Source organism: Scardinius erythrophthalmus (assembly GCF_964197995.2).
Source record: "Scardinius erythrophthalmus genome assembly, chromosome: 9".
NCBI classification, from domain to species: Eukaryota; Metazoa; Chordata; class Actinopteri; order Cypriniformes; family Leuciscidae; genus Scardinius; species Scardinius erythrophthalmus.
In genome coordinates this window covers 9,517,394-9,634,654 of record NC_138229.1, presented here as the reverse complement: position 1 = coordinate 9,634,654, position 117,261 = coordinate 9,517,394, and the positions used below count along the sequence as shown (strand labels likewise).

Here is a 117,261-nt window from a genome sequence, read left to right as displayed (position 1 = left end):
GTGATATTGCAGTGTTTCTTGGTTTGATTCAATTTTGTCTTTAGTTTATAACCTTTTTGTTTGATGTGTGTTTGCATGCGTGCCTGTTACCAGTCTGTGTCTTTCAAGGGTTTTGGGAGCAGACAGTGTGTCCTGAAAGTTCATGCATGCACATGTCACTGTGCAACATATCTGGACCGTTTGAAAGGAATCATGGGAGATGAGGGAAGTGTGGTCACTGTCATATTGCCTTTGATCATCTCTTTTTATTGTTTACGTCTCACTATGTGTGTTTGCTCATGTGTCATTATGGTAATGAAGAAAGAGTGTGAGTGTGTGTGTGTGCGTGTGTGTGTGTGCGCGCGCGTGTGTGTGTGTGTGTGTGTGTGTGTGTGTGTGTGTGTGTGTGTGTGTGTGTGTTAAAATGAGCCCACGCGCCAGTGCACAACTCTCACTTCCCTGTCCTGTGTGTCGAAGCTTATTTGAGGTCCTTCAGTTCCAACAGGTCAACACTTTTTGTTTTGTTTTTTTTTCTTCACATATTTCCTCTCTCTTCTGCCATCGCCGTTTTCCCCATCAGGCTGAGTGAACTGAAGCGTGTGAAGGAAGAGGGTACGGAGGGATGGATCTCTAGATGAAATACTCTTTCTTGTCATCCACCCCAGAGTGGCCCCCCTCAGCGTTAATGATGGCCGTGTCTGCATCGGGAGCATCGTCAGAACCTTTCGCCTCATGAGTCAGGTACGTTCCTGAGACACACACAGAGAGAGACAGAAATCACAACCGCAACTGTTGGCTCTGTTTCTGCTTTGTATATCTTCATTAGTTCATTTTATTTTACTGTTTTTTTTTTTTACTTTTAATTACATTGCTTCATTATATAATATAATTAAAATTTTTGACCATTTTGATGGTTGAATATGAACATACACTATTGTTGAAAGGTTTGTGGCTCAGTAAGAAAGAAATAAAGAAATAAAATACATTTATTCAGCAAGGATGTATTAAATTGCTCAAAAATGACAGTAAAGCATGTTTCTGCATGTTCTCATCTGCATATGCTTCCAAAATGTAACCATGTAGGTGGTCAAGGCAGAGATGGTGGGTCTCTCAAGCAAGAGAGGAGAAGTTGTTCTTGTTCCAGCATGCATCTGTTTTTTATGTATGTGTGTGTGTGTGTGGTTCTTGGAAAGCAGTCCAGATAAGAGATCTGGATTTGTCTGAATCTGCTTCCAAGACATATTCTCATTAGATGGTTGTTACACCACCCCTTGACAATGTATAAAAGCTGATAGAAAGTAAAGCTGAAGAAGTTTTTGTGAACGGACACTCTGTCTGTGTTCCTGACTCTTTCCATGGGCCCATGCTTTCTTGAGTAAAAGGAGGGACTGAGAATATTTGTGTGGTGGCACAGAGAAATAGAGATATTATATAACAGAAATTTTACAAATAAATACTTTATTAAACTATTTCAATAAATTCAGTTCTTTTGAACTTTCTATTCATCAGAGTTGATTGTTTTCACAAAAATATTAAGCAGCAGAACTGTTTTCAACATTGATAATAATAGGAAATCAACCTATTATAATGATTTCTGAAGGAGCATGTGACACTGATGCTGAAAATTCATCTTTGCATCATAGGAATAAGATAGTTATTTTATATTGTAATAATATTTCATTATATTGCAGTTTATACTGTATTTTCGATCAAACAAATGCATCTTTGGTGAGCAGAAGAGAGCTTTTTTTAAAAAAAACATAAAAAAATCATATCGACCAAACATGAACATGAATGGTAAATTAAATATAACAATGAAACAAAGTAGTATTTCCCAATTGAATAAAGATAGTTTTTAATAAAATATATATTTTATTTAAAATACTTTGATTTAATTATTTTATTGTATTATATTAATTATTTTAGTAAACACTTAGAAATCCAATATTTGTATATTTTAGAAGCGGCCAAAAGTGATGTCTGGCCTAAGAAAAAAATTACATCTATATGCTTTATTCGAATATTATTATTATTTTTTAAAAGATTTTGTAAGCATATTGTGGTTGTGCTTTGAGTCAATTGTTTTATTTGTAATGCAATGAAAATTAGCAAATTGTGCATTAACATATAGGCCAGGCTGTCATACAAAGAAATTATAAACACATGCAAAAACAAGAAAGAACCAACAAAATATTAATAACTGATTATGTTTTAGTTAATCTATGCTTTTCCTGTGAGCTTTTATTTTTTCTATGCATGTTTTGTGCATAGTTAAATAAAACCTGTGGCAGCAGTTTGCCTTTAGTGTTTAAAAAGTTTAGTGTTTTGTTCTCCCCAAATATTTAATATATTTAAAAAATATAACATATTTTCCTCATATTTTGATGGCTTAATCAAACTTGTAGGGTCATTAAAAACAAATATCCCCTCCGGACATCACTTTCAGCCACTATTGTACATATGTGATTTTTTTAGTCTCATCTGTTAACATTCACTTAAGACACAACTAGGGTGACCACCTGCTAATAAGCCCAAGGGGGGACAAGGGGTATGTTTCTGAGGGACAATGTGGGACACTGTCTGGCGCGGCGGTGCCCCACTGGCAGACTCACTGATAGTGGTTTACCCATTTCTAGCACATACCACCTTGCATAGTATTAATAATGCCCTATTCTCCTAAACGTGTAATTTTTGATGTATGCTCATGAATAGGCCAACCAATGTGTATTTTTTTTCTAAATAAAGTCATTCAATGAATTGACAGATGTAGGCTACTTCCACTTAAGATTTACTATTTAATTTTATTTATTTTTCATTACAATTTATTTACTTTAAATAAATTAATAAATTATAATATTAATTTATAGGATTAACAGGAATTGTAGTTGCTCAACACCACAGGAACAGTTAAAAAAAAGTATTTAAAAAAAATACGATTGACCTCGTATTCCCCTCCCTCCATGTCCGATTGAGAAGGACGTTTTGCAAAGGTCACAAAAAGCCCTCTCGGTATCCCCCTCAACACCTTTCAGCCACAAATATTCATTTCCCCATTCTTGTTTCTTGTACTCACACCTTCTCTTTTTAATTGATGATGGCGTTGGCTCTCAGACAGTCTCTTTCTCGAATTTTTCGAATTGGAAAGCGCGCATCTGAAAGTTCCTTCCTTGCAAGTGTGTCTGGTATGCGCGTGCGTGCGCTGTCATGACAACAACGAAAAGCAATTCCACGCAAAACTGTCACATCCATAACGCCAACTCAATACCATGGCATTGAGTTGGCGTTATGGATGTGACAGTTTTGCGTGGAATTGCCCGACAACAACCTAATCAGCAGTTCAACTGAGGGGTTTGTGTGGCAACCATAGCGTGCTGAAATGTCAAGTAATGTTCGTTTGTCTGCTTGGGGCTCGAGTATATAGAGCGACCAACTTTTTTTTGAGCAAGCATAGATTATGCGTGACACGGTCTCAATTTGCGTGACGCGTGTATTGGGCTTCAAACGCTGTGCGTGCACGCGCTACGCGGGACGGGTGGTCACCCTAGACACAACCAAATGTTCTTACATTAATACCTCACCCAAGTGTACATATGATCCTTCAATGCGCAGCTGCATTTAATCCTTGTTCAGCATTTTTTTCCTGACTCCGAAACCAGGCTGTTTTCCCTAAATGTATAGTTTCTGACAGCTTTTCTAGATATATACTCTGTAAGTCATAGATAGATACAGTGGGAAAGCAGCAGCACAGCTCAAACACTGATCTGTTTACAGTGTCCCTCTGTGCACTGCACACACACTCACACAGTCTGTCAGCCTTTGTCAGTTGCTTCTTGCACTCATAAGACATAAGATAGAACAGAATTTTTCTTGCTATTTTGAAATAAAAGAAACCAACGTACTATGCCGACATCAAACTTTCAGAACTCTTTCCCCAGTCCACCTGAACCACTAGACTAGACTATAAAAATAGTGAGTCACAGTTTTGATGTCAGAGCTACCAGAACTAGAGTTAAGCTGCGTTCACACTACCAGCAACACGCAGCGACAAATCCACACAATCCCATTCATTTCAATGCAGAGCTGGCGATTTCCGGAGACAGGATGTAGTCTTGTGCCGTAAAAAAGTTGAGATATGTTTGACTTTATGCAAATGAAGAGCGGCTTTCGAGAGCGACAACCAATAGGAGTGAAGTCCGTGGATCGTACGTGATCCGTTGCTATATATTTAAAATTAAATTAATGCATTCAACTTTGTTGTTACATTGAAAATCAACACCTGTCTTGTTTTTGTTTTTTTTTGTAAGCTGGGAACAAGAATAAACATAAAAGGTGACATTTTGTCAACAATGTAATATTTTAACATGCAATACATTTATTCCTGTGAATGTAATTCCTGTGTTAACAGATTTATGCTGCATTGAAAAGTAAGAGTACTCACACAATTTCCAATGCAGACGTACCTACAGTAATGTGTCACTTTTAAAAGTAACATTCTTCAACACTTTATCAGCACATTAACATACTTCCACCTACACAGACATAAGGTCATTAAAATAAAGGTAAAATACAATTCTAAAGGTCAGAGAAAGGAAAATGTTTAAGTATTTGCTGCAAGAAACCTCAAACCTTGACTATAATAAATAATACTTTAAATGTACACTATGTAACTTTTTTTGTTCAAAATGTAAATTTAAATAACAAGTCAATACATCATCGATCTTTCTTCCAAAAAGTTTTTTTCTTACCCTGATTCATTATGGTAAGTCTATTATAATTGTTTATATTTTAGACCTTTGAGACACGTGTGTGTCGTTTTCAGAGAAAAGTTGTTCCGGCTACTTTGACGGGTAAAAAACGCGTGTATGGTGTGGGAGTGGCATAATTGTCACAACGAGCGAGAAAGGTTGACATGGAGAGCACTAAATCTCAAACCTCCAGGTAATCACCCGTTTTTAAAAAACACTGAAAAAAGGAGCGTCTGCTGGCGAAAAGAGAACGTGACAGAGCTCATAATAAAACAAGAATCAACATCGGCTTGGCTTTTCGGAGATGGCGATGGTGTTTTTATTACTCAACGGGTGAGTGAGGTATTTTATCTGTTGTGAAGGGTCTTTTTTTTATCCACACAGTCACGCAGAGCCGAAGCACAACCAAAATAAATGATCTTCCACAAAATGCATGCAGTTTTATTTTTTAACCATTAGAAGGTTAAAAGATACATAGTGTACTATTAAAGGGTTAGTTCACCCAAAAATGAAAATTCTGTCAGTAATTACTCACCCTCATGTTGTTCCAACCATGTAAGTCTTTCGTTCATCTTCGGAACACAAATTAAGATATTTTTGATGAAATCTGACAGAATTTTGACTCCTCCATAGGCTTCCAGTGTGACCGAAACTCACCGGCCCAGAATAGTTATTAAAACATCGTTAAAATAGTCCAAGTAACTACAGTGGCACTACATTAAGTTTATCATGCGACGAGAATACTTTTTGTGCGCAAAAACAAACAAAAATAACGACTTTATTCCACTTTTCATTTCCTTCTCTCTGGGCCTCTTAGTGTTTTTGCGCTGCGCGTCTGTGTTGCACATCATCACGCAACACACACATGACCGGCGTCGGCCAATAGTGAGCCTACGTGGTGACGTGTAACACAGACGGGCTGCGCAAAAACACTACGCGAACCAACTAGAGGTCCAGAGAAGGAAATGAATAGTGGAATAAAGTCGTTATTTTTGTTTGTTTTTGCGCACAAAAAGTATTCTCGTCGCTTGATATACTTAAGATTGAGCCACTGGAGTCACTTGGACTATATTAACGATCTCTTTAATAACTTTTCTGGGCCATCAAGTTTCGGTCACACTGGAAGCCTATGGAGGAGTGAAACATGGCTCAGATTTCATCAAAAATATCTTAATTTGTGTTCCGAAGATGAACGAAGGTCTTACGCGGTTGGAACAACATGAGGGTGAGTAATTACTGACAGAATTTTAATTTTTGGGTGAACTAACCCTTTAAGGAAACAATACCAAAGTGTAGTGTCTCTTGAATATATATATATTTTTAAATTGCTGCTAAATATTGACATTGAATGTACATTGAGCAATTGATATGCATTTATAATAGCAAGGATATGCAACCAAGTATGTGCCCATACTTTATTTGCTTATTCTATGTTCATACACTCAGAAGCTGTTCATTCATTTTTATTTTTCATTTTTTTTCTAGGTGCACCATTGCAGTGAGACATGTGGTTCATTTACAAGTATAATGTCCCAGTCAACAATGAGATCTTGGGTCAAGTGTCTGGATGCTTAAATTCAAGACAAAATCTATTAAAAAAAAAAAAAAGCTGCTGATGGGGCAGGACGCTGCAAAGCCCTCCGTCAGGAATTCGACCACAGTTCCTGAAGGTTATAATCCCTTCAGATGTGTGTGCGTGCGATCTCTTTGTGTCTGATTAGATCTGTGCATGTGTGTGAAAGAGAGCGAGGGATTTCTTTGTCTGATTAGGGTGGTGTGTGAGTGTGCAGTACCTTTGTGTCTGATGAGGTATCTGCCGAGGACGATGAGGAGACAAAGCATGATGAAGACAATGACAGCAACCACTCCACCAATCACAGCATGGTCTACTCCCGAGGAGGTGGACATCGCTGTGGGGTCTGAGAAACGAACAGAGACAGGTAGATCGTCAAAGCCGTGCAGAGAGGACAATCAGAATGACAACAGATGTCTTAACAATACAGACCAGGCGAAATCAGAGAAGAGTTTGTGAGAGACTCAAAAGACTGAAAAACATACAACACTTATTTGACCCCACCTCGTCTTTACATACAAGTCAAGTCAAGTCAAGTCAACTTTATTTATATAGCGCTTTTCACAATACAGATTGTATCAAAGCAGCTTCACAGTATTAAATAAAATAGTACATCAGTGTATGTTTCTGGTGTAAAACATCCACGTTTGGTAATGCAGATCAATAGCACTGTTGAATCGATTAATCAAATTAAGTATCCCCAACTGAGCAAGCCAAAGGCAACAGTGGCAAGGAACCGAAAAACTCCATTAGGTGACCTAATGGAGAAAAAAAAAACCTTGGGAGAACCCAGGCTCAGTCGGGGGCCAGTTCTCCTCTGGCGTTTATGAAGTAGAGACCAGATTTAACTGTAAGATTAAAATATTATATGAATGCCTGGCTGAAGAGATGCGTCTTTAATCTAGTTTTAAACTGGGAGAGCGAATCTGAGCTACGAACAGTATCAGGAAGGCTATTCCAGAGTTTTGGTGCTAAATGTGAAAATGCTCTCCCTCCTTTGGTGGATCTGGATATCCTAGGTATGACCAGAAGCCTCGAATTTAGTGATCTTAAAGAGCGCGATGGATTATAGGGCGATAGAAGATCCGTTAAATAAACTGGAGCTAAGCTGTTTAGGGCTTTATAAGTCAGTAGCAATACCTTGTAATTAATACGGAACTTTATAGGTAACCAATGTAGTAATGATAAAATTGGTGTTATATGGTCAAACTTTCTTGATCTAGTAAGAACTCTAGCGGCGGCATTTTGGACTAACTGTAGCTTGTTTATTGAGGATGCAGGACAACCAGCTAATAAAGCATTACAGTAATCTAGTCTCGAGGTCATGAATGCATGAACTAGCTTTTCTGCATCAGAAACAGATAGCATGTTACGTAATTTAGCAATATTTCTAAGGTGAAAAAAGGCTGTTTTTGTAACATATGAAATATGATTTTCAAAAGACAAGTTACAATCTAATATAACACCCAGGTCTTTTACTGTAGAGGATAAAGTAACAGGACACCCTACTATGTTAAAGTTGTATTGAAGGAGGTTTTGTGGGCGGTTTTTTGAACCGATAAGTATTACCTCTGTCTTATCTGGATTTAATAAAAGAAAATTGTGCGTCATCCAATCTTTTATATCTTTAACACACTCTGTCAATTTGGATAATTTAGCGTTTTCATCCGGCCGTGATGAAATATATAGTTGAGTGTCATCAGCATAACAATGGAAACTAATTCCATGTTTCCTTATAATATTTCCAAGTGGCAGCATATATATTGAGAATAATAGAGGGCCTAACACAGATCCTTGCGGCACTCCATAGTTTACTGGAGTTATGATCGATTTTTCTCCGTTTAAATAGACAAAATGGTAGCGGTCAGATAGGTATGATCTGAACCAGCTTAATGCTTGTCCTTGAACACCGGTATAGTTTTGTAGCCGATCTAAGAGTATTGTGTGATCTATAGTATCGAACGCAGCACTAAGATCAAGTAAAACTAGTATTGAGATACAGCCTTGGTCAGAAGCTAAGAGTAAATCATTTGTGATTTTAACGAGCGCAGTTTCAGTGCTATGATGCGGCCTGAACCCAGACTGAAACTTTTCATAGGTGTCATTTTCTTGCAAGAAAGAGCCCAGTTGGGCAGACACAACTTTTTCTAATATTTTGGACATAAAAGGAAGATTTGAAATGGGTCTATAATTTGCTAGGTTATTTGGGTCTAATTGTGGTTTCTTAATTAGTGGTTTTATAACTGCCAATTTAAATGTTCTTGGAACATGACCTAAAGATAAAGACGAGTTAATAATATTGAGGAGAGGCTCTTCCACTATAGGTAACACTTCTTTCAATAGTTTAGTTGGTATGGGATCTAATAAACATGTTGTTGTTTTAGAGGAAATGATAAATTTATTTAACTCTTTTTGTTCTATAGTTGTAAAGCACTGTAATTGTTCTTGCGGGGTGATAATCGAGGCTGAATTATAAGGCGCGATTGAACGTTTACAATTGTGGATCTGATGTTTTCTATTTTCTCAGTAAAAAAATTCATGAAATCATTACTACTAAACTGTAACGGAATATTTTGTTCAGGTGACGCTTGTTTATTTGTTAGTCTAGCCACGGTGTTAAATAAGAACCTAGGATTGTTTTGGTTATTTTCTATTAGTTTGCGGAGATGCTCAGCCCTGGCCGCTTTTAGGGCCTTTTTATAGCGTGACGTACTGTCTTTCCAAGCAATTCTAAAAACCTCTAAATTAGTTTGTTTCCATTTACGCTCTAAATTACGGGTTTCTCTCTTTAGAACACGAGTAGTATTGTTGTACCATGGTGCTTTAATTTTCTCTCTGACCTTTTTTAGTCTCATAGGTGCAACAATATCCCATTTTCCAGAGAGAACGGTGCTCATAGTGCTGGTTAGTTCGTCTAGTTCATCTGTTTGTTTAGGTTCAGGCAGCAGCTGAGACAGATCCGATAAGCAATTTGAAAAATTATCTATGGTGGATGGAAGGATTGTTCTGCCTAATCGATAACGCGGCGCAGCATGATATATTACCGGGGTACGTAATATGCAAGTTACCATGTAATGGTCAGTTACATCATCACTTTGCGGAATGATATCTATATCGGTTGGATCGGTTCCATGTGATATAATTAAATCGAGTGTATGATTAAAACGATGAGTCGGTCCGGTAACGTTTTGCTTAACCCCAAAGGAGTTTAATAAGTCTATAAACGCAGCCCCTAACGTATCATTTTGATTATCTACGTGTATGTTAAAATCTCCAACAATTAATATTTTATCGACATTGACCAATAGATCTGAGAGAAAATTTGCAAATTCTTTTAGGAAATCAGCGTAAGGCCCTGGTGGTCTATATACGGTAGCCAAGGCTAAAGATAATAGGGATGTTTTTCTATCATCTAAGAGCGTAACATTTAGTACAAGTACTTCAAATGAAATAAACTTATAACCCGTTTTCTGAGTAACATTGAGAATATCTCTATAGATAGTTGCAATACCGCCGCCACGACCAATCAGACGGGGCTCGTGCTTATAGGAGTATCCTGATGGAGTAGACTCATTTAGACCGAAATAATCATTTGGTTTAAGCCAGGTTTCAGTAAGGCAAAGTACATCTATGCTATTATCTGTGACTATTTCATTTACAATAACTGCCTTAGGTGTGAGTGATCTAATGTTTAAAAGACCTAGCTTTAGAAATTGTTTTTGTTTACTAATAGCAACATTTTCTGTTTTAATAACAATTAGATTTTTCCTAGATCCTGCAGTAGATTTATTATTTGATCGCACTAAACGAGGAATAGACACAGTTTCTATGCAATGTTCTACACTAGTATTTATATCAGTTAATTTGGTGCAGCAGAGACTATGATTTGGACTTTTGGTTACTAGTCAAAAGGTATTTAACGTTTTGGAGATGTTATCTGACAGAAGATCCGATCCGAATCTGTTTGGGTGTAAGCCATCAGCACGGTATAGCCTAGGACGCTCCCAAAACAGATTCCAATTATTTACAAAGAGCAGTTTCTGCTCATTGCACCATGACGTTAACCATTCATTTAGCGCGAATAATCTACTAAACTTGTCATGTCCTAGACGGTACGTGGGAAGCGGTCCTGACACAATGATCGTTATATCAGGCGATGTGCTGCGTACCGTATCGATCAGATTCCTGAAGTCTTTCTTCAGAACTTCCGTCTGGCGCAGCCTGATGTCGTTCACTCCCGCGTGCAATACCAAAGTTCCGACGCGCTCGTTATCGTTCAGAATCTCGGGAACGCGAGCAGCGATTTCAGAAACACGAGCACCAGGAAAGCAGTGACTGTGCACCTTATTTTTACCTGATGTAGCATGGACGTGCCAAACAATGGAATCACTGATGATCACAGCATCGCGTTCTGTTTCGCGAAGAGCGGAGAAGCGGTTTTGTGTGGATAACTCGAAAACCGGGAGGGTCGGAGAGGGTCTTGGTCTAGACCTGACTCGCGTCTTCCGCTGCGGAAATATCCAGGCTTCGTGGTGGCGTGTTGGAGCCGGAGTGAACGAGACCATGGCTGATCGCGACCTTGGCGCTCGGGACCGATGCCGAGTAACGCACGGAGTAGACGAGGTCGGAGTCAGCCGGTTAGTAACATTAATCTCTGATTTGTGAGCATCAGCGCGTGATGTTTCAAGAACTAAACGCCGGTCTCTCAGCTCGGCCTGTCTCACTAAAAGGTCGTGGATCTGTTTCTCAACAGCTTCCAGCTCAGACTGTACCGCGTGCAGCTCAAATGTGTCCTCACCTGCACCAAAAGGTAGTCTACTAGCATCTGATATATTCGCCATTTTAACAGATGGACAGTAAGTTAGCAACGACACTACCAGTGATGCTATCAATTAATACTAATTTCTGACAAGCGTCTTAGATATAATCCGTCTTTTAAGTGGTACGGGTGTAGAGTAGACGCACGATAGGTGAAAAATGTTTGTAAGTGAGTGTTGAGAAGACGCGTTCAGCCGTGATCCCCGGGAGTAACCTATAAGAGTATCCAGCGATCACTAACAGGCTTGGGACACGTCTGCTCAACAGTCCGCGTTGTAACTATGAGGTTTGAGCAGTAGTGCTTCTCAGTGAGGAAAAGTAGAAAATGTTTGTTGTAAGTAAGTTTAAAGAGTAAAATCAAGAATTATAAATCAAATCGATAGAGCTCCAAAGACAACAACGCGTTCGACAATACACAGCGGAGGTCATCCATGTACAGTAATGTTGGGAATCTTCACTGATTTTGATTCAGGAAGTCACAATGCGATTACAAAACGGTCCCCTAAGCACACTGAAAAAAATGATTCGTTAAAATTAATCAATGAATATTTTTTTTCAGTGCAATGGCATAAAGCTGCACATATTTTGAAATATAACAAAAAGCCTAGTGATTCACTTAGTCCTTTTTTGAAGTACAGAGGCTGTATAATGGATGGAAATGTGCAATGTGAAACTGAAAGGTTATGTTCTTAGAATACTTTAATTTAAATGCAAAAAAACAACTTGAATTACTGGTGGAAATTTGTGCTAAAACTATTCAGGTTGATGCAAATTTTCATCTGGTTTTGAGTTTGCATACTTGAATGAGAGTGAAGCCAGATTATTCACGACAACCCCACTGACAAAAATACAACCCCTCTGATAATACTGCACATACTTTTTGAAATTATATTACTACTATATATTTAAAATAATTCTTTTTTCAACTACAGATTCTCTCTGAGAAAGAGTCACAATGTGTCTTTGATGTTTGTCTACCAGCTCTAATAACACTTATCTTAGCAAACCATTTCGAGCAATTTTTCCTCTTTAATAGAGCCCTTGACATTTTCAAGCAATCTGAACTAAAATAGGGTCCGAAGTGAAAAATACAATTTAATAAGCTGTTTTCTATTTTAATATACTTTAAAACGTAAAATGTATTCCTGTGATGACAAAGTTGCTGATTTGCTGCTCAATCAATTATTATAATCAATGTTGAAACACTTGTGCTGCTTCATATTTTAGTGGAAACTGTGATCATTTTTTTTCAGGATTCATTCATGAATAGAAAGTTCAAAAGAACAGAATCTATTTGAAATGTTATTTTTTTAACAATATAAATGTCTTTGATGTTCATTTTGATCAATTTAATGTCCTTGTTGAATAGCATTTCTTTATAAAAAAATACTGACCCCAAACTTTTAAATGGTAATTTATGAAAAAATGTGCATTATAATCTGTAGAGTATTTGTAATGGGCTGTCAAGTTACTACAGTGTGATTTTCCATCTACCGTGAAGCCCCACGAGCCACTGACCTCTGTTTGAAAGGAAACACATGAATAATCACAAGCAAGATTTCAGCAAAGAGTCTATCGTAAGCTTCAGTGACTTTGCCTGGACTCAGAGAGCGCGAACGACATCCATCACTCCCACCCACGGCACGATCTCTGTCTCCTTCTCAAACAATACTCCATCAAAACAAGACAAGTTAACAGTCACCCTGACGCTTCCACGCATTAGGTAAAGAAAAAAAGGAGGGCGATAGATGAGAGCAGAGAGGATGAAGGAGGACGAACAGAGTGAGTGCTGAGTGACACAACAAGAAGCCCTGAGAGCGACAGAGAGAGAGAGAGAGAGAAAGAAACAGATAGAAACCAAAGAGGTATAGAGATAATAGGAAATACACACAGAAAGAGTACAGGAAAAGACAGAAAACACTGAAGAGATAATGTCTTTTACAGGGGTCATCACTGGAGTTAATTTAGGCATCACAACATTATAATGTTCAGTAAAAAAAATGGATATTCATTTGGAGATTTGGTCAAGATTACATTTAACAGTGATATTAAATGATTAGCATTTTTAAAGATTATCTTTGAGTGAGTATTAGATGATTGCAAAGGTAATCTAAATGTAAATATACAGGACATTGATGCAAAGTGATATATTTTTTTGCATCCAAACACACTGACAAACATAGCAAGTCATGTCTTTTGAAAAGTTTTTATAGCTATTTAAAAGCATTTTCATACTAGAACTTTTGGTGAGGATCACAATCAAGCTCTTTGACATCAGAGTTCAGTTCATTTCATTAGCGTTTTTCTGAACTCGAGTGTACACCAAAGAATCATATTTAAAGCTACACTGTGTAGGATTTTCTCCCATCTAGCGGTGAAATTGTATATGACTACCAGCTGAATATTACTTTCTAGCCCCTCCCATTCCGAGGGCGTTTTAACTCCTACGGTGGCCGTATTATTTCAAATCTGCCGGCAGTCACGAGTAATCTCCCCCTCGCATTCGTCACGGTGCCACTGAGTGTAAAAACACGATAGGCGAAGCTTGAATTTCCTGGTATGTCCCTCTTTGGCTAATGTATTTTCAAGATGGAGGTGCAACATGGCTGCCGGCAGTGGCGGCTGGTGCTAAAAAAATTTGGGGGGGCACAACAAACTGAATTTCTAATTCAGGACTGAATGTAGGCTTATTGTTAAATAACAATTTAACAGTGATAATAATGTAGCTATCATTAGCCTAAAGTTTAGCTAAAACTTCAGCCGGTAGGGTAGCCAATTGCCAAATAAATCTGAATTTTTGGGCTAAATGGCGATGTATGGTATAATCTGAGTATTTAATTATTATTTTTCTATTTGAATAAAAAAAACCTGTATTTATTTATTATTTTTTTTTAAATATTTAATATCTTGATCGATATTGTCCTACAAACAATGTTTATATTGAAGGTTATAAAAACAAACATAGTGTTGCTGTCTATCTGCAGTCTATCCAAAAAAGGGGTCAAATCACATTACATTCTAACATTGCAACATTACAATCTAAAAACAAAATAATGTTTTTTAAAGTAGTTAAATTTACTAAACCAAAAAAAAAAAAAAAAGCTAATATCATAAAAATACACATGTAGGTTTGAAATTCTCTAGCACATTTATGTTCACCAACAACAACAAATATTCAACAACAAATGTTTTAGCTAAATATATTTATAATTTAGTGCTAATGTATATTTTAGTCAGAATAATTGCGCTCCTATTCATTGCGCTCCGTCTGTTCGGCGCGCATGCACGCGGGGGCGCTCGTTCACGGAAGTATAGCTTGCAGAAAGCTCGCCCACTCATGACAGCAAACTGGACTTTCTAACATTTACAGATGGAGAATATGTCCGTGAAATGTAAGTTATGCACTGAGGAAATTATTGGATGTCACTTCAGCTTATGGCTAAATACTATTAGAGGAACATTTGTTTCCACCAATCGCTGCACAAGATAAGGTTACGTATGATGACGAAAGCACGTTAGTGCGAGCCCTCCCGGAACCCATAGAGAATGCATTGCAGTGCCTGCAGTTCGAAAAAAAAAATCTTTGAATGTAAGTCTATGGGAAGACTCTGGGCGATTCTCAGCCAGAGTGAAATCGCCCAAAAGAGGCGGTACTCCACAGAACGTGACTCGGCGCTGATTGGATTATATCCAGAGGCAGAACAACAGTGAGTGACTGCTAGCAACTCTGTGGTTGAATGAGATAGTGATTGAAAAAGTCCCTTACTCCCTTACACACTTTGGTGGTGCGTCGCCCGATCGCCCTAATGAAGAAACCGCCGCTGGCTGCCGGCCTGCCGCCATTCGAGCGACTCGCTCGTATGTATTCTAAATGGCAGATTCTACGCTTACGAGAATACTTGATTAGTTGGTAGAAGTAATTACACATTAATGAGCACATATCATTTTGAAAGAACAAAGTGTTTTTTGCTAAGAGTCAACTTAAAAAATTACACAGTGTAGCTTTAAGGCTCTTTGAAAATGGCGGTCCAGATACGGTTCACTGATCTGCTGTTGATGATGATTTGCTTCTAATTTATTACTTATCGCTGTTTTTCTCAGTAAAAAAAAACTGACTTCAACGAGCATCTAGCATTCTTTGCATCTTTTGCGAAATACACATTCATTAATTTAGACAGTAAATGTTTATTAAAAATTGGGTAACACTTTATTTCGATGGTTCACTTTAGACATTCTTCTAAGTAACTTTGCAATGACGTGTCAGCTAACTCTCATTAGAGTATTAGTAGACTGTCTGCCTAATATCTGCAAACACTTTATTGTGATGGTCCCCCAACAGACATTCTACTGACTATAAGTAACTTTGTTTGCAACTACTTGTCTTCTTATTACCCAAACCCTAACACCTTACCCTAACCTAAGGGGTCTAATACTGTCCACAAATACTCAAATGGGAGATAGTAGTTGCAAAGTTACTTATAGTTAGTAGAGTATCTAAAGTGGACCATCGAAATGAAGTGTAACCAAAAACTGAAAAAACAATGTTTTCAATATGTGGTGCCTCCTCGTCCCAAGTCGTTATCTAGCTATAATGCTGTTGCTGTTAATGCTGTTAACCTCTTATGGCGCTTTTCCACTGCATGGTACAGCTTGACTCGTTTTTCCACAGCAGTTTAGTACCGCTTCAAAGTGGGTGGGATTATAGACGGATCGTTATAGTTGCGCCGCCTCTACTGCCGTGACATCATGGTAAACGCGACACAACCAAACGCACAACACAGGAACAATGGAGCATATCGATGGAATGATGTTCTTGATTCTCGGCATCGGCAAGTGGATGTTTTTCACTGCAAGACGAAGAAGTTTTTGTACTTGTATTTTCACATTTTTTGTATTGGTACGGCTCGCTTGGAACCTCAGCCGAGGTGGTACTAAACAAAAGTCCCAGGTATAGGTACCGTACACAGTGGAAAACCCCCAAAAGTGAGCCGTACCGAGCCGTACCATGCAGTGGAAAAGCACCATTAGTCTGGGGTAAAAAAAGCCAATTTGGATAATATCCATCTTGTAAGTTAATCATGATGGGGGTCTTTTATGTCAGCAAAATTAATATATAATGCTGAAAATGAAACCTCTTATAAAATGCTAATTTTTCATGGCAAACTCTAAATATAGCTTTTTCTAAACTGTTAAGGCAAACATGTTGAAGATTAGCAGCAAGGCAATCAATTTATTATGTGATAAACAGTTTGATTCGACACAAAAATAGTTTATTCAGGGCATTAAGGCATCTCCTTTGATATCCATACAAATAGATCAGTCTCTGGCCCCCCCGTTGGGTTCCCACGGTGTTGCACATTTCTGAATAGAGATTGTAGTCCCCCCTGGAGTAGGGTCTCTGCATGATGCAATGATGTGGATGATGCAAATGTACTACGGTTTAAATTAGCACAAAGTGGGGCAGAATTGAACTTGCCGCATGCAAATTGACATATATCTGCATTCCTTATCAGTCAGGGTTTGAAAATGTCCAGATTGATGACATGGGAAGGTGCACGCAGGTTTAACTGAATCACTGCTTATGCTTTGACTCAGTTTGGCTTCTTCCACCAGGCTACAGATGGCTGGACCTCCCTGTAGCAAAAACTGAGTTGCATCAATAATAAATCTCATTCATTTTTCTAAGCGAGATTGTTTTCAAATTGGCTGAAAATGCAGTTTTTGGCATCAACCTAATTCAGTATTAAGCTTTCAATGAACCAACAAATTTGCACTGATATTAATAGTTTTCCATGTAATATCAAATGTTTTGCTTTCGTGAACAACGTTCCTGCTCCATTACCTATGTTCATAATGACAGAGCAATTCACCAGAGAGTTGTAGCTAAAAAAAACACCCAGATCCATCATAAATTGAGACAAACAGGCTGATGAAAGAGAGATAGAGGAGAAAAAGAGGGAAAGAGATTCATTCAAAGATCCCAAAAAAGATAGACAGGGCAATTCTTAAAGAAAAAAGGAGGAAAAGAAAGAAAAAGACAGAAAGTTAGAGAGAGAGGTGACAATACCTGCAGCTTTTACTCCGGCTTCTTCTCAAGAGGATGAAAGGATGAATGGATGGGTGGATGGATGGATGAGTGGATGGATGGATGGATGGATGGGGACCACATGAGTGGAGGCACGAGATGTGATGCAAGAGAAGGAACAAAGAGAAACGATCAAGAAAAAGTGTCTAAGCGTGCATGCGTGTGCGTCTGTGTGAGCTCACTGAACACTATCAAAAAAATAAGTATCTCGGAAGAGTATTAAAGAGGATTTCACATAGCGAAATAATAAAATAATTGAAGCGAACGTTTGCTAGAGGGAAGGTATTGTGTCAGATTGTGTTTCTAGATAATCAGAGGCTTTGCCGTGAGATGTGCCTGGTTAAATCCTGCATTACAGTCAAAGCTGACAGCAGATGCTGCTCAACATGCTTGTGTGATACTGCACTGGAGATCTCAATATACATATCTCTTTTTCACACGCACAAACACAACCTGCTCGATTATATTGTGACACATTCAAGCTGTTCCACCCAGGGAGGGCACTTTGGTCATTTTGTCTACACAGGTACGTGAAAGATGCATGATGGGGTCTACATATCTGTGCTTTTTTTTTTTAGTCCATAAACATGTACATTACTTTACATGTATTTTTGTAATATACATTGCATTTTTGATGATTAATAATTTTGACACACTTTTATGCTACTTTCATGGTGTTTTAATGGAGTTCTCATTCACATTAATTATATTCACTTAAACATTCACCTTTTCTGTTCCATGCATGAAAGAAATAGCCTACATCATATTGGTTTGGATCAACATGAGGATGAGTAAATGGAAAAAAAAAAGTAACATTTTTGGTGGACTATCCCTTTGACTGGACACATTCAATCATGTTCCTTAAGTTTCCTTAAGTAATAACCATTTTATATACAATGCTGGCAAAAAAAAAGAAAAAAAAGTTTGGGGTCGGTAAGATTATTTAATGTTTTTTTAAAGAAGTCTCTTATGCTCACAGAGGCTGCATTTATTTGATCAAAAATACAGTAAATATAGTAATATTGTGAAATATCAATACAATTTAAAATAACTGTTTTTTATTTGAATATACTTTAAAATATGGTGGCAATATGGTGTCAAAGCTGAATTTTCAGCATCATTACTCCAGTCTTCTTCAGTGTCACACGATCCTTCAGAAAGCATCCTAATATGCTGATTTGCTGCTCAAGAAAAATTTCTTACAGTTGTGCTGCTTAATATTTTTGCGGAAACTGTGATCCATTTTTTTCAGGATTGTTTTGGTGAATAGACAATGAACAGGTAAAAGTCTTTACTGTCACTTTTGATCGATTTATTGTGGACTTGCTGATTAAAAGTATTTGTTTATTATTTACAGACCCCAAACATTTGAACAGTAAAGTATGCAAAAATGATTTTAATTACATTAAATATTATTATTAATATTATTATATTAGATATATAGTAAAAATAAATAAAAATCAGCCCCTTTTATCTCACCTGTGTATAGATTTTGACTGGTGTAAAATGTTTTGAAGTTTAAAAGTCAAGGTAATTATTGTGTTGTCATGATCGATCATTGCTGTCTCTTCTCAGTGCACTCAAGTAATCATGCCCGTCCCAATCCCCTCCCACACGCACACAGAGAAACCGGTTACTGTGATCAGTGGCACTGCAGTGGAATGTTAAAATGTGGTTAGGTTTGAGTGTGTGTACAATGGATTACCTGTAAAGGTGTGCACTCCATTCAGCCGAGAAACAGATGATGGAGTGGCAGAAGGTGAGGAGGAGGGGGAGGAGGGGGGCGAGGGAGGGGAACGAGCAGACGGAAGAGTGAGATCTGGGAAGAGAGCGTTGGAAAGAGAGGTGGTGGGAACTTCAGGAGATGGAGGGAGAGTGGGAGGAGCAGAAGGAGGGCGAGTCGAGGAGATTGGAAGAGTGGATGTGGGGACGGTAGTGGAAGACGACGAAGAGGAGGGAGGAGGAAGAGTTTCACCTACAGTAGAGGGTGAAAGGGAAGTTTGAGGAGGAGATGTGGGAGAAACAGAGGATGAAGGGAGAGTAAAGGTGGGAATAAGGAAGTCTGAATCTCCCTGGTCTTGGAAGATGAAGGAAAAGAAGAAAAAAATGACAACAGAAAACAATGGATGGAGAAAGGGATGGTGGATGAGAGGGAAAATGAAAGAGGAAATAAAGAGTGAGTCATGCAAAAAGAGAAACAAAAGAAAGGAAAGTAAATTCAGAAAAAAGAGACGTGACCGTAAACTTAAACAGCATAATAAATGACGTCAACATAAATGATGACGAAAACACCTCTTCTTTCCATTCCTCCCTTCTCGTCGTTCGTCTCTCTCATTAATTACCTTGCACCAGGAGAGTGTGCGATACATCCCCCATGCCGATCCCGTTATCAGCCTGGCACTCATAAATGCCATTATCCGTTTTGTTGAGTGATTCGAAGCGCAGGAACGCACCATCCACCTTCGCCAGCGGGGGGAGCTCTCCGTCTTTCCTCCGCCACACAAATGCAGTCGGTCTGAGAGAGAGAGAGAGGGAGAGAGATTACATTACAAAACAGACCACATAAACAGCGTTTTGAAATTTCACATCAAAAGAAAAGCAGAAAGAGTCGTTTAATTGAGCAGATTGAAGGGTTTTGCAATTTGGCGCACTATCAAACGAGCTGAGGAGCAAAGAGGGATGCACTGGAGAGAGTCCCGAACACAGCGAAGCTGAGTCACATGTCAAGTGAAATGAACCAGTTAATCAAAGGGGAAAGAACACCATGGGTGCTTCTTATTTATTATATGTGCATCCTTGTTTCCTTGCCTCACGTCTCAGCTCCACCCCTTTAGGATGCAAGGGAAGGATACACCTGTGTATCCCATGTAGCCAAACCATCAGTGTTGTGACCCACCTGACCTGAAGGGTCATATGACACAAACAGAAAAGTTAACTCCCCAAAACAGCTGCTATCGTTTAACTCAATCAAGATTAGAAGTTAATTTATGGGTGGACTACTACAAGCGTGGTGGGATTTGGGACAGGGCCAATGTTTGTGTTCAAATAAGTTTCCTGAATACTCTCCCTGTTTTCAATTGGTTAACCAAACAGACAGCCCCACCCCAAAGTCCTGCCATTGGTTGAGCCAATGTTGCTGTGTTATGCTGGTCTGGTTGGTACTCAAACGAACAGAGAAATGTTTTGATTGCGCCACAGAGCCAAAGTGTTCACACTTCCTGGGGAAGTCAACCTACTGCTGGGATAAAAGAAAGTATTTTAGCATCAAAAAATTACACGCTTCACCTCTAAAATCTCCTCATATGCCAAACTAACTGTGGCTTTTTTTCTGTGAGTCCAAATCAGCGTGACTGTGTGCGTTACAGGGATTTAGAGAATTATGATGAGGACATAGGCAAATCATTATTTGAGAGCATGAATAAACCAAATAATATCATTTTGATTTATGTTGATAGAATTGTGCTGTAATGACTAAACGAAGACATCAGTCTACTCTGGCATGAGATATGTTACTTGCAATACAGTAAGACAACAAAACAAGCAAGGATATGTTGTATTAGAGGTAGCGTTTCACACAGAAACTGGATCATATATGATAGTGACACACACTATTGTTCAAAAGTTTGGGGTCATTTCTGCTCACAAAGGATTGATTAAAAATGCATTAAAAACAGTAATATTGTGAAATTTCATTACAATTTAAAAGTGAACTGAAGTGAAGGCCAAGTATGGCAACCCATACTCTGAATGTCTTTTCTGTCTCTTTTGATCAATTTAATGGATCCTTGCTGAATGAAAGCATTCATTTATTTTTAAAACTTCTTACTGGCCCCAAATGTCTGTGTAGTGTCAGTGTGTATACAGTATATATATATATATATATATTTTTGTGTGTGTTTTCACAAGTTTTCTGTGATGGGTAGGTAGGGTATGGGATAGAATATACAAAACAGTTTGTACAGTATAAAAATCATTTTGTCTATAGAGAGTCCCCATAAAACATGGAAATCCAACATATGTGTGTGTGTGTCTGTGCAGCAAAAAGATCAAAAGATCATTATGGACCCTGTAAGTGCCACCTCTGATACTACGGTATCTTCTTCAGATACAAGCTCCCATTCCAGTAAGGAAGAGATAGAGAGTAAAAGCAAATGGGAAAATGCGACAGAAAAACGCTATGGGATGTCTAAATGGGGTTGAATAGCTCTCAGTGTGGGACTAATGGATGTCAGAAGCCATAATGAGTTGTAATGCGATCCTGCACCAGTAGAGGGTGATATTCAATTACATTAACTTCAATTTCTAGGGAGAAATATTTATGTGATATAACCAAGGCTTAAGTAGCTAAAATATAATAAATATATCTGAAATAATAATGTTTCATCCGTTAGCTCCCGAAAGGGAGTTGTTGAACTGACTGAGATCATAGAGGATCTGCATTTGAAACAACCCTATGTAAGGATGTCTCTGATCCCTCTTTCTGTCTTCTATCTGTATTTCATGTAACATGAAGGAAATAATCTCTGTAATACAGTCAAACAGAACTCTGTGTATTTTTGTGTGTGTAAAAGAGAGAAAGGAGATAAATAGGCTGACCATTTTTAGCTTCATACATAAAACATGAATGTCAAGGATGGAAATGAGAGTGTGTGTGTGTGTGTGTGTGTGTGTGTGTGTGTGTGTGTGTGTGTGTGTGTGTGTATCTTACTCTGGATTTCCATTTGCCACACACTGCAGGTAAAACTTCTCTCCTTCTCTGGGCAGGTCACTCTCAGGCTGAATTGACACGCTAGGAGAAACTGAGAAAAAGCACAAATGCATTTCTAAATAATAAGCCGGACATCAACACCAAAACAGCGGTTTCAGATTTTTTTTTGCAGTTTTGTGTTAAAAATATAATAAAAACAGTGATATATTATAACACGTTTCTGAGGCTCAAACAAGTAGATGATGCCAGCAATGTCAAGGTCATGCGGGTTTGATTCACAGGGAATGCATGAACTGATCAAATGTATTAATTTGAATGCAGTGTACAAAGAACCATTAAGGGAAGCCAGGAAAAGCTTCTATAAGTAATGGTGAAAAGCAGTTGTGATGTGTGAACGCACTTCGGTTTAATTTTATTTCAAAGCGGCACATTGTGACATTGTAATTGTGTGTTGTTTACAGCTGGCATACACAGTATTTACAATGTATGCATCAAATCATAAATGCTTCCATTAAAATCAAACAGTCTATGCTGAAAGCACCTGTCTGTTATATCATCTGTGATATAAACTTTATTGGCAGAACTTCTGCTTATTGACATTTCTAAAATCACACAGTATAACAGCGTCATACCGTTCAGCTCTACACAACAGCTATGTGAAATAAGCCTTCAGGCTTTTGTATGCGTGTCTTACACAAGACGCTGAGGGGCTGTTCTGTCTTCTTGTCTCCATTGGCGATGGACGGGTGATCCACCGCACAGGCGATCAGAGCATTGTTATCATTCCTTGTGACAGTGAAGATGAGCTCGCTGGTTACTGTGTAGGTTGGTTCTTCAGGGTTGGACTCCACAACATCAGGACGCCCTACACATACACAAACACAAATTAAACACTGTAATTACTGAACAACACCGTTTGAGTTCAAAGTGGATTTTTGTCCTGACTGTGTGTGTGTGTGTTTACCCGGTTTCTCCTCTTGATTAAGGTACCAGTGTAGTTTAGCAGGAGGTTTGCTGCCTGAACTCGTGCAGGTAAGAGTAACCGTGCTGCCCTCCTGAACAGCATCTTCAAAACCTGTTATCACCGGCTTACCTGGAACACCTGTGTGAGAAAAACAGAGATATTATGAAGTAAATACATAATATTTCCAGGTGCAATTTGAAGAAACTAAGGGGCTAGATTCTGGCTAGATAAGGGGCTTAATTCTGGCTTAAAATGTAAATAAAATAAAAACAGTTCTGCTCCCTAAGTAGCGGCTCACTATCAACAACAACTAGCTACTTGTTATTAGGCCTTCATGGAATTTGCACCAAATTAATTCTGCTCTGTAGATTTCTGCAGAATTCAAATGTCCATCATTCACACCCCCCGCCAATCGCATGTTTTTTTTTTATATTAAAAACTTTTATAATGTTTTTAGCTGCCAAAAAGAGTACAATACTCTCAACTCCATTTAACAGATTTTACCATATTTAAATAAATTATACAGATTTTCTCCCCAAAACCAGTACAGTAAATGTGGAGCAGTGTGCAGGTTCCGCGTGGACCTGGTCACATCAAACACGCTTACCATGAGCGCCTGGTGCTTTTCAAAAGAGGTGAAGCACAGATGTCAGATGTTATCAATGACAACATGTATATCTGGATATTTAATGATTTTGGTGTGCAACATGGCAGTTGCTAGCAAATATCAAACTTCTACTACTTCGCAGTGTGACCTGTCAATCTGAATTGAATGTGAATTTAAAAAAATGATCAAGCCTGCAACATTATGGCTGCAAAACGTTGAGTTGTCTCAAGGGTATACACGCAAAAACAAACATACATCATGACCAGGGCAGACTGACTCATGAAAAAATGACTCTTCATGAATGGGTTAGATGGATTGATGGATGGAGTTGTCTGTGTTGGATTGAATGACAACTATGTTTTAATTTACTAATGGTTTCAGTTGCATCACCATTTCAATGACTGGCCATTTGTGGCTAAGATCACTTTGAGAGCTCTTTTAATCATCTAATAGAAAAGCCATGCTTTCAGAAGGGACAAAAATGCATTAATTGAAAGGCCATTGTCCTTTAAACAAACCAATATTTTCCTCATGCTAAAGTTACCCATGATAGTCTCATACTTTTAGTGAAATACATGAAGAGCGATGAGGAATATGCTACATATATATCAATTATTCTACTGATTCACATATGACTGAAAATGAACATACATACACACACATACCTAGTACAGTAACTGTGGCTCGTGCGGTCCGTACAGGCATGGTGAAAATGGAACAGGTGTACTCTCCATCATCTGACAGCTGAACCTCTGCGATGGTGATTATCAGCTCTGTAGCCGTGGACTTTACCAACTGGATACGGTTATCTCTCAGTGCTGAGAAAGACAGAGCAGATAAGAGAAACACATACACTACATAGGTGCCATGGAATTTTTAGCATTTTATTTTCCCCCCTGAAGTCCGCTGATAACGTTAGTCAAAACCATTGTGATTTAGATGTATCTGATTGCTTTCTACCATCTCTCTAACTCTTCCATGTTCACCTTTATCAGACTCAAACTTTTTTGTAGTTGAAAAAAAAAAACAGTGTGTACGATCCTGATCTACACTACATTCATATGACTTTGAAATCCATTTACAATAAGATTTTTTTTTAGTATATGTCTTAGAATGCCTTTATAGAATGAGATGTGTACTGTATGTAACATCATACTGAGTGCGCAATATTGTCTGATCTGAATACGCTTACTCTTTCCTCATCTAGCGAACCATGTGACGTTCACTATGTAGTGAACAGCGAACGAGTCAGCAGTTTTGGATACAGTATACTGTATGCATGAATGCATAAAATGCCTCTGTTCTCTTACAGATCTTGTGAGTTCAGCACCACAGCGAGATGACAGACAAGAGTACAGGCAAAGTTTCCAGTTTTCTGTTCTCTCTTTCCACTGACAGCTACTCTCTGTTGTTGTATGAGAAAGTCTCTTGGCATCATGCTGATGCTGACATTACTACTACAGCAAACCATGAAGATACACTGGATATTGACTACACAGATTTCACCATGCAAAATGACAGTGCAGACTGTCAGTCCTCAGATTAGATTTGTGAGCAAGCAAGCCTAGGAAATAAACAAGCTGTACATTTAGGAATTCTATATGTAAATGACCTGTGTTTTAATTGGCTAGCACTGCTCATCAGAGTAAGCAGAGTGGCTGAATACTGAATATATATTTATATGTGGACAGGTTGCACTGTCATAATCATGATTTTGAGATTGATTTACACTTGCCTTTCTCTTTTATGCAATGATAAAATATATATATATATATATATATTTTTTTTAGCTTTTATTTTATACAGTCAGTTTTTTATTTTAACTTTAGTTTAAGTTTGACTTATTTATGAACTTTTGTCATTTTATAGTTTTTGTTTTTTTAAATATTTCTATTTAACTTTATTTTTTATTTCATGTTTTTTTGGTACTTTAATTTTATTTCAACGTTTCTATTTTTCATTTAAGTTTTTTAAGTTTAAGTTTGTCACCTAATACTTACATTTTATTTTGTTTCAGTTTTATTTAAATCATGAAAACAATGAATAGTTTTAGCTTTAGTTAATAATAACAACACTGTTTTCTTCTGGGAAAATGGAGCAAAAATACTGATGACTCATCCTGCACTACACAGATTTTTGCCCAATCAAGTGTTCTGTAGAATGAAAAAGTAACCCCCCCCCCCACACACACACACACACACACACCCCCACCACTGGTTGGTCTGATCAAACAGGCTGGCAATGATCGAGAAAACCTGTTTGAGAAGTTATTATTTTTGCTAATGGTGCAGAAATTACACACTTCACCTTTGAACAAAAGGAGAACTTGTGTCTAACGCAGATTTACAGTAAATGTGTGTGTGCTTCATGGTTTATCAGTAAGTGAAGGGCACTTAATTTGTCTTCATCAGCTGACGGTCCTCTGTCCTCCATCCTGCTCTTTCATGCACACACTCCTCCTTTGTCATTCCTCCCTTTATCTCACTTGGCTCATCCACCCATCCATCGTTCCTCCACAATAATCTGTTCATCTCTTCACACTTGTGCGCATGTTGTGCGTCTCCTGTTCTCCTTTTACTGTGCTCTTTCTCTCTTTTCTACACTGCAAAATGCAAAAAAATCTGTATTTTTGTCTTGCTTTCCAAATATCTAAACATCCTTAAATTTAGATAAATTCACTGGGGAGCAAAATTGTGTTGGGTAACACTTTAGTTTCAATCACTAGGCATATTACTAGGATATACTGAGAATTGGACCCTAAACTAAAGTGTGACCGAGATTAGTTTTCAGAGAATATCTTGATTCGAGTTTATTTCTAACCCTAAATTGTTTTTCTTGTTTAAAGCATAAAACAAACTAAATTTAGTTGGATTTATACTTAATTCAATAGAAAAATAAACTTAATTGGAATTTGGAAACTCTTATTATCTTGGACAATTTTGCTAAAATGTATTTATCCTAATTTAAAAAAAAATCATTTTAAAAGTAAATTTGGTAACACTTAAGTTTAGGGTCCAATTCTCACTATTAACTTGTTGCTTATTAGCATACATATTACTAGGATATTGGCTGTTTATTCATACTTATAAAGCACATATTATTGTTTTATTTTGCAAGACCATATTCTATACATCCCTTAACCCTACAAATACCTAAACTTAACAACTAACTTACTAACAATTAATATGCAGTCATTAGGAGTTTCCTGAGGCAAAAATCGTAGTTAATAGTCAGTTAATAGTGAGAATTGGACCCTAAACTAAAGTGTGACTGTAAATTTATATAGTTTTAAATATATTTTGTGAAAACAAGATGATATACAACAAGATGTATTTCTTTTCTCCCTTCTTTCAACGCTCCCTCCTTCCTTCTCGTTCAATAGACTGTTTTCTATTTCTGCTTTTTCATGGTGCTCTCTTGTCACCTTCTTTTGTTTTCCTCTTTAATCAGGTCACTCCTCTATTCTCTCTCAGTCTTTCTCACTCTATCACCTCGATTTTCGTTATCACAGAGCCACCTGTTTGTTTTTAGGGTGATATTAATGTTTCAGGAAGGTGTCTCATGCATTCTTTTTGTGTTCGATGTTGGGGGACTAAGAGCTCTGTGCAAACCTCTAAAGAAGGGTAAAAAAAAAATCAATTTCCTGTTCAGACCAAAATGGCAAGTAATTGCAATCACAGACCACAGTTTTAAAAGCAATCGAGTAAAAGAGAGGTCATGAAATGTCCGTTTGTTAAAGTCGGTGTGAATTGCCATTTACAACCAGTTTTATCTGTAATTTGACACCTTTTGTGGAAAATAGGATATTACTTAATAAATAAATAAATGTAAAAATACTCCACGATTAAAAATGTACAACAAGATTTAATTTCATTCATCAGGAATTGATTGAATTATGAAAAAGAGAGTTAATAATGTAGCCAGACAAAACAAAATGCAGCCAGACTGAATGAAAGTTTGCTAAAACAATAAAGGGTTTGCTTAAAGGTCCCGTTCTATGCCCCTTTTCACAAGATGTAAAATAAGTCTCTGATGTCCCCAGAGTGTGTATGTGAAGTTTGAGCTCAAAATACCCAACAGATCATTTTTTACAGCATGTTTAAATTGACATTTTTTGGGGCTCAGAAAAACGAGCCGTTTCAGTGTGTCCCCTTTAAATGCAAATGAGGTGCTGCTGGACGACACAGGGGGCGGAGCTTCATGAGCTCGTGCTCAGTCTGTCAGGAAAAATTCATCTCACGGAATGATGATAATATCAGAAACTCTCAGTAACGGCGTTCATTTCGAGTCGGACAATAATGCCTACAGAGTCAGAGTGCTGTATAGAGATGAAACAGGTATAGTTTAGTAGTTTAATTACGGTTATTATAACGTATTTGTCATCTGCTTGTAGGCTATGTATCCATTATTTATTAATAGCCTACAAGTCTGCTGTCTGAATGATGATCAAACATGTACTGATGAGTTTAATAAAGTTTATTGTACATCACACAAAAGATGAAGCGTCAGTTTTACTTCAGAAAATCACCGTAAGAGCTGAGTAAACACAGTAGGCTAAGTTATAAGAAGTGCGCAAGTAGCCAGTAGAGTTGAGGGAGCATTCCTGTGGGCGGAGGTTAGTCAAGAAACGGTTCTGGTGATGTCACCAATGCAGGATGTAGAGGGGTGTAGTCCAATCGAGCCGTTTTTTGTAGTCAACTTCTGTTAAATAAAATATCTCGCTTGGCATTGAACTTTGAGCTTTATAATTTTACAGATATTATTTATGCTCTAACAGCAACATTACACACTAACTAAAGTTTGAAACATGGAATCGCATGCAACGGGACCTTTAAATAAATTAATGTGAATGAGATCTGAACGCAGTGGCAGACGGGAAGAACAAATAATTTTTTATGAGCCTCTTTTTCACACATCTGCTTCTGAAGACTTGAAATATATAGCCTAAATCATACGGACTAATTTTGCTACACTTTTTTTGCCATTTTTGGCAGCTTCAGTCCCCATTCACTTTAATTCGATGTAAAACAGCAGCCAGGACATCGTGCAAAACATCTGCTTTTGTACTCCACAGAAAAAAGAAAGTCATACAGATTTGGAAGAACATGAGCATCACCATTTTCCTTTTAAAATAGGTGGCACTCACCTCTCTTCTCTCCAAAGTACAAGGTCTGCTGGGCCGTGTTAGACCACTGGAGGGAGGAGTTATCGTTTTCCTTCACACTGCAGGTCAGGGTCACCACCCCGCCGACTGCCACCGTCTCATCTTGGGTAACTGGCTGGAAGGGGTCTTCATCTGGGCAACAGGACAGAGATAAATGAGAAGTTATTAGAGCCAAAAAAGAGAGAAAACCAAGATGGCATCATGAAATAAGATATAGTTAGAGACAGAGAGAGGACAAGACAGTGAGAAAATGAGAGTGAGACTTAGGTGAAAATTAGATGCTTCATCCCCATCATCATGATCTTTGAGTGCAGTGCTGTGTATTTCTTGCTAAAAAAGAAAGAAAGAAAAGAAATTGGCAGGGAGGAGGTTGCCTGCATCTCACGCTGTGCGGGTCGCCAGAGAAGGAAACTGAAGACTACGATTAGCATGAAAAGAGATAGGAAGGAATTGAACAGGTATGATAATAATTAAAATGCTGACTGAGGTCTCCAAGATTCTGAAGAAAAACAACAAATCTTAAGAGAAGATATGTGCAATTACTAATTAGCCATGTTTTCTATGGCTCAAATCTGATTTTTGCTCATATATGCATTTAGGTATTTAAAAACAAAATTAAATATTAAATTTCAACTTGAACTTAGCCTGCATCATTTATGATACGGGCATGTGTAACCGGTCCAACTTGAGCCGCTCTGAGCGGGCATGGGTTCTCCAGCATGGAGAACTAACAAAGACACTAAAGACCACAGCCTCTATAGCATCAGTCGCTAGCGCCTTGAGGTCAGGGGAGTGAGGCTTACAAGCACAGCTCTTACTTCATCAACCATAACTCCATTCAGGACAGCCAGGATCCTTAAAGTTGTGATTGATGATCAATTGAACTTCACAGACATTGCTAGAACTGCCCGGTTCTGGAGATCAGGCCCTTCCTATCGGAGCATGCTGCACAACTTCTTGTTTAAGCACTTGTTCTATCCAGACTGGACTTAGTGGACTATTGTAATGCTCTCTTGGCAGGCCTTCCAGTATGCACTGTCAAACCTCTGCAACTGATCCAGAATGCTGCAGCAAGAGTGATCTTTAACAAGCCGAAGAGAGCGCACGTCACACCTCTCCTCATAAAATTGCACTGATTACCAATTGCCGCTCGCATCAAATTCAAGGCACTGATGCTTGCCTTCAGAACAACCACTGACTCTGCACCCTTTTACCTAAACCCATTACTCCAGACTTACGAGCCATCCAGAAGCTTGCGTTCTGCAAGTGAATGGTGCCTTGTGGTTCCATCTCAAAGAGGCACAAAATCACTTTCACGGACCTTCACCTGGACTGTTCCCTGCTGGTGGAATGATCTACCTAACTCAACCCGAGCTGCTGAGTCCGTAGCCATTTTCAAGAAACAGCTGAAGGTGCATCTTTTTCGGGCAACACTTGATCCATTAAAGGGTAACTCTCGCCAAAATGCAATCTAGGGTCTTTTTGTTAATCTTCCCGAGGCTAACTTCCGTTTAAAAGCATAATTAGAATGGAAATGCCACTGTTAAGTTTGACCGTATTTTCGTTTTCGGTCAAATTGCCTTTTGAATGGGAGTGCATGGGGCACTTATATGATAGCATCAAAAATCGCTATTTTTAAAACACTAAGAAGGCTTGACACAACATGAAACTTTGCTCAAAGTATCACCAGGGGCTCTACACATGAACTCGAGCATTGAGAACATTGTTTGTGTACACAGAATTTACTAAAAAGAAAGATTTTGAACAACTTACTGTAGCTGTGTCCGCTGGCATTTTGACAGTCAAAAATAGTCGATCTCCGAATGCAACATAACAGGGAGGAGAGTAAAGATGGAAAGCTCCTAAAGCTTAGTTCCAAATAAATTCACGGATAATTTGTTGTTTTGTCGTTAGTGAAAATCAATATTGACCTTGTATTTGAAAAAGGATCCTCATATAAGAAACAATACTAAAATTCAGAGTCAGTTCATTGACATTCGGAGATCGACTATTTTTGACTGTCAAAATGCCGGCGGACACAGCTACAGTGAGTTGTTCAAAATCTTTCTTTTTAGTAAACTGTGTACACAAACAATGTTCTCAATGCTCGAGTTCATGTGTAGAGCCCCTGGTGATACTTCGAGCAAAGTTTCATGTTGTGTCGAGCCTTCTTAGTGTTTTAAAAATAGCGATTTTTGATGCTATCATAGAAGTGCCCAAAGCACTCCCATTCAAAAGGCAATTTGACCAAAAATGAAAATACGGTAAAAAAAGACCCTAGGTTGTATTTTGGCGAGAGTTACCCTTTAATACTAATACTTTCTTTTTGTTTTCTCCTCTATTCTATATCTATTTAATAAGAAATAAAAAAAAAAATATGTATACTGCGTTAGACTAAACTGGGAAGGGTCACAGCACTTGCATATTGTTGTCCTATTTTTAGCTTAAATGCTTCTATTGCTCTCCTCATTTGTAAGTTGCTTTGGATAAAAGCGTCTGCTAAATGATTAAATGTAAATGTAAATTTCCTGAAAAATTGCTTAGTTTTGTGATTTTATATTGGTTGCTTAGTGTTTGTAGGGATTGGGGTTTGAGGCTAACACATGTAAAGCCCTTCAGGCATCGAACAGATGATAACATTTTCTCAAATGTGTCTGTGTGAGTGCGAGTATAAAGGCCAGATGTAATGCCAATGTGAGTCTAGCTGTATGATAATTCCGCCCAGGGCGGCCCATGCTCCACTTTACCCAATAATTACCACTTAGGTTATAATCGATGACCTTTTTAATGCTGACCACTGCAGGATCAACTCTGGGCGAAGCGCTGTCTGAATGTTAGGCTAATGGCAGCTTGAATGGAGCAACGTGTTAATGTTTAGTGAATGCTGGGAAAATGCTAGCTTGATGCTGGCCAAGCTCTGGACTCAAAGAGATTAAACAAGGGGCAAAACTTGGCTGAATGTTGGGCGTATGCTGGCTAAATGATGGGACAAATATTGCTAATTGCAAGGCTAACACTGTTTGAATGCTGGCTTAATCTTGGCCCGATTCTGATTTCAAACTGGCCTTATGATACTGCTTTTGTCAGACTCAATCTTGGATTGATTCAGGCTAAACGCTGGCTTAATTCTAGCCTGATGTTTCGCTAGAGCTGGGATTAACCTACTGAATCGCAGGCCAAATGCTGGATTTCCAAGGGCAAATATGTGGGACAAACGCAGGTGCGCTAGGCGAGTGTGAAGCTGGAACAAACTCCGCCTGATTAGCCTAAAAGGCTTTAACAAGATGCTTTTATAAATAGAGTTAGAACAGAAGGGATGAGAAAAGACTAAGTCTCAGCATCTACATCACACAACATCTGGCTATGCATTCACGTGCATATGAAAACCTAATGTGCGCTCAAAACTGACAGTGGTAGAATTAGAGTTTGCTCTCTAAACCCAATGAACCTATGCCAACAGATAATAGGCTAAAATTAGCCTTTAGCTTTAGCGCACACAGTGCGGGCTACTTATCGGCAACCAATTAGAGCAGTGTTAGCAGTTAATAAGCGATTAGTGGGTCACATACACGCTCTCTGTGCAGTGGACAACTGCTGCAGGGGGCACTTACTGAGACTCTCAAAATGGCATCTGATCCATTTAACTGGTTATGTCAGGACACTGACTCGACTCTAATCACTGAGTGGATGGAGTGAAGTGGAAATGGGGAGAGAGAGAATCTGGGTGAATTCAATACTCAGTCCTACTCACTCCAAAGGGCACTTAAAGTGAGTACTAAAGGGTGCAGGGCTTCACTGTCTCATATCTGCATGATTGGAAATTTGTAATTCTGACATTATTAATAATAATAATTCTCATCCTCATGTCATTTCAAACCTGCCTGGAACAAAAAAGAAGATATTTTTAAGAACTTTTCACCTGCTTTTGTCCAAACATCAAGGTTTGTAAAATCCAATTCATTGTTCCACAAATACAAGTTTGGAATAACGGATGGACAACAAGTAGCCTGGTAATACCAGACTCTGCTACTTCACTTTGCTTCGTAGACAGAGTCTGGAATGGCATAACAGAGAAGTGTTTTCTCTCTTGCTAGGGGGCGCTTGTCTGAAGTTTAAAATCATTGGTTACCCGTAAGCCAATCACATAACGTTTGGTTATGGCGTGTGTTATGTGCATGCTCAGCCGCATCTAACTTTCACTGTAAACACATGTATGATGCGAAAACAAAACCATCGAGCGAAATACCGGAGTGAACATGGCTGTGAACGACTTTTGCAGGTTAAGTTAAGTAAATCTACGCATCCACGGTACAATCAGCGTGTACGTCACGGCTCTCAGCCCGCCCTCTGTTCGTTGATTGGCCCGGCTGTTTCCAGACCGGTGGCAAACAGAAAGCTCTGAAGCTGTCTCAGACTGAGAACAGAAGCGAAATGAAATTGAGCGGAAGTACGAAGTCTGACGTAGTCAGGCTAGACAACAAGTAGTGACAAAAAAAATTCTTTAAAATTTTTTTAACAACATTTACATTTATGGATTTAGCAGATGCTTTTATCCAAAGTAACTTACAAAAGAGGAAAAAAATCAATTAGTCAAAGAGACAAATATTCACAATATACAAAGCCAGGTTTATTAGAAAAGTGCATTAGGAAGCAAGCTAGAGAAGAGGAGAAATGCTGAGTAGAGTGTTTTGTGTGTGTTAAAAAAGCTTATAAATCGGCCAAATATGTCTTTAAATCTAGTGTTTTGCACATGTTTCTGTGATGGGGTAAGTGATAGAAAATATCATTAACCTGATATATAAAGTGATTTTATATCATTAACCTGATAGATTAATCAGTGCAATGTTCTCACTATAGTGAAACAAATGTCTGTGTGTGTCCTCAATGACATGGTACCTTAAATTTGATTCCAGCCCCAACTGGGAGCCAGCGGAGTGAAATCAGGAGGGGTGTGATGGTGGGTGTGAAAACAAAATTATTAAGATAGTGAAAAGAGATTTTTTAAAGAATATTATTTTCACCAAAAAATAAAAATGTACTTTTTTTTTTTATGGAATATTGCAATGTTAATTGTAAATGATTTATCCATGCACATCACTATTTTTTTTTAATGAATGTGCCCTCTATCTTTAATCAAAAACATTAACATGATTTACAGGTTTTACAATTTTGAATTGAATTGATTTGCGAATTGAGAATGATTCATTGTGATTCATTATATTTTATTAAAGATTAATTTCTCAATTTTAAAATGCATTTTTGCATTTTGGCTCAAACCATGTTTATCCTCAATGCAGATGAACCCACATTTATTGTAGTCTGGGTCGTATTTAAATTTACCTTGGTTAATCTTTTACAAAGTGAATTTGTGCCAAAATAAAGCAGAGTTTGCTGGACAAACTGCTTTTGATGTCAACAACAAAAGACATGGAAAGCACTTTCTCCTTCCTCTGAGGAGCAGATAAGCCTATTTATTTTTCTATGCATGATCATATATATGGTTAGTTAGAATTTATTATTCACATTTCGCATCGTTCCTCCGGCAGTCTTCAGCCCTGCAACCCATTTTTGGGTCACGAGTCATGACCCATCAGATGAAAAGCACTGCCTGAGTATTCACACACAGACACACACACACACACTGTTTATTTAAAAACACCCAGACAGTGTCATTTTCCATCCCATCTTGCTCTCTCTCTGCCTTTTTCTAGGTGTCTCTCGCTCACACATGCACAAAAGTGTGAGGGTGTAGAAAGCACACAGCCTATATTTAAAGCAACATCGTTTACACCCTCCTCACATAGACGAGAGAGAGCAGAGAGGACGGCTGCTGAAAGAGACAAAAGCGAAAGATTACAGATAAACAGATGAATACAGCGAAAGACTGACGAAGAAAGCCAAAAGGAGAGACAGAGACAAATAAACGAGAGAGAGGGAGGGAGAAGATGAGTGTTTGTATGTGAGCGATAACACAGGTTGAAGTGTAATAAATACAGTCCAAAAACAGACAGTGAAAAATAACCCCTTCATCTCTCCATTTCCCTCTTCCTCCTTTCTCATCTCTCTCCATCTGTGCTTCACTTCTTCTTTCCTTTTCCTCCTCCTTCCATCTGTCTCTTTCTGTCTCTCCTCCATATTTTCCCTCTGGTATTCTCTCACCTCTACACCCTCTCCTCTATCCCTCTGCCTCTGTTATGGTCTCTGTGTTTCCTCCACTGCATATGTAGATGTCTATTTTTCAGCCTGATTAACGTTTGACGGGCATTAAACATCCTTTTGGTTCCTCTCTGATGTCCAACTGTTTGTGTGTGCGTGTGCAGTTGGACTAGTCCTTGTTGTCTTATTAATTGGTCAGACTACGCATATTTATAAGATTTGATTTGACTGATCTTCTAACTGCTGGGACAAATTTGCTTAATCATAATCTGGCAATGTGTGTGTGTGTATTAGTTTATGAAGCTTAATGGAGATTGCAAGAACCCATTTGGCTCCAACGAAGATCTATGGATATGACATGCCAGATGATGCCACTACCTCCCCCTACCCGTCCGACAAGAGATCCGTAAGAGGTAATGGGTCAACATATAGTCACAGGGCCCAGAGTTCTCAGTGACGGCCCTGTTAATAAACAGAATGGACAATAACATTTTTGGTATTTTTTTATTGTCCATTCTGTTTATTAACAGAATGGACAATAAAATTGATTTGTATTTTTTTATTGTCCATTCTGTTTATTAACAGAATGTATGCTTGCTTGAGGATCAAACTGAAATTAATATAACATGCCAGATGATGCCACTACCTCCCCCTACCCGTCCGACAAGAGATCCGTAAGAGGTAATGGGTCAACATATAGTCACAGGGCCCAGAGTTCTTAGTGACGGCCCTGTTAATATCAAATTTTTTATTTTTTTTGTCAAGATCTTAGATCACATTTAATATAAATACATGCCGAAAAATTTATATTTTAGATGCCTTTTACGCTACAAAATCATTTTCTTAATCAGCATTTTTTTGCGAAAAAATTATCTTTTAAGATAAGTACATTTGGTTTATTATCTTACAAAGATTTTCTCTCAAGTATATGTATCTATTATGGAGGTTAATTTTACTGAAAACAAAAAACAGAATCTTTGCAGCATAAATCACCTTTTTGCTTAAAAAAATTATTAAAAAGTAGGATAGTTTATATAGCGCTTCACTTTAGATTAATTGCACAGTAGGACATTATTGTTTAAAGGTTTTTGATTCTGCTGAGAATTCAGCTTTGCCATCACATGAATAAAATTACATTTTCAAATATATTTCATTGTAGTTCTCATACTCAAGTAAACACTTGTGTAAAGCTGTATACAGTGCATTAGTAGGTCATTCGGAAGGTTTTTTTAACATGACCCTTTCCAACCCCCCACTCAATGCCAGCTGTTGCCCTATAACTGCCCCACCCCAAGCACTCACACACACATGCTTTTCTGCCCAATAACTGCCCCCCTGGGTGTGTACGCCCTTATCCTTATGTCATTCGCCCTCTTTTTCATCCTTCTCTCTTCTTTTTCCATTTTCACACAATTTGTGATTCACTTTGAAGAGAAGTTCCATATAAATATGAAATGTAATTTTCATGTCAAAACAAACAGTCCTGACGACCACATTTCAAACGAATAGATTTAACATGAATGATATTGGAACAACATTGTTACAGCGTCATCATTTTTTATATTGAGCACACAAAGATGGTTCCTTGCTTGCTTGAGGATCAAGCTGAAATTAAAAGTGCTCATTAAGATACTAGAAATCATCAGATTCAATATAAAATATTTACAAAAACTCACTGTTAAAGAACATACAAAACATTCAAACACCCTGCAGCAGACAAGGTCTTCATTAGATGACTGCAAAACATCATTTTTTAGAAAGAGTTATTCTCTTTTCCCGCTCTTTTTCACAGTTGTTGTTGGTAAGGCCTCCCTCCCTCTGCCTGTCAAACATTGTTAGTGCACTGTCTCACCCCCAAGAGAGAGACACTGAGCAGGGGGCAAGAGGGGACAAAATGACCCAGAGAAAGAGAGAAAAAGAGAGAACGGCTAAGTCTCAAAACCCAGTGAGCTGATTCTATAGGATCCTTTCGAATGGTCTATGATGCCCAAAGGTAACACGCTCACTATGCTTTATTCAGTCGTTTGAACTTGCCTATGATGGCCAGAAGTGCTGTCTAGGAAGGCAGCTCAATAGATTTGTTTCAAGCGTTTGAACATGACTCAATGATACCCAAAAGTGCAAACATGCATGTGATGCCCAAAAATGCTGCCTACACTTAAAAAATAATCATCATCATAAATAGCTATAGTAAATTTCACAAATAAACGACAAGTCACATTAATATAGAATTAAACATGAAATTTTGAAGTAGAAATACTTTATTTTAGTATAAAATAAATAAAATAAAAATAAAGTAAAAAAACGTATAAATACGTTTAGATAGGCAGCTCAATAAGTTTGTTTTGAACATTCAGTTATGCATTCAATGCCCCAAAATGCTGTCTTTGTAGACGGCTCACTAGTAGGTTCCATTAAGTAAAAGGATGTCAGGATATGCAACAGATTTATGATAATGATTTTTTATGTGTTTTTTAGTTCAGTCACTCAAACCAGAGCATCACTTATATCAGTGAGGGTAAGGCTACTTTTTTTAAGGTGTTTTTTTTTTATTTATTTTACTCACATTTGGCACTTGAGGGTGTTTATTTTGAAGCGCACCTACCCTTAATGAAAGGTTTTTGCATTTTAAAGTAAAATAAACATGATTTATTATTTATTCTCACCTCTGAGGACATCCCCATAGGGAGGTTCTGTCAGGTTTAGCTAGCTTCTGTGCATAATTTTGTCCCTGAAGTATAGCTAAGTAAACACACATTCACACACACAGCATATGCTACTATATATATATTGCAATCTCCAACTGATTTTTTCTTAATTTTGATGTGCTGTTTTACACTCTTTCCTCAGTTCTTTTTTTTTTTCTTTAAAACCAAGGAAAGCAAAACGGGTTGTTTTGCGTGCATGTGGGTTGAGGTCGCTTGGTCTTGAGGGTCAAGCTTCAGGTCATAGCGGTTGCCCCTGGTAACCTCCCTGTCTGGTTGCGTAGCAACCTTCCTCCTTTGTTCTAAAATGATTTAATTTACGGTTTATCTTCTTCACCCCCCTTCTTTCTTCTTTCACCTCTCACTGTCACTCCCTCTATCTGTCTCTATATCTCTCTTTCTCCCTCAGGACCCTGTTCTCTCCTCTCTTTGCTTCTATCCATCACAAGACTCTCCGAGGCTCCTGGCGTCTGTCAGTGTATGTGTGTGTATGAGAGATGGACCGATAGTGAGCGAGAAAGTGCTCGAAGTTGAGTCTATACTGCCGTGGTTGTTAGATGTTTATGGTGGCGTTGTGGTGGCTGAGGTCACTGTGTGTCTGTTTGCTTGATAAAGAGATCTCATATCTCCACCTCCTTGTAATTGACCTCTTATTTCTCAAAGTGCTTTATTGGCTGCATTTTGCTCAATACCTGCCAAAGCACTAAGTGCTCTTTTTCATTGGCTGCATCTCAAAATCTAGTGAGCTGCCTAGACAGCGTTTTTGGGAATCATAGGTTTGTTCAAATTTAGAGCATGTCTGAATGTTTGACATTAACCTAGTGAGCTGCCTACCTAGAACACTTTTGAGCATCATAGGTGTGTTTTAAACCGAACCTATATAATATGAAAGCATAGTGAGCTGCCTACCTGGATTCTATATTTGGGCATTGTAGTGTGTACTGTAGACAGCTTTTTTTGGCCTTAAACATTATGAATAATTCAAATGGACATTTTAATGGAACCTAGAGGGCATTGTATGTATGATCAAAATAAAAAAATAAATAAAAAAATACTGAGCTGCCTATCTAGGCAGCACTTCTGGGCATCATAGGTTTGAATGTGAGCATTGAACCAACAGTAGTGAGAATTCTGAGCATTATTTGGGCATTATATGCATGTTTGAATTTAGAAAGGGTTTTTGGACCTTAATTTTTGGACATTTAAAAAAGTGAACATATTATATTTATATAAATAATATATATATTATAATTATTTTATTATTATATATTTGTATTTCTAATTAAAACAATACATTTATATATACTATAGTTTCTATGACAAAGTGGCTCATCCAAACATATTTATAACGTAATACTATTTGACTCTTTTGTTGTTTCATAATACAAATCAGTTTATGTACTGATGCCAGACTTGAATAATCTGATCTTTTGGTTTGAGCCCATTAAATTACACAAAAAAAGCCCAATATAATAAAATGAGATGAAGTTCCTTTCGTTTTTAAAGCATTTAAGTCACTAGCTTATTAAAAACAGACATTACATTGTTATGTTATATATAAAACTTTTGTAATTGAATTTCCAGCAAAAACAACTAGATTGTGATATATATACCATTACTGTAAAATCACTCATGTGATATTAGATTGCATGCCGCCGACACCAATCAGCATTAAATAAAACAACAGACGTCTATAGTATGTCCTCATTTATCTTGATAATAGTGTTGTGTCTGTGTGTGTGTGTGTGTGTGTGTGTGTGTGTGTGTGTGTGTGTGTGTGTGTGTGTGTGTTCCAAAGTTTGCTGATGATAGAAAAGTTGGAAGATGAGAAATAACATCAATACACTCTCTCTCTCTCTCTCTCTTTTCAGTTAGAATCAGTTATTTTGTTAATAATAGAGAACTGAAGTATGATGGGAATTATTTCGGACGGCAGCACAAAGACTCCCTCTGCTCTCAACCGAACACACACACATACACACACACACACACACACACACACACACACACACACACACACACACACACACACACACACACACACACACACACACACAATAGACCAAAGCAGCATTCACTGCAAGCAGCCCCTCTCATAATTACCACACACACACTCCACATAAAAGACTCAAATGTAGGGTGCACAACAACACACACACTGTCCCATACCACATACTGTAACAGCACACTTGCACAGACACACACTGCATTTTTGGACAGTAGGTTCCTCATATTAATTCATAAATCATAGCATTTACAAACACACACACTCACTCACACACACACACACACACACACACACACACACACACACACACACACACACACACACACACACACACACACACACACACACACACACACACACACACACAGAGACACACACATACAGAACAGAACAGAAACATAGACTCAAGCTAGAATGAAATATTAAGTACACTGCACTGTAAAGTCCACACTTCACTGTGATCAGACTTTAAATGGAGGGATACACTGCTCTCCTCAGCAACACCCTCTCTCTCTCTCTCTCTCTCTCTCTCTCTCTCTCACCTCCTTCTTTTTAAACAGCTCTCCACTGTTTCTCCCCTTCAGTTCTTCACTTTAGTCGTTCATGCACTGTGCATGCAACTCAGCCTCACTTGCTCTCACTTTCCCTCAGTTCTGTCACTATACATCCTTTCTTCTCCACGATCTCCCTCCCATTTCTCTCCTTCGTTCTTTCGCTCTTTCATTCCCCAGAGTCTGACAGCAGGAGACTATTACACTCACAGACGGAATCTCTCTCCTCCAATTTCTCTCTGTCTGTCTGCCGTCTTCCCTCTTTCTCACTCGTTCTCCCTCCTGTGCATTCTCTGTCCTATTCCCTCCCACTCATTCTGCCCCATCCCTCCTTCTCTTTCGCTCTGTCTTTTCCTGAGTGGATGTAATTGGTATCTATAGGACACTCCCTGAGAGAGAAAGAGAGAGAAAACTGACATACACTGCATAATGAAAAACAGACAGCACAATAGACCAGAGCAAACACACCACGCTACACCGGAGCAATCAAGACCAACACAACAGATCAGAGCGGAGCCATCAACAACACAAGTTACACAACACAACGGAGTAAACAAACAGCACAAATGACATCACACTGGAGCAAACAAGTACAAAACAATACATGCAAGCAAACACACAACACATCAGAGCAAACAAACATATGAAAAACAAAAACAAAACAGAGCGAACAAGAACGTCACAAAAGATTAGATGTCTCAGCAATATAACAGTGCAAACAAACACCCGGGCCTGAAGGAGACGTGTAGTGCGAAGTGGTTACTCTTCTTGAAAAAACAATTTATGAGATAAACCTCTTCAAGGGGGTTCACAAGCATTACATCACAACAAAAATATACACTGGCAGTCAAAAGTTTGAAATAATTAAGATTTTTTTTTTATGTTTCTGAAATAAGTTTCTTATGCTCACCAAGGCGGTTAAAAATAACGGTTAAAAATAACCGATTAATATTTTATAATGTAATGTATTCCTGTGATAGCAAAGCTGAATTTTCAGCATCATTACTCCAGTCTTCAGTGTCACATGATCCTTCAGAAATCATTATAATATGCAGAATTGTTGCTCAGGAAACATTTATTATTATCAATGTTGAAAACAGTTGTGCTGCTTAATATTTTAATGAAAGCTGTGATACACTACCATTTAAGTAAGTAAGATCTTTTTTAAAAATAGAAATGAATGTTTTTATCCAACAAGGACAGTAAAGATATTTATAATGTTACAAAAGATTTCTATTCAAAATAAATGCTGTTATTCTGAACTTTCTGTTAACCAAAGAATCATGAAAAAAATATTTCATAGTTTATACAAAAATATCAAGCCGCAAAAACTGTTTTTAACATTGATAGTGATAAGAACCATTATTCATAATTGAGCACCAGTATTTTAGAATGATTTCTGAAAGATCATGAAGGATTCTGAAGGATCAATATTTCACAATGTTACTGTTTTTACTGTATTTTTGATCAAATAAATGCAGCTTTGGTGAGCAGAAGAGACAGAAAAAAAACGTAATTATTCCAAACTTTTGACCATAATTAGCAGTACATTAACAGTGTGGCGCATTCGTATACGGGATAAGCGAAGCCTGTGATTTTACTCGAATGTCCTGGATATGATGTCAATAGGCTATTGCTTGGAAATATCTTGTTGTTATAGGTCTAGCTGTATGATATATCATAAACAGAAGAATGTTCTTTACCGCATGCTGCTATATTATGTCATTCATCTCCATCTAATCATTCTTTTTGTTTTTGCATACTGATGATTTTCAGCTTTCTCTTTCTGCAAATTGTATAGTTGTATGGTGTAGGTATAGCGATATGACCCAGCACCCAAAATACTATCAAAACGCAGCCTCCATTCTTCGCTAAAGATGGATAAAAAGGCGCACAGGAAACAAAAACCTTGAAAAAATGATATAAGACCCCGCCAAATTACAGTGATGCCGATTCGCACGGGACTAATATTATCACAGGACCTCGGTGTTCGGCGAAATATGGTAGGTCATTTTTTACTTTACAAATTACAGACATGAACGATTCGCATGGGATTAAGATCTCAGACAACCTCCGCAATGATTACATATGACTAGAGGTCACCAGGTAATACTAATCTAGTGCGAACAGTGCTAAAGACAACAAAATACCACACAGACATTTATTTTAAAAAATGTACACTAAATGTAAATGTACACTAAAAATACCAATGTGTCAAGAAATAAATAAACCGTTAAATGTTTAATTTAATTTAATTTAATTTATTCACATCCCATGTGTTCAAGAAAACAAAGGCAATGCCATATCCCAAAATAGCATTGAAATTGGTGGATGTCTTGTCAAATTGATATATTAAAGAGGTCTGATGGCGGCAAATAAACATGATGACACAAAGGCAAACGAGCATAAAACAGCATAAAACACAACAAAAGGCAGCACAGCAGTTCAAACCTGCAGCTCAAACCACAGGACATGAGTAACATCTCAGCACAATATGAGATCACTGAGCAACCCAACAAAAAGAGAATAACTTTTAAGGCATTGGGAACTTTTCAAACAGAACGGGACTTGCGAAACGAGATAAAACGCCAGACGAAACCTTTTTGAATTAGTCTGCCCAGTGCCCAATACTGCAGTAAAAGCCAAAAGAAATCGATTCATGCAAACCTGGGAGACGTTATTCAATGTCCAAAACAGAACACAGCAATCTAGAGTGGAATACCACTAAAACAGACCTGAACCATCTACTGTGGAGCACCACAAATTAGACCTGGGAAAAGGGCTGTGGAATAAAGTGAGCAATCTGCTGCAGAGTCAGGCCACGCCAATCTACTGAAGCACACCACAAATTGGGACTTAAGAATATTGGACAGCTATATTATGAAAAAGAGAGAAAGAGAGAAAGAGATATGTCAATGTCAAGAGCTCTGAATAACATACTATTCATATTATTTCTATAGTAAATGCGTTAATGCTGTCACAATACCAAAATTTCAGCAGTCAGTGTGAACACTAGTAAAATTTCACAGTTCTCGGGTACCAATTTCAGTAAAAACTATTGTAACTGTTTTAATAGTTTTTTAACCATTTCAAAATAAAAACATTAAATAAATTAAATTAGTTCATTATCAATGCTAATAATAGTTATAAAAATAAAGAATACATTTAAACATTAGCATATAGGCTTTAAATACTGTTTAATTAAAGGGGTTATGAATTGAAAAATCACATTTTCTTTGCCTCTATACAGAAGAAGAGCAACGCCTACTTCTGCGTCATTAGGGACTTTAAGCAACGGCCTCTGGTGGAACGGCAACGGCATTCTGGCGTTTTATTGCGCACACGCGACTTTAACTGCTACTTCGTGGCGTTCTACTGTAACTTACTACGGGAGAACAGCTGATTTGCCGTATCGCTACAACGTGAGAGATTAGATAAATAAATGTTATGTTTTATGGCATATGACATTGTAATTTGCATCAGTTTATGATTGCACCACTAGTCTTTTATATAGCCTGTGTTGAAATGTTTTAAACTTAAGATAATTGTAACGATTTGCATAAACATCCTTCTCAAAATCCATGTTAAATGTATTACTATGCTATTCAAATATTTTTCATATTGGGTAAAGTAGATTAACAGATTAGAAATAGATTAATGGATTAGTTATTATTATTAGCTATCTATCAAGACCGTTAATTATACTTACTTTTCAAAAAATTGCTATGGCTACTTCATGTTTCTTGTTGATTAGAGCCCCTATGGAGTGTGCAGAGCAAGTGTGTAGAGAAATCCTGCTCGCAGAACCATACAGGTACAAGAAGGGCAGTGTTGACAACACTGTAAAAGATTTTTCTGCAATTAGTTAAAACAACTTAAAATTTGTTGAGATCAATTAAATATCCAACCTAACTAAACTAAACTAAAGTTAAGTAAACTTAATATTTTAAGTCAAGCACGAATACGTAATTTTTTAAGTCAAAACAAAACATTATTTCTTATTCTAATGTTGACATTTATTTAAATCATTTTTTTGCAGTGAAGGGCAAGGCCTGGTCTACAATAGCAGACACACTGAATTGCTCTCGAGAATTTGAGAAGAAAGAAAGAGCAGCTGAGGAAAACAAAGGGAGTGATAAGAGTATGAGGAAGTTAGAGACGGACAGGGCCAAAGCAGAAGAGGCAGGAAGAGGGCCATGGAGAGGGTTAGCCAGACCAACAGGAGGCTTAGTGAAGAGGGAGAGAACTGGACAAACAACAAACGTAGGAGAAGGAGTGGGAATGACAACATTGAATTGTTGACGGAGAGAAGCCAGACTGAGAGGGTTCTGAGGGAAAAGGAAAAAATACAGGTTGAAGAGCAGCACAACAAACACAAAAGCAGATGAGTGACATGATGCAACTAATGCAACAACAGCAACAGCAAATGCAGGCAATGCAGACTGTGCTACTTCAGCAATAGCAAGGGCAAGCATTACTTTGTAAGTTTGTCAAAGAAATGATTATTTTATTCTTTTGCAGTTTAAAAACATTTCTTTGTGATTTCATTCATAAAACATTTCAATGTATAAATCCTTCTATTAATAATAAAATATAAAATCTGCTAACATAAAATAGCATATTTTTAATAACATTTTGTAAGTAGCCTATACTTTATGTATATTGTGTGTTTGTGTAAACTAACTAACTAACTATATATATATATATATATATATATATACAGTGGTGTGAAAAAGTGTTTGCCCCCTTGGTAAATATGATCAAATATGGCTGTAAAAAAATAAATCTGCATTTTTAATCCTTTTGATATTTTATTTAAAAAATGTGCAAAAATCTAACCTTTCATTGAAGTAAAATAATTGAAAGTGGGGGGAAATCACATTATGAAATAAATGTTTTTCTCCATAACACGTTGGGAACAATTGTTTGCCCCCTTTTATTAAATACTTTTTGCAACCTCTTTTTTCCAAGATAACAGCTCTGAGTTTTCTCCTATAATGCCTGATGAGTTTGGAGAACACCTGACAAGAGATCAGAGACCATTCCTCCATACAGAATCTCTCCATCCTGTTCTCCGTTATAAGATTTCTAGAACAGGCTGTCAGGTTTAGATTTTTTTATCTGTTGGTATTTGATCGAATCCGTGATGCCATGTATCTGACCATAGAACCCATCCCGTTTAAAGTTCCAGTAGTGTAAGTTACTTTTCAAATGTTCTATGGTCAGATGAAACAAAAATATTAGCTTTTCTGGCAGCAAACACTTAAGATGGGTTTGGTGCACACAGGGATAAAAAAGTACCCCATGTGAAAAATGAAATACTCTACTGCTGTATCTTTAATGCTGTGGGCCTAATTTTCTGCCAGAGGTCCTGGACATCTTGTTCAGATACATGGCATCACGGATTCGATCAAATACCAACAGATAAAAAATCTAAACCTGACAGCCTGTTCTAGAAATCTTATAACGGAGAACAGGATGGAGAGATTCTGTATGGAGGAATGGTCTCTGATCTCTTGTCAGGTGTTCAATTATTTTACTTCAATGAAAGGTTAGATTTTTGCACATTTTTTAAATAAAATATCAAAAGGACTAAAAATGCAGATTTATTTTTTACAGCCATATTTGATCATATTTACCAAGGGGGGCAAAAACTTATTCACACCACTGTATACTATATGTTAATAATAAAATAAAAATCTGTTATTATAAAATGTCTAATTCTTTTTAAATACAATTCTGTTTTTATACTGTGTGTTTGTATACTATGTTATATTTATTTATTTTTATTTTTAATTTATTTATTTATAGGCCTACATAGCACAGTGTAGTTGTGCATACAGTATGTTACCTCATGAAAAATAGTCACAAATGTGTGGAGGATCCAAGTTAAAAAAACTGTGATGTCTGATACCGTACAGACAAGTTAGTGCATTTCTTAACAAACCAGACACAACATACAATTTCCCAACACTACTCAAACCAATTTTTAAACTCTTTTTGAAGTCCATGAACTTGAAGTAGTTTGCTATGTCCCCAAACAACCACTCCACAGACACTCTGACTTCACTCATTCTTTTGTTGAATTCCATCATTTGAGGGGTGAGATGAACATGTCGAAATGGGGCTTGCAGATGCACACACATTGGGTATGCTGGGTCCCCATACACACACATTGGATGACCATCTATAGACACGGCATGATGTTGCAGCAATGCCAACAGCCCAGATTTTGCCAGCATTCCAGAGTCATGCTTCTTTCCCTCTGTTAAAAGATATTTTTATTTTTATACATTTTAAAGGGAATGACAATGTTTCCATAGATGGTAAATTATTCAGACTTTGCCTCAGATCATTGCCTCTTTAGCCCCGCCTACGAATTAGCAGATTTCGCACATCATGTAGTAGTAAATACGAGAGAGAGGCAAACACAGGATTACTCGAGCAACAAAACCATAGATGCCTTTGAGGATTACAAGACGTTTTCCAGTGCCACGTTGTGAACAAATTGCCTTTCAATTGCCTTCATTGTGATACTAACATTAAGAAAGTGTGGATAAACTTTTTTTATGAAGTTCCAGATCGCACAAGTAGTCAGTTCAAAGAGACTAAAAATAAAAGATGATGAAGTGCCGATACTGAATCTGAGAACTCGCAACACACAAGTGTGAGTAACAATGTTTTTACCATGTGTCACTATTGCTTTGTGTGTTATAGATCATTTGATATGTGTTACAATATAATACTCACATATAAGAATGACAGTGCGACAAACAATGGTACATTCATTCATAATTAGTTTACATGAAACACTGCAAGTTATCATAGTTATCATAGCTTGTGATTGCCCACAACGCTCAACGCTGCAAAAACATGTTATAAATAGTAACAGTAACATTTGATTCTTAGTACTCAGTACTCAGTATTGATAACTTGGTACTCAGTACTCAGAGTTAACACTACGAATTGTTATGTTTTTATCGACTTATTGTGACAACACTAGAATGTACACTGTTCACAGTATTTCATTTTCGGTGTGCATGGACTACATGTGTAACGGATGCCAGCTAGTGAGAGCTGTGCGAGTAAGGCCAAGGAAAATTGACATCTTCACCCTTTATTTAAACATTTAAATCATTTTTAAATATTTTTGTAATCATGTCACATAGTTGTATTGGAGTCAATTGTTTAATTTGTGATAACACAATGAAACATGCCAAATTGTGCAGACATACTTTTTGGCCAGGCAACTGTTTCTATGCATTTTTTGCATAGTAAAATAAAACATGTAGTTGTCAGATAAATACCTTAACCAAGTTTAGTGTTTTGCTTTACCTTCACATTTAAAATATTGTAAAAAATATTAAACATTTTCCTCATATTTTGATCATTTAATCATTAAACATTAAACAAATACCCCCTCCAGACATCAGGATATCATAATACATTTTCAAGATATCGCCACTCACAGAATTAAACGTGCATAAAGATGGCATGTATTAAAATGCAATGAGGTACTGCGGCAGAAGTAGAAACAATATTGCACATATTCTTTTAAAAATATATTAGGCAATACTCAGTGTACACGGCAAAGGCATAGAGACATCTATGATATTCTTAGTAATAGTGTCAGTGTGCTTGGCCATCATGAATATGCATGTGTGCATTTCTGAGGGCATGTGTTACGAGTTCTGGATATGAAATAATCACAATAGCATAAGATGATCAGTGTCTTTACTGCTATTGTTCAATAAACCTCAAGAAAAATTGTGGACTGAACTGAAGTGTGGGTGGAGGTCTCTTCAAAACATCTTCCTTAGAAAATATCGAGTCCAAAAGTATTAAATTAAACCTTGAAACTGTAAAACTTTCCATCTAAATTACACATCGATCATGAAGACAATACACCAAGCTTTTCCATTTCAAGATACACCATTAAAAAATAATGTTATTATCAGGTTTCACGTAACAAAAGAAATGAACACTTCAGTCATGACTAGGTTTACATTAATCCAGCAATTCTGTTTAGAATCATTGTTATAATTAATCCCCTGATCGGGTTTAATATAATAAAAATATGAATCCCATGATGATGTTAAGTAGAATATTATAAATTAATCCCCTGATCTGGTTTAGAGTAATGAGAGGTACACTTGACTGAGCAAAATGAAAAGCAGCAGAGACAAAATGTGTGTCGTAGTTACTGAGATGGAAACATGCAGAGACCTGAAGAGGAGAGATGTAAGGAATTACATTTACATTGAAATGAGAGACAGAATGAAGACATGTCATGTTCAGTGATCAATTCTACATTTTAATGATTCGTTTTAAACCATTTCCGTCAAGACAAAAAGAGAAGAAAAAATACAAATCGGAGAAAAGGGCAGGGAGGAGATGGATGTATTCTTTAAACAGCTACAGTTGGAAAACGTTTAGCTTATGCTCTATAGGTAGGAAGGAGCAGTCAGACATCTATTTGTGCATTTGACTCATTTCTCCATCCAACAGCGCTGCTGCGTCTTATCCAATACGGCTTGACTGCTAGCATTGTTCAAGGTGAAGTTTGAAATTAATCCCAGGAAAAGAGTTTACAATTAGACCCTGGTAAAGAGCTTAGCATGTCATGTTATCTTGACGACGCTAATGAGCACAAGTCCCTCCCCATGACAGATTCGAAAAAATGCAGCTAGTTTTACCTCCTGGTTGATTTGGCACACTATAAATGGAGGGTCTAATTAAGTAAACTGCTTATAACATGCATTTAAAAATGCAACATGACATCTTCTAATGAGAATCATTTATTAATCTGTTTTTCACCATAAAAGCTCCATGGTTTAATGACTGAAGGCAAATATATTAAGACAGCCATGAATATTAGTATTGTAATTTTACCTTTGTAAAATAAAATGTATTATAATTGTAATAATTATTACTATTGAATATCATTAGAATAAAATATTATTTATAACAATAATAACAAAAGAAATTCAATTAAAGGCACAGTATGTAAAATATTTAGAGTAAAATATCCAAAAAACACTGTACAATGTTATATATATCCGTTATGTATAACATGGAGATATCCGTTATTTTAACCAGTGTAACAGCCCGTGTCATTGCATCACCTGTCAGTGACGTCATATCTACCGTACCCTCGATTTCCAGTTTCATTTCCGTAGAAACCATTTTCATATTATGTGCTTTATTAGACAGGTGAGCAACTGTTTGGTTGGTTCCCTTTATCGACAGAAAACTAATCATTGTTAACAACATGTTTAATCTTAAATCTGTAATCTTAAATCTGTAACAAAATTCAAGTTCAGGGAAGAAGGTGGATGTTTAACATAACTTTAATTGTAAAATAAACATAAACAACAAAACGTAAGGAGCCACAGCGTCCGTCCGGCATATAAGCATAATTAAAACAGCAGCATAAAATATCTCATGCCTCTCGGCCCACCCAGCTTCATAACACAGTAACATTAATTAAACTATAATACATTAGCTCATCTATGAACATGCTTTCCATCGGCTGTGGAGGTGAAGATGACAACTCCCTTGATGCCACGCTCATTCACGGCATCATCAAGCTACTACTTTGTTATTGTTTTGAATATCCAACCTCTAGCGATGAAACTTAATGTGCCTTTAAAATAATACAGTGGTTTATTGGAAGGTAAGCTCTATTGTCACGACGCACAATATGTTTTTTAATTCTGTCATAATCTGTCATAAGCTCATGTCTACTTGTAACATTAATGTGCCACAAAATAACAAAAAAATTCACTAAATTTTTTTACTGTGTTCCTCCTAAATTATTCAAATTAGGTACACAAATGCTTGAGAAAATGATAAGTATAGAGCCCTGTAGAGTATTCTGTTCTCTGTTGTATACTGTGTATATTTGCAAATGTAGTATGTCAGATATTCCATGCAATTTGCATACCGTGCACACATACTGTGCATACATAAAAAAAAAAATTGTATGTTATGATATCCGGAAAATAAGACTGAATGTGACATACTGATTCTATAGTCTGCATGAGATTTGCAGCATTCACTGAGCCATGACTGCTAGCGCATCAATCACAAGCAAACCAGCATTTACCATGGTCAATTCACAGATTTCATGCACAAATATACATGTGAAGCATGTGACGTGTTAATTGTGTGAGGACAGAGCACTTACTGTGATGTGTTGAAGTTCATAAAGACATGTGCGGCACGCAATGAAAGACACTTCAGAAGCATGTGTTAGTTATGTGAAGTACTTCATGACAAGAAACTCACTGGCAGGTTGTACTTCATTCAGAGCTTGCAAATTAATTCTAACGAGTATATAAATAGATCTCTCACCTGCTTGGGCAAGAGAAAGTGAGAAGGATTTTGTGTGTGTGTGTGTGTGTGTGTGTGTGTGTGTGTGTGTGTGTGTGTGTGTGTGTGTGTGTGTGTGTGTGTGTGTGTGTGTGTGTGTGTGTGTGCGTGCGCGCATGTGTGTATACGCTTCCAGTAATCGCTGGTATGGTGCCCAAATGTTAAAGGAATGTAATGTGAACCATCCAAGCTTATGTCATGTGATTGGTTTAAAGCGATAGAGAGAAGATTGTGAATGTGTGTGTGTGTGTGTGTGTGTGTGTGTGTGTGTGTGTGTGTGTGTGTGATTATGCTGCATGATACAATATGACACAGCGTGAAAGCCCTTCATCGCTCTTCTCTATCCTCTCCTTGTCTCTCATTTCCACTTTCTTGGTTTCCATTCATCTTTCACTCTTCCATCCATCCCTTGTTCGCTCTAGTGCCACCTCTGCTTGCCTTATTTCCTCTCTGTTTCTCTCCAGCCTGTTTATTCTGTACATATGTGGTCCCTTTTTGTGTATCATTCATTCAGTACTCAGATTAGAAACGCTTATTAACGCTCTTTTGTCTCAGCCCACAGAGACGCGGCTGAATCAGATTCACACGCACACGTATATACACAAACACAGACAAACACACATGCAGGCTCATTGACAGGTTCTAGTGTTATTTTCTAGCTCATATCATGCAACAAGTGCAGATTTTATCTCAAGGGGGAAAAAAGCCACAGTCTGTGTTAATGACTCTACGGTGAATTAAACAACACAGCGCACTTCTCACCGCTGACAAACCTGGTGAATAAAACCACTCTGTAGAGCAGCTGAGACGAGCCACACAGCGGAGCTTTCAGAGCGAAATTGCTGAATAAAACAACACGGGTCTTTCATCCTCAGCCAGACTGATGGGTGACTCCACAATGTGCTGCTTTCATCACAAGCACGTTGAGTGTGGACATCTGAGGAGCACACATATACACACAAACACGTACTGTATATGCACACACACATCTGTTTCTCCACAACACTGATAATTTTAACCTGCAGCCAGACACCTCTCTCTATTTATAAAAACTTTCTCTCTTTCTCTTTCACGTAGACACTTGAAAGATCTCAACATGTTCCATAATTGGATCTGAACAATCTAGCAGGAGTGAGACTGAGAGTGAACCAAACTGGGCTAAAGGTTAACAACATTCATCATTATAAAAACGCACGCACGCGTGGCTCTCCCTGGCCGATAGCTGCTGTTCAACAGACTCACGCTGATCCCGCCTGATCTCCCCTCTCCCCACTTACGGACAGTTTAATCAAACACACAGCGCTTCGTAAGAGCTCTGCCGTCCTGTTAGATCACAGGAAGGGCTGTGGAATGTGACTGGCTACAGCTAGGAGATCAGTGGAATCAGAAGCGAGAGTTTCTGGATGTGGTTAATTTGCTGTCTGAGAGAGTTTCTGAGAGCAGCTGGTTGGGTATATTGAAACCAAAAGTTCTTTTTTAATAGAAAACAGGAACAGTTCAGTTCTTAATACTATGAATGGTATTAAACATCATTTTATTTCCTTCTAACCACTTACAATTTGGACAGAAGGCAGTAAAAAGCTGGAATGCAAAAATGCTGCTTCTGCTCTGAACGAAGCAAAATTAAATGTTTGGATAGGTCTGTTATTGGTGCAATAAATCCTTGATGCCAACATTTTAGTAATTCCCTGCTACAGACCCAGCAAGCAATAACCGTCATTTCACTGTCTAGGTTAACTATAGACCCAATATAGTCCGGCTATGGGTAACCCATTTCTAGCCAAAATAACCTTGAATTTGGTTACATGTCGTTTTTGCCAAAAAAAAAAAACTTGCGAGATGTATGATATTCCATCATGTAAGCAAAGTCAACAGTGATTACAATGTGTTTGGTTTCATTTCTTTGCCATGTTCTATGCGTTAATAGTATATTCTTGGGCTATGGTTAGACGTCTATTAAATTTTCACTGACAGCCCAAATTTTGCCTCGTTTTAGCCTAGAGGTCAGGGCTGTGTTTGGACGGCTATATGACATCTTTTAAACGCAAAATTGCTTGCTGGGCGAACATGCAAAAAGCAATATATCAATTAAGAAAGGGGGGCGGGGGTGTGAATGTAAATAAATATTAAATATTATATATATATATATATATATATATATATATATATATATATATATATATATATATATATATATATATATATATATACACAGACACACACACACAAAGCAATGTTGAAAATTGTTGTTTTTACAGAGTCTGAAGTTCGGCAGTTATTTGGGGCTTTTTGCTGTGTCCTTGGTCTTAGGTGAAACGTTTCATTGATTTAGACTTGGGATAGCTTGAGAGAAGCTGACGCAATCAGTTAAAGACTGAGCAAAGCTGATACTATCAGAGACAGACATACAGAATCTTCAAAACCGATCTCACACTGGCTGCCAATTCTGAGTTCTTCCAGAAGAACTCAGAACACAGAAAGTACACCTCGAGCAAGAGGTGAAACTGCTTGTGACAGTTTAATCAAGATGATGTTCTGTGCGCTTTATATTAAACTCCAACTTGCAACTCATTTATATGACATGATGAAAAGATATGTACTTTTTGTTCCATTCAGTATAAATATGTACAAAAATTATAAATTAAAGTTCCTAGTCATCATTGCATCTAATTTTCTGATTAATTAAGATATTGTACAAAGTAACAATAATAAAAAAATATAAAAGTACACATTAAAATGTACTAATATAACATATAATATATACTACTTCTACACATTCAAACGTTTGGGCTTGGTAAAATATACTGTACTTTTAATCAGCAAGGATGCATTGATCAAAAGTGACAGTAAAGACATTTATAATGTTACAAAGATTTCTATTTAAAATAAATGCTATTTTTCAAACTTTCTGTTCATCAAAGAATCCTGAAAAAACACTTCCACACTTTCCACACTTCATGAATCAAGCAGGACGACCATTTTAAACTGATAACAAGTAGAAATGATTCTTGAGCACCAAATCAGCATATTAGAATGATTTCTGAAGGATCATGTGACACTGAAGACTGGAGTAATGATGCCGAAAATTCAGCTTTGCATCACAGGAATAAATTACTCTATGTAAGTTTTTTTGTTCAAAATGAACCAAATTTAAACGAGTCAATACATCATAAATCCTGCTTCCAAAACGTGTTTTTGTTTTACCCTGATTCACTTTGGTAAGCCTATTACAAGTATTAATATTTTAGACCTGACAGGATGGTTTTCGCAGGACATTGCATACATATGTCACTCGCCAATGTGTGTCTCGTCATTGTTGTAAATAGTTTGTGTGTTGTCACAACGAGCAAGAAATTTTGACATGGAAAGCGCTAAATATCAAACCTCCAGGGAATCACCGTTTTAAAAAGAACACAGAACAGGAGAGTGCTGGTGAAAAGAGAACGCGATAGAGCTCGTAATAAAACGAGAGTCAACATCGGCTTGACTTTTTGGAGATGGCGAGAACTGAGTGATTTGAAATGTTGTAAAAGCAATACGGAGATGGCATTTTTATTACTTGAAAGGTGAGTGAGGTATTTTATTGAACAGATAAAATGCCATATGTAGCTCTCTAACAGAGTTCATTGTAAAGAATTATCTGTTGTGAAGGGCCATTTCATTGTTGTAGTGCTGTGCTGAGATTTATTTTCAAGGAAGTATCGTGTCAGTGGGTTTAGCTACTGTAATGTCTTCAGCTAGTCAGCTTGAGATCCTTTCCATCTAAACTGGTTATATCCTTTAAGTCTATTAGTGAATGTTTTACGAGCAGTAGGATAACCATAATCATCCGCAGAGTCACTCAGAGCCGAAACACTGCCAAAACAATGTTCTTCCACAAAATGCATGCAGTTTTGTTACATAGTGTACCTTTAAAACATATTATAAAATAAATCAGTTATTTGTAACCTGTAATCTGAATGAATCTGTATTATTACATAAATAATAGTAAATAATATATTTCATACTGATATTACCATGCAGCTGAACTTGTAGTAGTAGTTGTAGTAACCTAATGTAAGATAAAATATAAGCACTGGACTCAAAAAGTACAGGTTGAAACAAAACTAATGTTGTTTTTAAAATGTTGTAGTAACACATATCATAAGCAAAGGTTAATCCACTAAATATATGCTCAGAAATCATCCAATGAACTTTGAATAGCTTTTCTAATGGGAGATAATTGGAGAGAAACAGAAGTATGGCTTGGTAATGGAGGAGAGGGCCCAACCTCTGTTGTCTAAAGATATTCCTTCCCACACGCTCACTGAGGATATACAGCAGAGCCAAGATCCTTACCTATTCTTTGAAAAATTTAATTTCGCTTTAAAAAGGAGCAGAACGTGAGGTGCTTGTTAAGTGATGAAAAGTTCATTAAAATAAAATGGAAGAGGCAGAGAATAGGCTGATTGTTACAGCAAATACTCAGTAGATCGCTTTAATGATAACTTCACTAATCATAGTCATCGCAGCAGAACAGTGGGCCGCAGGATCATAGACGGCATAAACAAATTTACCAGCTCATCTGTGGTTTGTCGACAGATCATATTATCAATGATTGTGGATCATTTCCTAGGGGAGAATGACCTCTGCTTAAGAGCCTGTGATGCATCTTACTGTCAGAGAAGCTGGAAAGCACTTCCTGAAAACATGATTCATAAGATAACAGTCTATGGAACTGACAGGGTTCCCTGCTTCTTCTCAACACCAGTTTTTTTTTCTCTCTCTCTCTCTCTCTCTCTCTCTCTCTCTCTCTCTCTCTCTCTCTCTCTCTCTCTCTCTCTCTCTCTCTCTCTCTCTCTCTCTCTCTCTCTCTCTCTCTCTCTCTCTCTCTCTCTCTCTCTCTCTCTCTCTCTCTCTCTCTCTCTCTCTCTCTCTCTCTTTTCCCAGGCCTTCTACTCCACAGACTTACATTTTAACGGAAAGATGCTGGCAACAAAAAGAGAGAGAGAGAGGAAATGTACTACAAATACCCAGAGGGTGTGTGAGAGAGCGAGAGAAAGAGAGAAAGAGAGTGCAAGAGCGCGAGAAAGAATCAGCGGCATTAGAAAAGATGCCAGCAACAAATCTGTCCTCTGAGTTAAGTGAGCCACTGGCACTTACACACAGCTCTCCCGCCTCTAAATCTCATCCACATTAATGATTGGCCAGCATTACCGCCCATTGCTTAATCTCTCATCATTATTGGCCACATCTGGAGGAGCCAAGCCGCTCAATCAAGCCACAGCCGCATGTTACGCTGAGGTAAGGAAGCAAACACACCAGCACTTTCAAACAGATCGCATTTCCCAGGGAGCTTTGCAGTGGTAAACACAGCCCCAGGGCACTCCTGAAAGCAGGAAGTGTGATCCAACTGCCAACCGGCTAATTGGAAATGCTTTCCTCCGTTAGAATGGACACAGCTCTCATTCCTGCGGACCCGAGCACGGTCCCGCAGAACCTTTGAAGCCCGCTACGGGGGCCCTTTAGCTTGCTGCACAATTTTGACATGGTGCAGACTGGAGAGAACCAAGTCCATGTTTTTATTCATGAAAAATATATCACGGGCGATGTCGGCTGGATAAAAATACCCACATAAAGTGGGCCAAACTGCTTTGAGTAGAGCATTGTGATGTTTATCTGGGAATGTGTGGCACTGGGATCTCTTTGATCGGATTGCTCTCTGCCTCTTGATTTGCTTATAGATATTTTTAGATTATATAAATAATAAAGCTCAGAAAAAAATCTGGAAAAATATGAATCCATTTAAACTTATAGTCATTGAACTCAAAGTCATAGAATGGAAATGTGACGCAAGTTTATAGAATCCTTGGAATGCTTTAAATTTTTTCCCTCTCCCAGATGTGTGTTTTCTCAAGCAATGAACTGGTGGTTGAGGACAGGCTATTGCATTTTGCAAAACAAGTACGCCACAGGGTGATTCATGGTTTGGCATTACTTTATTCCCAAGAAATCAGCTCTCATCCTACAGCCCTGTAATGCAGATAGCATCTGTTTTAAGAGCTTTGTAGCTCAGCCTCATGTCAGAGTAAACATATTGTATGCTGATGAATCTAGGGCTCCACAGCATCAGCCTACAGTTATTAGAGTTTAGATGGAAGATAACAAATTAGCAATAAGGAATTATCCACCGACTGTGCGTGCATATAATGTACTGAGACCATTCAAACCCCTCTGCAGAACACATGTTTACGACTTATACATTGAACTTCAATTCCAGGGCTTCAAATCCAATAGAGCAACAATCCAAGGACAATCTTTTCTTACTGAATCAAATGACTTCTATGATGTTGGCTGCATCCCATATTCCATACTTCCCTACAAAATTGAAGAGGTTGCCTAGCCTTTCAATCCATGAGTTGGAACATGAATTAAACTGGCCACACTCCACAGGAAGGTGAATTGTAAATCTGAATGAAAATGACAGGAAGATGAATTTACTGATTTGCAATTCAAAGAAATTCCACACAGGTAATTCATTCTGTGAAATGAAGTGTTCTTATACCCTAGTCCACAAAACTACTACATATAATGTATATATAAACTTCATACACAATTCTATCTATCTAAAATATCTATCAAATCAAATCAATCCATCCATCCATCCTTTAAAACATTCCGACTTCCAGAGTATTTTTTAATTTTAAAGATTAAGATTTGTCATTCAAAATTATAAATGTTGCTTTTCCAGATAAAAATGACAGTTAGTTTTGGTAGTTTTGGCTTTGGTACTATTTTCACAAGCAAGGTATACAAATTTTAAACCTCTTAGTACAAAAATCCAAACTGATCACACTTAGTACACAGCTAGTCATTCTTTCAAAACCTGATCTCATGCTTTCATTCAGTTATACACATTTTCAGTCCACATAATCATTGCTTCAAACACAAGATTATTGTAAGATGTAATGAGAACATTTGGTTTAATCACCAAAACACAACAGTATGATCTTCTTTCAACTTAGTAATTTTAACAATCAATTCATTTCATAGCAAACAATGCAAGATACATGTTTCAAATCACCCTTGTTCCTGAAACAATTACAGTAACACAGGCAACAGATGCCACATTAGAAAATACACTTACCTAACTTACCTAAAATAAAATCCATAATGTTTGTAATAGTATCTATTCAGTGTGTTATCAAAAGGTGCGATGAAGTAATGACACAGCCATGAGGTTCCGTGCTAAAACAGAGTTTGCTGTCAATACAATGAAAGTTCTCACTGAGCCATATGACTGAATCTATACTGTAGTTGACCTTTATAAGAATGAGTTACAGTAATGTGGCACTCTACCATGTTAATCTGTTTACAGTATCACATGGCATACATACTGTAATGCAAAATGCTGAATTTGATGCCATCTGTCTCCCTTCTTCTGATGCATCTCAACATAGTGGTTATAATCAGAGATAAATTGCTTATGTAAAAAGAATTCATTACATTTGGTTATCCGTATCGGAAATTGCAAACAAAGTAGTTACTTCATCTATTGAATCTAATTCTATAGAAAACTATAGATATATCAAAAGATTTATTGACTAACCATTAAGATCAGCTGGATTAAATAATAGACAAATGTATTAAACTGAACGAAAAGAGATGAAAATCAAGATTCAATTCAAATCCAGGAAGTAAACTGGAATTAAAAAAGAAAACATTCTTAATACAGTTTTGAACACAACCCTGGCTTTTAGGAGCTAAAATTGCATTGTTTTATGATTCAAAGCAAGGATATATTTCTAAGCTTGTTGCATCATCTCATGAACATGTATGTCTGAATATTCCTGAAAAACACTCATGTCCTGATTAATGACAGGGGATCTTTATCTATCCCAGCTTACACAGGAAACATAGAAGACAGAGTGCATTTAATCCAATCAGATAGCCACTCTTACATCTCTAGATACAACCATTTTGAACTCACAGAAGTCTCAACACTAAACCTTAATCTAATAGGTCAAGTTTCTCTTGCTTGTACACAATCTCTGCTCAAACCCCTTGACACGAGATGACTTTCTAGAGAGCACAAAAAGGTTCATGTAGGCTATAGCCAGCAAAAAAGAGAGAAAACACACCCTCAGCACCCACTTCAGTCTTTTGGAGTAGACTCTCAATTGTATCACTTTCTAACTTACAGATAACATCTCGTACCAGTGAGGATTTTTTTTCAAGCTTTGGGAAACTACATTTCCCAGGAGTCAGTGGAGTGTTTTAGAGATCGTAGACAGGAAATAATGTCCTTTCTCTGACTTTGTGCGTCTCACTCAGGGGTTCCGGCATGCAAACAACGCCAAGACAAGGGTGACTTTCATTTCCCTCTCTCTCCTTCTGTTTCTGTTTGCAGGTGTATTTCACATCCAGAGCCACACACAATCTCAACACACCTACAGATCTCACGCATGTCTATAAAACCCTGAACAGCCGTATACTGATTACACTGATCTTTATCCAAGTCTACATTGAAACAGGACAGCCACTCTGGTGCTGGGCCAGAAGAGCCAATTCACATTCATTACGTACCTCAGAGCAGAGCTGCCGTCTCTAGATTCGTTTTTTTAGGTTTTCGCATGCAACGGCTTTGATTGGAAAGGACTAAAGGGACTGAGTGGTTCTGTTCTGAGAATCTTTGCAAATATTGGACTAGAACAACATTATATTATCTTACTCCCAATTAATTTGACATTACGGTTGTGAAGTCAGCCGCCACATCCAAACATATGAATTTGTTTTCTTCTCCTCATTATCTATTCATCTTTAACACCAGCCTACTAAACGATCAGCAGGGGGAATGTGGCAAAAAATGCTAATGGCCACATGATTGAAAAACAAGAAAATACTTTTTTTTTTTTACAAAAAAACACACTGCATTCAAGCAGACATAACATCTTGCTGTTTCCCAACTTCTTGAGTTATGTGAACTCATAGAAAAACTTAACACAGTCTCACCCCCAAACGTCACATACTGACGCGTCTTGACCAAACGGCAATATACGACGAAAAGGGTACCCCTAAAACGTCCGTATGTGACTATTTTTTGACAAAACATTGATGTATTGTTCTAATTTATTACTGTGAAGCTGCTTTGATACAACCTGTGTTGTGAAAAGCGCTATATAAATAAACTTGACTTGACTTGACTTGACTATTCGGGTTATGGGTAGGTTTAGGTATGCGTTAGGGTACCGCTAAGAGGCGCTGCTGGTGCGCTTATGTCTTCGTCTCATATGGACGTTTTAGGGGTACCCTTTTCGTCGTATATTGCCGTTTGGTCAAGACGCGTCAGTATGTGACGTTTTGGGGTGAGACCGGGCTGAAAAACTTTGTATATGATGTTTACAAGCAATAAAAATATGATATAATTTTGACCTTGCAGACATTAATAGATCTAGAGAATCAGAAGTGCTCACTGTAATTGCCTGGGAGCTTTGTTTTTCAATGGAATTAAAAACATGGGCTCCCAGGAATAGTCAAATTGGAGCATGATGTATTTAACACTTTGCCATTTTGGTGTGTAATATGCTGCAGATGGTAGTGAGCAGCTATAGGTATGAGGTTTTTGTTTTTCCAAATCTACATGAGTTGCCAACCTTGACCACATTTTATGAAAACACAAATGTGAAAGCTTTTCTATATCTGTGATGCCTCATTGCCCTCTAAGATACCTAATTTTGGCTAAATTATATAACATAATTCCATTTTTGCTTCTCGGAGAAGAATGCATCTTTTCAGCTGAGATGCTTTAGAGACGGAAGGAAAAAAGCTGCATACAAGGTATTGGAACATTTTAAATCAATATATAATCTTTACATTTAAAAAACACTGTTTATCTAAAAGCATTTTGTTTTAATGCTAGTGTGTTCATTTTAATGGAACATATACAGGAACCGTTGCAGGATGATATTTGTCTCTAAATGGAAACACAAAAGAACAATAACAGGATAAAAAGAACAATCTACCTCTCTTTGAAATTAAACAAGTAAATCAAGTGAGACAAAATTCACTTTTGAGTAATTAAAAAATGTTTTTTCTATAAACCACTTAAAAAAATCCATAATAATGACTTATAAAATGTCCCATGAGTAGTTTCTCCACATGCAGACCTTTCTGGTGTTTTCTTGTGTTGTGAGAGAAGAGCCATCAGGGGTTAAGATGTGCAAAGTGTGCAAATAATTTGTGGCCTGTCGTCTGACTAATCAGTTTTTTAGTGATCCATTACTCTGCATTATTTATGCTAAGTAGCTATTCTGTTCAGGACCATTTATAATGAACATTACTCGAAAGATCTCTTAGAGGCATTCGATTACACAACACACACACACACACACACACACACACACACACACACACACACACACACACACACACACACATATAATACCACTTTAATCCTGACATGCTTTCACAAACATGCACATATGTCAGCAAGCATCACTAGGGTTTTACACTGTAAGACTGCATAAATCACTCAGCCCAAATGTGCACTAGCAACACAAATAGCCATCAAAATGTCTCAGGTCAGTGGAGGGACACAACAACATCCTTCATCACACCGTCAGCAGCCACACAACAAACAAACAAAAAGGCTAATTTTCCCTTGCAGTGTCTCTTTCTCTTTCGATGAATCTGTGATGCACAGTTGTTAAGCCCTATGAAATGAGCCCCAGGGCTGTGCCGTCCTCTTTAAAATGACCTTTCAGAATTGATCAAGCAGGTTATGGAGGATATCCAGATGCTTCCACCACATGTTGAGCTGCTCGCAAACATGTCACAGAGGATGTAGCACACATATCGGAGGCTACGGGTGATCTGTCCTACAAGTCACACACACACATCAGAGACCACATGAGCAACACAAGCACACACACTCACACAGACATCAGAGAACAGAGGTTAAAACTCCACGAACTCATGCACACTGCAGAGACCATGAGCGATGAACTGGATATCCCTCACACACCAGAGGACCAAAGTGAAAAGTTGTCTCTCTCACACACAGCCAAATTCAAATGCGTAGCCAACACATCAGACAACATGACTGGACATCTGAACACTCTCTCACACACACTTACAGTCTACTCACGAAACTATGAGTGAAGACCTGATAAACTTATATCATGATATACATTAGCCTAACTCATATCATGATACACATGCTAATCTTGTTTCCTTTTTTAATGCTTTAGCACAGCTTTCAACTTACAATATAACCTAGTTGAACAAATGTGAAAACATAGCAATAGTTATTAAGAATAATAGCAATAACAAACACCATAGCTCAAAATAGAAACAGACAAAAACAGTAACTACAGCACACCGTTATTATCGCAGATATAATCTATGCCAAATGGCACCCTAAACACTCGAGGTGATCCTACGAGTCCGCACTTTCGTGACATAACTGCGCTTTGACTGTCGAGAAAAAGAAGTGCGCATTGAGGGCGCATATTGACCGCAAAGGGTCTAGGTTCTGAAACCTAAAATTACTAAACAAAATGGGACACCCTACCCATGGACTTAACAGACACACGTAGCCATTGTAAGTCCACGAGACCGAAAGTGCAGGGCCTATGACGTTGCTACAAAATAGATCATATTTACCGGAGTTGTGAATGTGGGTTTGCAGACTGTATTGAATGAGGTGTAACAGTGTACCGTGAAAAAAAATTTATATTTCTATTGAGTTGTCTTTTACGGGATACAAACAAACACGAAACACGAAAACAAACACAGCGCATTAAGTGTAGGCCTTTGCAGATTCACAAACAATTAACTCTTCTGAGCCGGCTCTTTTCAGTGAATGAATCAAAATTAGACAGCGTGACCAGTTTAGGCCCTGTCCTAAATGGCACACTTCATGTGCACATGCAGTCTTGTGGACTAAAGCCGCATGCGCACTGTACAATTTAGAATTGTCCTTTACGACTGTTGCTTGCTAAACTGTATGAACATAATCCTCGCTGTAAGCCAATTCACACTGTAAGATCTCAGTTGTCTTTAATGTCAGACTGTACAGCAGTCAAGGCACATTAAAAATGGACGCATTCAAGAAGACTCGTCTGGAGTCACACCAAAATGACATATTTAAACGTTTTTTCCTTGAAACAAAATTCTTCATGCCTTAAAATAGCTTGAATTTAACCCTATACCCTTTCCTCATTTAGTATACGTGGTTCTATGAATATGCAAATTAGCCCCGCCTCCACTCACACAGCTCAGAGATCCACTCGTTGACGATCACACGTTGACCTGATTGGTTACAAGGTAGTTTGTGACGTCAGAAACACCAGCGATTTCAAAACCAAGTGTTTTTGAGACTGTCTTTGGACAGCAGTGTTAAGGAGAAAATAATCAGCAATGGTGTTGACTTATGAATTTGAACATGGTTTGTCTTAAAGCATATTAAAAACACCGCATAGACATAAACAACATTAAAAGCTTGATTTTTACCACAGGGGGACTTTAATGCTACGCCAACGCAGATTTGAATGTTTGCTGTGATTGAACTTGAAAAAGGACTGATAGACATAGCAGAATCATTGTCATTTAGGAATAAGATCACGTGGGTGTCTGAATTTTCTGTATCATTGTTTCTAATACTACTAAAATTATAATTTGAAAAATATTTTTATTTTTTACTTCCTTTTTATTAATGCAGTACAGATAATGACAACCATCTGTTTTCTCCCAGTGGTTTACATTATGCAGTTTAGCATTATGTGATTAATTTACAACAAAACAAAACAAAACAAAATGCCTTTATCTCCAGAATCTTTTAATTTTTTTGTCTTGCATTACGTAGTGAAATTGGACAAGCACATCATTTTCTGCTAATTCTTTTTTGTGAATTGGAATATGTGCAAAGGATTTTGGGTGATTGAAGGATACACGTGATGCATCCTTCAAAACAGGCCAAATGAAGTACATGAAACGAAGGCTGCCTTCAAAGGATCCTTTAAATCAAGACGTCCTTTGACAGAGATTGAAGGCGTGGCAGCCGAGACATGCACCCTAACTAGGACACAGCCTTCCGATTGAGATTATTGAGATCATTATTTCTTAATTCAAATTATCACAGAAGTACTGTGATAAAAGTGTATAGTTCGGATATAAACACTGATGTCTACAGTAGCTATTCAAATAGAGTAAATCACCTTTTGAAAGTAACATGGCGCTTCAAATAACGAGTGTATCAATGACATCGTTACACCAGTAGGTTGCGACAAGTGACTGTTAAAAATGTAGCCTATTTGTCATTAAATCATTCATTCAAGAGATTTGTTAAAAAAATGCTGATTTATTCAGTAATGAAACAAGTGAAATCTTCATGAGTGAGTCATTAAATCATTCATTCATTAAATGTTTTTTTTAATAGGGTGCAGCAATTAACACTTTTTCAGAACATCTAGTGATTCTCAGTTTATCCAGAATCGTGCAGATCTACTGATCATCCTATATAACCATCATATATACATACAATTACAGTTGGAAAGATGAAAGCTTTGTTTACTAAGGCTGAAAGGTATACATTGTCAGTTTAATACACTTTTTAATACACACCAGCCTTTGTAATATGTAAAGTATGATTTACACACTAAACTCAGCAGAAACACCAGCACAGTCTGCAAATTTTGAAAAGCTTGAATATGTCAAAAGTCGAGTTTCCAGGGTTTCAAAAAAAATTTAATTTCATTTTAATTCTATTTGTTATTTTATTTTATAAAACGGATAGTTCCAGTCCACATGTGTTATGTTATAGCTTTTGTTGCTGGTGTTTATTTTATGAATAAAATAAATATTAAAATGAATATTTTTATGGAGTAACCGTTTTATAAAAGCAATAAGCCCCTTAGAGCCGTGTTTTACAGTGGATTTAGAACAGCTAAGGGGCGTTGTTAGTTACGACGCGGAGCGGAGTTTAATTTGTTCTCAATGCATAATGAACACACACACACCATTCAAAAGTTTGGGGTCTCTAAGATTTTTTTCTCTTAATGCTAACCAAGCATTTATTTGATAAAAAAATACAGTTAAAGCAGTAATATTGTGAATGTTTTCTTTTTAATAGTCCTATTTAAAATGTACTTTATTTTTGTGATGACAAAGCTGAATATTCAGCATCATTAATCTAATCTTCAGTGTCACATGATCCTTCAGAAATCATTCTAATATGCTGATTTGGTGCTCAAGAAACATTTCATTTACATTTACATATTTTCATTTAGCAGACGCTTTTATCCAAAGCAACTTACAAGTGAGAACAATAGAAGCAGTTAAACTAACAGTAGGACAACAATATGTAAGTGCTATGATGACCCTTCTCAGTTTAATCTAACGCAGTACATGTTAAAAAAAAGATTTTTTTTTTATAAATAGAATAGAAGAGAAAATGTTAGTATTACTGGATCAAGTGCTGCCAAAAAAGAAGTGTCTTCAGCCGTTTCTTGAAAATGGCTACGGACTCAGAAGCTCGGGTTGAGTTCGGTAGGTCATTCCACCAGCAGGGAACAGTCATGATAAAGGTCAGAGAAAGAGATTTTGTGCCTCTTTGAGAAGGCACCACAAGACGACGTTCACTTGCAGAGCGCAAGTTTCTGGATGGCACATAAGTCTGAAGTAGTTTAGGTAAAAGAGAGCAGAGCCAGCGGTTATTTCTTATTATTATCAGTGTTGAAAACAGTTGTGCTGCTTACTAGTTCAAAATAAATTTGTAATAGAAGGTGGGTGGGCGACTTTGCACAACACTGATTGGTTATGTAAGCGAAGGAAAGTTTTTCAAAAGCAGGAGGAACAGGCATCACAAGTAATTTAATGTAACTCTTACAGTCATAGACCACAACATACAAAACACAAAATACTGTTTCCCACTTCAGAGCCAACATTCAACATGCTCATACATATATGCACCAATCAAACAACCCATACATCCTCTCAAACAACCCGCTCCACTACAGCACATAAACCAAAGTATGAGTTTCTTACATATGCAAAAAGCCTGCACACACTCACACATACGCTCACATACGCATTAAGGATGCATAGGGTTAGTGGATATGCAAAAGCACAAAAAAAGCACAATAATGAATAATGCAGTGAGCAGCAAAAACAGCTGACAGTTAAAGTGTTTGTCTGTGTGTGAGAGAGAAAGGATAAGATCAGGATCGATAGAAAGAAAGAAAGAAAGAAAGAAAGAAAGAAAGAAAGAAAGAAAGAAAGAAAGAAAGAAAGAAAGAAAGAAAGAAAGAAAGAAAGAAAGAAAGAAAGAAAGAAAGAAAGAAAGAAAGAAAGACAATAACACAATCTCTCTGAATCCAACATCTCAACACAAATCTCTAGTTCACACTTCATAATGAAAAGGAAAACTATCACAATCATCATTCATCATCTACCATCATTTGATAGAGATCTGTTCAGAGAGTACTCTCTAGAGAGTAACAATACACCTACACAAGCCTGTAGACTGATTCGGTCCAACTCATTGTGATTGTGTAATGAACACTTGTGCAGTAGCAATTACACTTCCAACTAAAAATTAAAAGTAGTTATGATCTACACTCATCAGTCTGCTGAAACTGTGACAATGAACCAGACATTTCAACAGAAGCTGCATTCCTTACTAAACTTCATAATGAAAAAGCATTTTATAATGAAAAGGTTTGATAAAAATGCTGTTTAGTCCTAAACTCCACAGAGGATCAATGTAATAGTCACACACCTACACAAGCCAGAAGACTGATTCAGTCCAACTCAGTAAGTTGTGTAATGTGCTGCACATGTGCTTGAGGATAGATAGATCTCTCCTCTATTTGTGGTGTATTCATAATAAAAGCATCAAACATTTCAAGCTGCAATCCTTCCAAGTTCATTAAAACACTTTATAATTAAAATATTTTATAATAAAAAGAAGATCCAACTTGCCTGCTAGCACTGTGTAATGTGTATACACTCTTAAAAATATAGGTTCTTTATTGGCATCTATTGTTCCATGAAGAACCTTTAACATCCATGGAACCACAAATGGTTCTTTAAAGTGGAAAAAGTTTCTTTAGATTTTTGGTTTAGAAAATGGTTCTAAATCCCTGAAAGGTTCTTTGAGGAGACAAAAATGGTTCTCCTATATGGCATCGCTACAAAAACCCAGTTTTGCAACCTTTATTTTTAAGAGTGTACACATAGCCTTCTTGAGAAATGACATAGATAGATAGATGGATAGATAGATAGATAGATAGATAGATAGATAGATAGATAGATAGATAGATAGATAGATAGATAGATAGATAGATAGATAGATAGATAGATAGATAGATAGATAGATAGATAGATAGATAGATAGATAGATAGATAGATAGATGGTATGTGCGCTATTGTTCCCAAAATTACAAAACACAGCAGAAAATTCCGTTGGAGCTGAGAGGAGGGGGAGGCTCCTCTGTGCCCCACGAGCTTATTAACGGCTCTGTGATTCCCAGAAACAGAAAACACTGAAAACAAGAGGGAGGAGCAGAGTGAGTGCAGAGAGAGGGGGGTTTCTTACCAAAAACGTAGTTGCTCCGAACGGAGGTCGCGAGAAGCATCGTCAAGGCCGCGAGAGCCCTAAGAGCGGCTCGCTGGAATGACGGGAATGTCATACTCTGACGCACGCGCATCCCGCTCATCAGTCCAGCACGTTAAACCCAATAGTCCTCTCGAGACCAGGAGAAGTAGAGAAGCTCACCGAAGCGCTGACTGGAAGAAAGGACAACACACACACACACACACTCATTAACAGACAGAGCGCGCTGATTGGTCGCATTCGCATAGATGCTGAGCACACACACTTCACTCACGCGCTGCCCCAGTGCTTTCATTAATCGTCTCGTGTCATTCGCTGTGTGTAATGTGACGCAGTGATCGAAAACATTCCCTTCGTCACTCAGTAACCCAGAAAACGACTCTGAATCGACAATTACTACGTAAAAGTGAGTGCATGCCTGACAAGAATTAAGATTTGTAGAGTGTTGCCCCTGAAATCCTCCCGGTAGCCTTTAACACCGCTCTCATTATTCTCCTACTCTGACTGCTGCTGCGCGCGAGAAGAAGGTGCACCTGTCGCCCGTTGAGAATTCAGCGCTAGCGTGGCCACAACCGTGCGCGCGCGCTCACACAATAGTCCAGGTCGTTTGTTTGCCTTTTACTCTCCATTGGTGAGCTTTTGTGAACTGTGCAAGTCATAGCGTTGCCTGCGGATCGGGCGGGCGATCGCGCAGAGATGCTCTGTATTGTTGTGCAACTATAGAGGGAGGCATGGACGGACAGTGGCTGTCAAACTCTGTGTGTGTGTGTGTGTGTGTGTGTGTGTGTGTGTGTGTGTTCGTTCAGCGCAAGGGCGAAATATCGCCTCATCGCGACTGGACGAGGTGATGATACCTGCTGCAATTCTAGGGCACGCGACCCGAAACGGAGCCACCCGCGCCGCCTCCCTCACTCATCGGTTCTTTTCTCGCACTTCTCCTCTTTATTTTTCTCTCTCTCTCTCTCTCTCTCTCTCTCTCTCTCTCTCTCTCTCTCTCTCTCTCTCTCTCTCTCTCTCTCTCTCTCTCTCTCTCTCTCCCGCTGAGAACCAGTCCCGTTCTCATCCGCGCAACCGGGACGCCCCACCGAACCACGGAAAACAGTAGCAGGTGCACACAGTCCGAGCTGAATGCAGGAGAAGATGCTACTAAAGCTCGCGATTGGGAGGGGAGGGGAAACGCAAGGGGGCAAAGCAACCATCGGCGCATTTACAGTAAGCCTAAACACGCTTTAACGTCAACCCCCTTCCCTTTGCTCATAGTTTAACACCTTCGAGCTCGTTGAATGGTTTTCTGCCCGGTGCGCCCGTCAGAAGAGGCGCGCGCGGATGCAGGCGCATTCCAGAGCACGAGCGTTCCCCTATTTACAAACCTGACAGGTGTCCCCCCCCCCCCCATCTGTATAAGCACCAGGACGCCAACGACAATAATACCCCTGCGTGTCTGTGAGCTCAAAAGGAGGGCAGATTACAATACGCACCGATATAAGCGCTCCTCGTGATGCCTGTTGGCTCCGTTGGTTCTGGAGTGTTGGACCCGTCTATGCCTGCTGGCGCTCACGCTAGGTCCCAATGGATCTGTCTGTCTTGGTTCTCGTTCCGCCCTCCGCTGTCTTCTTGTTTTTCTTGCCTTTTCCTCTCTCCACGGCTACCGTTCACTGCAGCAAAACAGTCTGTCTGAAAGAACGGAGAAAGGGAGGGAGAGAGAAGAAGGGAGGGAGGCGCGGGGGGTGGAGGGGGAGGGGTGGGTATTTTAATACGATTTGGCCGCACCATTTGGATAACAGGGCTAGACCATACTGCCTAAGATAGATTATTATTGTTATTACTGCTGTTGTTTATAACATTATTTATGTTAGAAATAAATAGATTGTTATATTTATTTGTTTTTACTAAAAATAGACTAAAACAATAAATAACGATAATGAATACTTCATTAAAAATAAAAATAATAAAAATAATTGTTGGTTTAAATAAAAAAAAGTAAGTAGGCTATGGTTGTATTACAATTTTGAGTTCACTGAAGTTAAATTTTTGAGTTGATACAATGAAGGAGATTCGTTTAATCAAGAGAAACTCAAAATATTATGTTATCTGAACCACATTAATTATCCCAGTTGATTTGACAAAAGAAATAAAGTTGTGATAACAAATCATGAAAATATTATTTAATTTTTTTATCACAAACAAATTTGCATACACGACAGGCAAATTTGTTTGTGATAAAAATCTAAATAGTCACAAATGTATTTTTATATTTAGTGTCTTTAGTATAAAATGTGAAATGTAAAAATATGATAAATTATTTGTAAATATGCAAACAATACATTAAAAAAGTAGCTTTACCTGTAAAAAAAACCAGAACATTTTGAACGAACATCAAAATAACAGTGTTGTTGATTGCTAATCCTCAGAAAGCACAATAAATTGTGCAGTTTATTAAAGAACCTATAATCAAATAGAAAATGAATGAACGAGTTCATGAATGAATGAATGAATGAATGAATGAATGAATAGCTGTCCCAAATAGTTAACTCCATTATCAAAAGAAAGTATTTGATTTATTGGCTACTGATTAGCCTACTAAAATAACTGTAACAACAACTACAGTTGTTTTGAATATAATGTCACAATAAATATTTTGTGTGTGTGTGTGTGTGTGTGTGTGTGTTTGTTTGTTTTTATTTCGGGGTGAAATGTTCTCGTGAGGTCCCCCCTCTTATAGTCTGGTGGCCGCGCGAGGTGTGGTCTTGTGAACAGAGTCCTCGCGCGCGCGAGCCGGGCTCTGGAGACCCCGCCGGCTGCTCGGGAGGCCCGCGCGAGAGGAGAGGATGGGAGGAGGAGGGGAGGGCGTTGCGACTCGCGAGAGGATTTAAGGATTAGTTCTGCACGCGGATTACTCGCTGTGCGGTGTGGGGGACGCACGGGGTTAAACATGGACGACTGCACGAGAGGCAGATACCCCGAGAGAGCAACGACTCGGTCACTGTGGCGGTGGCTCGAGCAGCCAACCAGAGCCTCGGGGCGGGACACTTCCGGCCCAAATAACTACACTTGTGTTTAATGTCATCACCAGCCCAAGTCTGTCGGCCTTTATTCATTTCACGGAGTGAATAAAGCATGACGCAGATTAGACAGTGGAAAACTAATCTCTTTATGCGGTAAATAAAAGATACAGTATGTTTGTAGTGTTATCATCATTCCCGCTTGTGCACGGACGTCAACACTGTCTTCATCACTGATACGGATGAGACAGTAGTTAGCCTACATCTACTGGTCAGGAGACTGTACTGCGAGCATTTCGGCACAACGCCGGTATTCCCAGAAAGCGCCCGGTTACATCACCCACAATGAAATAGTTCAGCCTATCGGATTGAGAAGATATTTACACAACGATATTTCAGTCTGTGAAGTGCCGGACGGCGTACCTTCAGTTTCTAGTGTTTGGAAACAGAGCCCATGCCCATTTCATCATTTTAAAGAGACGCTGACGTCATTCTCCGCAGAGCTGTGACAGTCCACGCGGTCGAGCGCGCTCGCCCGTGACCTGCGCAATTCTTTTTCTTCGACGTGCGACTGTCCAGAAGAACAGAAACCAACACCCTAGTTTCCGACCGGCCCGGGAGTGCGAGGAGGACAGTCAGGAAGACAGGGATAATATGAGCAGAGCGTCTCAATTATCAGTTTAATGACTTGCTGAACATCTAAAATCAAATACTGCATTAAAATGAGCCCTCGTCACTCCCTCTCCCTCTCACTTTCTCAGATACTACAATTGCCTGTGGAGAGAGGAAAGAAAAAAAAAGGTAGACGTTCAAGGCCAAAATCACATATGAATTGCAAAATTGCAGAAAGAGTTTCAGCGCAGGGTGATGCTGGTGAAATTGAATCACATGAGAGGATGAAAATGAGCTCAAAGTGGATAAATGAAAGACTGAGAAACTAGTGGACATTCACAGCTTCCATTAAAATAAATGCACGACAGAGTGAAGGAGGGTTTCCTGAAAGAGGGTTTCCTGTAGTGTTTGATCAGACAGTGCAGAAGTGAGATACCTCTCTATTTCTATCCCATAATGACCAGGAAGAGCCAATCACACAGTTCGCTGGAAAATCAATAGGACACTGATGTCTCTCTCCATCTCTCTGGCAGGCTCTCATTCTCTCTCCACCTTTCTCTCTTTCTTTCCCCAGTGCAATTCAGGATAATTCTCTTCACGTTAGAGAGACTTTTATTGCCAAGACCAAATACAAGTATATTACAGCTGAACTGATTTGAGAGGGCAAAGGGGACAGGAATGCATTAAAAATGAAAAATTGCATTTTTTACTGTATTAGAAATGTAGGATAAAGCTGTTACCAAACCGTTGCATCTCTCTCCTTCGTAAAACTGTTATTGTGAATGCTTATCATTAAAAAAAAAAAAAAAAAATTATTGCTACGCATATAAAAGAGGAGGTTCATTCACAAAAAATGTAACATCCTCTGCGATGTAGAGATGGATGAGCGTCACAGTACCTATTTATGCATCTAAAAAAAGCCATCATCCACTGATGGCGTCATCTCTGCCGGGACTCGAACCCGGAGCCTCTGGATTAGAAGTCCAGCGCGCTATTCCATTGCGCCACAGAGACTGAGCCACATGATGCAGCGTAAAGTGAGGTCATATTCTGCATCAGTACGGTATCCTGCAGCATCAGGACCAGTTATATGCTCGTTCTGTAATTGCGTCATGTCCCGCTAGGGGGCGCGCGCTCCTCTCTCGTCTTGACGTCGTGCGTCTACAGCGGACATCCGCCCTCAGCGCACTAAACCAAAATTATCGGTTTATTTTTATCAGTTCTTACAAAAACAACGCTCAAGAAAAATCCATATGGCCACTATGTCTTTCAGAATACTATCACAGCTCAAACACACTATTTTTTCTCGAGCTTTACTTCAAGTAATTCTCTGTGTGCGTTATTCTGGAACAACAGAATAAACGGAATTCATATGCGAAATTAATTACATGAGCATGCATGAAAAGCGTCGTTTCGAGTACACTGTCTATATTTATGTATCATTATGTTTAAATAACAGGATAATTGTTTGTTTGTTGCAAAATTAGCCAAATTAAATCGCGTGCGCATCATACCAGGGGTTTTCAAGCTTTGTGTCGTCAATGACCTAAAAATATGATCCACTATATCGTTTTATACAGGAAACAATATATAAGACGATATTATGAAGAATAATAGGGTTGTATAGGCTACTGTGGTAAAAGGAAAACACTTTGTATTGAATTAAAAATGTCGTCTCTCCACCGATAGATTAGTTGACTTGAATGTATGAACATTCTCTTGAATTGAAACATTTTCAATTCAATTTGTGAAGCACTTCTCAAAGTAAATATTGTTCCAAAGGCACTTTGCAGAGAACAGTGCTATCCAACCCCTAGGAGATATAAAGGCAACAGTGTAAAAGAAAAGGTCTGTAAGATACAAGGCCATTTATAAGTTGTAAGGTAAGAGAAATGAGCAATTACATTTTTTCCACACAAAGATGATATAGATATATAATATACAGATATAGAGTGAGAGAGCAAGGATGCATATTTCTTTATTTTTATTGCTAAAACCTATTGTGCAGTCACAATCAATATCATGATTTCTTACCATTATAAATCAAATATAAGAATATGAAATTTGGTAAATGTGTTAAAATTCCTGTTAAACATTTAGCTAATATTTTAAGGTAACATGATAACTGACAGTCCTATTTTCAGACGACCCCCCTGGGGTCCCTAGACGTCAGTTTGAAAAGACCAAACAAACCAACCTGATGCAATGCTGAAACTGAACATAACTTGTCTACTCTTGACCACAAGTTAAAGGACATGCCTTCTAGTTTCAGATACATATAAATAACTCTCAAGATTTAATGTTCTAGTGAAGGGGATGCTGGGGACTCCAGGATGGAGTTTTTCAATAAACATTCAGTGTAGTGATTGCATGTAGTCTGTAATCCAAACCAATCCTTTTTACGACATTACCATTTAAATGAAAAAGCCCACAGCCATCCTTGACATTATCATTCAGGTGAACAAGATTCGAGGAGAATAATTTAACCCATGCAGCCAGTTTTTATTAACAAGATTCTAATCACGCTCTCTTATGATTGGTTACCATGAAACATTATAATTAACATCATCACAACACAAGAAGGCTGCGCATATAAATGTTTAATATGCATTATCTTAAAACATAGTATCATTATAGATGCAATTGCTAGTGGAGAGAAACTTTATGCGGCTTCGTACTACGAGTCACGATGGGAGAAAATCACATAAATGCATGAGAATCTGGTACTGCTAGGAGCTTCCATTGTCTAGAGTCTAGAGGTTTAATTTGTTAAGGGCCTTTGCTACCCAAAGTGGTTTCATTTATCCCAAAACTGAAGTGAAATCAAACCCAGGTCAACATTTCTGGAAACACTGCAGTGACACAGTAAAACAAGGCAAATGGTTTAGGAAATGCTAAGACCATTCCTGAATATTTCCATACGATTGCCGTAAAGTTCATCGCAAATGCCAAGTTCCAATTGCCATGCCTTCAGCGCCAAGGGATTTAACAAGAAGAAAAAAAACACTGAGGATATTTTTTGTGTCGATATATATATTTTTATTTTTTTATTTTTTATATTAATGAATTTGGTCCTTGCAGACCACTTTTAGGACAGATAAACAAAATAACACCCCTTTCTCTACTTCCACGTCTTCTTCATTTGTGTCTCATGTTGACGGATTTACATGGCAGCAAGACCAATAGATGCGAGAACAGTCAGAGCAATGACAATGTATCCAGAACGATAGACTTCAGGAATCTTAAAACCCTTCCCAACATCCCAGATCTGAAAGAAATGGACAAAAAAGAGATATGAATCAAAGTATGATCGATATATTAACTTATGAAAAAATAATGAATTGCATGATTTGCTGATGATTAATATTGGCTGAGAACAGTCAAGTTATTATTCTGGTAATGAGTAAAGCATTGAATAGACATTAAAACATTTGAAAAAAGTATATTATGGCTGCATTTACTTGATCAAAAATACAGTAAAAACAGTAATACTGTGAAATATTATTACAATTTAAAATAACTTTTCTATTTGAATATATTTTAAAATGTAATTTATTCCTGTGATGACAAAGCTGAATTTTCAGCATGATTACTCCAGTCTTCAGTGTCACATGATCCTTCAGAAATCATTCAAATATGCTGATTTAGTGCTCATCAATGTAGAAACAGCTGTGCTGCTTATTTTTACAGAAACCGTGACACATTTTTTGCAGGATTTTTTGATGAATAGAATATTTAACTCAACAGTATTTATTTGCAAAAGCAAAATCACTTGTAAGATTAAAAATGTCTTTACTGTCACTTTTGATCAATTCAGTGCATCCTTGCTGAATTAAAGTATTAATTTCTTTCAAAAAAAATTCTTACTGACCCCAAACTTAAAGTCTTAATTTCACACTTGATCACATATTTGGTCACATACAACTGATTACACTGTCATGAGTCATTATCAGAGCTGGAGAGAGTCTGTATACTTCATTCATTCATTCATTCATTCATTGTGTGTGTGTGTGTGTGTGTGTGTGTGTGTGTGTGTGTGTGTGTGTGTGTGTGTGTGTGTGTGTGTACCAGATGACGGACGCCGTTGAAGGTGTGGAAAGCCACTGGGAAAGCCAGAGCAAATTTGGTGAAAGCAAGGAACTGGGGCCCAAAGGACATGGAGTGAATCAGATCAAGGTAATATGGGTAACTCTCTGGTAAAACCAACGCGGCAAGTGCAAACGCAGAGATTCCTGAGACAAAAAGATCAACAACATTATTTAATATTAATATGCAATCATTTAGTCATGAAAACAAAAGGATTCATTAAAAATCAGCAAGAATGATAATTATATTTGCGCCAATGGCAGTGCATGATACGTTCTGTCTATTATAAGTGCGTGCTGCAGTTTTGTCGTCCGCTGCTTGAGATGCCCGAGCTCTTTAATGTTGGGTGGATTCTGATTGGCTGTCATGTTGCTATCGTTCACTAGCTTCTGAAAGGGATTCCAACTATTTTCTTCCTCTGTGTCGTTATCATTATAGCTGTGATGTGGACCTAGATTTAAAGGTCGTTTGCACCAAAGATGATAACTATAATGATAACATTTTAATACAATACGACACAGAGGAACATGATATGGTCAGAATCACTTTTAGAAGGATTTTTTTTCCCCAGCTTGATTAAAAGATTCACAGCCAATCAAAATCCACCCAACCTTAAAGAGCTCACGCATTTAAAACATCAGAGGACATAATGACATAATGTTATCGCTAATACAGTTGTGTGAAAGAAAGTGAAAGTGACATGTGAAGGCCAAGTATGGTAACCCATAGGAAACCTTGGACATTTTTTATTGAGAATCAAACCCGCAATCTTCGGGTTACCTGTCTGACTCTCTAACCATTAAGCCACGACTGCCCCATTATAGTTATTGTTCTTGGTGTGAACATATAGAATATATTCTATATATTCACAAGAACACAAGAATATATTCTAGCTACCTGAACTTAGTCCCACGCCTGTTCCTCTGTGTGAGATTGACATCAACATGGGGACAGACCACCTGTAAACACCAAAGCCATTAAATGATCATCTTTTTATGGACAGTTCATTTCATTCATAACTCATCACCACATTCTTTAAAACCAAAATCCTCAAACACACAATCCAGTGAACTGTATGATCCACACACTCCAAGAAGCAGATGTGGTAACACTCACTGGTAGATGCTTATATGTGGTGAGACAGGTCGGTTGAGTCGTGTGTTTTTTGTCCAAAACTTGTTCATTTCCTCTTTGGCTGTGGTTCCCATTGGAACAGCACTGGAAAACAGAGGAGAAAGGAGCTTTACAGCTTAATATGAATTCTAAATTTAAAACTTTATTAGGAAAACACAAAAATACTCACTGTCTGTAGAGAATGCCAAACTGCGACCGTGACGAACACAGACCCTGCCGGGCCACCGTCCTTAAAAATAGAAAAACCCCATACATTTCAGGCACAAGCATAAAACTAACAATTTTAAGTACAAACACACATTTGCATAGTTAAAGCAGCTGGGTATTCTGTAGATTATAAACCAGGGGCTGCAATCAAAAACATCCTAATTAATGTTGGTAACTGTAAACCATGCTGTAAACACAACAACAGCACAGACCTGGCATATGGACATTTGCTTCGGTTTTATAGTCAGACATTCAGTTTGGTTTACAAATCACCTAACAGGGCATACTTATTAACATCAAATATGGTTAATCTGATCAAACTCAGTAATCTACTAATGAAAATCATGTCACAATGTCTGATCCAATTCACAATGATGGGACTTCAGTAGAACTGGAGATGAGCTCAGACATATGAACATGACAAATAATGTGGCACACAACATACTACTCAAAGTTAAAAGGATAGTTCATCCAAAAATGAAAATTCTGTCATCATTTACTCACCCTCAAGTTGTTCCAAACATGTATTAGATTACATTTTACAAGAATACTTGTACAATAATTTATTGAAGAATATGGGTAACCAATAATTGGACCCCATTGACTTTCATAGTATGTTTAGTTACCTACATTCTTCAAAATATCTTCTTTTGTGTTCAGCATAAGAAAGATATTAATACATGTTTGGAACAACTTGAGGGTGAGTAAATGATGACAGAATTTGTATTGGGTGAACTAGCCTATTCCTTTAATGTTTAGTTATCATAATTGATTTGATGTACAGAAGATTCTGGTGGCAAGGACCTTGCAGACAGTATGAACAAAAACAACGGAATAAACGATTGCTATTGTTATTGTTATTATAATTAAAGTAACTTGAGGCTGAATGAAAAGTACACGGACTGACAATAAAAAAATAAAATAAAATAAAAACACAAAACTGTAGCATATACATACTATAAAGATTACATCAGAGCAAAGGACAGTGCACAGTGTTGTTACATGTAATATACGTAAACATCAGCAAACCCTCAATATCCCGACTGTCAAACTGCCAGCTGATATGACAGCAAAAAGACCGTCACAACAATTAATTTAATCTTAAACAAAAGATAAAGCAAAACGGTCACATTTTTAAAAATAACATGTTCGTACTGACCTTAGAAGCAACGCCATGTTTTTGAGCTTGAGTGTTGGGAGTCGGACGTGACGCAGACGGATGTGGCAAACGAGATCACAAGCCACCGCCATTTTGGTAAGGTCAGTACAAACCGTATGCAAGGTCAATCAATGTACAGTCAGTCGGTTAGCCTATGTAAACTTGTATTATAGTTTACATTTACTGTCGGTTTTAATAATAATAGTCGAGATGAAAGTTATATTCAACCATTTTTTTATTTCATCTTTATGTTCGCGTTGCACAGTGAATTAAGTTAGAAAACAAAAGTCAAATATCAGATCCACACAACCTTTTGTTGAATTTTATTTTTAGGCTACATTTCTTACAAGTATTTAAATAGAAGCATAGAATTATAATTATAGTAATATTACTATACAATTCTAATACATTTGCATTAAACTGGCACCAATGAGCTTTTTCATAAATGTAATAGCCTACATTAAAATCTGAAATATTTGAATCATGTATGTACTATATTTCACAGTTTCTTCGAGTGAAAACTTAAAGAAAATTAACTCTAAAAGAAAGCTTATAACCAGCCTAAAAGTTATAAATTCACAGCAAAAAAAAAAAATCAGTAGAAATGTAATGATCTTGAACCCTAGCTGGCTATTAAATCATCAAATTGTTGAGGTTAATGATACAGTATTCAGGATACATCATGTAAACAGATTATGCGAGTGCATGTGCACACACCCACATATGCATATACAGACACACACATTCAGTCTTACATGATAAATGTCACATGATTGTCTGATTCTTCATTTGTCTCATTAACTTTCTTCATATATTTTACACGGACAGATACACACACAGAGAGAGAGAGACAGTCATGCACAAAGATAGCATATTCCTGTTAATAGTAGGTCTCTTTTTCCACCCAGCCTGCAAATGAAAGACAGAGAGTGCAAAAGTAATTAAATTAATTAAAAAAAGTAAAATATAGCTCTATTCACATGTTTTCAATTACTAGGCTCAACAGACTCTTTGTTATACTGCTGTATTGTTTCTTGAACCTTGAATTTAAATAGTAATATTGGCAAACATTATCTGTGCCATATTTAATATGCATCAGTTTAAGTACTAAGGTCTTATTCATAAACAGAGTTTTTATATTTGCCTAGTATACCTATAAAATGCATAATTTAAACAGGGGGAGACGACAAAGTAGAAATAGCGCATTCACTTGAGAAAAAAATTGGGTTACAAATGTGGGTTATTATGAAAGTTCTCAGAAATGTTCTTTGTAAACATCTGTGCTCACCTCCCGGATTCCTGCGCAAGATTAATTTACGGATCTCGTCATACACAAAGATTAGTAGACTGTACGGTAAAGCACAGAACCACCACATAATCCTGCAAAAGAGAAAAGAAAAGGTGAGGAAAGGAGGAGCAAAAAAACAAGCTGTTCTATGGAGCAGAAGAGTGTGTGTGTTTGTCCCTTACTTGAGTGGGTACATCCTCAGGGCAATGTCCATACCGGGGCAGTAGGACAGGAAGGCTGCCAGAGCCGTCTCAGCAAACATTCCAAAAATGAGAATCCTATTGCTATAAGAGCACAGGTCGGAGAATAGCATTTAACAGAGATGTATGCAAATATCACACTCCTCAATGCACTCACTCAACAAACACACACAATACTGACTTCATGCCCTGTTGGAAGACGGAGTTCCTGCGCGTCTTGCAGATGACGAGGTCGGCCCACTGCACCACGACTATGCTGACGAAGAACGAGGTGTGACAGGTGAACTCGATAACCTTGCGCTGCTCGTAAGTCTGAAACATACAAATTTAAATAGACACATAATGAAATACACATATTTGAAAACATTTGTAAACATTCTGCACATATCATATACTGTATGATTGATTATGTTCTGTAATTGTAATAAATGATATATATATATATATATATATATATATATATATATATATATATATATGTTAAAAACTATGGCTTACAAATTAAACATTTTAGTGGTACAATATGCCATTAAACTATTAATATTTATGTTGATTTTACATTAATATAGGAATTCATGTGTAAATCTATTTTATACAAATGTATCAAAATTAATTGCATGATTAATTGAATCACATAAACCTGTGTGATTAATTGATTTTAAATAAATAAATATTTTAATTCAGCAAGGGTGCGTTAAATTGATCAAGTGACTGATAGTCTTTTGCATTGTTACAAAGATAAATACTGTTCTTTTTAACATTCTAAATTTAATATTCCTGTTTATATTACAAATGTTTTTAAAATTAAAAATAATAAGAAATGTTTCTTGAGCAGCAAATCAGCATATTAGAATGATTTAGGATCGTGTGACACTGAAGACTGGAGTAATGATGCTGAAAATTCAGCTTTGCATCACAGGAATAAATTACATTTAAAATATATATAAAAATAGAAAACAGTTATTTGAAAGTGTAACAATAGTTCAAAATATTACTGTTTTTAATGAATTTTCCAGTAAATAAATGAAGCCTTGGTAAGCATAACTTTAAAAAAAAAAATAATAATCTGTGTGTGTAAATTTACCCATTGCTGTCCATAGGTGTCCTCCAGGTCATTAACTGCACGATCATCCCAATCCAGTCGGATTCCCAGCAGTGTATGCGGCAGAAAACCATTCTCAGCCAGGATCACAAAATAGGTGAAGAATCCTCCCAGCGCCTGAATCATACCTAAACACACACAAAAGATAAACGAGTACACAAACATGTGTAATTACGTTTATCCCAGCAGAGCATGAAAATGTATTGTATTCACAATATTAATCAGAAGCATGAGGCCTATTCACCCCCCTCAGATTTCCAAAGTGTTTTTTTAATGACACTTATGATGCGAAAAACTATTTTGTCCAGTTTCACAAACAAGTCTGAACTGAAAACAACTTGCACTGACATATCTTAAAATAAGTCAGTGCCATTGATTTGTCTCATGACGCACACCAGTAATGTTTTATTCTTAGGCATGTTTTTAAAAGCTACTTAAATGCCCTAATTGAACTAATTGGCCTAATCCTGGCTTAATCTAAGCCCTGTCTGTGAAACCGGGCCTTTATTTATTTAAAAATAAATTGATTATTGAGGGTAAAAATGATTTTGCACTTACTGCAGAAAAAACTACACTAGCCCATATTACACACATAAAATGAAGTACTAAGAAATGTTTGCTTTGGTCATGTCTTGCCTAGGGCGCCAAGTGAGTCCACTGACCCATCAATAAATAGGTGCATGATGCCTCTAATGTTCATTTGTTTGCACAAATCAATTCTTCACGGACTACAAAGTTGACAAGAATTAAGTTATAAAGGCCATGTGTGTGCGTTCGCTGATATCTGTGTGCAAGGGCACTTGAGGCTAACCGATTTGTCCGTAAGCCATGCTGATGAGCCTCTCATTCACCAGCTTGTCAGTTTTGGGGTTTCGGGGCTGACGCTTCATAATGTCACTCTCTGCCGACTCATACGCTAGAGAGATTGCAGGGACCTAAGAGAGGGAGGGAGAGAGAGAGAGAGAGAGAGAGAGAGAGAGAGAGAGAGAGAGAGAGAGAGAGAGAGAGAGAGAGAGAGAGAGAAATGATGTTGGTGATGACAAAGATGCTCATATGTTTGTGTGTGTGTGTGTGTGTGTGTGTGTGTGTGTGTGTGTGTGTGTGTTGAGATAGTCTTGTGCCCGAGGTTAGTATTACACTTGACAGGAATTGGAAGTAAGACTGAATGAATGCACACAAGTGTTAGTGAGTGTGCACATCTCACCATGTCAGTGCCAAGGTCAATGCAGAGGATGGTGACGGTGCCCAGGGGCAGTGGCACACTGGCGATGATGAAAAGCAGGAAGGGTGTGATCTCTGGGATGTTACTTGTCAGCGTGTACGCAATTGACTTCTTCAGGTTATCAAAGATCAGACGACCTAAAACGCAGGTTTTAATTTAATTAAATAATTTTATATTATTTAATTTTATTTTTGTATTGATGATTGTGTAAAACAGTCAGGCCAATATAGCACTTCTGAAATTTGATATCTCTAAAACATTTAGAGATACTTAATATTCTCAATATTCCTTCTCTCTCTTACCCTCTTCCACTCCTGTAACAATTGAGGCAAAGTTGTCGTCCAGCAGGATCATGTCAGCAGCTTGCTTGGAAACGTCTGAGCCAGAGATTCCCATGGCAACACCAATGTCAGCCTTCTTCAGAGCAGGAGAGTCATTCACCCCATCACCTGTCACTGCCACTATAGCACCCTGCAGCCAGAGTCAGCCAATCAGAATCAGAGAAAAAGATCAGTCAGCCAATCAGAAACAAAGAAAGAGCTTTCAGCCATTCAAAATCAAAGACCAGTCAGACAATCAGAGTTGGAGTCAAAAAGTCTGTCAGCCAGTCTGAAGATATTAAGTGTACACTAATATCAATAGGTTGGTATGATTTTTAAAAAATGTTTTTAAAGAAAGTATCTGGTGCTCACCAAGGCTGCATTTATTTGATCTGTTTTCTATTTTAATGTATTTTAAATGTAATTTATTCCTGTGATGGTAAAGCTGAATTTTCAGCATCATTACTCCAGTCTTCAGTGTCACATGATCCTTCAGAAATCATTCTTATATGCTGATTTGGTGCTCAAGAAACATTTCTTATTATTATCAATGACACTGTAAACAGTTGTGCTGCTTAATATTTTTCTGGAAACCGTGCTAAAAAAAGATTTTAATCAAGATTGTTTGATAAGGTTCAAAAGAACAGCATTTATTTGAAATATAAAACATTTGTAACATTGTAAATGTCATTACTGTCACTTTAGATCAATGTAATGCATCCTTGCTGAATTAATTTCTTACAAAAACAACAACAACAGAAATCTTACTGACCCATGTTTGGTCAGCTCAGTGCCAGTAGCGAACTTGTACGTTATGTACGGACTGAGTATATTTAATCATTTGAAGTAGAGTTAGTTTGTGTGTGTAATATGTGAGGTATAGAGTATGTTTGTTTCAAACAGAACAAAGACAAATAATCATTTTGGTTGTTAGTTAAAGAATATTTGCCACTGATCCTGAAAAGCATGTTCATGCATTCATGACCTCTAGACGGGATTACTGTAATGCATTACTAGCTGGTTGTCCTGCATCCTCAATAAACAAGCTACAGCTTCTAGAGTTCGTGCCAGGTCAAGAAAATATGATCATAACACCAATTTTATCATCTCCACACTGGTTACATATTAAGTTACGTGTCAATTACAAAGTATTACCACTGACCTCTAAGGCCCTAAACGCTTTAGCTCCTGTGTATTTAACTGATCTTCTATCGCCGTACAATCCATAACGCTAAAAGTCGCAAAACTCCACCAAAGGAGGGAGAGCATTTTTGCATTTGGCTCCTAAACTCTGCAATAGCCTTCCTGATGATGTTCGGGGCTCAGACATATTCTCCCAGTATAAATCTAGATTAAAGACACATCTCTTTACCCAAACATTCGCTTAATACACCTCATAAGCTCGTACTCCAGTTACATCGGATCAAATGCACGATTATCGGAAATTTTATGAACAGCAGCTATGCTAATTACTTTCCATCTGCTTTTCTGTTTTATCACGGGATGCCCATCCCGAGGTAACTAACTACACCAACTCCAGTTTGGATCCAGCCTCTTACGAAGACTTCAGATGACCCAACACCTGTGAAGAGACGGTGTCAACTCCTGCAAGGATTTCAGATGAGGCAAACTCTGAATCAACATGCACCAATGCAACATTTTCTATATATTGTAATCATTATGTTCAAAATTTGTAATAATTACTTCAACGAGCTCATTTTTTCTGTCTTAAATTAATACATGATGTTAGCTATCTGCGTGATTTGTATATGTACATTTCTGAAATGCATAACTTGGTCACCTCTGATAACAGATTACTCTAAATTGTAATGTAGACACATGCATTTTCTGTAAAGCTGCTTCATAATGATATGTATCGCGCTATACAAATAACTGTGAATTGAATTAAATTGAATTAAAGGTGCTCTCAGTCATTTTTCCACATTAAAAAGTTTCACATAAAGAAATAAATAGTGTGATTGCAAATATGTTGAAAGTTGACAGTCGCATCAGTTTGTTCTTCTATTTCGCTTGAAGTATATCAGGGCCATTAATGAAAACAGAAATTTTCAAAGATCTGATATTTCAAAACAGCTTGCATTTGGTGAGATTTGTCGTGTAAGACCTCTAGTGTGTGATATTTTAACATTCACACACACACACCTGTCTCTGGCAGCCCTCCACGATGATGAGTTTTTGTTGAGGTGAAGTGCGAGCAAACACAATCTCTGTGTGGTACCTCAGAATATCATCCAGATACTCAGAGCTCATGTCCTTCAAGTCTGAACCATGAATCACACAGGCCTTAGCGTCTCTGAAACGCACACACACACAGAACAGTGCCCATTTTCGTTATCTGTGGAGAAGCAATAAAAGCGTATAAAACCCATTCAACTAGATTTAGTTTACACGCATGCACCCAGACTCTCAAACAAACACTCAACAGAGACAGATTCACACACACAGACCGTGGATTGACTTGGCTCAGTGGAATATTAAGTCTCTCAGCGATATCCTCCACAGTCTCGTTGCCCTCAGAGATGATGCCGACACCTTTAGCAATGGCTTTGGCGGTTATAGGATGGTCACCTGTTACCATGATAACCTGAAAAAATGGATTTCGGTCACCTTTGACCTTGGACACAAAAAACACTGTCAATCAATGGATGGATGGATGGAACCTATAAATGGATACCTTAATGCCAGCTGAGCGGCATTTGCCCACAGCATCTGGAACTGCGGCTCGGGGCGGATCGATCATGGAGATTAAGCCGAGGAAACAGAGCTGGTTGACCGGGAAATTCACCTCGTCACAATCGAATGCAAATCCCCTCGGAAACTCTGAGGGAGAGAGGAACCGGTGGCAGAATCCTAAAGGAGAGAGAGAGAGTAGAGAATTTAAATATGAAGGAAGGAAAGAGGAAATAAAGGAAGGAAGGAGAAAAGGAAGGAAGGAAGGACAGAAAGAGAAATGGAGGAAGGAATGAGAAAATGAAGGAAAGAGAAAAGGAAGGAAGGAAGGAAGGAAGGAAGGAGGAAGGGAAGGAAGGAAGGAAGGAAGGAAGGAAGGAAGGAAGGAAGGAAGGAAAGAGAAATTGAAGGAAGGAAGGACAGAAAGAGAAATGGAGGAAGGAAGGAGAAAATGAAGGAAAAAGAAAAGGAAGGAAGGAAGGAAGGAAGGAAGGAAGGAAGGAAGAAAAGAGAAATTAAAGGAAGGAAGGAAGGAAGGAAGGAAGGAAGGAAGGAAGGAAGGAAGGAAGGAAGGAAGGAAGGAAAGAGAAAATGAAGGAAGGAAGGACAGAAAGAGGCAAGGAAGGAAGGAAGGAAGGAAAGAGAAAATGAAGGAAGGAAGGAAGGAAGGAAGGAAGGAAGGAAGGAAGGAAGGAAGGAAGGAAGGAAGGAAGGAAGGAAGGAAGGAAAGAGAAAATTAAGGAAGGAAGGAAGGAAGGAAGGAAGGAAGGAAGGAAGGAAGGAAGGAAGGAAGGAAGGAAGGAAGGAAGGAAGGAAGGACTTACCCAGAACCCTCTCGCCCAGTCCACCCAGCTCCATGTACGCTCCCTGAAACGCATCCTTCCAGTCATCGTCCATTGGGTATTCCTCTCCATTGATCATTATGGAACTACACCTGTATGAACAATCACCCAACAATCACAGCTATTGATTAAAGATAAGAATTACTGTCAATAATAACAGATATTAATCACAGCTATGAAATTTTGATGGATTACAGCAAGTATCATCATCATCAATAATTAAAGTTATTGATTAATGTTTGTTTGTTGCAATTATCCAGTGCTATTTTAGAATAATTTATATATTATTATAGTATTTATTAATATTTTGTTCGTTTATATATGTGTGTGTGTGTGTGTGTGTGTGTGTGTGTGTGTGTGTGTGTGTGTGTGTGTAAATTGTGTTATGTGCTTTTGTCTTTTTTTATTAGTTTTTGTATTTTTGCTTTATTTTTATTTCAAATTTAGTTTGAGTCATTTTTTAACTTAAACTTATTTTATTTCAGTTAGTTGCCAAGCGTAACATTTCTCATTTTTATTTATTTTTAATAAAAGGTTTTTTGCACACACACACACACACATATATATATAGAAAATATATAGAAAATATTTCTACCTTCATGCTCTGTCTGAAACTATAAGGATTGTCGGAAAACGGCCACTGCTGCTTCATTTTTTAACAAAAAGTTTCTTTGTGAACTCTCCATTACACTGTGACCCTTGCATCTGTTATAGGCAAGCCATTATATATGTCAGCCGTTAAGCCACTGAGTGGCATTATCGCTATGGTGCAATAATGTATAACTATTTATTGACATCTTGCTCTGGATGAAGTCAAATGCACGTCTTTTGCCAGTGTGACGACACAAACCCCACAATATCCAAACGAGACATTTTTGGAGCTAGGTTAAATAAATGATTTGTTTATAATGAGGAAGACGTTGATTCTTCTTATTTATGTTTTTATACTGTATATGGATTCACTGTATTGAGGTCTGGTATTAATTACCTGTCCAGAATCCTCTCTGGAGCTCCTTTCATCACCAGCAGGTGTCCAGTGGGACTCTCTTCTATCTCGTGAATAGACAACTGAGAGAGAGAGAGAAAGAGAGAGAGAGAGAGAGAGAGAGAGAGAGAGAGAGAGAGAGAGAGAGAGAGAGAGAGAGAGAGAGAGAGAGAGAGAGAGAGAGAGAGAGAGAAAGATGGGGATTATTTATTACTCAAATCAATATCTGTATGACATCAACATGATTTGTTTCTATAAGATCTTTACAGCTTTGGGTGTGTGTTTCCTGTAGGTGAACCTGGTATTTGTTAGTTGAGTTGAATGGGATTTCTGCCACTTTAGGGTTGTTGTCTCTGAGAATCTGAACACACCCGGACGAGAGCTCAACACACTTTAACAGAGCGGACTCTGACGCGTCACCTGCTGTGGTCCTCTGCAAACACAGAAACTCACTGTCACAAATCAAACAACAATAGAACACAATCCCTTATCTTATATAAGTGTTGCACACAAATGTAGTCGATGTACACTACTTTGCAAAAGTCTGAGGTCGGAAATGGTTGTGTATGTGGTGTGTGTTACCTTGCGCACAGGAATTTCCTCTTGTCCCGGTATGAAGACAGCACGGTTACAAATCCCTGCCACTCGAGACAGAGAGAACCAAGTGGGAGAGCTTTTATCAAAGCAAGAACCTACACACACACACACAGGAGAAAGAAAAGATTTGGTAAAGTGTGCTCAAACTGATATATGAACACATCAAGAGGAGAATTCTCCCTCTAAATGTTCAAAAGGTATCAAAAGCACTGCTATTTAGCAGTCCTTTTCATCTAAAGTGACCTAACGTATGCTAATTACAGGGACATTGTCCCTAAAGTATTATGAATATTTACATTGTGTCCTACGCTCAGGCAAGTTCTCATCAAAAACGATTTTTTCTGTCCACAATGAAAGTGAATATGTTGTATACTGTAGATCCTGACTCAACCTCAAATCATATTTGCAATAGATCTATGTGAAGAACAGACAGAAAATGCATTGATAATCCTCTCCGATAACCACTGCTACTGGATTGATTTGAGGAGTTGAACTCCAGAACCGAATTCAGTCCAAAATTCATGAACGAATCATTCACACTAGTTTTATGAACTAAATTAACTGATTCACGGACAAGATCCAACTCAAAAGAATGATTCGTTCACAAATTGGACATCACTACACATTAAAAATGCTAATAAAAGCTAGGGCAGACGTTTTTCAGTGAACAATGACTTAAATTAAATCGTATGACTTTAGAATCCTTGGACTACTTTTATGGTGTTTTTTTTGCATTATTTTAGACACAATGTGACCTAACAATGTTCACATGTTTGGTCTGTGGACCTTAAAGCATTCTAACCTGATTGGTCCTCGGTGGTGTCGGCCTCGTGGATCTGATTGTCAAACCACATGTGAGCTACAGTCATTCGGTTCTGAGTGAGGGTTCCAGTTTTATCCGAGCAGATGGTGGAGGTGGAGCCCAGAGTCTCCACGGCTTCTAGATTCTTCACCAGACAGTTTTTGCGAGCCATACGCTTAGCAGTCAGAGTCAAACATACCTGAGAGAGATCGGATGGAGTTAAAAGAGAAGGTCTAAAACACGACAATGGTTCATGGTCTTTATGCCTTTTAAAAAGTGTTTTTAAGGGTCTATTTAAATAATGGTGAAAGGAGTCATACAAAGAGAGAAGGATAAAAGACTCAAGAGAATGAAATAATTAGAAAAAAAACGTCAGTATGTAAGTGTATAGACTACCATTCAAAAGTTTGGGCTTGGTAAGATAAGTCTCTTCTATTTGATCAATCAACAGAGTAAAACAGTAATATTGTGTTATATCATTATTAATACTCTATTTAAATGTATTTTCAAATGTAATTTATTCCTGTGTTGGCAATGCTGAATTTTCAGCATTATTACTCCAGTTTTCAGTGTCACATGATCCTTCAGAAATCATCCTAATATGCTGATTTGATGCTCAAGAAACATTTCTTTTTATTATTAATGTTGAAAAAAGTTGTGGGACTTAATATTTTTGTGGAAGCTGTGATGCATTTTTTCCAGGATTCTCTGATGAATAAAGATCGAAAGAACAGCACCAATGGTGTGAGGATCCTATTGGAATTGCTCAGTTTATTTTGACATAAAATCTTTTGTAACTTTTAATTTCTTAAACCCAAACCTTTGAACGGATGTCCATATGAATATCATAATACGTGTTTATATGCGTGTCTCACCGTGACAGTAGCCAGCAGTCCCTCAGGGACATTGGCAACAATGATGCCGATGAGGAAGATGACGGCCTCCAACCAGGAGTAGCCCAGAATAAGGGACAGGATGAAGAACGACACGCCCAGAAAGATGGCCACGCCCGTGATGATTTGAATGAAGTGCTCGATCTCCCTGTTGATGGGCGTCTGACCCACCTCCAGACCGGACGCCAAAGTCGCAATGCGGCCCATCACTGTACGATCACCTGTATTGATCACTATGCCGTGGGCTGTACCTGCACATACACACAAATGAACCAATAAATGTGTGAAAGTAAGAAAATACAAAAAGATGGAATGGAATGATCAAAAATTTAATGCGTGAGTGAGGAATAAACAAATGAATGAACAAGTGATTAAATCAAATAATGAATGCCTGAGTGAGTGAATGAACGCAGAAAGGAACAAATAAATGAACACAATAATGAACATTTTTAATGAATGAAGATGATAAGATCCGACCTTCCACACAGTTGGTGGAGAAGAAGCTGATGTTTCTGGTCTCCAGGGGGTTTTCATGAGTGAACTCTGGAGAACGTGTCTGAGGTTCTGACTCTCCAGTTAGAGACGAGTTATCCACCTAAGAAAGACAGAAAAGATGTTCTCATTCTGATCTCAGGCTTCTTACTAAGACTACAGGCTGATAAACCAAGCTGATCCCAGATCTGAGATCATTCCCTTAATATCCGTCAACATCACTTGCCCTCTCTCTACCTTGCAGCCACTGGAAGAGACGATCCGAAGGTCTGCTGGGATTCTGTCTCCACCCTTGATCTCCACCAAGTCTCCCTGAACCACTTCCTCTGCATTAATCTGAAACGTCTCCCCTTCACGGATCACCAGAGCTTGCTGAAAGAAAAAGTCAATTGTAAAGTTCCTCAAACATGATGATGCAGAAAAACAATTTATTTAGGGAGAGGCCTATAGAAGCGAGTATATCAGAACAGAGTTTGACGTTCATGCATTCGTGTGTGTGTGTGTGTGTGTGTGTGAGTGTGTGTGTGTGTGTGTGTGTGTGTGTGTGCGTGTATTTATATACTTTACATCACTTTTGGGGTCACCTATGTGTGGTTTTCTACCATTTTGACTTTTTAAAATGACCATTTTAGTCTATTTATTGTGCTTTCTTTTATTTTACAATGAATTTCATTTTAAATTTAATAATAAAATAAAAAAACAATAAAAAACTTTTGTGAAAGTAATAAATAAATAAAAAATGTTTCCCCATTTTTGCCTTTATCATGTCCTATCTTATATATTCTATAAGATATACTATATTTCTTTACTTCACCATATTTATTTTCTGTAGTTTATTTCTGTACTGTAGAAACGGTGGCAATATTGTAACCAATATGCCAACAAAGCTAAATCTGAAAGAAGGGGTAGTGGCATTGGCACGTGGTTCCTTTCATAAGTTAAGAAGGATTTACATTAATTTATATAAATCATACATTGGGCATTAAAATGTTGAAAGGGATTTACATGGATTTATGTAAATCATATCAAATATTGCTCATAATGGTTTCCGTTTGGGATTTGGTATCATTTACATGCATTCATTTTGCAAACCCTTTTACCCAAAGAAATCTGCTACTGTTATCACACTGACCTGAGGCACCATGTTTCTGAAAGAGTCCATGATCCGGGAACTTTTGGCTTCTTGATAATATGAGAAGCAGCCGGTTATGATGACCACAGCAGCTAAAACCACACCCAGATACAGCTGCAGTAAAGCGGAGAGAGGGAAACACAAGTCAAGGGTCAGCGGGTTCAAAACTACTACCCATAAGGTTTAAGCCAAGACTCTGTCACTACTTTTCCATCTGTAAACATGCTATAGTTAAAAAAAACACAACTGGTGTACAAGCAAACAGTCTTATGAAGAGCTATTGACATCTTGCAGTTTGTTTCATTTATGCAATTTCTGGGGTCTTTACCTTGAAATGCACTTAGCAACTTTAGTAACCTGTGTATGAAAAGTGTTACCATCTCACTCTTTGCAAATGTTTCCCAGGGAGTTTCATTATAGAGATACAGTATATGCCCACCAGTCACAAAAGTTACCATATTTTAACCATCTTTAAATGAACAACAAACTTATACATTGCAAAAGAACAGCACAGTCAGACCATTTTAAACACATACACACCTTGTCATAACCCTTAAACAAAACAGTTTAGAATGGGAAACGTGCAGAAATCATGGTGTAAAAGAGCAAACAAAGTTAAATGATCCTTAACTTCACATTTTCATTTATCACTGACCCTAAACTGTCCCACAAGCAGCTGGGACCTCAGTCTACAAACTTGGACTCATTCATCATACTGTATATGGGACACCAGAGCTAAAAGCAATGTATCCACCTCAGTCGCCAAAAATGTGAACTGCAGGTTTTAATTCCCCTCTAGTGGAGTGAGGCCAATTTAACTAATTTTTGAGATTCAATGTTTTAATCGGCTTAAATACGGATTTTAGAAAACTTAGAGATTTGTAAAAAGTAACTTGCTCAGGAATTAGAGATAAACATGGGTACTTTCATTATTTATTGTGAATTATATTATTTTGAAAATTCTATTAAGTGTTACCACCATCTCCTCATAATCATAATAAAAATAACTGGAAGCGGATGACACCGGAAGCCAGACACATTCAATTTACAAATGGCTGTGCCTGCTCTTACATTTAAAATAAGGTGGACAAGCCCTCTCATTGGCTGAATGGTAAGTACACTCACATTGTCATTGACAGGCTCATCCTCAGTGGCCGCCTGAATACTGTAGGCAAGAAAGCAGAGGATGGCACCGATCCAGAGCAGGATGGAGAATCCTCCGAACAGCTGCTTACAGAACTTCACCCATTCTGGTGTGGTGGGCGGCGGGGTGAGTGCATTTGGACCGTCGCGAGCCAGAATTTCTATCGCTCTCTTACGGGTCAGACCCTGGTGGGATGGAGACAAAGTTACTCAAGATTCCCTGCAGCAACTCACTGCTAAACAATACAGCTTAAACCATTTTATTGAGCTTAGGTGGCCACCAGCATGGTGCTTTTAGAAGGGGTTTGGGCACATGTCAGCAGGTCAAGCTTAGAGACCAAGGCAGCTTTTGGCAAAAGCATTGTACGTCCAAGTCAACTGTAAAGAGTTGGTTTCTATAATACTTGGGCTTACAACGCTTTTGGGAATTGCAGTCTGGGTTATAATATAATATAATATAATATAATATAATATAATATAATATAATATAATATAATATAATATAATATAATATAATATAGTATAATATAATATAATATAATATAATATAATATAATATAATATAATATAATATAATATAATATAATATAATATAATATAATATAATATAATGCTTTTAGGTTACACTTTATTTTACAGTACAAGTACTTACCCAAGAAAGTATTGGTAATATGAGGTAACTACATGGGTTAGGTTAGGTTTAGGGACAGGTTCAGGGCTTTAACAGGGGTTCAAGCTCCAGAAATAGCATAATGCTGTATCAAAAATATCAGAAAATGGTTTAAAATTTTATATTTATTTAACTAAAGCTGTTTTTGATTGATTTCAATTGATATCACTGAATAATACCTCGCTATATCTTTCAAAGCCTTGTTTAGTTGGTCGTGGGTATGCTGCTTGAATGTGCCGGTGAGTAAATGTCATCGCGATCTGAAAAATATCCGATTCCTTATTGTAAATGTCGAAGGTGGAAGTTAAGATGACTCACTTTGGCAAGGTCAACTCCATAACGAGTGCTGAGCTCATCTAGAGACAGCTTATGATCATCCTGCAGAAACACACACAAGAGCATCAGACATAATACATTTCATGTTTGCCAATTAGCTGAACCGTCAAGATGTTTCACATTCTTTTAGAGACGATTACATTGTTTGATTTGTAATTATGATCTCTTATACTCTCTCACCTGCTTGCTCACACACTCTGTCTTTTTTTAATGTACACATATCCCCGAACATGAAATAATAACTTCTTACCAGTGACACCTCTTTCTTCAGCTCATCTAAAGCTTGATCTTTCATCTTTCTCTTTCCTCCCGTCGGAGCAACCTCAGGGCTGCTTTCATGTCCGTACTGAGACAGAGACGGAGAGAGAGGAAAGAGAATAATACCCAGAGAATAAAATGATATTACTCAGAGATTGCGCTTTCTCAGATTATTAGATTTCTCAGTTGTTTCATTCATGTATCATTCCTTACAAGTAAAAATAGAACAACACATCATGTAATGATGTAGTGAGTAATGATGCTGAATATTCAGCTTTATCATCACAGGAATAAAATACATTTTTAAATATACTAAAATAGGTCATTGAAATTGTAATAATATTTTACAATATTACTGTTTTACTGTATTTTTGATCAAATAAATACAGCCTTGTTTAGCAGTAGACTTCTTTCAAAACCTTACAAATCCCAAACATTTGAATGGTATATTCGTGAAGAAATACTGATTAAGAAATAATTTATACATATTCCTATCTAGTGGAAACAAGTGCACCATTAATAAGTGATTTCATTTGAGAATTTTCTTTCCTAAGGGTAATCGCATCACGCTGGCACATATTTGGTAATTAGTCAGTTGAATATTCATAAATGAATCATAGTTTTTTACCCTGAACTGTTGCTTTGTACTTTACTGTATTAACTACATACGACAAACTATATGAAACTATGAAAGGCCTTTGACAGTGTTATCAAACACGTGAGTGTGCTTGTGCATGACGGACCATCGAATTTGTTCGTCTTTGGCAGGAAATGTGTGCTGTGTGCTGACACATAGGAACAGGGTGTCATGGAAATCACCTGGTCCTGTCACTCTCACTCAGCTGTGACTGTATGTGTGTGTGTGTGCTTGGCACGTGTACAGACAGATCAGCATGTGGAACAGACAAGATCATTCATTACACCTTTAATTTGACCTCTTCTCTGAATTAATTCATATTAATACCAATCAAATGTGAGCCAGCATAAACCATCACACCTCCAACCCTCATTATGAGCAAAAACAGCTTACAGAGAGCATCACATCAGTAAAATCACTTTCAGATAATCACACACGTCAGACCGACAACTTCTTATTTCACAAACATTTTAAATTAGATGCAGCTTCCACAGCAAATCTCACGAGATCTGTCAAGAAATGTTCATATTTTTCACCCCAAAATTATGAGAAAAAGAAATTATATAGAAAACAAACCTATTTTTAGGACCATTAACATTTTTGCTTATACGCTCATTCTCCTTTCATCAATTCACAGTAGCTTTCATCCTTATTACAGCAATGTGAAAAACATTATTCTTATGCTGCTTTAATATTATATCATTATTTATTAAATTGTAAGTTAAATTTGTAATTTAACACAAATATTCATTATTAATATTTGTAATTTTTTGGGGGGAAGTTTAAAAAAAAATCTATTTTTCCATTATTATTAAAAGTACATTTGAAGAACATAATGGTAACATTTGTTTTATGGAATTTGGAATTTCAGATTTGAACTTTTTTTTAAATCTATTTTCTTTTTTGTCTAGTACTACAGTAAATGTGTCTTTTTTGCATTACAGTAATACGAATTTGGGGAGGAAATTATCTTAATAGTCATGAAAATAATGTCATAATGCGAATAATCCTAATGGTTTTAAAACAGGATTTATTTTCTTAATGCAAATTATAATTTCATTTTTTTCTTTCGATTTTGTTGTGACATATCACCCCAACATTTCTTTGTGAGATTCACCCTACATCTCCTTTTCTAAGTCATACAGAAATATATTCCCACATAATCCTGATGTATCCATAATAAATGCATGTGACACTAAACCAATACATTATTTAAGGGTGCACGAAACTTACAACAATCTGTGAGAAAGAAAAAAAAAACAGCGAGAGAAAAGGACAGACGGAATAATTGATGAAGCACCACAGAAAGACACACTCACCCCTTTTCCCATGTTCGCTGATAATGAACTGATGCCCAGATTTCTCCCACTCTCCCCTCACACGTGTGGAAGACACTGGTGGCTTTTTTTGGAGGTAACATACCCTCCTTCTCAACCTGATAACACACACACACACACAACTTGTTCTCTCCCCCCATTTGTGCCTCAGGGTAACCCGAAGCTCACTCCCCACCCCCTTATAAATACACACACACACTCACACGACACAACCTTCATGCCCGTGGCTGTATACCTGCACCTGCTACCAATTTCCTCTTCTTTCTGTCTGACACACTTATATTATCACTATTTATTTTATGCTTGTTAGCAGGGCAGAAGAAGCGAGACGGGTTGAATTCTCCATTATCATGATCTGTTGGTGTTGATGTGGCTTGAGGATTTTTTTTTCCCAACTAAATCAAGCCTTGAGACTGCGGGAACTACAACTGCCGTCAATGACTCTGCCAGATCCATTAAGAACAGGACTGGAGAGAGCAGCTGCTCTCCTGACCCTGCTGTGCCCGAGAGCGATACTCGGCTGACGTAAAAATCTGTGATAAATCACATGAACTTCACGTGCTACACTATTTATTGTCTCTGTGGAGGACATATTTTACTTTTTTTTCTCAGGCTGACGGTATATGGTTTAAAATGTGTCCTGTGCTCTGGTTATAGTGTTACATATTATTATGTAGTCGATGATGTATTTTACTGTTTACTGTATTTCTTCTCTTGAACACTTGACATAGAGATGGATGTTAAAGTTACAATATGTAAGAATTTTGTATCAAAATATTCAAAAACCACAGTGTTATATATTTCTTTCAATTGTGTACTAACATTATCCTAAATGTTTCCAAGAATTTGTAAATTCAGAGAAATTCACAATTTTAAAAAGTGCCCGTCCCTCTTCACTTGTCGCCTGTCAATGATGTAATATCCACGTTATCCCTGGTTTTAGCTTGTACTGCCATAGTAACCATGGCGACAGATGTGGACAACTGCGTAATGCTTAGCGGCACGCTGTTGTTGTTGTTGTTTCGTTCAAACATTATGGATCATGGCAAGCAGACTAAGAACTAAAACGTGGATCAATCTCGGCGTGGCGTTTTCAAAATGCTGAGAGCTTCGCGGCAAACTTCGACTTGACAGAGCTTCACGACTTGACAGGGACGCCGCTCTTGCATGTACTTTAGACAGGTGAGTAAATGTAAATAAAACAAATCAATGTTATATAGCTCAACATGATGAATGTTAGAATATGATCAGTATGTTATTCTAATGTTGATCTAGCTCACTGCTAGTCTCATAGTATAGCCAACAAACTAACACATAGAATAACATTATAACTTTCAACATACTCAAATGCTGTTTAGTATGATAGTGTAACATTAGACCAAGTGAAACAGCGCTGCGTTACCTCACAAGTTTAATAATAAATAACCTGTCAAATAAACGAAACTAACCTGTGTGAGTAGTAATTCAGCACTTGCGGGTAGTTCAGTAGAATATGTCCTCATTCTTTTACTTGCATGTGGCGCTGATATCTATCATTAGCAATCACGACCTGCTTCATACCACAGTCATGTTAAAAAACATGAATGTTTTCACTCATCCATAAACATTATTAGATCCATCAGCATGACAGCAAGTTCCATGATTCCGCTTACTCACTGTGTCATCAATCTACGCCTTTGTTATTGTAAGAGGTTAGCGACCCCTAGCGACGAGAAAAAAGTACATATTGTAGCTTTAACACCACTGTGGCCGGCAAGACTAATCTTAAAAGTTAGTCATCTACATTTTTTTAAGTCAGTTACCTAAAAAGGTAGAGGGAAAAGTAATCTGAAGAGTATCAGAATTATAAGAATCGAAACAGTAAGACTGATTACCTCTTGGATCTGACTGCTAGTTGGCCAAACTAGTACTTTAAGTGATATTCACCCAAAAAAAAAAAAAAAAATCATTAATTACACACCCTCGTGTCCTTACAAACCCGTAAGACTTTCGTTCATCTGATGTTTTCCGCAATAATCTTTCTAAACTCAGGGCTGCAGAGAGGAAGTGGTGCAAATCAAAAGACAACACTCACCTTGGTTTGAATCGATCCCTCCTCTCTTCCTTCTCTGCTAATGTCTCTACTGCTAATATTACTTACTACCACAACAAAATGAATAATTCTGCTGACTCTCGCATGCTTTTCAAAAAATTCTCTTCTTCTTAACCCTCCTCCTCCTTCATCAACCCTAACAGCTGACGACTTTGCCACATTCTTCATTAATAAAACAACCACCATCAGCGGCCAATTTTCCACACCACAATTTGACACAGACATCTTAACAGCTAACACAGACACATCCTTCTCTCAGCTCTCGGAGGGAGAAGTCTCCAAAACCATCCTTTCCAATCTACCTGTCCACTTGATCCTATCCCCACTCATCTCCTTCAAACCATTTCTTCCTCAGTTGTACCCAAATTGATTCACATCATTAACACCACTCTTCATACTGGTACCTTTCCCACAATATTTAAGCAGGCTCGAGTAACCCCACTGCTTAAGAAACTCTAAATGCGGCACATCTAGAAAATTACAGACCGGTATCCCTTTTACATTCATTGCTAAAACACTTGAACGAGTCATTTTCAACCAAGTCTCTACCTTTCTTGCACAGAACAACCTCCTGGACAACAACCAGTCTGGTTTCAAAAGTGGCCACTCAACTGAGACTGCCCTGCTCCCGGTTATTGAAGCTCTGAGACTGGCAAGAGCAGCTTCCAAATCCTCATTACTCATCCTGCTGCGTCTGCTGTTAACACCGTTAACCACCAGATCCTTCTGTCAACCCTCAAGACAAAGGGCATCTCAGGAACCGCACTCCAAGGGTCCAAGTCTTACCTCTCAGGTAGGTCCTTCAGGGTGTCGTGGAGAGGTTAAGTGTCTAAGTCGCAACGTCTAGCTACTGGGGTGCCTCAGGGCTCAGTGCTTGGACCACTTCTCTTCTCCATCTACATGTCACCACTAGGATCTGTCATTCAGAAACATGTTTTTTCCTATCACTGCAATAATGATGACCCACAACTCTACCTCTCATTCCATCCATCTCAGAATCTGAAGATAGCTGCTCGCATCTCAGCCAGCCTGAAAGGCAATTCTTGCTGGATGAAGGACAGCCACCTTCAACTAAACCTTGCGAAGACAGAGCTGCTTGTGGTCCCTGCCAACCCAACACCACAACTTCTCCATTTAGCTAGGTTTATCAACCATTACTCCATCCATGACTGGATTGCCAATTGCTGCTCGCATAAAATTCAAGGCTCGACACCCCTATACCTAAACTCATTACTCAAGACTTATGTGCCATCCAGAAGCTTGCGTTCTGCAAGTGAAGGATGCCTTGTGGTCCCATCTCAAAGAGGCACAAAATCACTTTTACGGACCCTCACCTGTTCCCTGCTGGTGGAATGACTGCCTAAAGTCTTTAGCCATTTTCAAGAAACGCATCTTTTCAGCAACACTTGACCCATTAATACTAAAACTTACTATTCTATATCTATTTTAAAAACAAAAACAAAAAACAACAACAACCTTGCTACAACCGTGCTGGACTAACTGGGGGATGGTCACAGCACTTGCATATTGTTGCCCTATTGTTAGTTTTATTGCTTTCTCTCCTCATTTGTAAGTCGCTTTCAATAAAAGCATCTGCTAAATGATTAAATGTAAATCTGGTTTTACGCAGCACGTTTGAGCTTCTGCGAGAGGTTTGTTCTCGCGCATTAAGCAGGTTCGGTTAAGCTTCTGTTTATGTTTATAAGTGAATAAAAGCCTAAATCAAATCTGTTCATCATATAAAATGATCATGGCTGGGTTTCCCAAAACCTTCTTAACGCTACGTGCTTAAGTTATTATACCTTACGTTGTACCTTATCATTAATACGTGTTTCCCGAAATTTTCTTAGTTAAGTATACCTTCTGTAAGTCATATGTTCGGAAGGTTGGTCTGGACCACTCTTAGCTTTACCTTATCACTGTTGCAGGTCTATACAAATATAATTCTGAAGTTTTAATACTCCCAGACAGTGTTCAATTAGGCAAATGTTTTCATGCAAAGAATAAAATTGTCATTACACTGATTGTTGTTAGATTTTTTTTATTATATTATCCAAAGGTAGCCTGGCAAGCCAGACCTACATCAAGATGTTAGGTCTGGAAACTCACCATAGTCACGGCTCAATCCGAGGGGCGGGATAAACGGCTGTCTTTCAAATTCCCTCTGCACGCAATAGGACAGCGCTTCAACCAACCAGAGCGTTTTCCCAACAGCGGAGCTAGTTGATAGATTCAACTTTTGCCATATCTGGCTGGCAAAACGACGAACACATCTTCCTTTTTTTAAGAATGACTTAAGTGCCGTTCTTTGCTCTTTTCTCAAAGAAAAACTTAACTCCAAGTCCTCCGATTCGAAAGCCGATTCGAAAGACCGTTGTTCTCCATCAGCGGCAATCATTCTTTGTTTTCAAGTAGCAGCAGCCAGGTAACCGTCGCAACTCTGTCTTCATATGTTAAGCCCGCCCCCGCCTACTCTATACACAACGTGATTGGTCTGACCCAATCTGGGTTTTTGCAGCGAGAAGGTTTATTGAGAGTTGCTAGACCCACCTGGCTGCGAAATACATTTTGCTGCCGCTAGGGTGCGTCTAGATTTCTAGGCTAATCCAAAGGTACATCAGCTGGCAAATCATTAAAGGCTTAATAGTCTTAATTGGAATGATTGTGGCGGGGAGTTTGCTAAAACTATGGCAGCGACACAGCTAATAGTTGTTCTAAAAGAAGGCGCCGCTCTGCGGAGCGCTTTCAAGGGCCAGTGAAAGCATAGGCTACTGTCAGTTAAGGCCTGTTCGGACGCTAATTGTTTCTCATGGGCTCTTACAATATTTTAAAATTGAAAAATCCCTGGCCAAACTACCTTTTTGACAAACAGGTCATGTGGTCATTTAATTGCCGTCTGAATCCACATCTCTTACAAGAAGAGATTAAAAATGCATTGTTTAAATCCTTTTTGATCACTGTACGTAAGATGTAGCCTTTTATTACTGAAATGCTGGAAAGTCTTTACAAGAACAATATTTCATCGCAGCTCCACCTCAGCGAACAAAAATGGGAAAGAGAAGAAAGCACGTTAAAATTTTTCAAATATGTAGTCTAGGCTATAATAGTTTGGATTATCTTTTATAATATCCCATGAGTGCTAATAAATGCAATTTCAACTATTTCTGAATTGCTTCTTTTATAAAGAACACCGCTTTCTCACATAAACAGTCCCTGCACGAGAGAATATGATTCTCGAACCATCGATATCAACCAATTCAGCAGCATCGCCACGGACAGCACCCGGTAACGTCGCACGTAAGAAGGTATACATCAGCTTCCTACAGTGTGGTTCGGGGAACATGCCTAGAAATTATATACCTTTAGTTAAGTTATACCTTTAGAGTCTTCGTAGCGTGCTAAGAGACAACGTTATCGGGAAACGCAGCCCATGTCTTTTCAGAAAATTTTGACTAAATCGCTCCATTCATTTGGATAAGTTTTACGATCTCTTTATGACCTTTTTGAAGCATTAAATTAGTAGTTGGTTAGCTGTAAATGGAGGGACAGAAAGCTCTCAGAATTCATAAAAAAGATCTTCATTTATGTTCTTAAGATGAACGAAAGTCTCACAGCTTTGGAACGACATGAGGGTGATTAATTAAAGACACAAGTCTTAACATTGGCTAAGTTTATGCAACTGGCCCCAGGCTACAGGTAAACAGGGCTGGTTCTGGAGACATCAAACCTCAACCACATACGAACACAGTACGACCTTCCCAATAAAGACTTTAAGCACCCACAAAGGATGTTAAAAAGATGAGGTTATCTTAAATCCATATGCAATTGATTGTAGTGTATATTCTGTATCAAGAAATCATGTGGCAACAAGGTTGCACATTAATATGTTTTGATAATTAAAGAAATATAGAATTAGATTACATTAGCTTCTATAAGATATTGGTGTGCAACCATGCTTTTCTCCTTACAAAAAATAAAATAAAAATTCAGGAATCCATTCATGGAACATGTTGTAACGGTTACTGGGTGAAATCACGCAACACACATAATACCGTCTTACTGTATATATCTCCAAAATTACATTACATTTCTCTTTTACTCTAAACAATCCATTGAGTTATTCACTCATCTGTGTCCCACATGGTTACTTAGACTATCAAAATTCTATCATATATTGATATTCTATCAAATTCTATGATATTCTATATATTGATATTCTATCAAAACACACACACACAAGGGATCTGATTTTTTTATTGATGTTTTTCTGAAATTATTTGAATTTGACATTTTTCTTTTTACAAGACATTTTACAGAAAATCAAAGTTAGCTTGGTTAAAGTCAAAATAAAAGTAAAAAATAATTAGACGTTTTAAATGGAGTTTGGAGAGAGAACGGTTAAATAGACCTGTACCAATACATACAACATGGGAATTCCCAGATATTTAAACAGTTTAATGGCAGGTACCATGTGGCTGCTCGACATTTACTCTGAGATGCATAAAAAGCATCTGTCTGTAGGTTAACAAACATATTTCCCACAAGCCTTCCTAATTCTACAACTTTTCCCAGCATTCCCGACGAGAGCCCCTATCTGGCTCGAGGCTGACATGCGTGAAGACTTGAAGAGAAAAACATATCCAGTGAGATTGAGATGTTTATTGGACTTTGGCTTGACTTTTCACCTGAATATGAATTCAGTCCAAGTCCTCATCTCAGTATTTAATCATTTATATCACTCTCAAAAACCTTTCTGTCCTTAATGCATCATTTCCTGTGACCTTAGCATGCCAACACCATGATGGTAAACATTTTTATGAAGATACAACCACATGAATTCTGCCATGTCAGTCAAATGAGAGTGCAGAAATATTATTAAACATCATTAAACTCTATTACATTTCTGCTTCCAACACACAAACAGTCCCAGGGTGCTGCTGCACAGCTTGTCATTACTGACGATGACATGACAAATATTGCTACAATGTTGTTTTTATGTTGTTTTGTTCCCCTAACATGTTGACAGGTTACAGACATGTCATCAGACTACAAACATACACACATCTATCATGGTCAGCAGAGAGCTAGCTAAAGTCATTTTTTTTTGCATTGAAGTCTTTGACAATATGGCCAAATGAAAAATGAATGTTCTCATGTGGGCAGCAGGGGGCAGGAGAGAGTGCTGGGGTTTTCTTACCAGCAGAAACAGGCAATGAGAAGTGGAGGTGGTGGATGAGTGTTTGGGATAGTTATAGGAGGATGAGAGAGAGGTGAAGTAAATCCAGGACTTGGGATGAGTGATGACTGGTAAGTGCCACCATAAGAGCCGGCCCTCATTGGGCAGTCGTTTAAAAAAAAGGGACAGAAGGGATACAGAGATAGTTCTCCAGTTACAAGTGAGTGTTAAAATAAATCAGCTGTTTGTCAGACAACAGCTTATGCAGACAGACGTGAGAATCTGGCTTAGAGTATCAAGTAACTCTCACAGTGTGTGTTTGAGTGTCTCTTCCAACAGTATCGACGTCATTTTGGGTATTTCAGTCACTGCGGTCGGAGTAAAAACACAGTGCAACTCTAAGTCAAATTCGAATTGCTGTAAACTACGTCAAAAACTTTTTGGGAAGGCACTTAAAATTGTACGATGGGATACAAGAGGTGACGCCATGAGTGTTAGCGTGTGTTTCAGAAAGTATGGACAAATTTTATTTGACTGAAATGAAATTTTAATTGTGAGAAAGTGCATGTGTGTGATTCTATGACTAAAAAAAAATAAAAAAATACAAGTGCTATATTTAGCTCTCAGTAAATGAAGGGCGGGGAGGGAGGCTACTTTAGGGGGCCGGCCTACAGGAAGTGATGTAATAGCACCAGTATATCAGATGATGAGAGAGGTGAATTTATAGATGGAAAAGTAATAAAAAAAAAAAGACAAAAAGTGTCAGAAATGCTATACGGAAGAGAGATTAGAGGATAGAAAGGCCAAAGACAGACGAAAACAGAGCGACAGGCAGTAAAACAGAGAAAAACAGAAAGAGAGGGAGGGAACAAGAGAAAATACAGTTAAAATAAAGTTTCCAAAATAACTGTTCAGCAAGAATACAAAGTGTGAAAAGTGTGCGGCGATGATTGTGCTCTGGTATAAGACTGCATGTGTGTAGAGAGAGAGAGAGATAGAGAGAGAGAGAGAGAGAGAGAGAGAGAGAGAGATGGCTGAGCCGTCTGTCACTTAACAAGTGGAAATCTTCACCATACTGCCACCATTACAGCTCTCAAAAACACATCTGTCAGTGTGTGTGCAAAGGGCGGCTCTCAGCTCTGGGTTTTTGTTGTGAATGTGTGATGTTGTTGAAGTGATGTTATTTTTAAGACCGTGTCCTAACCAGGTTCAATGCAACAACTTTTGGGCGACAAGTAATTTGTCTGTACTCCCTGGAAACACAAACGGAGCACATTTTCATTGAACAGATTTAAAAGATCAAGAGTGGGGTTCAAAAGTCCACACTAAAAATCTAGGATTCAAAATCTAATTTATTTCTAGTTTACTGAATAAGAAATATCTTTGGATCTGTCTTTGGATCATCTCAAATAATGCTGGAGAACATCAGGTTTTGCATAAACTTGTGAGTTAATGCAACTCAAGTGCTGCTGTCAAAGCAAGAGACACAAACTAAATACTAAAACATTTTCACTTATTGTTATACTGAACGTAACCTCACTGCATGCATAGTGTGATTTTAGACCAACGAGATAATAATGTGAACAGAGTTATCCAGATTAATGTAACAGAATCCCAGCAAATTACATCTAAATTACATCTAAATTATTTTATTTAATCTTGTCACAGCTACGCAAGACATTTTCTCCAACAAAACTCAAAGAAGTTGTGTTTAACTTGTTGCTTGATTGTGTTGCACCTAGATTGGACACAGATTTTTTTTTAAATGTGTTTTTTTTTGGGGGGGGGGGGGATTTTAATGAGAAAAACTTCACCCCTCTCCTGTCCTCCTGTTTTTACGGATTCATCTTTCACTCCTCACCTCCAAAACTCTCCACCACCCCCTCTTTTCACACCCGTCTCTCTTACTTGAGAGCGATTTTGTGAGCGAGTTGAGAAAAGAGCGCTGCGGGACTTGTTTTAGTTTGCCCTTTCTCTCTCTCCTGTTTAGTGAGCTCTAGCTCAATGGTCATAAGAACCCTGTCCTGCCTGCCCAACTCTGCTGCCTCTCCCTGGGCTTGAGTCTGGGTCGAGGCAGCCCCACTCAGGGGCTCTAGCTCTCTGCTCCACAATCCCTATTTCTTCTCCCTTCGAGACTCCTGTTTCTTCTTCTCTGATGCTGCTGCCTTCAGCTTGGCCGGATCCATCACAGCTGAAGCCTGGAAAAGAGAGGGAGTGTGGAGAGGGGAGGAGTGAGTCTCTACGGGAGGAAAGAGAGAGAGAGAGAAATAGAGGTATAGAAAGAAAGCAAAAAGCAAAGAGAGAAAGGAAAAAGAAGGGCTTGTGGGTTAGGTGGGAATGGTCAGATGAGTTTATCGGATATGAGGAACCAGAATAAGGGAGGTAGTTTCATTACAGAAGAGAAGTAGAAGAAGAAGAAAAGAGAGAGTGAAATGCTAAACAAGTGGTTAGAAGGAGATGAACACCAGGGGAACTTTCGGTTTCTGGAAATGGAGGACAAAACAGGAAGTGGCCAGTTAGGGAGTGACAGCGTGACATCACAGCACCTAAATAAAAGAACTCATACAGCTGACCTTTGACCCCTTCACCCTTGGGATGCTGAAACATGTTTGATTATCTTTAGTCTTTCCACAAAGAAGATTCACTGTACGTCTGTCAGAAACTAGAAATGATGCTGCACATGTAACTCAATTAAAGGTGAAGTGAATCATTTTTCCCAAGTAAAAAGTTGTAGAGTAAGTGGACTTCCTGAATAGAGCAACACTACGCTCTGAGTCCTGTTTGTCAAAACAATGAAAGGGTGATAGTGGCTTTTGGAAAGACAATGTTATTATTTTATCCAGCTCTGTTTGATGCTACTAGTAGTGCAGACATTATACACTTCACCTTTAAAATTAATGTTCCAGAATATAAACAAGTTAAGCTCTAATTTAAACTTGATTATCACAGAATTTATCAAAAATATTCTTTTAAAGTTCTTTGTGATGTCAAATCTATAAATGAGTTCAAGAAAGGCTTACAATAACTATACATTTTAACTTGCTGCTTTTGTAATACAAATTCTCTTTAAACATATACAACTATGCAGCAAGTTTCCACAATGGAATTTTAAAGTCCTGAGGTCTTAGTTCTAGTCGGCAGCATTTTATCAACCTGCATTCAGTTGAATAGATATTGGAGGGTGGACTGGGTTTACACTGACAGATCCAAGAAAATAAAGAATTGAAAGAGAAAGAGAGAAGCTGACAGGAGACTCATACAGAGGAGTACAAATAGAGGAATGTATACTGAAACAGATGACGGAAAGAAAGAAGAAAGGCAATAAAAAGAGAAAGAACATAAACAATACAAGACTGGAAATCTGCTAGTTTGATCCTGTAAGAGATGAGATGTGTGCAAGGAAAGAAGTGGCTTGATTGTACGTGATGGTGTTTGTCATGATGTAATACATGATTAAAGCGCATACATGATTCAGTCTGACAGAATTTTACTGTTCACCTGCGGAGAGAACGGATGCCAGCGGAAAACAAGACTGCTAGAGGAGAAAAATATGATTCTGTGATATGAAGGATGTGAAGGATAATGGCGTGGAAAAGTGCATAGAAGAAAATAAACCCAGAGAGAGAAAGAAAAGTAAGGTGGTATGTAAATGAATGGCATGTTAGCACAGTAAAAGATGTATGAGCTCCATTTGACTGCCAGCTCAATGACACTGTGGTGGCCTCTAAGTCCACAGGATTATAGAGAAGAGCCGAAAGTATTCTTTAAATCTGGCCCACAAATTATACTGTTATAGCGTAGCCTAATATATAATTCTCCACATGGCTTATTACAGGCCTTGAACGCGCAACTGCAGTCTCCAGTATGTGATGGCAACAAACAAGCCTGTGTGTCTGTATCCTTCAAAACATGTAGTTTTGACACCATTGCTATATCCCAAATGTCCCCTGCTTCTATTTTTGATGAGGTACAGCTACTGTAGTCTAAGCATGTGCTGTATTACAAATATGTTTACATGCATTGCGAATGAGGCTTCATAAACTGGCATGCAGACAGGAGCACAAACACTGAGGTAGATGTGGCTTTACCTTGAGATTCGCCTGCCATGCACCTGACCTTTCTCTATAGTGCTTATTTTTATTATTACATTTATTTATAATAAGAATCATTTAATTATTTGCCTTCATTAAGCCTATATATTCACACATACAGTACATTACTGGTCAAACCTTTATTTTACATTTTATTTACATTATTAATATTTTTGAAACAAGTCTCTTACGCTCAACCAAGGCTGCATTTATTTGATCATAATATAGTAAAACAGTAATATTGTGAAATATTATTTAAATTTAAAATCAGCATAGAATGATTTCTAAAGAATTGTGTGACACTGAAGACTGGAGTATTGGCTGATTTGCCATCACAGGGATAAATTAAAAATATATAGTTCTTTAAATTATTGATGGAGAAACTCAGTCGTAGAGGTGTTTAGCTCCAACCCTAATCTGACCGCCTGAACCAGCTAATCAATCGCTGCTTCGAAATCGCATACTGTCAGAGTAGGTACTACATTTGAATTTGGAATTACTTAATGACTGTTAAAAACAATATGCTCTATGAATATGGGGAGCATGAATGAAATTCGGACGTACTACATCCGCCATGTTGTTGATGTCACATGACCTACCAGCGTCAGTTGCGTCACATCACTGCCACTCATAAATCCTCTCCCGTGGCCTCATGGGATAGTAAAGTGTCCATTGTATGCACACCTTAGAATCTGGGCGGAAGCAGTGGGTCACACGGGTACTTTTCGCATACTGTTTTTCCAATACTATGTGTTCGGACATTCTACACGATTGGTTTTTCGCATACTGTATAGTAAGGAAGTATTTGATTTCAGAAGCAGCGAATGTCTTCATGATTACTAGAAGGCTACTTGCAGTGCTGGGTAGATTTGTTAGTTGTAGTTAGTAAAAAAAAATAAAAAATACATTACACATTTATGGGAACAAAATCGGACTTACTTTTAGATTGCTTTTGACCTAACTCATTTATCACAATGATTTGAAGAGGATAATCTTGTTAAAATTGCTAAAACATAAAAAGAGATAAATATATATTCCATTCTTTATTATCAACAACATAAAGCGCATTAAAAATAAAATTACTTCAGGGTTTCCCAGACTGGGGTTCATGAGTTTAATTAAAAGCCATTAATTAAATCATAAAAATATATTTTATTTGTTCATCTGCTTGTAGTATGGAGAATCAATGAATTATGAATAATTTACTGCCATTGTGAGAATAAAATGTAATAATGTATCCAATAAAAAAAGTTATATAATGTAAAATAATCTTATTACAAGTACTTCATTTTTGGAATCTGATAATGTAATCCAGATTACATGTAATCAGTTCCTATTCAGCACTGGCTGCAGGCAGGGGAGTTTTATCAGGGTTGGAGATAAACTCTGCAGGACAAAATTTGCCCATCGCTGTTTTAAATTGTAATAATATATTTTACAATATTACAGTATTATATTTGACGATTTTTGACCCTGTGGTGAAATTAAAGTTTTTTATGTTGTTTATATGTCTATGTGGTGTTTTTAATATGCTTTAAGACAAACCAAGTGCAAAGTCAACACCATTGCTGAGTATTTTCTCCTTAAAACTGCAGTGAACCAAAGACAGTCTCAAAAACGCAGTTTGAAATTGCTGTTGTTTCTTACGTCACAAACTACCTTGTAACCAATCAGGTCCACGTGCGGGCGGGCTTTTGCATATCATTAACTATGAGCGCTCTGAAGCAGGGGAGTCTCAAGAGAAACCAGGTTATCCCAGTATATTTTTCTGTTGATATGAAAAATCCGGTACATTTAGCATTATAGCAGGTGAATTATATATAAGATGTATATTACGGTGTTATGATGAACTATATGCCTTTCTCCACTGACGTTCTGATTTGTTCGAAACGTTTCTAAGGACACTGATTTTTAGAAGGCAGCTGTCTGACTCTGAGATGGCGAACGGGAACATGGTTTATGTAACATCAGCAACACATTATTAGCTGTTTGATAACGTAGTCAAGCAAAAGGCTAATCATATTAATTACTGTTATGTGTCCGACGTTTTAAAGAGTGATACCATTGTGCAGTGTTTACCTACAGTAAAGTTGACAGTGAATCACTGAGCAAATGAGTGGAGGCGGGCTCATTTGCATATTCATGGCTCCGCATATACTAAATGAAGCAAGGGTGTAGTTACATTCAAGCTATTTTAAGGCATGAAGATTTTTTTTTTTTCACAGGAAAAAATGTTTATATTTGTCATTTTGGTGATCAAGGGATACAATTATTGGGACTTTAAATAAATGCAGCCTTGGTGAGCATAAGAGACTGCTTTCAAAAACATAGAAGTAATTATTCTCAATTTTTGACATATGCTTATATAGCTGCTAACTAAAAATTGCCTGATTTGTTTTAAAAAAGTACTTTAAACAATTAACCACAGACAAAAAAGGGGGGAGAGCATTGGAGGACAGGAGGTCTTTAACAAAGCCCAAGTGAAAGAAACTAGCAAGCATGTGTGTATGTGCATGTGTGTTTGTGTGCGTTTTTAGGGTGGAAGCATGTGAACACTTGCCTGTTTTTGCTGTGATCCTTCTTTTCCTTTGCCTTTCTTGCCATGTTTGCTAAGGGGAACAAAAATACAAAAATTGCATAAACAATGTGGCCATCTGGTGGATGGAGAACTCAAATGAACTGCATGTTTGCTACAGTAGATGTCCTAAAGTCTCATCCTCAAGAATGCCTACAGACCTCCCACAATCTATTTAATAAAAAAGATAAATGGGACATAAAAACAAAACAAACTGTGGTTGGGCATGTCACTCTTCCTGCCTAAATGTGTGGTTCTGCATTATGGCTATGCAAGACTAGTTGGCTTACTACTCCCTAGTTTGGTTGGGGGTTCCATCAATGTATCGCTTATTACGTGTGTGTTTTTGTGTGAGTGTGTGACTAGTGGGGATCTGGGCTGTGTCTTGGTAAGAGTGTGCGTGTGAATAGGAGCGTGTGTGTCAAGGCCGGGCAGAGGGTCGGGTTTGGCTTGAGGGAGCAGATGCTCCCAGACTGACCTCATGCTCAAGCTGAACACTCGTCTGGCGACCAGGAAACGCATCAAATAGTAAATTGCCACAATAAGGATCAGCAGTCCCAACACTACGCCAATAATAGCCCCTGTTATCACACCAGCCTGGACTGGAACTAAGAAAAAAGAGAGAATATAAAGTGAGTTTAGGTATGCAGATTAAAGGCCTTTTACAGTACTGATTTATTAGTTGCACTGTCCTTCCCTTAATGCACCTGTTTAGTTTTTACAGACACAACTATATTACTGAAAAATAACAGCAAACAACATCAATCAATCAATGTCCACTTGGAAAGGTGCTCATATTCTCCTTCCAAACAAGCCGGCTTAACACACAAATATCGCGCTCAGAAGTTAAACCTATTGTTTAAAAGGGGAACAAGGGGGGAAATCAAAAAGCACCTGTGCAAAACAAGCATTTATTTGATGAATTAGGCTCTGTGTGAGGCATTTGGATCCAACAATGGCTATTTTTCACAAAAATTGCACTCTCTGAAAAAACTAAAAATGCCCAACTACACAAGGAAACCACTCAGGTCTCTGCTTTACTGTTATTTTGTTCTCCCATTAGCAGTAAACTTTCATCTCCTGCCATAAGATCTCAGATTTTGTATGCCACCCTGGAATAAGATGAGCCTAAAGGCAAAAATCAGTCTTAGCAACTGCAGCATGAGGGGAAAACAAATGAGGAATCCAAATGGTTTTCTTGTATAGCGTGTTTCTCTGCAAAGGTGGCATTTCTTTAAATCGTCTTTTTTTATTAGTGAATGAAGACAAAAATGTTCATAGTGATCGGTTACCAGTCTCAAACACCATCAGTCGAACGCTGGAGGGGTGGCCGGCAATGTCAGGTGGGTTCTTGGCGTCACAGGTGAAAGTTCCATTGTCTCCTAAGTCGACATTCTTGATCAGGATAGAACCGTCACGGCGACTGGGGTTCCCCACAAACTCAATGCGGTCCCGGAACGGGCCTTTGGTGTCCAGGTAGGGAGCTCCGCCTGCATAGTGGAAAATCTAAACAAGGAAAGAAAGCTTATTTTATCATCACATATCTCATCCTAAAATGTAATATTATATCAGACATGATTATATCAACTTCAGCAATTAAAACGGAAGCAGTGAGTCTTAACAGCAAAACAGCCTATACAGTGTAAAGTGTAAAATGTAAACTAATTTACAAATCAAATTAAGTCATGCTATTCAAACCACTGTGTTGCATTGCATAGTGAATAAAATTAAACCAGTATGAAAAAGCATCCACAAATGAATGGAGCTGGTCGGCCAACTCAAAGAATTGCGCAGCGCAGTGCAATGTGGAAAGCAGAACTACACCCACAAGGGCCTAATATTTCTATTTGCATGGCAATTATCTCTACAAACCACATGGACACATGGATATTATTCCCAAGGGGTGAGCATGTTTTCATACAGATTTGTGTTACATTACCAGTACACACACCTTTTAACAGGTTTAGTGAAATGCAGTCACACTATGTTAATAATAATTGGCTTCATGCTGAAACTGCATATTAAATTAATTATTAAAAACTTGTAAAACTAAAGTAGCAGCTCTCAAGCATGGATTGCCTTTTAATTTTCTTTTTAGTTTTTCTTCAGATATTTCGGAATATAGACCAACATTAAGGTATCCCGTTAAATAAGTTTATGTGAAAATGGCCTTCAAATGTTTTGGTTGCCTTGTCTGCTGAAGAGTGCCTGACTATTAAGAAATAATTGCAACGTTTAACAAATAAATGAACTAAAATTAAAATTAAATCAGTGCAATTCCTAAGCCATTAAAGGTACCAAATACGTCTGTGTGAACACTGGTCAATATATTTATTTTAAAATGTTTTGTAAATTAGTTTTGTGTGTTTCTCTGTGCAGAGACACCATCTTAATGGTATAGTTCACCCAAAGACAAACAATTTTATCCTCACTCATGTTCTTTCAAACCTGAATGATTTTCTCTCTAGCAAGGTAGACAAAAAGAGATGTTCAGCAGAATGCCCAAGCTTCTCTTTTACATAAAATCAAAGTGAAAAAGTCTCCTTATGTGTTCCATGCTATAATCTGGAGTTAATGTAATGAATGTCATTTTTAGGTGAACTATCCATTTAATTCCATAAATACACATAATTCTAGAATTAAAAAAAATGTAGGAGTGTGTTAAAATAGTGAGTTTCTGCGTGTGTGTGTGTGTGTGTGTGCGCATGTTTCTACGCACTGAGATGCCCTCTTTAGCCCCATCTGCACGGTAGTGCCATGAGAAGGTCACGTCTGGAGAAGTCCACTGCCAGGAGAAGAAAGAGCAGGAGAGTCTGACATCTGTGCCCACCAAAGCATGTTTCTCCCAGCTTGTGTACACAACGATAGCCGTGGTCTGAGAGGCTGGAACATACAAACACAGAGCGAGGAATATTAGCCTACATGGGGACACAAATCTTTAAAAAAAGAATAAAACTGCAATGGTAGAAATGCAAAATTCAAATGTGAAAATATGAAATAAGACAAAATAAAATGTGAAGACCATCTGTGAAGTTTGAAAAGTCAGCAATGTTGCACTAAAGGATTATTTTAAATGATGGGCACATATAATTTTCACAAATGAATATTATTATTCATCAAGCTATATCCAAGTATATAAATAAATAAAAATCTTGATTTCCTAGATGCAAAAAATGTCACATAAAAATATTAAAATATATAATACACAAACACAGTTTTTTACATCTATTTTTAAAGAAAATAAATACACATGACAATATAAAAACGTAATAATTGTATTTTTAAGATATTCTGGTAAGAAACTTTGTGAGTATTTCAGGTAGGCTACACATTAGAAAGTATGAAAAAGTTAAAATTCATCAAATTGAGAGCTAACAAAAAAGAAAAGGAAAGATTCTCTCTATTCTGACTGTGATTGGTTGACTAAGGTCCTTTCTCATCTACCTCATCTCTCAAACCTGGCCAGTCTCGAACAGGTAGGCATCAGGTTCACAAAACACAGGTGAGTCTGAACACACAATAATACTGTCATGTTGTACAGAAGCTAAAGTGAAGGACTTCTAGATGTTTTCTGGTTAGTTTGGTTCAAAGTTTGTTTGCTTTGTTGTTACAAAGTAATGAAATGCAAGATGGATGAAATGTATTTACCTATGCCCAAGAGCACCACGGACGTCAGTGCCAGTACAGACAGCATGATCTCCCTCCGATCTCCCCGCAGGTCAATATGTAAAGGGGTTCCGAGAGAGCGAGGGATGGAGAAAGGAGAAGAGATGGAGGGAAGAAGGGAATGAGACCAGAGGGCATCAAGATGAGACTATTCAGTCCTGGACTTTAAACCCAACCACACCCCAAACTTAAGCCCCGCCCTCACCGCCTCATTATCTCTTGCCTTCTCTTTGGCCCCGTCCCTGATAGGACAGTCTCGCTCACTCTCTCTCTTTGTCTCCTTCTAAAAGACTGTCTATGTGAACACGATATAGAAAAGGCGAGTGATACAATAACCTGAGAATGAATCCTCTCTCTCGTTCCCCAGCCAGTTAATCAAAGCATCACAGCATCTGTTTAACAAGGAAAGATCAAATTTGAAGGACAAAGACACTACAGCAATAAAGAAGAGTCAGATTATATTTGGAGTTCAGTGTATGTGGGTGTGTGTATCTGTGGCTTAATAGTCTGATACCTCCTTTCTCCTTATCCTGTCACGGTTGAGTGCTGTTTGTCTGTAATCCTTTCTCTCTTATGCAGATGATTCGGCTCTATAAACAAAACATACCCGGAGAAGCTGTCGGTCTGAAAACACAATGAGCTGCAGGTCTTTTCCATCTCACCTGTCCTGACCTGGTCGCCATCTGAATGCCACTCACATTCACATTACAGAAAAGGTGGATTTAAAGGTGAAGGGTGTAATTTATGTGCCGCAAGCATCACCAAAATGGAAAAGGAGGGATAATATTTTCAAACAGGTTTCCAGACCATTCCCCTGTCTGCCATTATTCGGTCTAACTGTTTTTCATGCCCCAAATTCAAGCCAAATGGTTAAGCCAATGTTTACAAAGCAAAGTTGATAGCGCCATTGTGTTTAGACTTCCGAGAGAATCAACCTACGTTAATTTGCATATTAAATTTGACTAACACTTCATCTTTAACCCTATAAACCGTACATATAGGGTTAAAGATGTATGTATGTCTATATAACATGATCGAAACTGAAAAACCCGTTTACACAATCTACAAAGCTTTCTGCCCTCTGATTGACAATTACTTTCTTAGTCAGTAAAAGGCCTTTTAGTGTAATTCTACACGTCCACTTTTAGATTATTATACTCGTCTTTTTGCTGTGGGAAATTTACTGATTTTTATAAAGTAAATGTAAAAAGAACTTTTAGATTGTTAGTAATATTTTAAGGTGACCTTTTACTGGACTGAAGCAACTTGATTATTCACACATGCAAGTATCAAATATGACAGACTTTTGAGGATTGTTTATCTGTACATCTCTTTAATAATTATATTGCATTGCATTGTTTTGAATAAAAAAAGCTTTTTCCTCAAGTGTGAGCTCCTCTATATATTAGCCATAAAAGCCTGATGTATCAAATATGATACAAAATGCAAACTTTTTTTAAAGTCTAAACTGTTCCATTAAAAAAAAAAAGACTTTACAGGGTTAAAGGGATCGTTCACCCAAAAATGCAAATTCTGTTAACATTTTCACAGCTTCATTTCATACCTTTATAGCTTGCTTTCTTCTGCAGAAGATAAAAGGCGACATTGATGGATGCTGGTAACATTGACTTCCATTCTATGGACAAAAAACACAGAGACATTTCTCAAAATATATTTTGTTTTCCAAAGTCACAAGTTTGGTACGACAGAGTAAATGACAGAATTGTAAATTTTTTTTACATTTACATGTGACATGTTTATCCAAACATACATTGTATTCAAAGCATCCATCTTTTCAGTTCATGCATTCCCTGGTAACTGAACCCATGACCGTGGCTCTACTTGTTGAGCTACAAGAACTAACCCTTTTACAACTATATCTTTAACAACAATCAAGTTAAATGAAAGCATGATCATTACAATATGACATCAAGGAGAAAAGCAAGGCGGGGGCAAGAGAGAAAGACAGGGAGAAAGAGAAAGTCACCTCCTGACCCTGTTTCTCCTCTCGCTGCCCTTTCACCAGGACAAGTTTAAGAGATGAGACAAAGACATCTCTTTCTCCATCTCTCTTTTTCCATGTCTCCCTCTCTCCAGATTCCTCTCCTCTGCTGACGTCTTCCAGACACAACAATACAGAAAGAAAGACAGACAGAAAGACATGGGGTGAGCGGGCGGGTCTAATTTAGAGCTGCTTTCTTTCTCTTCCACCATCGTTTTGTCTGTAGACAAAGGTTTGCATTCTTTCCTCCTCCAGTCTCCCACCCACTCCTCTTATTCCAGTAAGATGGCAGTAAAACAGACAGAACATATTAGAAACGGAAGATATAAACACATGGGTTGATATGAGGACACTGGCATAACAAAATGACTGGCAAACTGGATAAAGGAAAATAGGGCACTGTTCTCAAATGTATTTTGGTCCCCTATAAGATCGCCAATGATCTCAAAACTGACCATTCTTGTTTTTTTATGAAATATTGCAGTATTTGGAATAAATGATTTGTCTGTGCACATCTTTCTTTTTTTAATTCACGGGCCCTCATAATCCTTAATAAGGGCGGGACAACCTGTCACTCACATGACATCACAATGGCAAACCAAAACCATCCAAACAATTCCCGAAGGATAAAATCAAGTCCGTCCTACATTTTTTTTTCTTGTTCGAGAAGCCATTTCACTGGGATATACGTCACAATTTAGGAAAGAAAAGACAATCACAACTTCTGTATCAACAAAAAGTTAAACTAGATTAACTGGTGAAAAAGTTTAAAATATCAATTTAATGCCATCTGATGCCATCAATGGCACAGTACATTTTGTAATAGTTTATAGTGGAAATACTAGGTTTTACCATTTACTGCTAAGCAAGCTAGCTATAAGTAAACAAGATAAAAAAGCAACTAATTACAGTTTACTCTAATTGAAAAATGTAATGATGCACAATAGTCAGTAAGTCAGCTAACAAAAGCAGAGGAATATGACATTTCCCCTGGTTTCCAAGGTTACAGGTCCCTTCTCCCTTCTTTTTTAAGTTCAGATCTACAGGGATTGTGAACCTTATTAGACATTTCTGCAAATATGCCAGTTTGGGAATTTTTGGCCAATTTGCTGTAATCTCAGAGGGTATTCAGCTAAAAACAAAGAGACAAAGATGAATAAACAACTCGAAGATGAGAATGCATTAAAACAAGGCGATGCATTCGAAGTAACGCTAATGCGAGTATATTAGACAATGCTTGTTTGTTGCATACGGATGGAAATCAAAGAGCATGACCACAGTGTTGACATTGGGTTTGACTTTGACAGCAGGACCAATCAAAATGCACCATCAGCTGAATCCCAAGTGAGAGCTATTGGAACACACAGTCTTGACTGACAGCTGTAGAATAAGCGAAGGGAAAGAAAGACAGGCTGGAGAAAAACCTGCAAAAGAGAGAAAATTGAGAGTAGATAAGAGATCACTGTGTATGTGTGTGACGCACAGATGCAAAAAAACAGTATACATGAGAAAAACCGCTGAAGTGTAGACTAATGTGAAATGAAATTGAAATGATTGCATATCTGCTTTATATACTGCTGAAGGAACCTTTACAAATAACTGTAAAAATATGCAAAACCACCGCAAAGATTTGCCTGGGAGCTTTGAAGAGAAGGTCATTTTATGTCAACCATACTGAAACATTATCACTGTTTTATATACATGTAGGTGTTTTACTGGTATTCATATACACACACTGCGCTAATCATGTCTGTGGCATGTCAAAACTCTTAAAAATGAAGGTTTCAACAGGGGTTTTTGTAGGAGATGCAATAGAAGAGCCATTTTGGGTTTCCTAAAGAACCTTACTTTGAATAGTTCTTAAAATAATAATTTTTTTCTTTCTTTAGTGTGAAGAACATTTTAATAATCTAAATAATCTTTTTCCTCTATAAAGAACCTTCAACCAAATGGAACAACCAAAGTCAATAAATAACCTTTATTTTAAGAGTGTGTGCACAACAAAAATAAATAAATAATAATAACAACAATCAAATTAAGCTAGATCTTTCACATAATTATTTTATCTTTATTATTATATTTTATTTTTGCAATGGCTTTCTAGTCCCAATGTGGTTTTTGATCATGTTCCACTAACATTTCACAACATAAAAATGTTGCAATACTTTTAAAAGTTTTATTATTTTAAACCAAACAAACTATTAATTCAACTATTATATAATGCAGATGCTTATCTATTTATGAGTGGTTAAACTGTCCAAATACTTTTTGAGGCCATGCAGTGTACATTATATCTGATGACATTAAGCCTATATGTCACCAAACAGAATACACACACACTCTTTTAGCCTTAAAACTGCCTGACATCATCAAGCTAAATTCATGGACTGGTGCAGAAACACACACACGCACGCCTAATGGCAACAGAGCTGACATTCAGCTGGGTCACGTCGGGACAAAGCAGCGATCTGTCTTTTCTTCCTCCCTCCATTCTACCCTCGGCTCTTGTTCTCACATGGCAGGGATGTCACAGGGAGCACCAAAACAAGGGATGCAGGGAGAGAGAGATGAAGGGATGCAGAGGAGGGGCACAAAATGGAGAACAAAAGCATTGTTTGGACTCAAAGATGAGTTATTGTGTTGCGGAACCGTGTGTTGGAGTAGGAGTGAAGAATTGGACGGAGAGAAATTTGGGGCCATTGTGGTGTTACACTTTCTCTCTGCCCCCTGTCAATGGAGGAGGACAGAGAACGGGTCTCGTTTGACACATTCCACCGATTTTCTTGACCTAAAACCCTCTCAGGGAGTGTTTGAAACTGTTTGCTGATAAGTTAGTATGACACACGCGGTCCTCTGGGTGGTGAGCGGTTTATTTACCCTGAGGAAACAGACTCTGGCAGCGAGACATTTGAGTTCTTTCACACACTTTTTCTATTCCATGCTCAAAGAATACAAGCTTAGTTCAGTAAAGAATGAAAACGGTCATCATTTACTCACCCTCATGTCATTCCAAAGTCGTATATCCCTATTTGGATCTTAAAAGGAACAATTATGAAGATTACGTTAGTCGCTCTCCTCCATACAAAACAGGTACCGAAGCTTTCATGTTTCAATAAGAACACTCAAAATAATCATAAAAGTGGTCCATGTGACTCGTATGCTATATTCCTTTCAGAAGTCATGATACAACCGTGCATAATGTACAATTGTGTGAGCAAGACTAAAATTTAAAAGGAGAGTTAAAAAACATAAATTCTGTCATTTACTCACCATCATGTCACCCCAAGCCTCTGTGACTATTTCTTCTGCAAAACAGATATTTTCAAGAATTTCAAAAACATTTGGGTGACTGCTCGAAGAGGTAAAAAATGTCTTCAATAGTTAATTACTCCTCACAAAACACAATTTAAGGCTATGCTTAGAATGAAATATTAGCATATTTGCAATTTTTAAAAAGTAGTATGTGAAAGTACCCAATAAT

At 37.8% G+C, this 117,261-nt stretch overlaps 4 protein-coding genes across 7 annotated transcripts; all 4 read right to left on the bottom strand.

Annotated features, from left to right (window-relative positions):
* Positions 1-215: 215 nt before the first annotated feature.
* On the bottom strand, positions 216-68,707 carry cadm3 (cell adhesion molecule 3). Of its 2 annotated transcripts, XM_081374208.1 has the most exons (11): positions 68,510-68,707; positions 67,014-67,204; positions 28,626-28,775; positions 24,145-24,297; positions 22,873-23,010; positions 22,603-22,773; positions 21,909-21,999; positions 19,543-19,715; positions 17,183-17,203; positions 6,518-6,643; positions 216-728 (listed from the first exon to the last, which is right to left on the bottom strand). In XM_081374208.1, exons 2-11 carry the CDS (start codon positions 67,132-67,134, stop codon positions 610-612), a joined length of 1,263 nt encoding a protein of 420 aa, XP_081230334.1. In that variant the 5' UTR covers positions 67,135-67,204; positions 68,510-68,707; the 3' UTR covers positions 216-609. The 2 variants fall into 2 exon arrangements, with proteins under 2 accessions (XP_081230334.1, XP_081230335.1); XM_081374209.1 differs by lacking the exon at positions 17,183-17,203 and having other exon boundaries at positions 68,510-68,693.
* Positions 68,708-73,231: 4,524 nt separating this feature from the next.
* Positions 73,232-77,283, bottom strand: sdhc (succinate dehydrogenase complex, subunit C, integral membrane protein). The gene is made up of 6 exons (XM_081374098.1): positions 77,232-77,283; positions 76,035-76,094; positions 75,848-75,949; positions 75,629-75,690; positions 74,714-74,877; positions 73,232-73,913 (listed from the first exon to the last, which is right to left on the bottom strand). The coding sequence occupies exons 1-6, from the start codon at positions 77,246-77,248 to the stop codon at positions 73,809-73,811; spliced, it is 510 nt and encodes a 169-aa protein (XP_081230224.1). The 5' UTR covers positions 77,249-77,283; the 3' UTR covers positions 73,232-73,808.
* A 255-nt stretch (positions 77,284-77,538) lies between these two features.
* atp1a2a (ATPase Na+/K+ transporting subunit alpha 2a) lies at positions 77,539-94,411 on the bottom strand. 2 transcript variants are annotated; one of them, XM_081374827.1, is made up of 24 exons: positions 94,161-94,411; positions 92,197-92,292; positions 91,929-91,988; positions 90,923-91,126; positions 89,798-89,911; positions 88,903-89,037; positions 88,651-88,768; positions 88,156-88,424; positions 87,281-87,479; positions 86,464-86,573; positions 86,180-86,314; positions 85,885-85,964; positions 84,879-84,988; positions 84,059-84,234; positions 83,832-83,968; positions 83,527-83,677; positions 81,346-81,514; positions 81,026-81,180; positions 80,633-80,756; positions 79,804-79,949; positions 78,901-79,031; positions 78,702-78,803; positions 78,520-78,611; positions 77,539-78,140 (listed from the first exon to the last, which is right to left on the bottom strand). In XM_081374827.1, the coding sequence occupies exons 1-24, from the start codon at positions 94,170-94,172 to the stop codon at positions 78,112-78,114; spliced, it is 3,054 nt and encodes a 1,017-aa protein (XP_081230953.1). In that variant the 5' UTR covers positions 94,173-94,411; the 3' UTR covers positions 77,539-78,111. The 2 variants fall into 2 exon arrangements, with proteins under 2 accessions (XP_081230953.1, XP_081230954.1); XM_081374828.1 differs by lacking the exons at positions 91,929-91,988; positions 92,197-92,292; positions 94,161-94,411 and adding an exon at positions 91,790-91,923.
* Positions 94,412-100,506: 6,095 nt separating this feature from the next.
* mpz (myelin protein zero) lies at positions 100,507-112,021 on the bottom strand. 2 transcript variants are annotated; one of them, XM_081375194.1, is made up of 6 exons: positions 111,761-112,021; positions 110,832-110,995; positions 109,405-109,618; positions 108,591-108,720; positions 108,098-108,146; positions 100,507-103,929 (listed from the first exon to the last, which is right to left on the bottom strand). In XM_081375194.1, exons 1-6 carry the CDS (start codon positions 111,804-111,806, stop codon positions 103,894-103,896), a joined length of 639 nt encoding a protein of 212 aa, XP_081231320.1. In that variant the 5' UTR covers positions 111,807-112,021; the 3' UTR covers positions 100,507-103,893. The 2 variants fall into 2 exon arrangements, with proteins under 2 accessions (XP_081231320.1, XP_081231319.1); XM_081375193.1 differs by having other exon boundaries at positions 100,507-103,644; positions 111,761-112,019.
* Between the last annotated feature and the right edge of the window lie 5,240 nt (positions 112,022-117,261).

Bases quoted from the DNA above. Each gene is read 5' to 3' on its own strand.
- sdhc (XM_081374098.1), bottom strand. The intron at 75,950-76,034 runs GTGAGTATTTTT...TCTGTTTTCCAG, and splicing joins TTTGGCATTCTCTACAGACA to TGCTGTTCCAATGGGAACCA. The intron at 74,878-75,628 runs GTAGCTAGAATA...TTTTTGTCTCAG, and splicing joins AGGCGTGGGACTAAGTTCAG to GAATCTCTGCGTTTGCACTT.
- atp1a2a (XM_081374827.1), bottom strand. The intron at 85,965-86,179 runs GTTCACCTACAG...TCTCTCTCTCAG, and splicing joins ACTCAACTAACAAATACCAG to TTGTCTATTCACGAGATAGA. The intron at 80,757-81,025 runs GTGAGATGTGCA...TCCCTCTCTTAG, and splicing joins TTGACCTTGGCACTGACATG to GTCCCTGCAATCTCTCTAGC.
- cadm3 (XM_081374208.1), bottom strand. From the start codon at position 67,134: ATGAGCGGGATGCGCGTGCGTCAGAGTATGACATTCCCGTCATTCCAG. The intron at 24,298-28,625 runs GTGAGTGCCACC...TGTCTTTCTCAG, and splicing joins GTACTTTGGAGAGAAGAGAG to CACTGAGAGATAACCGTATC. The intron at 19,716-21,908 runs GTAAGATACACA...TCTCTCTCTCAG, and splicing joins GTGGCAAATGGAAATCCAGA to ACCGACTGCATTTGTGTGGC.
- mpz (XM_081375193.1), bottom strand. From the start codon at position 111,806: ATGCTGTCTGTACTGGCACTGACGTCCGTGGTGCTCTTGGGCATAG. The intron at 110,996-111,760 runs GTAAATACATTT...TGTATGTTCCAG, and splicing joins CGTGGTGCTCTTGGGCATAG to CCTCTCAGACCACGGCTATC. The intron at 103,645-108,097 runs GCAAGTGTTCAC...TCTCTTTTCCAG, and splicing joins AAGGATCACAGCAAAAACAG to GCTTCAGCTGTGATGGATCC.